This window comes from Lutra lutra, chromosome 6, assembly GCF_902655055.1.
Source record: "Lutra lutra chromosome 6, mLutLut1.2, whole genome shotgun sequence".
Lineage (NCBI taxonomy): Eukaryota > Metazoa > Chordata > Mammalia > Carnivora > Mustelidae > Lutra > Lutra lutra.
The window spans coordinates 73032689-73176867 of NC_062283.1; the positions used below are offsets into that span (position 1 = coordinate 73032689).

The 144179-nt window shown below is 34.6% G+C and overlaps 1 pseudogene; it reads right to left on the reverse strand.

Annotated features, from left to right (window-relative positions):
* Positions 1-113545: 113545 nt before the first annotated feature.
* Positions 113546-113711, reverse strand: LOC125103473 (uncharacterized; annotated as a pseudogene).
* Between the last annotated feature and the right edge of the window lie 30468 nt (positions 113712-144179).

A 144179-nucleotide genomic window follows, 5' to 3' on the forward strand; every position in this document is an offset into this window, starting at 1 on the left:
GGAAGAGAGAGAAACAGGTTTCCCTTTGGCAGGGAGCCTGATGTGGGGCTTGAACCCAGGGCCCTAGGATCATGACCTGAGCCGAAGGCAGACACTTAACTGACTGAGCCACTCAGGCACCCCCACCCCAACATTTATTACAAGAACCATGTCTGTGACAGAAACACTTTTAAGTACTTAGTAGTAGTGTAAGCATAATAAGAGGCAATAATTTGGGGGAAAAATGTATAAGAAAAGGGACATAGATTTCTGAACTTTGGAGATTGCACTCTTACACACTTTTCACATTCCTTAATATAAATTTACCCTAACTTGGTGCAATTTGTTTTTGATATTGTTATGTATATTAATAACACAGCTGGCTTGATCAATTAATTTATTATATTTATACAATATATCTTTTCTGTTCTTCCACTTTTATGTTCTGGATTATTTTATCTGAGACCAGTTTTTAGGGAAACACCATGATAAGATTTAATTTCAAAGTAAAAATATTCTGTACAGAGTTACTTCATATTTTAATTCATATTTTTGTTACATGGGATCTTATTAAACTTTCTTTTCTGCTTTTTTTTCCTTCTGAGGGTTCTTTCTGGTTTATATATTTTATTTGTGTTTATCATCTATAGGAGATAGAATTTCTGTAGTCCTAATGGAATAGTCCTAATTCTATCTGTGACTTCATTGAGTTTATAAAATCCTTTTTAAACTTATATTTCTTTTATTATTAGAGATGGATAAAGTCTGTTAAGTGATTTATGATAATCCCATGCCTTTGTCTTTTCCCTCCATCTTCTAGTGTTTGATAAATCAGTATCTGTTGGATAAACAGATTATTTTTGCTCATTAAGAACAGACAACTGATTTTAAATAATTTGTCTGAATTCCATTTTATAGCCATATTTACAATTATTAAAATAGTTTTACATATTTTTCACTTCTTTGAACACCTCCTATGTGCAGGCATTATGTTCATACTGAGGGAAAACCACTCAGCAAAAAGAACACAATGCTTACAATCATGGAATTTGCAGTCTAATTGATTTTATTACTCACTTCTGATCTTGTTATGTATTTAGTTTTGGCTTTCTTAATTTATAATTTCAACCTATTCCTGGAACAGATGAATATTGATCTATTTTTCTTAATACTTTAAATTTTAGGAATTCTTAATCTTCTGGGAAACTTCTCTTGCTTTATATGTCAGTGACAAACCAGTATATAGTAAAACTCTTGATTACCATGTTTTTGTCATAGTGCTCTGTAGACTTTCTTTTATGGTTTAGAGTTGCAGAAAAAAAATATCCAGATTAGCTTGAATTTTGATTCTTGGTTCTTGTTTCTGGGACACTTGCAAGAAGTTATTTTATATTTGAAATGAGCCTTAAACATACTGTAGCAAAATCTTTGATCTTGAAGAAATAAAGGAATATTTATAGCCCAAGTTTATCCTTCAATTTGAGACAGTTTCTTTAAATATCTTTTATTTTTTATTTTGTTCCTATTACCCTATGGTTTCTTTCCTCCACTTTTTATGATAGTCATCTCTACTTATTGTTTTCTTTTTTCTTTCTTTTTTTTATTTTGTTGTTGTTGTTGTTGGCTTTTTTTTTCCCTTTTGACATTTGGAATAGTTTCTCCCAACATCTCATGTTTAATTGTATACAAAGGTAAGCCTGACTCCTTGTAATCTGGAATACAGATTTTTTTTTTTAATGTTCTGTTAACCACTAGAGAGTACATGATTAGTCTTTGATATGGTGTTCAATGATTCATTAGTTAAGTATAACACCCAGTGCTCATCACAGCAGGCACAGAATCACAGATCAATATCCATCACCCTGTTTACCAATTTTTTATTTTACTTTTCCATTTTGGGTTTTCTTACTTTTTTTTCTTTATTTGTTTTACATTTTTGTACTTCAGCCTGTTTACTTAATATAACTCTTTGGTCCCATTTTAGATAATTTTATCTAAGCTTTTGGTGGACTCAGGTAAGTGTTCACTGAAATTTTCATCTGTTCCTTACAGAAAAGTAAGTTACATAACTATGTTCTTTTTTTTTTTTAAAGATTTTATTTATTCATTTGTCAGAAAGAGAGAGAGAGAGCGAGCACAGGCAGACAGAGTGGCAGGCAGAGGCAGAGGGAGAAGCAGGCTCCCACAGAACAAGGAGCCCGATGCGGGACTCGATCCCAGGACGCTGGGATCATGACCTGAGCCGAAGGCAGCTGCCCAACCAACTGAGCCACCCAGGCATCCCTTTTTTTTTTTTTTTTTTTTTTAATGTATCGGTATATGGTTTTATTTTCTTTATGTTTCACACTTCTTTGTGAGGCTTATGATTTTTGTTTGTTTGTTGAGTAGAGAGATCTACTAAAATTTGATAGTTTTCAATTTCCCGTGCCCAACAGCTATTCATCTACTATGGCCAATTATTTTCTGGCTAAACTATAGCATTGCTAGCGATTAGTTTGGCATTCTCTATGAAGACAAATGAATGCTTTCTCTGTACCTTTTCAGGTTTCAATACATTTCCACACATTTCCTTAAGCAAGTTGGCATCCCAAGATACAATGTTTGGGGTTGTCATGAATTGAATGAATGGATGTTTAGGGAGAGGAATGACTGAACAGAGCTCTCATCCTTGCTTATTGAAATATACAGGAAGAAGAAAATATACCTGTATTCTTGACTTGGATCAAGACACTGAGCAAGTCAAAGTCATCCCTTTCCTTTTCTAATATTACTTATGTTGTGAAAGTCTGTGAAATTCTACACAGACTTTTTTGCCATGGGGTTTTTAATCTTTATCTGTTTGTTTTTTTTTAATTCCCTTAGATTTGGGGAGAAAAACACATGGTTGGCTAAAAAAGTGATGCAAATGAAGCAACGTTTCTTAAGGCCCCCTTACTGTTAACCATAGATATATTTTCTGTCCTCTTCCCTTAATTTAATTTAATTTAATTTTTTAAGATTTATTTATTTATTTTTCAGAGACAAAGAGAGTGTAGGGAAAGGGGGAGAGAAACCCAAGCAGACTCCCCACTGAATGTGGAGTCCCATGCACAGCTCTATCTCACAACCCTGAGATCACCACCAGAGCCGAAAATAAGAGTCGGAATCTTAACCAACTGTGTCACTCAGGAACCGCATAGCTTCTTCCCTTAATTGTATTGATATATAACAGTCTTAGATCTTTTTCCCTCTAAAATATTAAGGGAGAGGGCTAGAATGATTATCTGTGGTTAACGTTAAGGGGACCAACCATAAGAAACGTTGTTCCTTCCTGTAACTTACTTAGCCAACAATGTGTTTCTCTCATTAGACAGATATTTGTATCAAAATTAGAAAATCTGTCCACACAGAATTTAAATCAAGCATTGAATGCTTTTTTGACCACGTCTGACGCAGTTTAAATTCACTTATCATATACTGTATTAAATTATAATTAATTTATAGCTTTATTTTATCCTCAAGCACAGTAAACTGCTAGCAGACAGGGAACTATAGGTAATATTATTTATGTACTTGTGTTGAACATTGAACCATATATATCTTAAATATATACTACATGAAATCATACATTAATGTTTCTGAATTATATTTTATAAATAATTATTAGAAAACGTAGTAAATGCTTGAAGAAAAAAAGAGCTTTAATAAATCGCACATTAAAGAATAATGTATTTTTTAGCACTTTTCCAATTGTTGCTTCTGTATTTGTTAGTATAATGTTAACTACTAAAACAGACTCCCAGTACAGTACTGTTTCTTGAATATATTACATTCCAATGCAGTACTGGTAGAAAGGGCTTTGCTCCATGCAGTTTTTCAGTGTCCCAGAGTGATGGATAGTGTCATTTTCAACACAGTGTTTCTAATGTTTCTTGGGAACTGGCCTGTGGCTAGTGGAAAAGGAAAGGGAATGGAAGTACATAATTTGGAGGAAATTTTTATGGGTCAGATCTACAAGTGGTGTGCACAAATGCTGCTTACATTCCATTGCCCTAGGCTCAATCACATGTCTACACCTAACTGCAATGAGGTATGGGCGATGTAGTCCCTTTCTGGGAAATTACCTACAGAAAAAGGTCATACTCAAGCAACCAGGAACTTGGATTTTTGACAGATGACTCTTTTCTCTGCTACAGCACCCATCCAAAATTTACATTAAAATAATATATGTTTACATAAAAAGGAATAATTATTCCAAGAATAGGATTTTTTTAAATAATGCCAAAGATGCAAACACATTAACCTTGTATTAAGACAGAGCATTCTGTTATTGTTGGTGCAAAAAATAAAAGCAAACAAATGAAAAACCCTGAGAGCACTGTTTCCACCCTGCCCCCAGCAGTTTCTCAAGTTACTATTTTATATGGATCTTTAAATTATAAGAAATATTTTAAATATTTAATATGCCAGGTATGCAATTAAGAGTATCTTTATCCTATTTCACAAATTTAAAGTGGGATGGGACAGCTCTGTGAACTTTGCTAAAATAGGTTTATTTTCAAGTGTAAAAAGGATTATTAAAGGATTATTATTAAAGGATTATTAAAGGATATAAAATGCATAACCTCTACATGGGATTAGCCCAGCTCCCTAGAAATCAGACCAAATGTTCTGCAAACAGCCAACTTCTTTCTGTACTCAATGCAGTGTCATTTTTTTAGCTTCTCAGGGAATTACCTTTTTGTTTTACCCTGGCTTCTTAAGCTCTGCTAAACTTAAAATAGTACTGAGTTTTTTTAGAAAAGGAAGGTGAAAGTGCGAATGGAACTAACACCTAAGATAAACTTAATTAGCTTTTATAAAGACAATTTGATACACTTGGCAAGTAAAATGAGATAAATTGTTTATGCTTGTAACTAATCAAAGCCCACCAAGTGACAGCATCATTCAACAATAAAGGAAGCCTTCTCTTTAATATGTAACGCTGTCCTCAACACACAGTTAAAAATACCTGATGAACTATAAATTTAGTCTTGCTATTCACATTTAACAATGAATATAAATGTATCTTTTTTGAATCCTCCAAATAACTGAGATACTCAAATGTTAGGTTGAAACTTTTTGGGAAAAAACTAAGTCAAACGGAAGACAATTAGGTGAGAAAGATTTGACTACATGTTGTCTATAGTCAGAAAAAAGAAAAACAACACTTGTTCTTTGAGATACTCTTATATATGAATTATTTGTATAAAAATAAATGCTTGAAGTCCAGAATTGTGATGCCACCAACTTTGGCTTTCTTTTTCAATATTCCTTTGGCTATTCGAGGTCTTTTCTGGTTCCATATAAATTTTAGGATTATTTGTTCCATTTCTTTGAAAAAAATGGATGGTATTTTGATAGGAATTGCATTAAATGTGTAGATTGCTTTAGGTAGCATAGACATTTTCAAGCTCTATTACAAAGCTGTCATCATCAAGACAGCATGGTACTGGCACAAAAACAGACACATAGATCAATGGAACAGAATAGAGAGCCCAGAAATAGACCCTCGACTCTATGGTCAACTAATCTTCGACAAAGCAGGAAAGAATGTCCAATGGAAAAAAGACAGCCTCTTCAATAAATGGTGTTTGAAAAATTGGACAGCCACATGCAGAAAAATGAAATTGGATCATTTCCTTACACCACACACAAAAATAGACTCAAAATGGATGAAGGACCTCAATGTGAGAAAAGAATCCATCAAAATCCTTGAGGAGAACACAGGCAGCAACCTCTTCGACCTCAGCCACAGCAACATCTTCCTAGGAACATTGCCAAAGGCAACAGAAGCAAGGGCAAAAATGAACTATTGGGATTTTATCAAGATCAAAAGCTTTTGCACAGCAAAGGAAATAGTTAACAAAACCAAAATACATCTGACAGAATGGGAGAAGATATTTGCAAACGACATATCAGATAAAGGGCGAGTGTCCAAAATCTATAAAGAACTTAGCAAACTCAACACCCAAAGAACAAATAATCTAATCAAGAAATGGGCAGAGGACATGAACAGACATTTCTGCAAAGAAGACATCCAGATGGCCAACAGACACATGAAAAAGTGCTCCATATCACTCGGCATCAGGGAAATACAAATTAAAACCACAATGAGATACCACCTCACACCAGTCAGAATGGCTAAAATTAACAAGTCAGGAAATGACAGATGCTGGCGAGGATGCGGAGAAAGGGGAACCCTCCTACACTGTTGGTGGGAATGCAAGCTGGTGGAACCACTCTGGAAAACAGCATGGAGGTTCCTCAAAATGTTGAAAATAGAGCTACCCTATGACCCAGCAATTGCACTGCTGGGTATTTACCCTAAAGATACAAACGTAGTGATCCGAAGGGGCACGTGCACCCGAATGTTTATAGCAGCAATGTCTACAATAGCCAAACTATGGAAAGAACCTAGATGTCCATCAACAGACGAATGGATAAAGAAGATGTGGTATATATACACGATGGAATACTATGCAGCCATCAAAAGAAATGAAATCTTGCCATTTGCGACGACGTGGATGGAACTAGAGGGTATCATGCTTAGCGAAATAAGTCAATCAGAGAAAGACAACTATCATATGATCTCCCTGATATGAGGGAGAGGAGATGCAACATGGGGGGCTAAGGGGGTAGAAGAAGAATAAATGAAACAAGATGGGATTGGGAGGGAGACAAACCATAAGTGACTCTTAATCTCACAAAACAAACTGAGGGTTGCTGGGAGGAGGGGGGTTGGGAGAAGGGGGGTGGGGTTATGGACATTGGGGAGGGTATGTGCTATGGTGAATGCTGTGAAGTGTGTAAACCTGGCGATTCACAGACCTGTACCCCTGGGGATAAAAATATATTATGTTTGTAAAAAATAAAAATAAATTAATTAATTAAAAAAAATAAATGCTGGTCATAACATGATAAAAATTTTAATAGATTTATTATTAAGTTCAAGGCTGAATAATGCAATTTAACTTTTTTTTACTTCACACCTTTACATATAAAAACAGAAAAATCTGTTTGTATTCATAAAACCATAGTGTCAGGTATGTTAGTTGAATTCTGGCTCTACAAATTATAGGTTGAATGTTGTTAGGTGGTTTACTTATACTTTCTGTGCCTCAGTTTCCTAATTTGGAAAATAGGAATAACATTTATATTACCTTGTAGATTTAAATACATAGAGTATTTAGACCTATTTCATAAACATTCTCTGTTAATGTTAACTGACTCTGGTTCCATGATAAGTTTTCTATAATGCAGAATACACTTTATCCCAATTTCCTGGACGGAGAACAAATAGTCCTCCTTTTTGGCTGAGATTTAGATCCCCTTCTTTCTTTTTTTTTTTCTTTTTCTTTTTTAAGATTTATTTATTTATTTGAGAGTGAGAGAGAGCACAAACAGGGGTAGGGGCATTGGAGAAAGAAAGAGAGAATTCAACCAGACTCCCCACTGAGCACAGAGCCTGACATGGGGCTTGATCCCATGACCTTGAGATGATGATCTGAGCTAAAAGCAAGAGTTGGACAAACAACCAACTGAGCAATTAGTGGATAGAGCCATCCAGGTGTCCCCTTCTTTCATTTGATCCCCAATAGTGATATGAATAATTTGACACATAACCAGTCACATACCTGCCTCCATCACTGTTCCCAAATGCCTTTCCTCAAAATATGTAATCAGAAAAAAACAAACAAACAAAAAAAAACAAACAAAAAAAAACCTGTAGTTTAGATATGTAATGGTATTTGAAAGGGGAATTTTTTAAAAAAGAGTAACCTTTTGCCATATATACTGATTGAGGACAGAGTCAAGCTTATTGAGAGAGGAGACTGAAGTAGCTATTCAGTGAAAAGTGATAGGAAGGACAACAACAAAAATTTCCTGAATAAGAGTTTTAATATTCTGGTTCCTAGTTTATCTGAAGTTGGGTTTCATTAGTTTCTTCATTTCTTCCCTACATAATATGACTTGAAGCATTGGTTCCCTTAATTTGCAAAATAAGAGCTCTGTACTATGTCATTCAACAAGGGTGGGAAATGGGTTAAATAAAAGTATAAATGTCCTTTAAGCACTTAATAATCTAACGTATTTTATAAATCTCAAAAAAAAGAGGATTAACCTTGATGTTTACTCCAAACATAATTGTCCATGGAATTTTATTTTCTCCTTCAAAGAACATCTCCAAAGGAACAATGGTCCTTGGCATGACCATGGTTAACATCACTATATAAAGAATGTATTTATGACATTTCTTTTTGACATAACTCAGACAGCTCTGTTATGGTACTGGATATGCCAAGTCTTAGAATGTCCACCATGCCTGCTGGGGAAATCTGCCTCTAATCCAACCGCTGATGCCTAAGCAATAATGTGTTGTGCCTCAAGACTTTGGCACAAGGCTGTCAAATCATAGACAGGCTAGAGATGCACTGCCTAGCAGACTATAAGAAATGAATGTTTTGAAATGGCATTCACTCTCTCTGGAATTTGAACTACAAAGTACCAATTAATTGTGTAGACTGAAATTCAAAGCTGAAGATGCAGGAAAGATTTGCAGCCATTAGAGTCATTCTCTGCTGATATTGGCAACTCCTGGTATTTCTGCTCAATACCTCTCCCCTAAAATTTCCTACCCTTCCTCAGACAAGAGTTTTTAGCAGCCTTGTTTCACTGGGAAGCTCTGATCTGTGACCATATTTACAACTGGATATTTTTCTGAGATGGAATTAGAACAAATTGAGAGGCTGGTTCTGTATATTACTGGATTCTGAATGTGGGCTTAGGAACTATGGGTGGACACATTTTATCATGCAAACTAGGGAACTAGAGCAAATGGGTCTATAGAGAAGGAAGAGGAGTGAAGGAAACATGCCATAAGAAGGGATGAATGTTCAAGGAAAATTACTCCTGGTTCCTTTCTTTCTTTCTTTTCTTTTCTTTTTTTTTTTTTTAATGATTTATTATTTATTTGACAGAGAGACAACAAGAGAGGGAACACAAGCAGGGGAGTGGTAGAGAGAGAAGCAGCATTCTTGTGGGCCTGGATCCCAGACCCTGGGATCCTGACCTGAGCCGAAGGCAGATGCTTAATGACTGAGCCACCCCAGTGCCCCACTCCTGGTTCCTTTCTTGAAAACCACTTGTATGTTTGCCCTTGGACTCTTATTGTGCATATCTTTAATATCCCTCTCCCTCTTCAAATTAAGCTGCTTTTAGTTGGCTCTTATTATATTCAATCAAGAACCCTAATATAAGGAAATTACACTTTTGTAGGGAACAGAGACTTTAAGGGGGAAAAAAAATAAAAGTAAGAGACGTAGTCTAGAAAAAAAAAAAAAAAAAAAGGAAAACTACCAGTATTTAGAAAACAATGGAGACTTTTTGCCCAGAAGCAGGATTACTATGAGACACCTCACAGAACCAAAGATTACAGGAATAACTGGTCCCGAGAGCTGTCTCATTCCGTCAGAATTTCTGATTGCAATTCCAGTCCAGAGGTTTTCTTAAAATGCTTGTCACCCTCTTCTTGAGGTAGTTTTGGGAACTATTTAGAGGAAACTATTTTCCTCAGTGCAATGAGATTAAGAAGTTATTGACCACAAGATGTTTAAAGAGGGAGAAATCTTGTTCAAGTGCATTGATGACTTTATATTTGCCTGAGTGGGTAAATCAAATTGGATATATAAACTACAACAGCATGCATGCCTGATTAGCAATCTCGAAATAAATACTGTGCTCCAACATTCTGTGGGCAAAGTATGTCACAAAATATGGAGACATTCTTATAAGAAGAAATATTTTCAGCTTAAGATAAAAGGAACAAATAAAATGTGTATTTCAAATCTTATTCACTAAGGATTTATTTTATGTATTTACTTTCCAGTTCCTGTCTAATAAGTGTGTGAATAATACTGTCAACTTCCTTCTGATGTTAGAAAAGACTACAGGATAGAATTTTTCAGAGGAATCTGAATTCATTTACAGAGTCTATATTTACAGATAAGTAAAAAATAAGAATTTTGAATGAGATATATCTTTTCTGCCCATATAAGTTTAACATTTTAAAATGTCAGTTATCTGACAAAATAATAATGTTTTGTATCTGAAGGCACAGGTAATTGCATCCAATTGTATTAAAACGCAGAGCTAATTATATTTCTAATTGTTGGAGTATCTATTTTTCTCCCTCTAGGTCTGTTTTTTTCTCCTACATTATCAGCTTAAATCTTGCCAAGGAGGAAGCCATTTATTGGTAAAGCTTCTTGAAGGGAGAGATATACACTTAAGCTGGACTAGACTTGTCTGGGTTCAAGATTTTATACAAAAATTTTAACTTATTGATGTGTAAGACACACACACAAACACAATTGTCAGCGTACAACTCAACGGATTTTAGAAATTGAGCATTCATGTAACTACAACCTAGATAAAAGACAGAATATTATGCCCTAAACCCTCCTAAAGTTTATCCATCCCCAAGGTTAAGGACTATCCTGACTAAACACCATATGTTAGTTCTGTCTGGTTTGTTGTTACATAAATTCAGCCATAGAATATGTACTTTTTTGTCTGGCTACTTTCCTTTAATATTACGTTTGTTAGATTCATCCATGTTCTGTATGTAGCTGTAGCTTGTTTTCTCATTGCAACTACTCATGATGTAACCACTGCTTATCATGTGAATATGCTACAATGTATCAATCTACTGATGATGGCTATCTTTTCTTTTCTTTTTTTTTTTTTAAGATTTTATTTATTTATTTGACAGAGATCACAAGTAGGCAGAGAGGCAGGCAGAGAGAGAGAAGGAAGCAAGCTCCCCGCTGAGCAGAGAGCCCAATGTGGGGCTCGATCCCAGGACCCTGGCATGACCTGAGCCGAAGGCAGAGGCTTTAACCACTGAGCCACCCAGGTGCCCCTGATGGCTATCTTTTCTATTCCACTTTTAAATCTATGTGGCTGTGCCTGAATTTTTATTTTATCACATATGCCAGAATCTCCTTTTCATCTCTAGTTAAAGCTTTTCAAATTTTCTGAGTAGATAAACAATTGAGTACCATTTTGTATCATTTTTTAAAAGATTTTTTATTTATTTATTTGACAGAGAGAGAGATCACAAGTAGGCAGAAGGCAGGCAAAGAAAGAGGAGGAAGCAGGCTCCCTGCCAAACAAAGAGCCTGATAAGGGACTTGATCCCAGGACCCTGAGATCGAGCTGCAGGAAAAGGCTTAACCCACTGAGCCACCCAGGTGCCCCCTATTTTGTAGCATTTTGATCAGATCTGGTACAGATAGATATATCAATGCACATAGTTCAGGACCAACTCACAAACCACCTCTCTAAAGCTGCCTTTCAAACAATTACTTTCTTAAAAGCAAACAAAATTCTCTTCTGGAATTAAATGTTTGATCTGAAAACTATTGATTTTATATTTGAAAAATGCTGGTGTACATTTTTTTTTTTTTTAATTTGGAGTTGGGTTTCTTCCTTTTTCAAAGAAGACTTTCCTCTTGCTTTCTGGGGTTAAACATTTGATCCGTCTTGAGCCTGTGTACCTGAGAGTATTTCCTTAGCAATGAGGTAATCTCTTTACTAATCCCTGTATCTACATATGCTACCCTCCTACTCTAGTGCTCACTACTGGCAGCTGAGTACTGGGCTCTAAGCTTTTGCCACATTGCACTGGAGCTTATAAGAAGAAAGTGTTGTTAAAGTCCCCTTTCCCTACTGCATTTTTTCTTTAGACCACTACCACCAACAAATGAAGTTTTCCTAAAGGCAACAGGTAGGTCTATTTCAGAGAGAAATTACAATGTATAATTTATAATTTGAAGAGAAAAAGTTGTGTCCAAAGTGGTTAGAGAAGTAAATTCTAAATTCAGACTACTTGGATTTGAAACCACACTCAACGCTGCATGAGTAATTTTGCCTCCTGTGGTTCAGATTCATTCAGACTGCAACTCCAGTTTACAGGAAAAGGCAGCTAAAGGTTAATCCGTCGAGAGAGGTTTCTCTCCCAGGTGTCCATAGTCTTTATGAGGCATGCCAGCCCTCAGCTTCCTATCTTCTTCCTTATTGGAACATTTCTCCATCAGTTATTTTTCTAAAAATATTTACCCTTTCTACCCCGTAGGAAAATGACACTGTTATCAACTAAAAACAACCTTCCCCAGAAGAAGGGGGGCTCACTGGCTAGAGATCTATTTGTGCCCTCTGATATGTTGTGATTCATTCAGTCTAAAGGAGTTAATCTCAGACATCACCTAGAGGGGCACCAGGGTGGCTCCATTGGTTAAGCATCTGCCTTCAGTTCAGGTCATGATCTCAGGGTCCAGGGATCCAGCCTCAGCAGGGAGTCTGCTTCTCTCTCTCCTTCCTCTGCCCCTCCTCCCTACTTGTTCTTTCTCTTTTTGCTATCTCTATCAAATAAATAAATATCATCTTAAAAAAATTAAAAAAGGAAAGAAATCTCCTGGAGGACCAGTGATGTGCAGTACCAGGAAGGAGGGTATGGTATCCAGGTTCACGTGACTGGCTCTTGGGTCAAGGGCAGATGTGACATCTTGTTGGATTTCATTATTGGTACTACCATCACTATATACTTTAGGCAAATTGATTCTTTAGCTGGTTGGTGTTCTGTTAAATTAAGCATGTGCAGTCTCCAAACAAATATTACTTTTGGCATAGCTGTATAATTTAAATCCATTTGGAAAAGGGAAAATTTCCTCTTTTAATAGGTGATCCATACTTTCCATTGAGTTAATTAATCCTCATATATTGCAAAAAAATAGTATATTTTCTGCTTCGCTTAAGGGATAGGTGTCTATCAGAATAAAAATGCATCAAATTAGATTTTCATTTCTTTCTCCAAGAAGAGCATTAGACTCTTATGTTTAAAGTTCTTCAGCCTTCTTTGGTTACCAGTTTTTCTGATTGCATCCTATACCATGTTATTATTAATCTCTTATGTCATCTGGTATTTCAAATATTGATGACTTAAATATCCATAAAATTTTTACGTTGTGACTCATGTAATTGTCTATTTACTAATGTCATATACAATGTTAAGTACTGGATACCTATTGACTAGTTGACCTATTCAATTTCCTTTTCTTACTAATTCAGTGAAAACTGCATCAAAATGCACAAAGCAGGTGCCTGGGTGACTCCACTGGTTAAGTTTCAGCCTTAGGCTCAGCTCATGATCCTGGGGTCCTAGGATCCAGTCCGGAGTTGGGCTCCCTGTTCGGCAGGGAGTCTGTTTCTCCTTCCCCTTTTGCCCCTCCCCCTGCTCATGCTGTAGCTCTCATGTGCTCTCGCTCTCAAATAAATAAGTAAATAAATAAATAAAATCTTTTAAAAAAATGCACAAAGTTATTTGCACGACTTTAATTTTTTTTTTAAGATTTTTTTATTTATTTGTCAGAGAGAGAGGGAGAGAGAGCCAGCACAGGCGGACAGAATGGCAGGCAGAGGCAGAGGGAGAAGCAGGCTCCCCGCCAAGCAAGGAGCCCGATGTGGGACTCGATCCCAGGACGCTGGGATCATGACCTGGGCCGAAGGCAGCTGCTTAACCAACTGAGCCACCCAGGCGTCCCAACACGACTTTAATTTTTTTAAAACTTATTTATTTATGAGAGAGAGAGAGAACACACAAGCAAGGGGAGCTACAGAGGGAGAGGGAGAAGCAGGCTCCCTTCTGAGTGGGGAGCCTTATGCGAGGCTTCTACGTAGGACGGACCTGAGCCTAAGGCAGCCGCTTAACCATCTGAGTCACACAGGTGCCCCTTTATGGACTTTAAAAATATTAGTGGACCAATAACCAAAATACTTTTTAAGTCCTATAAAATTATAAATATGCAAAAACTTAAATAATAAACAAATTAAAAATGTAAATAAATGTTTTTGTCTAATATTAATTTCACTTATTGGCATTAGATTGTACTACATACATGTGGATGATTTCTTTTCCTGCATTCAGTATTCTTCCCTTTGGATCAGAAAATAGAGATATTCCACAGAACATCCTAAGCAACAAACACTTCTTTTTTAAACATCTACTCTGGACTATCCATTGTGGTGGTTGTAGAGGTATAAAAAGATTAAAAGTCTAGATTCCTGACATCAACGACAAGGGAGAGAGGACAAGTAATCAGTTTAATTAATTAGGTGAATCTATATGATGTCAGCCTGGTCAGTAAACACCTATATTTATTGGAAGAATAGAGAAATCTCACAACATATTGAGGGATGAAGAATGATTTGACAGGTGAACTGGGGGGAGAGTGCATTGCAGATAGAGGAAGAATATAGGAATGCATATGGGTAAGAGAGAACATGGTATCCTCAAGGGACCACATGAATTTCATTAGCACTAGTTATTAATATCTAAGATGTGATCCCATGATGATTGCTATGCAGATTTTCAGGTTTATAGGCTCAGAGTAGATTCTGGCTGTGAGTGTGAAGCTTTAATTTAGCCTCAGTCTACGTTATCCAATGTGATATTTGGAAAGTATATTCTTTAGGGTTTTACCTATGTTGTTTGAATAATTGATTTAAAAATACTAGAATCCCATTTGACTATAAACTTTGCACTTATTCTTCATCTAGAACTGTGGTGGAGAAAGATATTACTGGTTGTAATATCTTTGTGCAGACACTCTCATCCTGGGGAAAAACAAAACAAAACAAAACAAAACAAAAAACTGAGCTTGGTTCCAGACCTGAGAGAGGAAGAGTTTGTAAAGGTAATTGTCAAGGCCCAATTCAATCTGCTGGTAATAACTAAATGGCTCTATCCCCAGGAGAAGTTCTTCATGGCAGAGATTGGCAGTGAGACCATAATATAAAGGTATGAGTACTTAATGCACTTACCCAATATGGTGAGCTCTATTTTGTGCAACCAATCTAAAAGTCCCATCAGCTTACCATGATAGAGCCTTAGTATTGCTGATAGATACATTCTGAGTAAACTGTACTACATATCTGCTAGCTTCCAAACTATGTCCATATTTGGATATCTATCAGACAGTCTTTTCCTTATGCATCCTTTAAAAACCTGCACTATCTGTGGTTGTCTGTGTGAGATTTGCTCACTTGCATCTCAAAGTGTCCAACATAATAGATATAGTAAATTTTCACTGATGAAGAGTGGCTCTCTGTTTCTGCAGCTAGGGCTTGTTTCGGTGCAGAGAAGCAGAATAGGGCAAGAATAGCTACTAAACTATGCTCATTTAAAAAATGCAGGTCTCTGGGGCGCCTGGGTGGCTCAGTGGGTTGGGCCGCTGCCTTGGGCTCGGGTCATGATCCCAGGTCCTGGGTTCGAGCCCCGCATCGGGCTCTCTGCTCAGCAGGGAGCCTGCTTCCTCCTCTCTCTCTGCCTGCCTCTCTGCCTACTTGTGATTTCTCTCTGTCAAATAAATAAATAAAATCTTTAAAAAAAAAAATGCAGGTCTCAGGTATGTTGGAGCTAAGTGAATTATCCACTGGAATATGTAATATAGGGCAACAGCATAAATCCATTTCCTAGGTTCCTTGATCATTATATCATAGTGATTGTCATTTTCCAAGGTTCTGGTACTATTATTAATGTTGTTGTCACTCTTGTTTGTTTGGTGGTTGTGGTTATTGTTACATTTATAAGGTACTTTTCATATTCCAAGATCAGTGTTTGACTGCTTTGCATACTTTATTTCAATTGGTAACCACAAAACCTTGAGGGAAGATGATTATTGGATTTTAGATTTTATACCACATGCTTGTTGAAGGTAAATTAAGATATTTATCATTTTAGCTTTCTGTTCAGAAACTTCTTTCTCATTCTTTTCTATACCACATCCCTCCTCACTTAATAGTTAAGCAGCATGATGTTTTAGGAAAATGCCTCAGGTATTGTGATAGTTTGTTCATATATGACATAGAATATTTTGGTAAACATCCTTCTATCTCAGTAGACATTATTTCAACTCCTCTTATGCACCACAAATACAAAACTGCATCAATGATATGACTTTAATATCCCTTTCCCCAAAGGTAATGCAAGTAGTAATCCATCACCTAACCCCATTTGCTACCCTCAGTAACTTAATTTTCCACTCCAACTTAAAATAGTTTCATTTCTTTCTTCATTGATCCCTTATTCTTTTTTTTAAAGCTTTTATTTATTAATTTGATAGACAGAGATTACAAGAAGTCAGAGAGGCAGGCAGAGAGAGGAGGAAGCTGGTTCCCTGCTGAACAGAGAGCCTTATGCGGGGCTTGATCCCTGGACTCTGAGACCATGAGGTCATGGTCTCATGGTGCTCTGATCCCTTATTCTTAAAGAAAACGAATTTAACTTCACTAGGAGATACCTTAATATTTCAATTGTTGTTTATTAACTATTTACAATTTTAACTTTTTTTTTTCATTCTGACCTCAAAATAAGTTCTTATTCTTTTATGGTCTTTTGTTGTTGTTGCTGCTATTGCTGTTGTTGTTTTCATTTCCTAGAACTCATTATTCTATTTCATTTTTCTTTACCAGTTTCCCAGCTGAGTCAACATCTACGGGAAATACACACAAGCACAATAACACGCATATGGGTTATGCTATAGTTTTGTTCAACATCTTAACTTTTACTGAAAGAAACCACTTTTTTTCTTTTAAGTTGAAACACCTTTTATTCTTTCCAGTGTATATGTTCAATTTATCAACACTTGACTTTACTTGTCTTCAAGGTTGATCTTTCTAAAGTTATAAGATTTGTTTGGGTGCTAACTAGTTTGCAGTTTTGATTTCTAGATTACTGTATGTCAAATTTAATCATAACACTGTCAGCTGGTTGAATGGCTCAACTCCATTTTTCTACTTCACTGATTTTTCCTTCATTCTGGCTTAAGTCATCATTCCCTGTAGGGGATTTGACAGACTAATTCTAGAAGTAAGCGTTTGCCCAAGCTATTATTTCTGTGTCTGTTTCATGATGTGTCTCAAATGGTTTTAAATTAACATTTAGATGATTTTTACTACTCATAATGTTGTCTTTATATTGTTGTATGCTCTAACATATAAAATTATTTGAAAAAAATAAAATTTCTTGGTCAATTTTTTAATAAATTTTAAATCTTATCTGACATATTAGTTCTGAGAAAAGTAATTTAGGGTTTTATTGAAGAAAACTTTGCAGATTTTCCTGTTAAATTGCTTTTGCAAAAAAAAATTGCATTTGCTTTTATATAATGAATATTAAGGGAAATGTAAATCATGCATTTATTGCAATTTTGTGTATATCTTAAATGGTACATTCAATGATATTTACTATTGAACTGTGAAAAATTTTTTTCCATTAAAAAAACAGCAGGTATAATAATTCCTCTCTCGTTAAATGATCACTAAAGTTTTGAACTAATAGAAGGAAAATTCTGATTTATTGTCTCTTCAGAATACGTGCATGTTGTGTGTGTGTGGTATATGTGATGAAGTGGGTATTCAGTAAAGCTTTGGTGGCTCTGCTTCTTCTGTGTTACCTTGTCTTAAACAAGTAGACTACTATAACTTGCTCAGAGGCTATCTAGCTTTTTTTCCTTTTTTAAAGATTGTATTTATTTATTTGGCAAACAGAGATCACAAGTAGGCAGAGAGGCAGGCAGAGAAAGAGAGGGGGAAGCAGGCTCCCCGCTGAGCAGAGAGCCCAATGTGGGGTTCAATCCCAGGACCCCAAGATCATGACCTGATACAAAGGCAGAGGCTTAACCCACTGAGCCACCCAGGTGCCCAGAGGAGCTCTAGCTTAAAAAAATATTAAGAGTCCTTGTTCATAACCCGAGTCTTTGAACTTAAGGACAGTTAGGACTGGCCTCCAACATCTGTATGAAGATGTACAAGTATGATTCTGGTCTGTTGGCAGACACTGGAAATACCCAGAGGGAAGGCAGGATGGAAATAAATTCTACTTGCTATGGCCATCGATTCAAACAAGGAATAAATTCCCAATTTCATATGCTTTCCACAGGTAACATAATAAGAATTGGTAGGTGGGAGGTCCCTGAATTGGATCAGGTCAACTAGGAAAATAAAATATTACACAGACTAGCATTCTCAATAGAAAAAAAAAGTACAAGAATGTGTGTCTATGTGCAGTACATGCGATGAATTACACTCAAACACATTGAAGATGCTGAAAGGAAGCTGAAAATTCTCAGTGCCCTGGCATGTAAAGCAGGATCAGGTGCACAGTGTATTCGGATGTTCAGTCAACTGTACGCTGAGGAATATAGAGAGATATCAAGGCAGATATAGAGAAAACTAGAGGAATATAGAGAAATAAAGATGGAAGAAGGTTTTTGACATACCAGTGGCAGTAGAGGTGAGAATCCAGCAGCCTAGTGTCTGGCAGTGAAGGTGCCGATGGTGCGGGCGGTATCACTACACTGGTCCTGGATATACTCTTTGGTGTATACGAAGCTGCCCAGCCTCTCTGGACACCTGCCATTTTCTCTAGCCTTTTTGTGGTTCTGTGAACTACCCAATACTTTATAATAAATCCCTTTCCACTTGGATTATCAGAGTTTATTTTGGTTGTTTTCTAATGAAAACAACAGACTGGTCATCCCATTACTCTGCTCTCTATGTGTGTAAATAACCTTCTGAATTTTCCCCTTATTTCCTCTCATGAGCTAGCCTGGCCCTCTTATTTCTATTCCTGGCCTTCTGTTTTAAATGCTTATGCCAGATGCTCTAATTATACAGCATACATGTTTTGTTTTGTGCTTTTATTTGTTTGTTTCTAATTCTCTCTCTTAGTTTCAGGAGCATAATGTTTCAGCTAGATTCGTGGATATCCACAATAAAGACCAGATTTCTCAGATTCCATATACAACTAAATAGGTCTAATGTGTGGCCATGAAGATGTAGTAGAAGTGATGTGTGCAACTTCTGGTTCCTTCCTATAAAGAGTACCCTTCACTTCACCTTGTTCCTTTTTCCCATTTGCTAAAATTCATGTATGGTAGTGAGTCATCTTGGAAATGTTTGAACCCAACATACTAAGAATAGTGAAGCAATGATTTCAACATGCCTGGGCCTTATGGACTTAGTAGAACAGAGTTCCCATACCTACTTAATTTTTGAGGGAATAGAATATCTCTTTGAGTCGGAAGGACACAAAATAAGTGATACACAACCTTATCAAAATTTATTTCACTACCACTTACCTGTGATAAAGACTTTCAGCCCTCCTTTACTGGTAAATGCCATCTTCTTGGAGGTAAAATATACTTTCTTATGTGTTTTTGTTTGTGATACCTTTGGACAATAATATTCTAAATGGAAGTGGTCAGCGATTTTTAAGTTATCAAGAATGGTGCAAGAGCTTAAAGAGTTATGACAAACATACATGTGTGTCTGGTATTATTTACTCCCACTCATACCAACTACATATTCTGCCATATCCCAACTGTATCATTTCCTGGGATCAGCAGCAAGGTAACTATAGCAAGAAAAATCTAAATCTCTCTGCAAAGAGAAATTTAGATTTTGGGGCTTCTTATTGGCTCAGAATCTCTGAGATAGTCTTCTTAAGACCTTGAGTAGGTACTTCCTCCAGATGACATGTATTCTATCCAAAGATTTTGGCCAGATTATTGATGAGAACCATCCCCAGACTGAGGAGGTATTAATGCTTAAGGCCTAGTCATTATTACAGTAATCTGGTTCTGGTGATTAGTCGATATTATGTACATAAATGTAAGTGATTCTGGTTACATGCATGTAGATGGAGGAGATGGCATATACAAACACTTGTTTTCTACTGGAAGTGAGAAGTCACTTTTTAACAAGAGGCAATCTTGTTCAATTCAGGTAAGATTTCCTGAATATTTAAGGATCATTATCTAATGAACAGTTAAAAATGAAAAGCTCTGACAGATTAAAAAAAAAAACCCACAGTTATTTTGGTGACAGTCTCTGATGAAGTTTGAATGTGGCAGAGAGGTTTAATTTTTCAAGATAATGGTTAGCATGGATAATTCATAATAAGTCTAACAATTCAGGGCTCAAAGCTGTTAAATAATTGCAACTGGATTGCCAATTGGCTTTACTCAAATCTAAAAGGGACCTTTAATGTACTTAATATTTTGCTGAAACATAATTCAGTCTCAATGACTTTGAAAGGGACATTAATAGTTTTCTGAAAATATAACCTTGAAAATTAAATCCATTATATATTTCCAAGATTATGGATGAAACTACTTTGTCAAATAAGTCATTAAATTAGCATAATGAGGTATGAGGAGAGATATAAGTGAGAAACAGCAAGTAAAAGGTACTTTGTACCACAATTTGCTTACATTTAACCAAAATGACCTTTAAAAGCAGGGCTGAAGGGTCAGGTTTATCATCACTTTTCCAGCCTTCAAGTAATATATTTCTATTTAGCAGAACAATTTGCTGAAAATTGCTGTCATAAGAATTATGCTTGGTCCAGCTCCCTACCTCCAATGCACAAGATTTGAGTGGAAGCCACCTCTGAGAACAGCAGTTAGCCAACCATCACTTCCCTGAAGCAAAACACCTGGTATACATAGCTATTGCTTCCCTCTGTAAAGCAAGCAAATCAAAAAGCAGATGAATCATTAAAAACTTATTCTGAACATATATATGCCAAAAAAGAAAATAACAAAATCTTAAAATGCTGCAAAGTAGCATGGCATGGATATGTCTCTCATACTGAGGCTGGCAAATGTCAACTTGGCAGATTATCCAGCAGCATATGTGATTTTTAAATGTTTGCCCAAAGGAGTGTATGTATACAAAATCACATTAGAAATTCTGATTGAGAGTAATAGATTAAAGTTTTCAGGTGCATTTCTTCATTTTTTGTATTCAAATGAGGATTTTTCCCCCCTAACTGACTGTAAAATCCTCTGACCTGAGAAATTCTTTCCAACTCAAAGACAACAGAGGGATATAATGTCCAGCAAAGTATCTGACCCACAGCAGGCATAAGTAAATATTTATTGAATGAATATTGAATGTACGAATACTGATTAACTTAAAAAGCAAGGTTTTATGTTCACATATGACATGGGTTAAACAAATGATTGACAGAATCCTCTTGGGCAATGATTTAAAATTTTTCTAAGATTTTCTTATTCTCTAAAAGCCATGTTAGGAAAGTCTTTTTCTCTGTTTGGTAGCTCTAATGTGCTGTGTTTGTGAAAACATCAGTTTCTTTGCTGTGTCAGTGACTTTTAAAAGAGGACAAAATTGAAACTGATTCAGTACACCATAATGGTGTTGATGATAGGGACAAAAGAGATCCAGGAAAGCTGTTCTCCTTGACCTTTTTTGGCAGGCTTTTCAATTAAGAGGTAGTCACTATGGGAACCAATGTTATCTAAGAGATCATATAGTCAGGGGCAGCAGAACCTACACTTTTCATAGATACATTATACTGACATTGGGTGGGGGCTTCAAATTCCAATTTAATTTGTCCTGGAATTCAACATTAGTCCTGAAGAGTTAGATTAAAAAAGCTAAGTGAAAATTTTAAAAATATAACACAAACTGGGTGATGATACAAGTACTTCAGGATCTAATTGAATATATAATTTAAAAGAGTCATTACTAGATGCCATTCTTTTCAATAGGTAGTATAGGTCAGCAGTTATGGCTTTAGGTAAATGAGATGTAATAAAATCAGAGTGATAATCCCGTAAATTATAAATATGCTGCTATTTACACACTGTAATAATAATGATAAAATGAAATAATGCAAAAAATAGGATTTTAAAATTATATGACTCTGTGTATGCTTCTGTCTTTTAAAAAGTAGCACTTAGCCATGTTATCACACTCCATTGTGGATATGATAAATAATGTTGTAATAATTACAGTTAAATTCTTGAACTGTGTAAATATTTTAATTTGTTTTTATTGGAGTACTTCTAAAGTGTTCCATATAATAACCCCACTTGCTGTCATGTGTGAAATTTCTATGAAATTTCTCTGATGGGAGAGAAAAAAAGAGAGAGAACAAGAGATTGACATAACCTGTGGTCGTTTTTACCTCTTTGACATCTTGTAATCTAGTCAATTCATAGGACTATTTCATTCATGGATGTAAGTATTTGTTATGTATACTGTAATGGAAAAAAGTTTAAAGGCTTTCTGATGCTTTACGTACTCATTATTTCTATACTATTATACTCAGCCAAGAAGTGGATAGTGCCAAGTTCAATTTGGACTCACCGGCAAGTCAGTTCAAGGTTTATCAACTTCTTTTCTTTTTTTTTAAAGATTTTATTTATTTGTTTGTTTGACAGAGAGAGACAGTGAGAGAGGGAACTCAAGCAGGGGAAGTGGGAGAGGGAGAAGCAGGTTTCCCGCTAAGCAGAAGCCCACTGAGGGGATTGCTGTGAGGCTGGATCCCAGGACTCTGGGATCATGACCTGAGCCAAAGGCAGACACTCAACAATGAGCCACCCAGGCGCCCCAGTTTATCAGCTTCTTTATGTCGGTGCTACATTCCTCCTGAAATCACTTCCTTTCCTCTTGAACATTGCCAGCTTCTCTTAGGGTGAGCCGGTGGTGAGCCTGAATCCAAATTATTATAGCACTCATTGCACTTTAATGACTATTTTGGTTACTATTAAAACACAAATGTTATGAATAAACCTGAGACTTAAAAAAAATCATTGGCTCCTTTCTAAATTCTTCCAGTGCTGTCAAGTGGTGTCAAGTGTGGTGAGCATTTGAGGTAAACACTATTATACTTATTTTCAGTTGAAAAAACTGAAATTTAGATTTATCCAAGGTCACAAACAACTAACAAACTTGGTATTGAAATTCATTTCTAGGTGGATTATAAAGGCCAAGCTCTTTTCAAAAAACACAATATCAGGAATAAAATGTCCTTTGAATTTTTCTTTCAGATTACTTCTTTAGAGAGCTTTTCCCCTATGGAGAAATACGACAAGGCTGTCCACTCTCACCTCCTTTATTCAACATAGTACTGGCAATCCTAGCCATAGCAATCAGAAAAGAAAGAAGAATAAAAGGAATCCAAATTGGTAAGGAAGTGGTAAAACTTTCACTATTTGCAGATTACATGATACTATATATAAGAAACCCTAAAGAATCTGCCAAGCAACTACTGGGAATGATAAATGAATTCAGTAAGATTGCAGATACAAAATCAGTATACGAAAATCTATTGCATTTCTCCAAACTGAAAAAGAAACAACAGAAAGAGAAAGTAAGAAAACTATCTCACTTATAGTTGTACCAAAAATAATAAATTAATTAAGAATAAACTTAACCAAGGAGGTGAAAGGTCTCTACTCTGAAAACGAAAATACACTGATGAAATAAATTGAAGATAACACAAACAAATGGAAAGACATGCCCATGCTCATGGATTGGAAGAAAAAATATTATTAAAACATCTATACTACCCAAAGCAATCTATAGGTTTAATGCAATCCCCATCAAAATACCAACAGCACTGGGGCACCTGAGTAGCCCATTTGGTTAGGCATCCTATTCTTGATCTCAGCTCAGGTCTTTTTCTCAGGGTTATGAGGTCAAACCCTGTTTTGGGCTCCATGCCCAGTGTGGAGCCTACTTAAGACAACAAAACAACATTTTTCAGAGAACTAGAACAAACAGAAAAAAATCCTAAAATTTCTGTGGAGCCAAAGAAGACCCTGAATAGCCAAAGCAATCTTGAAAATGAAAAATAGGGGGCACCAGGTGGCTCAGTGGGTTAAGCCTCTGCTTTTAGCTCAGGTCATGATCTCAGGGTCCTGGGATCGAGTCCCGCATTGGGTTCTCTGCTCGGCGGAGATCCTGCTTCCCTCTCTCTCTCTGCCTGCCTCTCCATCTACTTGTGATCTCTCTCTGTCAAATAAATAAATAAAATCTTTAAAAAAAAAAAAAAAAGATAGTCACTTCCACAAATGGTGTTGGGAAAACTGGAAGCAACATGTAAAGGAATGAAACTAGACCACATTCTTAAACCATACCCCAAAATAAACTCAAAATGAGATAAAAACCTAAATATGAAACCTGAAACCAGAAAAATCCTAAAAGAGAGCACAGGCAGTGACTTCTCTGATATTGATTGTGGCAACCTTCTTCTAGATATGTCTCCTGAAGCAAGGGAAATAAAAGCTAAAATAAACTATTGAGATTGCATCAAAATAAAAAAAAATTCTGCTTAACAAAGGAAACAGTCAACAAAACTAAAAGACAACCAATAAAATGGGAGAAGATACTTGCAAATGACATATCTAATCAAGGGTTAATATCCAAAATATATAAAGAACTTATAAAATCCAAGACCAAAAAACCCCACAAATAATCTAATTTAAAAATGAGTAGGAAACATGAACAGACATTTCTCCAAAGAAGACATACTGTTGGCCAACAGATACATGAAAAGATGTTCAACATCACTTATCATCAGGAAAATTCAAATCAAAACAACAATGAGATATCACCTCACATCTGTCAGAATGGCTGAAAAAAAAATATAATAAAGAACAACTATTGGTGGAATTGGAAAGAACAACTGTAGAGAAAAAAGAACTATAGTGCCCTGTTGGTGATAATGCATACTGTGTCATGACTGTGGAAGACAGTATGGAGGTTCCTCAAAAAATTAAAAATAGAACTACCATATCATCCAGTGATCACACTATTGAATATTTACCCAAAGAATGCAAAAACACTGATTTGAGGAGATATATGTACCCCTATGTTTATTGAAGCATTATTTACAATAGCCTAATTATGGATACAGACCAAGTGTCTATTGATACATGAATGGATAAAGAAGGGTTGGCTTATGTATATATAATGGGATACTATTCAGCCATAAAGAAATGAAATCTTGTCATTTGCAATATGGATGGATCTAGAAAGTATAATGCTAAGTGAAATAAGTCAGAGAAAGATAAATACCACATGATTTCACTCATATTTGAAATCTGAAAAACAAAACAAATGAAAGGGGAAAAAAAGAAATAAACCAAAGAAGAGACTAACTGTAGAGAACAGAGAGTTACCAGAGGGTATGTCGGTTGGGACAGTGGGTGAAATAGGTGAAAGGGATTAGGAGTACACTTATCTTGATAAGCACTAGGTAGTATATGGAATTTTGAATCACTAATTGTATACCTGGAATCAATATAACACTGTATATTAACTACACTGGATTAAAAATAAAATTAAAAATAAAAACTATAAAAATGGAACTATGAATCTTGAGAATTTTCTGTTCATTAAGAGTGAATAAAAACAGCCAGAAAGTTCTGGATTACTCATGGTATCCTTGTGTCTCTTCTTTTCTCACATACCTGTAAGATCTATAACTTCCTGCTTTATCTGTCAGACCCAAAATGTATTATTCATAATGGAGACTCTTTTTTTTTTAATCTAGTAGAATGTGACAGCTTTTAGACTGGTTGTAACTGACAAATATTAACAACCTAAAAATGTTTAATTATTTTTTTCTCCTTCTCTATATTGTACTAAACCTTATTCAATCTTGTATTACGAAGCAGTTCAAAATGAAAAACTGCTAACTTATTTATTTTCACCTGCAGTCAGTTATTTTACTTCACAATCTAGAATGTGCTAAGAAATAAAGTAGGTTCACACTCTTCAAAAGATCTATAAACAGAACCACGTTATATATCTGTTAACTCCTTCACAGATATTAAACTGATCCAACATTATACCTGCAGTGGTTGTAAGAAGATATTACTTGCTAAAAATCTAGAAAAAAGTCACAAAGAGATCAATAGAAACTCTTTAAAGAATTGTAGGGGTATTTTATTTTTATTACCTAAAGATACAAATTTAGTAAGGGCTTACTTCTTTTTGGCAAAAAAAAAAAAAAAAAAAAAAAAAAAAAAAAAAGAGTGGTAAAAAAAAGACAATTTATAAAGTCCTCAAAACAAGTCTGAGCAAATCCTGAACAAACCATAGCTACTCTACTTAAAAACATCTTATGATTAGGGGTGCCTGGGTGGCTCAGTGGGTTAAAGCCTCTGCCTTCGGATTGGGTCATGATTCCAGGGTCCTGGGATGGAGCCCCGCATTGAACTCTCTGCTCAGCAGGGAGTCTGCTTCCCTTCCTCTCTCTCTGCCTGCCTCTCTGCCTACCTGTGATCTCTGTCTGTCAAATAAATAAATAAAATCTTAAAAAGAAATCTTATGTTTAGAAATCAGGAGACCATTCTAATAAAATGTAAAAAGTTAAAAATTTGGTTCCATTTTAAGAGATTTTTTACTTTATTTCCATAATTTGTCAAATTAATTCAACAAATTTTAAATTTCTTTGTGTGCGGATATGCCCAATGTCAATTATCTGATTTTTATTTTAATGATAGGCAATGAATCTAATCACCTGAATCTCTTGAGGTTAAAGTCATTAATATAACTTCTCTTATGAAAGAAGCATTTTTCTTTAGTTTTAATTTACAATTTCAATATGTTTTTTCAATATGTTTTTATTGTGAATAGAAAAAAAAATCCAAAACAAATATATTCAGAAAAAAAATCACAACATTTAGACTTATTGCCTTAAAGTTCTTCTGCTTTCAGTCTTGTTCAACTTCAAGACAAAACCAACCCTCATAAAAAAAGTTAAAAAATCTCTTGCTCTTTATATGTAGATCTTCACTAACTAAGAATGTAGGAATTATATTAGAAATCATCCAATATTTCCCTTGTCTTTGTACATAGAAATTCATATTTTAACAAACACCATGTATTCTTAAAACTTTAAAAAATAACTTGAGCTTGAAAATTTTAAATTAAAAATTTATTATGTCATTATGTAATTAAATAAATTATCCCTTTATTTGTTTAAAAGAATACTGCCAAGAAAGTGGGGGATAAACTAGCACACATCACTGTTACTAGTAGACTGACCACAGTTCCTGTGGACTGATTATAATACAATGAACAACAGTCACATTTCTATTATAGGCAACAAAAAAATTGGTTAACTAAAATGTACTTATGGAATAATATTTTCATCTATGAAGACAAGGGAGCAAAGAAATAATTGCTCATGCAAACCTATAATTTTGAATTTATTTTCATAATATGACCCTTGTAGAAAATGTGTTATAGGATATCACAAAGTCCCATCAAGCCATTTCAAATGATTTAGTTTTTTTTTATTGATTAGTGTTAAGGCAGGGAAGAATTATAAGACATTATAAACTGGGGCACATGGGTGGCTCAGTCAATTAAGTGTCTATTCCACTCAGGTCATCATCCCAGGGTTCTGGGATTAGACTGCAGTGTGGGGAGTCTGCTTCCTCCTCTCCCTCAGACCCTCCCCTCTGCTCATCCTCTTGCTCTCTCTCCCTCAAATAAATAAATTTAAAAAACATTTAAAACACTTTAAACTGAAAGGTAATATACAAATAATACAAATAGAAGTAATTATCAGTAGAATATAACTGAATATGATAAAATCCTCCAAAATAACATTTCCTTGGTTTTCATTATATTCTCTAATTTCATTAGCAAATAAGTTTTATTCTGTAAAAACTTAATCATGTTCAGTTCTCAGTGTGTGGAGTGAGGATGTGTGATAAAATGATTAAGTGCATTCTATCCTTTCTCACTGAATGTAATTATAAACCCTGGATGGGACGTATATAGTAGATCTGGGGGACTCCAAAAAACAAAGAGTAATACGCACATTGGAGAAGGTCAGAATTTGAAGTAACACCAAATCAACAGCAAATTCATCACTTCTTTCATTCAATATTCTCCAGCTTGAACACACTACAATAAGAAGCTAGAAGTGGCTCTTGGTGCAAAGACATCTCTAGGAATGCCCTCTAGTTTTGGCTCAGGATGTGGTAAAAGGATTTCTTAACACTTAGGAAGAGTGCAGAATTCACCCTCCTCCCCCGTTAATTTAATTATTTTCTTCATTTTTCTCATGCCTCAGCTTCCAATTGCAAAACATGGCTCCAAATATGACAGTGGAGTCATAGGAACAAAAACTCTGAGGGAGGTGAAACTTCCTCTTGACTGGTGAAATTGTGTTCCAAAAAGTGCGGCTACAAACCCATTTGGCATTTTTTCTTTCTGTCTTCCAATGGTGACTGGCTTCAGGTATGGTGAATTCATAGAACTATGAGACAGAGCTGGATAAATAAAATTCCAGCTCTTCTCTCTGAGGGAAGTGAAGGGGATTCCCAAGGAACCTAAAATACCAAGGAAAGCACTAATGAAGGTAGAGCTCAGGCAATAAACTCCATAAAGTTGTCTATAAATTCCTCAGTGGAGTTCCAGCATACACATTCATGGAGCTGATTCTAATCAGAAACCTAAGATATAAGAATCCTAAATATGAATGCATATATTTTCTTCAAAATGTTTAAGACAAAAAACCTTCCAAAACTGAGAGAAATATATAGATGGAAAAATCTTTAATTATAGATGGAGAAATCAATACTCCTCTCTCCTTAATCTATAAAACTAGAGGACAAGAAATCAAGGAGAATATAGAAGAATTGAGCAATATTACCAACCACCTGAAATGAGTTAACATTTAAAGAAAGATAATGACCAGGGACGCCTGGGTGGCTCAGTTGATTGGACGACTGCCTTCGGCTCAGATCATGATCCCGGAGTCCTGGGATCGAGTCCCGCATCGGGCTCCTAGCTCCATGGGGAGTCTGCTTCTCCCTCTGACCTTCTCCTCGCTCATGCTCTCTCTCACTGTCTCTCTCTCAAATAAATAAATAAAATCTTTAAAAAAAAACAAACAAAAAAAAAAACAAAACAAAACAAAAAAGATAATGACCAAAACCAGAGAATGTGCATTCTTTTCAACATATAAGACATTCATCAAGATAGACCATATCCTGCATCATAAAAAAAAACAATTTTAAAAGAATAGAGTCAATATGTATTTCCCTGACATAATAGAATTAAATTAGAAAAGAATAACAAGAAAGTAGTCAATAATTTGGAAATTAATCAACACACGTCTACATAATTTACACAGTTAAAGAGAAAAATCTCAAGGGAAATAAAGTATTTTAAACTAAATAAAAATGCAATATATCAGAATTTGTGGGGTGCAATTAAAGCAGTGCATAGAGAGAAATTTGTAATATTAAATGTTTAAATTAGAATAGATTTCAAATTAATAATCTAAGTGTCTACTTGAAATAAAGGAGAAAAAGAATAAAATAAATCCAGATTATCAGAAGAGAGGAAATAATAAAGAGATCAATGAAACTTAAAACACTTACATTAATGAAAAAACAGTGAAACCAAAAGCTGCTTCTTTCAAAAGATCAATATAATTGATATGCTTTTAGCAAGATTAAGAAAGAAAAAAGAGAAGACACAAATCACCAATACCAGCGATGAAAGGAGTGTCACAATAGATTGAAAAGATATTTAAAGGATTATAAGGGATATGTAAACTCTAAGCATGTGCATTTGGCAACTCAGATGAAATGAACCCATGCGTTATCAAGCACAGTTGAATAAAATGCACTCAGAATAAAAGAGACGTTCTATAGCTATTACAGAAATTTAATTCATAAAATTCTTCCTAAAAAAGAAATCACCAGTTCTTATTTCACTGGCAAAATCAACCACCTATTTCAAGAAGACATCATTTCTATGCAACGTCATGATTCATTAGGGGGAATGCAAATTAAGACCATTATAAGACAAATTACATATTTGTTAAATTAAATTAAATAAAAAATACTCAATATACCAAATACTGGAGGGACGCTAAACATACAAATTTATCGCCCATTACAGAAGCAAATGCAAAATGGTACAGCCACTCCAGAAAACAGTTTGGCAGTTGCTGAAATATAAGTTTACTATGTGACTCAGCTGCATTACCACTATTTAATCTAAAGGAATGAAAGCTTATGATCCCTAAAAAAAACTGTACATGAATGTCTATAGTAGCCCTATTTGTAATTATACCAAACTAAGCAATTAAAAACAACAACAAAAATTCAACATATATTGATACATACAACAACTTAAATGAGTCTAAAAAGCATAATGCCTGATGGGAGAAGTCTGTCTCAAATGCTTGCATGATATATGAATATGATTTCATTTGATTTGATTATATGACACCCATGAATAAAACTATAGTGATGGAGAATATATCATTGGGTTATGTGTGACCACAAATGGATACTACAGAGTAGTTTGAGCAGTTATGAAGTCATTTGATGTCCTGATTTTGGAGTTGTAGCAAAAGAGAGTGAATTTAAAAACTAAATTTAATTAAAAAATTTAATTTAGTAACTAAAAATATAAAGTTAAAAGAAAACCAGTACCTACAAGTTACCACCTACTGGAAACATATTTTTGAAAAATACAAAACAAAACAAAACACCTATTATTTTAGAGCTGCTTTAGATTAATCAGGACTTAAGGTACAAATAAAAGTGGCTAATTTTCTATTATTTTTCATAAGTTGATACATATGGGATCACTATAGAAATTATTGCAGATAAATCTCAAATTGATATTTGAGAAGTAATACCAATATTTAGTCCATACTAAAGAAGGAGGATTCTGGATTGCTGTTTTTCTCAGCATCTTTCTTCCCCATATCCTGACTTATTAGCCCCAAGCCAATATTTAGATGTTTTATCAGTAGGTCTTATAGTTTGATTCTCTCTTTCGTGATCTGAGACTGCTTCTTACCAAGACCATGGAGTTTATTCATACGATCTTTTTTAAAAGGGACACATGCTAAATAAGCATTGTTTAAAGAACTGGTGGGGATATGTATGAACTGCAATATGGGAGCTTCATTCCTGTGATAGGGTTTATTTTATTTTGTATTATATTGCTGACCCAATTGTATTAATGTGAAACTTTTGCCTAAGTCTTCTCATCTTAATTTTAATTAATTTGAGAAGAGAAATTATGTTTAACATTTCTACTTCCAACAGAACATTATATGCCCTTCAGGCAGTAATAAACTTATTGAAAGTAAGTAAAGGTGAGATGCCCATTCTGAAATATTGGGGAAATTTAGTGTGTTAATACTGAGATCTCTATAATGAGGGTATTTCCAATATAGATATCTGGGCATTTGTTTCCTATTTTCATTGCTGTAACACTTAAGGATGAAATACAAAGAAAATATCAGTTGAATGGCTCATTTTTATGAGTATCATAGCAAGGAATAATTGAATGAATAGAAGTTCCAGTCTGGTTCTTTGATATGGGTCTAACTAATATTGTTCCAATATCTCTTAGTAAGAATATATAACTAACATGCCAAGGGACTACAATCAAAATGGCTATCTCTGTTTATAATTATTAGAGGACATCTTTGTATCAATAATATGTAGAAAAAATAATGTAATTATTAACACAATGATTTCATTTAAATAGAGAGAACCTCTTAGTTTGTCTTTTTCCATAAAACTATTTTTTTTTCTTCAAACAATTCTTATCTTTTCAGACCTCTGTTTCTTGACTTCTATTCGAAAAGTGTCAAGGATGCTGAAAAACAAAAAGTATGGGTGTTGAATTCCGAAGAAGGTAAATATATGGGTACTGGTTTTTCTCGATTTCCCCATGGATCAATTTTCTATTCTTTTATGCCCACTTTGGAGGTCAAAAATTCTAATCTTCAATGCTGTCTTTCACTCTTGGTTCCCATTTACTCTACTTAATAGAAGGTACCGTTAGGACATCACCAGGAGAAAAGAAAGAACATTTAGTTTTTATCCCCCCCCCACCTGTTCACTGGCCATGGTTCGATGGTGATAGTGTCCCTTTACTTATAGCCAGAGCTCCTAAAATTATACCTTTGCCCAGTTCTAGTTCTATTAGTCCATCTTCTTACGCCTATAAACCTAGAGATGTTGATGGTTTCCCACTGTTCTTAGTCCCTGTGTACTTTGCAATATCTTATTTATTCTCTTATTCTTGGCTGCACTGTAGAAATGTTTGTTTGGTTGGTTTATATTCACTTTAATTAACACTTTGAGTGTGCTGTTTCCTGTCTGAATATAGACTGATGCAGACCATCATCTCTACTGTTTAATGATTTCTTCCTTCATGCTTCAAAACTACATTATTTTAAGGAAAGTATTTAAAATATTTAAATGAAACATTTAGTATAAGAATATGTGTCATTTACTTGTGAATATACCTCTATACTATTATTTGGTATCCCAAATCTACTTCATGGGAAAATTATTGCAACAAATCTTGAAATAAAGATAACTCTAAGCAGCAAGAAGTGACTTGACATGAATTGCCAACATTTTCTTTTGCACTGGGGTAAAACTGACCTTTTCTCAAACCTTTCTCTACTGGATGACATTATGAAGAAAGGCATCTTCAGCCTCAAAGGGCACTGTTTGGTCTGGGCTTTATTCAAAGAGTATAGAATCCAAGATGAAAGTAAACCTGGCACTTTTACCTGAGCCAACTGGGGGAAGATGTCATTTAATCTTATGGATAATAATGGGAAGAAGTCCCACAGTCATTTCCTAGAATTAACGAGAAAATAGCATGAGGCACAAGTTCCTCACTTTTTTTATATTGCTTAATTGGCTTACACATTTGCTCAGGGGACTTAAAAAAAAGAAACTTGGCAATAGATACATGACCATATCAAAACATTGGAGTTAGCACTGTGTATTCTTCTTGAGAGCTACAGCTGGCAAAAGTACTGAGTTTATTTTAATGCAATTAGTTGGAGCCCAACAACAAAATAAAAAAAATAAATAAACTTCCTTTATATCTTTCCAGTTTTCTGTGTTCTCCTGCTAATGAACCTCAAAGACTACCGCTACCCTCAGGGTAATAACATAAATATTTAATTTATGTTATTAATTAAACAGCTTAATTTAAATAACATTTAAATTCTGCATGAGGCCTATAATAATATTTCTAGGAGTGTGACCTTAATGTGATTTTTCAATGTGTTTTCTTGTTTAAGTGGCGCCATTTACTAAGGAGAATATATAACATGGTACTAATGCTCAGCTCTTCAGTAGAAATCAGATATAAAGTTGCAGAAAAAGCAATATAATATAATATAATATAGCAAATATGTAAATTTATATTACTAGTATATATGTTCAAACAGGTTTTTTTTAGCTATTCTGTTAGCATTATATTTATTTCATTATGAGTATATTCAGGTATATTAGTAAAAAATAGGCAAAAATTTTAAAAATTATCAACAAATTCTCTTTAATGGCTAAAGTTTCCCTGCTGTATATCTAACCAAGCTAATTAAACTCATAACTATGAGACTGGAATAGTAATATTACTGGTTGAGTTCTCTGCTGATGTGATGAAAAGGTTCTATGAGAGACTAACCTTCAGATATCAAGCTGGGGGACAGCCTTTCAAAGAAATGATAACGATAGGCTTTGAGAGAGAGAGACAACACTAGAATGAAAGTTCAACATGCCCCAAAGGATTCTGCAGTGCATGATGACTGGAGGCCTAAAAGCTAATAAAAGATAAACTTTCCACAAAAGTGCTGTCAAAAAGAAAAAAAAAAGTGACTAAGAAATAGCCCCAAGAAAGAAAACTTGGGCAAGCTCTCTTTTTATAGCAATACAGAGGAAAGATTAGAATGAAGATACATTCAGCTATCATACAATTTTTTGCCTTTTAAAATGCATTTCCTAGAACTGACCTTTACGAAGTTTATTTCTAGTTTCTGGCAAAGTAGAAGAAAGAAAGATCACTGATAGAGCTATCTTAATCCTTTAGTCTTTTGTGAAGGAAGGAATAATGGAAAAGGTTTTTCTCTACCATATTTGGAAAAGAAGCTTTTTATGAAACTATAGATAATAAGAAGGTGGGTCAGCTGAGGATTGGATTATTCTTTTTTTTTTTTTTTTTTTTTAATTTCTTTCAGTACCTTCAGGACAAGCTAAGCCTAAGAAGGAACAGGCTGCTGGCCTGTCTCACCCATATACATAATAGGAACAATCAACATCCAGCTCAGTGGGCAGGAGGCGTAGATGGGTTGGAGAACATTTCCCTGATTGCAAACCGGGGAAGAGAAGAATTGTGCTGTAAGAATGCAGGAACAGACAGGACTTTAGGAAAAGCTGCGTTAGAATTGAGTGAGTGAGGCCAGTGTGGCACTCTCCGATTTCAGTAGAAAATCAATATTAAGGAATGTTGGGGAGCCAGGCCAGCTTCATGGTTATGTGACCTGTACAGTTACACAAGGCCCCATGCTGAGAAGGGCCCCATGCTTGCTCTACTGGTCTGCTCTCACTGTCTTGCAGTTCTTAATATTCTTTGAACAAGAGGTCCTACATTTTTTATTCTGCACATGGCTCTACAAATAATGAGGTTCTGTGAGGGAGGAGTTGTAAGCTTTCATCAGTTTCTCATACGCTAAGCATCTCCAACAGTTTTAAGAGGTTATTCCTTCTCTTCTCAAATGCAGGCTGCTCTGAACCCCAGAAAACTGTGAGAATGTGCCCCAAAACATCTAATCACATCTCTTTCCTCTATACTTCACTGAGAGCTCAAACATCTACTTAATGCCGCACTGCCCAGAGATACACTGGAAGATATACTCTCTAAACACAACTAAACCCTAAGACCTAAGTTATTTGCCTTCTCTTTATCACATTCCAGTGCGTATGTGATGAGAATCGGATAAATCACAACATCTTCAGTGGAAAGTTCCATTCCTTTTAAAGCTAAATGAGAGAAGGCAGCCAATAAGAAATTATTGATCCCTATGAGCTGTTCAGTAGTTTAGTAAGTGCTATCTTTACCTGTTTATTCTCTTTTTATTGTGGCTTTTTTCCCATGAATTTTTAATGGATCCCTAAAGATCCCAATTGCAAGGAGACAGTTAGCACATTGGTTAGGAGAATGAACCCTAAGCTAGATGATTTAAGTACAATTCCTTGAGTTAGCACTTCCTGATGCTGTAACTTTGAGGAAATACTCTCTTTGTGCTCAGTTTCCACCAGGGTCAGAGTAAATATTAGTACCTATTTTGCAAGTTTATTATGAGAACTGAATGCCTCAATACAGTAACTGTATTAAGAAAATGTAAGTTTTATCTGCTTTTATTATTCTGTTACAGAAATTTCAAATAGAAGCTTTGTGTGTTCTCGATGTGCAAGAACATGTGAAAATATGCCCACCCATAAAAAAACCAACTTCCAATGATGAAAATTAGAGTTAGGAAACATGACAACTCTTAGCAGCTTATTACAATACTAAAGACAACCATATATCTTGAACTTATTAGTAGCTTCAGGCCCAGAAATTGAAGAGTTATAGTTTGACTATAAAGTTGATTCATAGGCCTCTGTAAGAGAAAAAAAAAAGTGTCTTTTTCACTCTGTGGCCTATAATTGATTATAATTACCAGTTTGCACAGGACTCTATTGGTAGGAGGGTCAAAGATTACAAAGAACTTTCCCATTGCTCAGTAGCTAATGGGACACAGCTGCAACGGAAATAAAACAGTATAATTAATTCTAGTCTCCTTTGTTCCTTTCTTTAAGCAACAAAGTTACAATTTTCATGTCACCAAAGAACTAAAGAAGAAATCTTCATATACTATGGGGAAAAAAGTTCTTTTGTATGATAAAATCTTACTGATCTTGGACATTCTGACTAGTTTCTACCATCCTCTTATTAATTAAAATCTGACCCTAGCTAACTGTTACTTGATTGGGACATGTTCCCTAAGTACTTTAATATTTAAAGAGACTGTGAAAAAGATAAAGAAGGAAAGGAAAATCTTAATTTTACCACAGATATTCTCTTCCTCATTGTTTATCATGCAAATTGTATCTAGTTTCCATGTTTTTTTATGATTTATAGAATGAAGGACAAAGGCCTATATATGTGCTAGTTTCTAAGTGTTGTCCTATTCTTTATTTATTTATTTATTTATTTTATTAGTTTATTTTTTTCTAAGTGTTGTCCTATTCTTATTCTTCTTAACTTTTATAGCTCTTCTCACATCAGGGAAATGTATTTTCAAAAAATAATATAAAATTACCTCACATATTTTATTAATGAAAACACTTAAACACAAGCAAATTATTCAATGCCCCAGTAACCTTTCCAGGTATAACTTATCTTCTTAATCAAACATTAGATTAAAGAAAAATAAAATCGGTTAGCATCTAAAGTGTTATTTCCTACAGAGTTGGCTAGTTGAGAACAAATATTTTCTTTAATAATTACAGTTGTTATTGAACGTTCACTTTATAACTTTTTTCCTAATTTTAATAGTAAAATATATCCATTGTACTAAATTTAGAAGTTCTCCACCTCAAAAAAGAAAAGAATAAGAAAAATCTTTGACATGATAACCACTTCTACTGTTGAATGTATTTCCTGAAAACCTGAAAACCACTTCTACTGTTGAATGTATTTCCTTACATACACACTTTCACACAAATATACACCTACAAAAGCACACTCACACACAGGGTTTATAGTAGGTGTATGGGTGTATCATTCATCTCGGGGGGGCCATGAATACCACTTAGCATTAGACTGTATTTTCCTAGTTTGTTCACTTTCCCTCTCCTCTTACTGCGTATAAAATACCTGCTCTTCAAATTTCAAAATCTGCTCCTCTATATAAATATGGCTGCCTCTAAGTTGAGAAAATATAGGAGAGTTTCCATAGGCTATAAGAACTACTACAGCTACCTCTATAACTAAATCTTATATTATAAAATATGCTTTCTCTTATTAACATGAATTAAATAAATTAATTCATTGATTTTAATTAAACGTTTATGGTTCTAGCCCTGACCAAAAACTTCACTTATTTTTAAAATTCATTTCAGGGCTCCTGGGTGGATGAGAGTCTGACTCTTGGTTTTAGCTCAGGTCATGATCTCATGGGTTGTGGGATCAAGCCCTACATGGGGCCACCCTGCTCAGCATGGCGTCTGCTTGAGGATTCTCTCTCTTCCTCTCCCTTACCCCACTTTCTCTATCTCTCAAATAAAAATAAATCTTACAAAAATAAAATCCCATTTCCTCTCTCCTCTTGAAGATATTGGTCTTTCAATTCTTTCCTCTCTCCCCTGCATTATCAATATTTACTTCTGTGATGAACTACCCCAAATTAGTGTGCAAACATATTATTATTTTCCTTTTTAAAACAAACTAACTAAAACAAAACACCTCTCTTCATCCCAAATCACCTCATATTTACTTCTTTCTTTTATAGAAAAACTCCCCAAAATTTGCCTGGACTTGCTTTATTTAGATTCAGTCTTGAAATTGTCTTTTCCACCCACTAAAGCGAGGCTTACTCCATCAAAACTGTTTAAAAACTGATGATCTCCATGTTGCTAAATCCTGCAGTTGTTAATTGTTTCTCATCTTCTCGATCTTTTAGTAGCTTTTGCTTTAGATCTTTTCTTTTTTTTCTTCACCTGTCCACTCATTTTCTTGGTAATCTCATCTAGCCTATGGTTTTGAATATCATTTATGTAGTCACATGTCCCAAGCTTATATCTCTAGCCTGCATTTGTCCCTGAATTACAGATATGTGTATTAACTTCCTTTTCTACTAGTCTCATCTGGAGACCTTTGAGGTTCTACAAATGTAACATATTCAAAACTGAGTTCTATATATCTCCCATCATGCTTGATTATATTCACTATTTTCTCATCTTAGTTAGTGGAAACTCTATCATTCTTTTTGTAAGGCCCAAGTCCTCCTCTTTTATACTTCTCTTTATTCACAAATCTTAAGCTCATTGGTTTTAGCTTCAACATCTATGCAGAATCTGATCAGCTCTCAACAACTCTGCTATCCGTGACACCATTCTCTCTCCCTGGATCACTGCAATAAACTCCTAACTTTCTTGCAATCTGCCTTTGCCTTTGCAGATCAATGACTGTGTCAGTGGCCAAAATGACCTTAAATCAGATTATGTCATTCATCTGTTCAAAACCTTCCAAGGTTTTCTATCTCATTTAGAGTGAAAACAAACTCTTTATAATGTCCTTCAAGGTCCTGAATTATCTGTTCATCTTCTTCCTGGCCTCATCTCTTAACAATCTCTAACACTTATTCCATTTCAAACCATAAACACAGAAGGCTGGTGCTCGCCTCAGAGCCTTTCCAATTTACACTAATTCTTCCTGGCATATTCTTCTCCTAAATAAACATATGGTCCACATTCTCACAATCTCAAGTTTTTACTCAAATGCTATTTACTCCAAGATGTTTCCCTTATCTCTATAATTAAAATTGTAACATTTTATTTTCTTTCCTTGTCTCAGCATTATTTTCCTTGATAGTAATGAGCATCATCTAACATGCTATAGTGAATGGAGATTATTTGAGCAAGCTTTTATATATAAAAGAAGAAAATGTGTATTATAAATATAAATTTAATCTCAGAACTCTGACTTGAATCTAGTATAAAAAACATATAGGGAGATGGTTGAACATGGAAGGTAGTTGAATATAAACTGGAAAAGAGGAGTTAATCTTGGATTAAAGGAATCTACAAGAATTAGTCACTAAGGCACAATTGTATTTTGGAGAACAGAGATAAAGGAGACCTTCACTAATATGCTACTATAGGAATATGAGCACTTATTTCCACTGGTGTATCAATAGTTACAAAATGACATAATGTATCATTCTTTCAGAAGTGATTTAAGGAAAATATTAGAAATGCGCAATATTTGAGCTATTTTTATGAGCCAAGGTGAGAAAGACAGTTTGAGAAAGAGGCTTTCTGACATTCTTCAAGTCATATCCCACTTGAAAAAAAATGACAGAATAATTTAATTCTGATAGTGACAGAGATAGGGAGCAGGGTTTTCACCTCTGAGTATAGAATAGAGTACCAAATCACTTACAGTTCATCTTTGCAGTTATGCCCTTATATGTGAATTACTCTAAATGTGGTGAGTTGATCAAGCACTAATTCCAGAGGTATGGAAAGCACACTACAAATTCTGTAAGCACAACGCCATGTTTAGCACCACTCACCCTTGATGTGATTTGCTTTATAGATGTCAGCAGAACCAATTTTCATAATCTGTATATTTCTTCTTGTTTATACAGATTGACAACTTGCTTATCCCTACCAGCTTGTCTGAGTTATTCTTCTCATTTGTAGCCATGACTTCTGCAAAGGGTAAATCACCTCTGAGTAGCTGATATAAATAATCCATTTCACTAAAGTGAAATTGAGGAAATGAGGTAGGTAGTGAACAGATTGGGGCTCTTACACTTAGCATTCTGCCATTAGACTTAGATTTTGTGTCAAAGCAGCAAGTCTTAACAAAGGCCATAGGGCAAATAATCATAGAATATTCAATTTGAAGAGGTTTTAGAGATCGTCTACTCCAGCATTTCATTTGAGACCCAGAGATGTGGAACGATGTTCAAGGTGAGTGATGACTTGGATTCTTAAAAGGTGGAACTGAAAAACAATGGTTTATTTCTATTCAGATCCTTTTTTTTTTTTTTTTTTAAACCCAACCAGATCTATCTTTGAGATCCATAAAGCTTTTCTGGAAAGGCTTGATATATTTTTGTAGTGTCAGAATAAATAGTGGGTATAAATTAAGTTAAATATTCAGGTTTTAGGGATTGGTTTATTGCATTAGTCTTCTATTGGAATAACAAACCATTCCAAATCTTAGTGGCCTGCCAAAATAACAATTTATTTTTATTATATGTGCATCTGTGGTAACTGGGGCAAATCTGCTTCAGCATGGGGCCCAGGGGGCTTTTTGGGAAATATATTGGTCTTTCCCATGTATCTCTTCATCCTTTTTGGACCAGAAAATATGAAGTACATATACTTCCCATGGCAGTACTCCTTACTTCATTTGTATTGTATCTCCCTTTCCCCTATTCTGCAGTTTAAGTTAATTTTAGGACTAAAATAAATAGATTTATTATGTAACTTTAGAAAATGCATGTATAACATGTTGTTTACTGAAAGACTAGCGACTGGGCATAATTTTTTAGAAATCTACACAAATTTTCATAGCATGTTGAGAGAATATTTTAATTTTCTACTAAATATGTCTTTTATTCAGTATTTAAAAAGGATGAGTGCCTACTTTCTAGGCCCTCATTTTTCTCCAATTTTATTTTTTACCTTTTTAAAATTTTCTCCTGAAGAAATTTAACCCTGTCTGTGCTTACCTTCATCTTTCATCTAGTTTTCTCAGAAAGTTATTTACTAAATGGCTTAGTGCATAGAATTAATGAGTACAGAATTGTATTAAGCCTTCACATTAAAGGACAAAAACAATCTATTCTACAGCTGCAGTTTGCATACCAAAACCCAGCTGTTTGCACTAATCACCCACACTTCTGTTTGTAAGTCATGAATGGCTTATTTTAACACAAACCCATCAAAACAACTGGAAAAAGTATATATTCAATTGAAAATAGATTAAAACTACCACCTATGGAACCAGTTGACAGTGTATTTGTAATTCTTGTGATCATCCTTTGCAAATTGTAATGGAAATTTACTTCACTCTGAATGCAGGAGTAATTTTCTATATGAACCATGGAGCATAATAAAAAGGGTTTGAGGCTGATACTGTCAATGCTCTGCACATATACCCTTGAATCTCTAGAAAACTTTTATGCACAATGAACACTGGGGCTTTTATTTCAGAAGCCAACATCAGTGGGTGTGTGTGGGCGTGTGTGGGTGGTTGTGTGCGTGCGCACACCCACCCACCCACACACCCACCCACAACACACACATATTTGGTCAAGCAGCTAGAAAGTAATTTACCTTTACCCACAGAGACCTAGATTTGCCTGGAATTCACAGATTCTCTTTGATTAAAAGGGCAACTTTTAATCAATACCTGAGGAGAATAAGAGTATAAATAATCCATAGTTCTTCCTCTGTGCACACCATTTGGAGTTGATATCTACAGTGTTTCCACAGGTCTTCTCTCAAACTGAGCCAGTGTTAATTCTAGCAGGACTATGTGTGATAATACAGGCTTACTTGCCCCCCTCTTTTCCTGGTCCTACTTCCTTGTTCCTCAGTAAGAAAGACACCCTCCAGATACCTTCTAAGGCCTATTTTCTAATTCTCTATCACATATTTGTCGACTCTGTAGCCCTTTCAGTTAATAATTCTTTTATTCTTTTTTTTTAAAGATTTTATTTATTTATTTGACAAAGAGAAATCACAAGTAAGCAGAGAGGCAGGCAGAGAGAGAGGAGGAAGCAGGCTCCCTGCTGAGCAGAAACCCCAATGTGGGGCTCGAACCCAGGACCTGGGATCATGACCTGAGCCAAAGGCAGCGGCTTAACCCACTGAGCCACCCAGGCGCCCCTCTTTTATTCTTTTAATAAAACCTATCTTTCTTACCTAGTTTTACTGTAACTTGACCTAGTTATTAGTTTAATAACCAGGAAAAGTGGATGCCAGATCTTGAGGAAGAAAATTACCAGTTTACAAGGCAAGTAGCACCATTGAATCTTTCATATGGTCCTCAGTCTACCCTATCCTTGCTGTCCCATAGCAGTTCATTCTAACAGACCAAGAGTGCTCTGGGATTCAATGCTCTTTAGGGAATCTACTCAGATATCCCTATCCCAAGTCTCATAGTCCTACTTCTTCTTTATCTGCCCTGCAACCAGAGCACTGGAGATTTGCCAGGTTTCTCAAATATGTCTTTTTTTGGAGTTCTGTAACTATACCTATCAAGCCTATCCTTGAGATTCTTGATCTGGTTATAATAATTGACTGTAATTAGGATGACTATTCTAAAATTTGAAAACATAATGGTTCATATTGAGAATAAAGCAATACTGCTAGAAATGCCCTAGCAGAGTGTTATGGAATGGATATAAAGGTGGCCTGAGAGAAATGGTTATTCTCAATGGATCAATTATGAAAGTCCCAGTAACTCCAATGTCCTCCTCCAATTGTCTTTTTTCTCTAACAGGGCTCAGAAGACCCTATCTTCTGTTATGAGAAGTTATGAGAATTACTCTGATGGTTAGGGCAGTGGCATTGTGAAGGAGCTCAGTGTGAGCTGTCCTCCACAGATTAGAGTTAATGATAGAGGTTGTATTTATGAAACTGGGATCTCTAGAGATAATGAGTATAATGAGATTCCAGAACAGCACAGACTTAGTGACATTATTAAACTTCTGGAGAAAAAGAATACTGAATTACTATGACACATAAGACATTAACCCCTAGGTAGTTTCAAGAAACAGAACCCATACATTAAAAGGAAATATAAATGTGTTTCAGAAAGGACCCTGTCACACCATGGTGAGTACATGGTAGTAATTCCTCTGATCTTTCCACAAAGGATTCTATGGCCATTTGTTGACACTGTTACCTTACATATGGTATCTTTACTAAAATAGATCAAGGGGACTTTTGGCACTTTGATCAAAAAAATGTGTGTTCTTTTTAATACTCATTAGGAAAGAGAATCAGAAGTAGTTTGAATTCATGTGGAATGGACACCATTCATATTTAAAACTTTGCTTGTTCTTTACCTAGTCCCAATTCTCCTCTTTCCTACTATCTTTCTTATTTTTTTCCCTTGAGAACACTTTCTAATAATTCACCTTTATATGAATATTCATCTCAGAATCTGTTTCTGAGGAACCCAACTTAAGGCATATCTCACTGCATTTAGGTATTTTTACAAATTGACCTAAATCAATTTTGAAAAATGTTGAGCAATTATGAATAAGTGAAAAATGAAAGAGATCAAACATTTTCCCATATATCATGGGATATTTCTGCTCACACAAAATGTATTCATTGTGGCTTTTTAATGGAAACTTTATGTTTTGCTTCTTCATTTACCATATAAAATATCTTTAAATATAGTCCTTGGGAACCAAGGAAATATCTCCCAATGTACCATACCTTGAAGTTAATGGAGGTTTCCTTTTCCCCCATGTATGCAAACATACAAACAAAAATTTAAATTATTTGTGAGTTCTTTTAGGAAGAAAAAAAAATTCCCTAATTTAAGAGAGGCCATCTTTGCCTCATACACGAGTAGTACATCCCTAGAGAACTTCAGAGCTCATCAAGCTTCATTTGTCAGTCCAGATATTAACTCTCTGAGGATTGTTAATTCTAAGGCAAAAGCAAAAGACAATACAGAGGGGGAAATGAATGGCAATGAAATCCTTCTGGTCTACAACCATTATCCCTGTATTTGAGTAGGACTTCAAAAGTTCATTAAAAGTTAACTGACAATGCCTAAAACATCTTGAATGCCTCCAACAGAGTCTTGAGCAAAGGCTACTGGCCAGCAAGTGTCAAGAGTTCAATAAATAAGACCACCTTTCCTCCCTCACCCCTCCTCATCATTTCCTTCTGTGTTGACTTCATACACCCCTCAAAATACCCTATTTCTGTTCATTTGACCTAGCAAAAAATATTACAAAGGAAGATAAAGCATTATGTAAATGGCCTTGCAGTTAGAGGACTTTATGAAGAGATAATTAAACTAGGTTTTTTATGTAAAGCTATCATTTAGTTCAGAGTTTTCTCTCTCTTTCCTTGAAAATACTAACACTTTGTATAGTATAACTGGGATTAACTGACATCATTCAACTGGGTGACTGATGGGCATTAAAATAAGGTAGAAGTTATACTGCTTTCCAGAAGTGTCAGGAAAAGAATGAAATTACAATAATTTTTGAAAACTAAAACAAGTTATAAAAATTAGGCATTACCACATTGTACCTGAAGGTACTCTTGGTAATGTGTAACGACTTTGCTCTTTGCTAGAATCCAAAGAATGCTTTTTCGAAAGAAGAGGCATGCTTTTTTTCATTCTTTCCCTTTTGTTTTATTAGCTTCTTATGAATCTCCAGATCCAGTACACAGATTTTCATATCCTTTTTCATGGAATTTGTGGATACATTTCTATCGAATCAGACCTTAAGCTTGCATAAAAGGGCTCACTCATTCCTTCTGTGACTTGATGGTTTCTTTTTTGGTTCAAAAGTAAAATGTGAAGATTTACCAGGACAGCAATGGGAGTACTAAATCCACATTAAAGCTGTTTCATCCTTTTTTCTCATAAAAAATTATTTTCTCAAAGAAAAGAAAATCCCAGTGTATTTCCAACTTTGATGCATTTGGATCACCCTTCATATTTTCTTGTGTTCAAAAATAAGAAATACTGGTAAATGGGCATGTGGCTTTCTTTTTTTCTTTCTTTCTTTCTTCCTTTCTTTCTTTCTTTCTTCCTTTCTTTTTTTTTTTTTAAGATTTTGTTTATTTATTTGACAGAGATCATGAGTAGGCAGAGAGGCAAGCAGAGAGAAAGGGGGAAGCAGACTCCCCTCTGAGCAGAAAGCGCCATGAGGGACTCGATCCCAGGACCCTAGGATCACGACCTGAGCTGAAGGCAGAGGCTTAACCCACTGAGCAACCCAGGCGCCCCGGCATGTGGCTTTCTTGACAGTAGTAATGCTAGCTTCCTAGAACTATTTGTTGTTATTTCATTTCACTGTAGAACCTAGAAAGGAGAGGTTTCATGGTTTTTTTCTTTAGTTTTGGGGGTAATAGCAGAGAGAAAGTAAAAAACAAACAAAAATGCCTTTATTGGTTGCTGACACAACTTCAGCTACTGCCTTTTGACTATGTGTTTATTTTGTCAGAACACAAGAAAGAAAGAAACTTCTAATATTTAGTCAAGTGATAGTCAATACTTAGATTTTATATCATGCAATATTTACATTCAGACTTAGTTTAGTTTTTGCTTATGGTAAGGAATACTCCTTTGCATTCATTACCTTATTCTTATCACCTTGTGTAGAAGGTAGTTACATCCATACACCAGAAGTGTTTGTGGAAAGCATGCTAAGCAGTCATGAAGCACAAATAAGAAAGCAGCAGAGAATGTGATGCACTCAGCATCCCTCTCCCCAAAGCAACACCCTGCTTAACTATGGAGTAGAGCCTCTGCTTCTACCACAAAATGAGTAAAAAAATCCAAGCAAAAACTCATCTTTGTTTTCCTGGCAGATTGCACAATTTATCTCCAATAACACACACATTCATCGTCACCAAAGCTCAGTGGAATAATTATGAGTATTTACTGAATAGACCATGCAAAGCCATATGCTGTTGGTGGAAAGAATGTGGAAGAGAAACTGAAAACTGGCACAAATAATAAGACTGCAAAGTCAGCCACTTACAGTTGAGCAGGACTAGAAAATCATATATGCAATGAGAGTGGCTTATAGAGTCCGAATTTCCATGAGGCAGAAGCAGTTTGATAGTAGAGGATAGTAACTCCAGAATTTCTGTTACAAATCGCAGGATTTTTAAAAAGAAGTTATTAAAGGGAAGTGTTAGCATAATAAGTCACTTTTAATATTTGTTATTATAACTCATTTAATATGCAGTCTCAGAAATTTAAAAGAAAATAAGAGTTTGGGGAGAAAAACTAAATGAATCTTACTCAATCTCATTAGCGTTAAGAAGCCCTGGTGAGCCCACTACAAGGTAACATAGTAAAATAATACTCTACTTTATTTGTAGTGAATTTTGCAGTTTATAAGATACTTTTCTATGTAACTTTTCATTTGATTCTTTCAATGGTTCTTATTAGGTACTATTATCCTCATTTTACATAAGACAAAATAAATTCACAGTGTTTGCACGATTTGTCCAAACTTATAAATAAGTAAGTGGCAAAAAAAAGGACAGGAGTCATATCTTCTGACTTTTGCCCAGATTTGGCAAATGCACAGTAGCTGAGGTACAAAAAGAAAGCAAGACTGTTACAATCACAGACCTGTGCTTAATGCAAATCAGACTCTTTGAGGAACCAAGCTAAAAGGAAATGATTGAGGACACTATATAACATGCTAGAGAGAAAACACAAATTTCCAAGACCTAATGTTGGGATTGGTAGCCCAGAGAACCAGATATAATGGAGGAGAACAACCATAGCCTGAAGTAATACCATTGTTAGGAGACTAATTTTGCCTGTTCATTCATTAAAACATTACAACTTTTAATTGCCTTTGATCTTTGTTAATTTTAAACCAATCCTATTTCTTTCAGAGTTTTAGATCAAATTATTTTAGAATAAATTAGAGGATTCAAGAAACTCTCTTAGTGTCTGAGACACTTACGTTACTTTTTAAATCATGATCCTGCCAAATTCTTTGCACTTTTCACCATGTAACTTATTTATGATTAGTTGTCTATTATCTGTTCCTTCAACCATGATATAAACTCTGTAAAGGTAAGGAATTTGTCCTTTTATTTTACTAATTTATTTATTTTTTCAGAGAGAGCAAAAATGAGAGCACAAGTGGAAGGAGGGGCAGAGGGAGAGGGACAGAGAGAATCTTAAACAAGCTCCCCACTGAATGGGAAGCTGCTTGTGGAACTTGACCTGACCACTCAGGTCATGACCTTAGCTGAAATCAAGAATCTGACACTTGGGGCACCTGGGTGGCTCGGTGGGTTAAAGCGTCTGCCTTCAGCTCAGGTCATGGTCTCAGGGTCCTGGGATCAAGCCCCGCATGGGGCTCTCTGCTCAGCGGGGAGCCTGCTTCCTCCTCTCTCTCTCTCTCTGCCTGTCTCTCTGCCTACTTGTGATCTCTACCTGTCAAATAAATAAATGAAATCTTTAAAAAAAAAAAAAAAGAATCTGACACTTAACTGACTGCGCTTCTGTCATTTTGATTTTTAATCATTGCTAGAGCTTCAGCACCTAGAGGTGTGCCTGGTATGAAATAGGATCTCATCAAATATTTCTTTAATTTATTAACAAGTGTATAATTACAGTTCGCCCTAGAACAACATGGATTTGAACTGAGCGGTCCACTTGCACATGATTTCTTTCAATAAATACAGTACAATACTGTAAATGCATTTTCTCTTCTTTATGATTTTCTTAATAACATTTTCTTTTCTCTAGCTTACTTTATTACAAGAATATAGGACATAATACATATAACATGCAAAATATGTGTTAATAGACGTTGTTATTAGTAAGGCTTCTGGTCAACAGTAGGCTATGAGTTAAGTTTTGAAGAGTCAAAAGGTACACATGGATTTTCGACCTCACTGGGGTCAGGGCCCCTAAGCACCTCTTCCCTCCACATTATCCAGGGGTCAAGTATACTTGAATTGTAATTTCTTTCTTTCTTTTTTTAACTAGTCTTTCTTTTCTTTCTTCTTCTCCTTTTCTGTGGAATACTTGATAGTTTGGACTTTATACTCAGGATTTTCTTTCTTATTTTTCACTGCCTCAGTGTTAATTCATGATTAATTCTATTGCATTTTATTTGAAGTATCTTTTCCATTCCCACTGCCTACTCTTAGTCAAAATACATACCCCATTATAGCAGATTTCTTATTTCTTTCCCAACCTAACATTAATTTCTCTGATTATTCAAAGCAGCCTGCAATTTATTTCCATATCACTATTTCTAGGGTGCCATTTTAATCAACCCACTCCATTTTTCAGGAATGACTACTGGTTTCTTATTTTTATCAGATGGGTTATTACTGGGGAAAGAGAACATGCCATACCTTATCACCTGGCAATGCACAACCTTTAAAACATTAGTTTACTTTCTTGATTTATCGACATAAGGATATATCAGTTTATCAGAATCAGAAGTAACCACTAGCCAGGGCAGAGTCAGCATAAATATATCCTATTCTCCTCTAACCTCAAGACTCAAACAGAAACATATACAGCTTTTGATGACACTATTCACCCAATATAGAGTCTCATCAGACCTGATGATTTCAGTTATTCTGTGACAACATGAAGCTTATATCATCTAAAGGCTCGTCTAGTTCTGGAATGAAAGTTAAGTGCCAGCAAGGTCAAATACATAGGAGTCTCCTAGATTTGCCAAATAATATATCTGTTTTCAGCTTTTCTGCTCACGAAAAATATATTTTCCTGCAGTTCTATCCTCAATTCTGCTATAATACCTTTGAATTGTAATGGTTTTCATACTGAGTTTTATCCCAATAAATCCATTTCCACAACATCTATTCCCTTGAAACTTGGTGGGTCATATATCTAGGTATCATTGATCCTGGGGTAAATGAGGCAATATGGTCTATTAGTTAAGTACCCAGACTCTCAAGTGAGGCTGGTTACTAGTTAATAGCTGTGTAACTTCAAGCATACCTCACCACTTTCAAATCCAATTTCTCTAGCCATAAAATGGCAATGATAATGACTCCATATTATAATACAGTTGTATTCTTTTCAATTCATAATTACTCATTGAGATCAGTAGAACAACTTCCCTAACACCTTTTGTATTATGTATCCCTTTCCATCATTATATGACTGCTTTCTTATCGATCATCAACAGTTTCAAAATGTGCCATCATCAAAAATCACTCTCTGACCATGATGGGACAATTAAAAAATAAAACCATTCCATAAACATGTTTGAGAACAGACAAAAACAAGATGTTTGAACCAACAATCATGTTTTTCTCCTGGCTCACATAAAAGACATCTCTGTCTTTTTTTTTTTTTTTCTTTTCATCATCTTTTTTTTTTTTTTTACTTCACTCTCTGTCTTCCATCTCTGAGATTTAAAATAATACACACACACACACACACACACACACACACACACACACGAACCCAATTAGATTTTCTCTCTTCCTAACTACCCAAATCATAGAAAGTCACATTTCACTGAACTCTCTCCCAAAACACCTAACATAAACCTAAACCCTGTGTCAAGTCCCTGTAAAGAACAAACAAAAACCCCTCTTGTTTACACATGCCATGTTCCATATTATATACAGTCATCCTCATTACAAGCAGTCATAAAACAAACTTTGTTTGACTACAGATATGGTTCTGAAGGTCTTTGTCTTGGCAGCAACTAGAGTTTGAAAATGAAATTACTTTTTTTTTTTAACCCCGTTATGGCCCTGTAATCTAGAAAAATTCAGTATTCCACCTGAATAAGGAAAGTCCAGTTCTTCCTGACTGTTTCTCTCCTGTGTGTCTCTTTCTTACTCACACAGAACACTTCACTTCTGACATCTCTGGTCACCAAACGTGTGATGCTTTTCTCATGCCAAGCAATTCTGTACAATACCAGCTGGGTGTCCTACAATTTAACTCAACTATGACACTCTCTACTTGAATATCTCCTCCCCACCAATTTAAGATGTCAGTCATAATCCCAGGTTATCACAAGTGCTTATGACCACCAGGCTATAGACTGGAGGTTCCAATGACCCTTCCTTAAGTTCATTTAAATTGCTAGAGGAGTTCATAGAATTCAGGGAAATACTTATATATATTTACCAGTTTATTAAAGGTTACAGATAAAAAGCCAGATTAGGGGCCGCCTGGGTAGCTCAGTGGGTTAAAGCCTCTGCCTTTGACTCAGGTCATGATCCCAGGGACCTGAGATCGAGCCCTGCATTGGGTTCTCTGCTCAGCGGGGAGCCTGCTCACCCCCTTCTCTCTCTGCCTGCCTCTCTTCCTACTTGTGATCTCTGTCTGTCAAATAAATAAAATCTTTAAAAAAAAAAAAAAAGCCAGATTAAGAGATAAATAGGGCAAGGTCTCGGAAAATACTGAGCACAAGAGTTTCTGTCCCCATGGAGCTGGGGTGCATCACCTTCCTGATGTCAATGTGTTTGTCACTCTGGAGGACAGAGAGTGAGAATGAAAGCTGCAAGCTTCTAATCATAGCTTAGTCATTTTTGTGACCAGCCCTCATCCACAGGCCATCCGGGAACTTATTCAGAGTTGTCTCAATAGAACAAAAGATGCTCCTAATGCTCTTATCATTAGGAACTTTTAATGGTTTTAGGAGCCCTGTGTCAGGGACAGGTCGAAGACAAGTATTAAAAGAAGGAATGCTCTTTAGTGCTACTATCATTCAGGAAATTTTAAAGGTTATAGGAGCTCTGTCAGTGGCCAGGGGAGGAAACCAATATATACATTTTTTTATTATCTCACAGGTCCCATATAATTAAACTCTGATCCTACTGAACACTAATTTTAACCCAACTTCTCTGTATTCTACATTCTCAAGTAGACATTATGTGAGGGGGAGATTTAACACACAGATTTTAAAAACAGTGTTATTTTAAGATAAAACAAGTTAACAACAACACACTTGACATTGGAGCCAGGATCTTCCTTGCTGCAGAATCATCACACAGGAACAACAGACTCAATCAGAGGGGCAGAATTTTCTCAGTTCCACTCATCCCCTGCCACATTTAAAACCTCCAGACTGATCCAGTTTCTGCCTTATATGTGAAAAACTACCTATCCCTTTGGATTTTCAATTCCTTTGGAGATACTTGATAGCCTTTACTGCTTAGAGAGACCCACACAATGGAGTTTATTATCCACTAACCCCTACCAGTCAGAAGGAGGTTAATGGTGCCATATTCCACTAAATACTATTTCCCTACAAAACCTTCCTCAAAAATTCAGTGTCTTAAAGGACTCTGTCAGCTGGACTCTAAGAGATAATCTCAGCTCACCATTCTCTCCTATAGCTTTATGAGTCCCTTAAAACCAGGATATAAGAGTCATGGTTGTCATGCCAAACCCATTTCTGATAACACCCGCAGAAAGTAAGGTAGTTATGGATTAATAAGTAGAATGGTACTCACTCACATCCCTTAATTTTAGATGCTTCATCTGACTAGCCTGAGATAGAAAATCTTATCAGAAGTGTGGTAGCCACACAAGACAAAAACATATACATAGTATCTTCAAATAGCTTTCTTGGGCCCTAGAATCTCTGACAAGGTCCCACATCTGAAAGCTAATTCTTGTATGTTACTGCTATTTTACACTCATGTTGCTTCAGTGGTCCTGAATATATCTTATGCTACCTCCCTCCCTTTTGTGGGAATGTATACAAACATTAGATCCATATTATCATCAGGAAGATAAAACTAAATGTGTACAAATATTAGATTCATATTACCATCAGGAAGATAAAACAGAAGATAAAATGCACACTTGTCCTTCAAAAACCATTTTTGTTATCATAAAAAGCAGTTTTCCTGAAGATTCTTATTATGTTATACACAAATCCTTATTATCCATAAATTTCATACTATTTTGTCTCCCATTCGGAGCTTAATTTTATCACTTAAACAAGGGCTGGACATATATCAATGACCTACTTAATAACTGATTGACTAACCACTTTCTTTTTCTTATGAAATTTAAATATATTTGAATGGGGAATTGATCAGAGATTTTGAGAAAACCTAAATAAATAATATTTTTAAAAAACAAGTAAAATTATATATTTTACTTATATACTAGAAGTAAAATATTATATGTTTACTTTTTTTTTTAAATAACATGGAAGTGCATTCTGCTTTAAGTATATTAGCATATTAGCCATCCTCTCTTCCTTCTTAACACCACCAGACAAAAATATCTTTCTGTTTAAAAAAAAAAAAAAAACCCAAAAAATTATATACTCACAAGTTTTTAACTTCCTTAACTAATGGTAATATGCTGACATTGCAGGAAAGTAAGGAAAATCCTTAGAGCCCCCAGAATGACAAAAAAAGTACAAATGCAAAGCACTAACTGAAGTTTAAAGTAGGCTTGTAGCCTTTGTTCATCTGATCCTGAAGGTCCAGAGCAGAGGTCTTCAAACTACATTATATGCATCCAGATTATACTAAATCTTTCCAGTGGATATGGGCACAGACTGCAGCTTTGAGGAAACCAGCCTCCATATTAACTTCTACCTGCATGTTTTTAAAAAAATTCATCTGCCTGAAAATTTGCCTGTGGTCAAATTTCCCAGCAGGGTTTTCATTTCTAGTTTTCCTTTTTCCTTTTCCCTTTCTTATTATAATTCTCCCACTTTCAAAAAAATACACACACACAAACACACACACACATTTGTCAAAACTTTAATGTACCTGAAACTGATTGCATTCCATTTTCCAAACATGTAAACAAAACTTTTGAAGCGTTTATAAAAAGGAAAAAGGAAAGGGAAACAGGAAAGAAAAAAGAAAAGATCCAAAACAAAACAAATATTAAAAAAGAACAATCCAAAATAATCTTGTCTGCATGGTCTCTGAAATCAAAGAACTGCCTTGGCTGGTTCTTGTTCACGATTTCAAATAGAAGGTAGATATTTTTCCATTTTATCTCTGACATTGCAAAGTTATACCTTTGATTTAAAAAACGGAGCTATCAGAGCTAAGTTAACTTAGACATTTACTGAGACTTATAAAAGGAATTTTCATTAAATTTTGGCACTGAAAAATTCTCATGCATTTTTTTTTAACCTGGGTGTAAGTTGGCTCAATATCACTGATCAACTGATGGCTTGCTAATTTGTGCATACGTACTTTGTTTTGCATTAATCTAGCTGGAATATGCTGAGAATTCTACTATAAATAATGTATTTAACAACAATCATTAATTCATGTTCTGTAAGCTCTGGATTTATTGGTGACCCATGTAGTCTCTTACTATTTCCTGTTAATTTCTACTGAAACTTACTTTATTCTACCAATAAGTCATATTCATCTATGAATACATGAATTAATTTTAAGAGACCTAGCCATCTCATTAAGTAATACATTTCCAGTAAAATTTTGTTTTTCATGTTTTAATCAATTGTGTACTATTAATAATTATGTAGTAATTTAATACAAAGGAACTTGGTTAGTGTTTAAAGCTTTAGAAGAATTGAAAAATCAATTTCAATTTATAAATATAATTTAGTTGAAGAGAATATGATAGGGCCACAAAAGGTTCATGTATAAAATATAGCTTAATAGGATAAATTTCTACATAGAAGATGCCATGTAAATATGAGCTGGTAAACGAAGGCACAGGTTTGACTGAAAAGGATTCAGGGTATTCTCCCAGGACTGCTTGGATCATGAGTTGAGTAGGATTCTTTCCTTCTTTTCTCAGAAGCAGAGGCTATTTCAGAAATGAGTTTTCGATGGGATCAGTATCTTTTCCATCCTTTATAAGGGTCTACAATTCTTCAGGAGATGAGCAGTTGGTATCCCAGATATCTTTTCACAACTCTTGAGATCATGACCTTAGTCAAAACCAAGAGTCAGAAGCTTAACTGATTGACCCTCCCACGTGCCCCCCAGATTTTTTTTTAATGCCTTCATTTAAATACAGACTAACAGGTATGCATGTTATTTATGCGACTCTTCACTTATAGTGTTGCATTTTCCCTGTTAGGAGGAAAATGGGAGAGAATGTCCATCAACTGGAATACAATATACTTTGCATGTCCGGCACAGCACCCTGTCTTCGACTCAATTGGACAGTGGGTCTTCTCTGTCGCTGACTCTGGCCATAGTAACTTCCACCAAATAAAATTTATTGTTAACCCACAGCATAGATCATGGAATCTTTGTACAACAGGTGGGGTTACACATGGGATCATCTTAGCATAGAAAATAACAGAACATTTATGAATGTTAAAATATAACATTATAATATATTTATACACGAATGATGGTGGGTATTGACTCACTTAGATTCCATTGAACATATTTAGAAGAGTGGAATAACAGTTTTATTCTGAAATTTTAATGTCAAAACACAATGGATTATGTGTTTTGTGACCATTCAAAATTTAGATTGAAAAAATTTAGATATAGATTTATACCTATATCAAATTCTTATCAAAATTCTTTAAGGAGGCATACAAGTGAAAGTAAAATTGCTGACCAATAATCCAGATATCTAATTGATCATGCAAGTCAGGAGGCACAGATACGGGAGCTTTAGAAACCCAGCAGAAAGCGAGAACCATTAAGGACCAGAAGGTCTGTGAAGAGATGAATCCGGACAAAATAGGCACCAAAAAAGAAGACTCAAAGGGAACTTACCTGACTTAGTTTGTTGCTATGCATAAAGAGTTTATCTTTTCTTGAATTCATAACTGCAGACTACCTCTCTTGTAGTTTTGGAACTATAATCATACTACCAAGGTAATCCCCAAATCTCCAAGCTAAGTATATTGCTGAAAGTGGTGTCAGGTTGGTGGTACTCTAGTCATCCACCAGAAACAGACTGAAACACTCTATAGTGGAGCAGAGCACACTTTAAAACCAGTCTCAAAGAATTTTATCTTACAAATCTTTAAGGAATGTGAACTTTCAATATGAAAAGGCAAGATAGCAATATCAGATAGTACTAGATGGCACTGTCCCGGTCCCACTTTTCATGTACACCATGAAAACTAAGTTCATATTCATATATTTGCAATGTCCACTTTGGAAACTATTAGTTATTGACTACCACATAACAAACTGCAAGACAAATTCAGTGCTAAAAACAGCTTCTGTGAATGAGTAATCTGGGCATGGGTTAACTAGGGATTCTACTTCAGGTTCTCTCATAGGCTTAGGAGGTATCTGCTGGGCTCCACTTATCTTAAGGCTCAACTAGGGAAAAATTCATTTCCAAGCTCTCATGATTATTGGCAAGACTCAGGACAATACCTTGCAGGAAACTGTTGAAGTGGAGGCCTCAGTTCCTCACTGTCTTGACCAGAACCTGCCATCACTTTCCTGTCACATGGGTTTGTACAATATTGTAGTTTGTTTCTTCAATGCTTGCAAGCTAAGAAGGCAGTAGAGAGAGGAGGCCAGCAAGATAGAAGTTACAGTTTCTCATAATCTAATGAAAGAAGTGACATTCTATCACTTTTGCCATATTCTGGTTATTAGAAGCAAGTCATTAAGCTAGCACACACTCAGGGGGAAAGGATTATATGAGGAATAAATAAGGGATACAGAGATCTTTGGGGGCCATTTTATGATAGATGTACACAAACAAATTGACTACGCAAACAAATTTACCAAATACATAAAGGATCAGGGAAATATGACCAAAAAGGGGAAAAAAAAAATCAATCAATCAAAACTGATCCAGAACAGAGGCAATAGCAGAGAAGGAGGAGGAAGAGCAGGAGATATCAAGGAATTCATTCTCAGGGAGCCTGGGTGGCTCAGTGGGTTAAGACTCTGTCTTTGGCTCAGGTCATAATCCCAGGGTCCTGGGATCCACCCCGCATTAGGCTCTCTGCTCAGCTGGGAGCCTGCTCCCGACCCCCACACCCGCCTGCCTCTCTGCCTACCTGTGATCTCTGTCTGTCAAACAAATAAATAAAATATTAAAAAAAAAAAAAAAAGGAATTCATTTTCTCTCTCTCCTTGCCAAAGAAGGACATTAAAAAGCTCTGTGAGGACACAGCATGAAAGCAATTGTTTACAGGCCAAGAAGAGAGTTGTCCCTGGAAAGTGAATCAGCTGGAGCCTTGATCTTGGACTCCCCAGCCCCCATAACTGTGAGAAATAAATTTCTACTGTTTAAGGCACCCAGTCTATGGTGTCTTGCTATATGGCAGGCCAAGCAGGATAAGACAGATGGAAAATAAGCACATCAAGACATGCTTAACATTAATTTGTCATTAGGGAAATGAAAATTAGAACTATGAGAGATAGAACATAACACCAAAATGGCTTAACTTAAAATGTTGACCATACCAAGTGCAGAAAAGATTGGGGAATAACGAACTCTCATGTATCACTGAGGGGGAACACAAAATATTACAACTACTTTGGTATACAGCTTGGAAACTGCTTAAAATGTCAACTATATGCCTAGGATATAACCCAGCCATTCCTCTTTTACTTTTTACTCAAGAGAAGTAAAAAGATACATCCTCACAAAGGCTTAAATGTCCATAGATTTATTTGTAATAGTGAAAACCTGGAAAAAATTGCAAAAGTTTATCAACCAGAGAATTGATAAACAAATTGTGATATACCCACACAAAGGAATACTATTAAGTAGTAAAAAGGAATAAACTATTGACACATGCAGCAACATGAATCAATCTAAAAATAATTCTACTAAACAAAAAGCAGATAAAATATAGTATACAACAAAAGAGTAGAAATGCATAATTCAATTTATAAACAATTCTATAAAAAGAAAATCAGTGTGGGTAAGGAATCTGAAGCTAAGGTAAAGTAAGGAGCCATTATAAAATGTTAAAAGGAAATTTGGATTGATGATGTGATAATGATTTCAATGTATCAAAATATATCAAATGTATCAAAATGTATCATTATAAAATGTTAAATGTTCAAATATATGATTTATATTTGAATTGTAGGTATCATTAAATGTTAAATGTATCGAATGTATTAAAATGTATCCATGTTTAAATGTATCAAAATATATCATTTATAGTTCCACTCCAGTTTTCTATATATCAACTATAAACAAAGCTATAAAAAATCAAACTAAAGAGAAAAAAAGAAAGTTTAAAACCATGACAAAATCTAAATCTCACTACCTAACAATAACTTTCAACAACATTTGGAAACATCATTCTAGGCAGCTCTCAATGCATATTATTCAAAATAAATAAAACTTTATAAGTTTCATAATTTGAGCAATTGTTGTGAACATGATTCTATTGTATTTGTTTAATATACGCTTTTTTACCCTCACAACAAGTCCTATATAGAGGTATAATATTACCACCAGCAGTATCTGAATAAGGATACCGGAGCAAAGATAGGTTAATCAATTTGCCAAAGACTAGCCTTTATAATTGATAGATTTTTAGTCTATGCCAGAGATACTCTACAATTCTTACTATAAAACACTTTATAGCACAGTAATAATACCAGTTGGAAAGCTATAGTATTCAAGCCAACAGCAACAGTTTTACTGGGGATTTGTTTAAAATCAAATTATTGAACCTCTACTCTAACCTACTAAATTAGAAAATCTTAAGTTGGGCCCCAAAATAAAGATTTTTTAAATGTAAAATCTAATTTACATGTACTTATATGTCTTATATTCACACATATATTATATATTTATAATAGATACTATAAAATATATGTATATAAATATTACTCATATATAATTTTTATATAAATATATTTTTCATCCTTACTGAAATATAATTGATAAGTAATATTGTAATATATTCCATGTACAATGTGATAGCTTGATATACACAGATATTATGAAAGAATCTCCCCCATTGAGTTAATTAGCATACATCCTTTCCTCCTCTTTTTTTTTTTTTTTTTCTGGTGCGAACATTTAAGTTCCTTCTTAGCAAATTTCAATTATACAATACAGTGTTATCAGCTGTAGTCACCATGTTATACATTAGATCTTCAGATCTTACTCATCTTATTGGAAGTTTGTAGACTTTCAACAGCTTCTTCCTATTTCCCCCAGCTCCCAGCTCCTGGCAACCACTTTTCCACTCCTTGTTTCTATAAGTTTTAATCTTGTTTTGATTCCATATATAAGTGACACCATGAAGTATTTGTTTTCCTCTATCTGGTATATTTTTAGTTAGCATAATGGCCTCTAGCTTCATCCATGTTATTGTAAATGAAAGGATTTCCTTCTTGGTTAAGGCAGAGTAATATTCCACTATATATTATTATTGTATACATTGTGTGTGTGTGTATATGTATGTGTGTGTGTGTATGTCCACACTGACCCTTGAACAACATGGGGACTCCCTGTGCAATCAAAAATCTATGTATAAGTTTCAACTCCTAAATTTAACAAGTAGCCTATTGTTGACTAGAAGGCTTACTGTTAACATAAGCCTTACTGACAGTCAAATTAACATCTTTTTTATAAATTATATATATTATATACTATATTCTTATAATAAAGTAAGCTACAGAAGGGAAAATGTTACTAAGGAAATCACAAAGAAGAGAAAATACATTTACAGTACTGTACTGTATCCACAAAATCTGCATCAAAGTAGATCCACACAGTTCAGATCCATGTTGTTCGAGGGTCAGCTGTGTATATATATATCACATTTTCTTGATCCATGCATCTCTTGATGAACACTTAGGTTGTTTTGTACCTTGGTTATTGTGAATAATCCTGCAGTGAACATGGGAATACAAATATCTCTTCAAGATAAGGGTTTTCTTTCCTTTGGGTATATACTCAGAAGTGGGATTGCTGGGTGATTTGGTAGTTGTATTGTTAAATTTCTTGAAGCGCCTCCATACTGTTTTCCATAGAGCTTCACCATTTGCATTCCCACCAACAGTGTACAAGAGTACCCTTTTCTCTACATCCTTGCAAGCATTTATTATCCTTTGTCTTTTTAAAGACCTGAAACAGTAAAAATCCCAGAAGAAAACATAATGGGTAATCCCTTTGTCATTGGTCATGGGAATGATTTTTTGGATTTGACACCAAAAGCAAAGGTAACAAAAGCTAAAATAAACAAGTGGGACAACATTGGACTATAAACCTTTGTTCAATAAAGGGGGCCATCAACAAAATGAGAAGATAACTTACATATCCAATGGGAGAAAATATTTGCAAACATCTAATATGGAGTTAATATGTAAAATATACAAGGAACATATACAACTCAATAGCAAAAAATCCAAATAACCCAATTAAAAAATGAGCAAAGGACCAAAAGAAACATTTTCTAAAGAGGGAATACAAATGACCAACAGATACATGAAAAAGTGCTCAACATAACAAATCATCAGGGAAATGCAAATCAAAACCACAATGAGATGTCATGTTATACCTGTTAGGATGGCTATTATCAAAAGGAAAAGTGATATAAAATTTACATTATTATACAAAATATATATGAATTAAAAATGAGGTAGCTGTTGAAACTTACAGAAATATTTCTTAATGAGTTATATTTTTTCCTAAAAACCTCTTTAATGAAAATATTAACTATATTAAATATTTAAAACACATCATTTTAATATTCAAATATATCTATTGGCTCCTACTATAAAAATTATAAACTTAGCAGTTAATTTTTTCTATTTCTTAATTTTTATAAGTTATATCATTACTACATGGGTACTATTTATAATATTTTATGTATCTGTATTTATAATATTTTATGTAGTTATGTATTTATAATATTTTATGTATTATGTACACAAAAATTTATGTAATTTCCACTGTTATTTGGTCTTAGTTCTATATTTTATGATTTTGTTTCTTATTGAATATATGTGATAGTGTCTCCTTAACTGTATATTAATTTTTTAGGCCCTTTTTTTATCCAGTAATTTCATAAGATCATTTTTTACAGAATTAACTGGTGTTCTCTTTAACTATAAAATCACTGAAAGTGACACTCTCTTTTCTTGTAGTATTTGAAATAAAAACTTCTTAGATCACACTTTCCTGACATCATTTTTTTAGCATAAAGTACTGTTATACCAAAGAACTGAGTCAACTCATCCAATTTTCCTCTAACATGATTTACTTTTACTGTATTATGGTTTTTGTTTGTATTGGAAATGTAACTTTGCTAGAATAAGTTGGACAGTGTGTTAGAATAGCTTGTAAGTTAAAAAATTTTAAAAATTCATTGCTAGTCTCCTTCTATCATTGGCCTCTCCTGCTCTCCCTAATGTGGAATTGGTTTTCTTAGGTTCTTATTACTCAAAGGGTGGTTTTTTAATAAGTGATGTCATCATCACCTAGGAATTTGTTAGAAATGCAGAATATCAGGACTGACCTTAGACTTACTGAATCAGAATCTACATGTTAATGGAATCCCAGCTGATTCTTATGTACATTAATATTTGAGAACCATTGGCCTAAGTGCATGCTTATATGATCCCTTCATTGCCTCCTGAAATCCAAGTTCCCAGATGCCAGCCAAGGGCAAATCTTACAAGCAGCTTTTCTCAGGATAGTAATCTCAGGACTGCTGTCAACTCTTTTCTGCACATATCTCGAACAAAAGAACTTGAAAAAAAATCAATGATTTGATTAGGAAATACCAAAGAACTTGAAAAAAATCAATGATTTGATTAGGAAATTTTACCCATAAGGGCATGCATGTATTAATGTATTTCTACTCTAAGGCAATTTTATTACTTAATAAAATTTTGACTTCAAGTATGTTAAATGTTTCTGTCTTAATTTACCACACTTAACATTTTACTCTTTTGACCAACAAAGAGCAGAGATAAAGGCAAGTTAAAAATATCAGTTATATAGGGGCACCTGGGTGGCTCAGTGGTTGAGCCTCTGCCTTTGGCTCAGGTCATGATCTCAGGGTCCTGGGATCGAGTCCCGCATCGGGCTTTCCCGTCAGCGGGGAGCCTGCTTCCTCCTCTCTCTCTCTCTCTCTGCTTGCCTCTCTGCCTGCTTGTGATCGCTCTCGGTCAAATAAATAAAATCTTAAAAAAATATATATCAGTTATGTAAAAAAGTGTATTTATCTTTTTATGGGATTTTGATGTTATTGTTTATACTTATAGGGGAACTTTTTAATATTAGTTCTACAATTTGCCATTTCTAAACACAATCAGAAATCTTAATGGAGTTCTGACTCAGAAATGTTGATAATATTTAGCATCCATATCCTTTCTTTCCCAAAACATTTTCCCCATCTATATTATTTAATGAAGGATGCATAGTTTTGAAATATGAGGCAATTTATGTCTACAAGTGAGAGTATGCCATATGCTTCTTGAATTATTTTTTGCATGTTATTATTATTCCCTTAGTTGGAAGTAATTACTAAAACTTTTATTTTCGAGAACCATCAAACTCCAGACTTTGTGGGAAAATTGCAAAACAAGCAGCAGTTGTATCAATTCTTCACCTGTTAATTTTTGTTAATATAATTAGAAAAATTTTTACTGAAAAATTGGGGAGTGTATGTACTAGAAAGAAATAATATTTTGGAAATCCAGATGTACTTATACCTCTCATGATTTCTACTTCTTCAAAAAGGTCAAAGATATAGGGATCAATTTAAAGAATATACAAAGTAATTTAGGTCATGATAGGGAAAAATTTTTATACATGTTATTTCCAGTACTTAATGAATAAAATTAAGCCCAAAGATGTAAATTTAAATGGTGCAAATTTAGTCTTGTTTAGAAACTCTTCCTAGCAATTTAAAATGTTTAAATAGCAAGTAAGCCATGTGATCCAAATACACCAAAGATTAAGCAAGATAGCTAGGAATTGCATATTTTCACCTTATATCAGTGGAGAAAACCATGAAAACTTGAGAAACGACACTGAATATACATTTGCTGTATAGGGTAAAAAACACTTAAACAGAATTTTTAATTGATAAACATAAAAATTATACTGGGTACATTTTGATCATTATAAATTCTCAGGCAAACAATTACAAATAAAATCTATCAAATTCTGCTTCCTATGGAGATCTGTTATAATAATGTCAAAATGTATATAAATTTTGATCAGAATGAAAATCATAGGAATGGAATACTAAGCATCAACAATATGTAGTTAAGTTAAAGTTTTAAATAAAATTAAGAATAAAATTAAATCCCTAGGTATCTTAGTTTAAAAGCACAAAAATCAACAGATATATATAATATAAAATTCAACATAAATTCAGTTTAATGATGCATTTGAATCCTGAGATTTGTGTGGGTTTAGCTTTAGCAGAACACAATTTCAGTATTAATTTTTTCATAATAACTAGTTTAATCAAACCAGCTCTGGAAATTTTGATATTTCCTCTTCCCAGTCTCATCAACCACCGCAATTAAGAAATGTTACCTTTTTGTTTCTCAAAAATATGTTCATATTAAAGCCTTAGAATGCTTAAATGTCTTCACATGAAGTTCTTTTTACATTTCCCAGTCCAAATAGTCATAACTTCACCTTTAATAAGAAAAATGGTAATATTCAAGCATTGTGTATTTTAGAAAATTACTCTAGTTAGAACACAATTTCTCTTAAAGTGATAGGTAACGATAAAAATTTGGCATATATTCATCACTCAATGATAATCATTGAACTTTAGAAAAATGAAACAGGGAGGAGAAAAACTTATTAAAATTGCAAATATGTAAATTATTTAGAAGTAATTGAGCAAACTATACAAGGGGTATTGGAATTCAATCAAATAACATTAAAAAACAGCTATTAAGTATTTGAATAACTGGAATTAGGTAGATGTTGGGTTAGCGTCATAGAAGCATGTAATGTTTTAGCATCTTCATAAGGTAATTTATTTTTTGAGACAATTTTGCATTGTGGTGGCATGTATCTGTGATCTTTTAAATCAGGGACTGTTCATTTATTGACAAGTCAACTAGAAGATTTTTTTTTTCTGTCATTAATTACTTTGGGGATGGCTGAAGGCCATTAAAATAGTCACATTTAAAATCCCTGGTAAGCTTCCTAATTACCTCTGCTCTTCCAATTGCACTTTTAAAGCATATTGTAGTCCCTTTACTTTATACAGTGCTGTCATAAAACAATGTGTCCGTGGCTAAAATTCAGTAACGAGGGGGTAGATTCATTATGTTTCATTTAAGCTAGGAATTTTATTTTATTATTATTTTTTTATTTTTATTTTTATTTATTTTTTATTTTTTTAAAGATTTTATTTATTTTTCAGAGTGAGCACAGGCAGACAGAGTGGCAGGCAGAGGCAGATGGAGAAGCAGGCTCCTGCTGAGCAAGGAGCCCGATGTGGGACTCGATCCCAGGACGCTGGGATCATGACCTGAGCCGAAGGCAGCTGCTTAACCAACTGAGCCACCCAGGCATCCCGGAATTTTATTTTAAAATTACTTGAACTTACCACATAATTTCTAAATTGCCTTTATACACAATTCCAGCAAATGTCATGTCATGGGACCATCTTGCATTTTTAAGTTAACATAATGCAAATGGCATGTTGAATGTTAAATGAGAGAAATGTCCCATGTCCATACACAGTTTGGACTTCCACTGTAATTTGTAGTCATACAACTGAGCCATTTGAATTGAGCCTTTTGAACTGATGCTAAGGCTATTTTATTTTATGGTTCCAAATAATGTGACAGGCTATCATTTGTCTCAATGACTTGTTGCCAATTATGACTGACAAGCAGTTAAAATAAAGTGAGAAACTGAAACATCTAATAAACAAGGACTACTGCTAATGAATATAATTGTATCATGTTCAGTTTCTAGTAACGCAGGGACCAGAAGAAGATACAGGAGCTTGGTGAATAAGAAATTCATCATAAAACCTGTCATTTGGTTATTGCATCTGGAGGCACAAGCCAATTTTTTCAATGACAATATCTGTATGTGATATGAGCTGTTGTATAATAAAAATAATAAATTGCTCTGTTGTCTTTGTATCACCAGGTCACTTAGCAAGAAATAAAACCAAAGAAGCCTAAGTAAAGAATAGAAACCATATTGTTCCAAAGGTCAGTATAATCTCCTTCATTCTCTTTCTAAATTGCTCATATAAAAATAAAGTTGATTTGTATTACAGTCATAAACTTCCTTTAGAGAAAAGATTAAAGCTATGCTAAGGATGCTTTTTGAGCACATACAATGCCTTGCTTAAATACAGATTTTTTTTCTTGATTAAATTCACATTTTTCCATCATTACCTATGGTGTTTTCTTTTTCTGAAGATGGCTTTGAGAAGGCCAGTAAATTAAAAAATCAGTATAACATTTTCATTATGAACTCCTCAAAAAACATTCTGTAAAGCTATAAAGCTATTAATCATTTACAGAAATAATTTTGAAATTCACTTAAATATTGTGAATTTCAAACTTCATAATAGAGTATACTAAATAATGTGAATACACATCATGTACATTAATGTATCTGGTCTGGAAAAGATTAAAAATTCACCACAATATTCTCATTACATGACACTGTATGATAGTATCTGTTATTAGTATGCCCTCAACAAATATTTATTGAATTAATGAATGAAGAAATAGCTTCTATTTAGTGAAGCCTCAGTCTGAGTAAGCTGACTCTCAGCTCTACATCTCGGATCTCAGACCAGGCATTCTACTTTTTGTGGACGGAGTATTATAATATGGCTGTTAATTTTCAATGTGCAAAAACTGGAGAGGCTTAGATAATTGTTGAGAAGCCACAATGTATACTCACCCAGACTTCAATAATGGTAAAGGATACGATACAGAATGAGAAAGAAAGTCAGGCAAACAGAAATGTTAAAAAAGACTTCCAATCGCAGCTGCCTGGGTCCTTTGCATGGGATATGCTTCCTTTTTGGAACATGAACTACCAAGATATATACAAGTTACTTTGTTTTAGAAAAGCCAATATAGGGGCGCCTGGGTGGCTCAGTGGGTTAAGGCCTCTGCCTTCAGCTCAGGTCATGATCCCAGGGTTGTGGAGCGAGCCCCACATCGGGCTCTCTGCTCAGTGGGGAGCCTGCTCCCCCATCTCCTCCTACCTCTCTGCTTACTTGTGATCTCTGTCTGTCAAATAAAAAATAAAATCTTTAAAAAAAAAAAGAAAAGCCAATATATGATTTAACAAGTTAAATCAAGTATAAACCATCATTTAGTAAATTTGTAAGAAAGGATGTAAGAAAGGATGTAAACAGCTAAGTAAGTACAGGATGCCTCCAGGGAATTTAGAGTTTAAACTGACAATTATAAATCACCAAGTGCTGCATTTTGTTCTTAATTTGGCCAATGGTAAGTATGAAGGTTTCAGGCATCCCTGGAGATAAACAGACATCCAAGGCCCGGCTTTCTTGCATCAGGTGTATACAGCTTCCCACGCTCCCAGAGTGCCATCTCCAAGCTGATTTTCAGAGGCAGACTTCAAAAGTCTATTTCATTATTCTAAACAGTCTGTCAGCTTCTGGATTGTGTGGTATTTAATAGGACCATTGGGTCCCATGTTCATAAGTGTATACTGCCCCTCATTTTCATAAAACAAATATATGCTCTCTTGGTCCAAAATGATTTTATGTGGCACTTCATTTCATTTTGTCAAATGCTCTGTAAGTTCTCAAATAGTTGGTCAATTAATACCTTTGAAATTATTCTCAGATAGATTTGAATTGAATTTTTGCTTTTTTTCCAAAGTCTGTTGTCATATTTAGATAATCTTTTGGTTTTGTTTTACTGGACATTAATATTACTTATAAATAGATTGTATTCATTTAACTCCAGAAGAAAAACTTTATTTCCCGTATTAATAAGATCTTATGTAGACAACGTATGGTTTACCTTTTCCAACAGAAATCATTTAAATATATTCTTTGTTTTCTTAATCAATTATTGAGAAGTAATGTGTTGTAAATGTTTCTTTGATTTGTTTTACCTTAAACATGGTCTGTACCCAGACTATCTCTCTAACACATGTTATACATCTCCCCTTCTCATTCATTTAGCTCTAGCCACATTGGAAACATCAAGTGTGCTACTATTCCATGGGTTTTGCAGTTGGTCTTGCCTCTAACTGGGGCAATCTTCCCCAAAATAGTTGCCTAACCTCGTCCCTCATTTTACTTAGGCATCTGCTGGAATGCTGTTTTGTTAGAGACAGCTTCCCTGACAATCCTGTCTGAAGTAGCATATTGCTATCATTCTTAATCCCTTACTCTGCTTCTTTTTTTAATTGACATTATGTTTTGGAGACAGTTCCCTGACCGATCATTCATTCAGTGATTTGCTAAAAGGACTCACAGAAGTGGTAGTCATTCTCAAGGTTACAGTTTATTACATAAAATAGTAATAGAGCAGGGTCAGCAGGGAAAATGATGAATCAGGTGGAGTGTAGAAGAGATCAGGTGCAGGCTTCTGAAGTCCTCCCACTTAAGGATCACTCAAGACATAATTATTCCTCTGGCAACAAATAGCAACAATGCATATACAATGTTTCTGCCTTAGAAAGAAGGCTGCTCATGTAGACACATACCACCTTTGTAGTAGCCATCCATAATAACTGAAATTCCAGGAACAGAAGGAAAGCAGACATCCACATTCACTATATTGTTTCCACAAACTAGTCAGACAAATGGGTATAGTATGATTCAGTGCCACAGATGTTGAGAACATCCTTACCAATTAGAAACAGGCTAAGTTCTCAGGGCCAACCAAAGGTCACCCATATAAGCAGACCTTCCTGAAAATATGGGGAAGAGATAAGCAACATAGAGTCTGCTGCATTAAGTTTTTCTCTGCCCGTTCATCATCACTTGATCTATTTCATGTGTATTAGTTTATTGATTTGATGTCTAGCTCTCCCACTAGACTGTAACTCCATGAGGACCAGGACTTTGTCTCTTCTGTTTGATGCCATTTCTCTTATGCTTAGTATAGTGACTGGTATAGAGGCATCATTTCAAAATATTTGACAAATGTAAATGCAATGATTAACACTCATTGACCTCTGTGTGGTAGGATTAGAGTATGCAATCATGAAAGGCAGAAATGAGATAAAATGATTGCAAAAGGATGTGTTGAGAGTTTTTTTTTTTAAGATTTTATTTATTTATTTGACAAAGATCACAAGTAGGCAGAGAGGCAGGCAGAGAGAGGAGGAAGCAGGCTCCCCGAGGAGCAGAGAGCCCGATGTGGGGCTCAATCCCAGGACTCTGGGATCATGACCCGAGCCGAAGGCAGAGGCCTTAACCCACTGAGCCACCCAGGTGCCCCAAGAGTGTTTTTTTAATAAGTATTGAGAAGGGTATAAGTACTTGTGCCTCATTTTGTTCCCCTATACCCCCCCAAAAAAGAAAATTGAATGCCAGAGAGTAACTTAAACAGAGTGGATAATAATAATGAAGTGTTAGAAAATGTAAGGTGATTATTAGAAGAAAGGGGAACAACGGTTCATCGTATTTTCTGAAATGCAAAAATGGGCTTTAATTCTGAGTCAAATTCATATATGACGTAAGAAAGATGATTTGGCCTGTCAGGTAGCCAAAGTATTTACTGTGAAAGGCTTTGAAATCTTTATAGAAACCACCACAAAAAGAAAACATCACTTTTTAATCCTGAGTTCTTTAGCTCTGATTTTACCACATTATGGAGTGGACTGATTCTTTTCAAGGCCTCTTCATGTCATAGGATTACTGCTAAAATATTCTCATTCCATCCTGCCAACAATAGCTCCATGTGGAATAAATATTATTCATAAATATATGAAACATAAAAAGCATAAAATGCATATTTTCTCATAGTTTGAGATAAAAACAATTTTAAAAATTTGCTGATATTTCTTGCTGTTTCAAACTTTGATTCTAATTTGAACTTACTGAAACAAAATTATGACGTCTTTGTTGGATTTCAAGCTTAAGGATACGATGAAAGTGATAGGAGAAACTGATGGAAAATAAGGATGGGATAAGAAAGAATTATATGCATCTCTCAAAGAATCACATAATTAAAAAATAAGAAACGTTAAATTGTAAGTGTTAGAAGGAAATAAATAATACTTATAATTACTATAGTTGAAAAATATGATATATAATACCACATAGACAATTTATGTATGCTCCGGAAACCTTTATTGATATTGCTATATATTTTTTTACCTGTAAAAATGATCTCAATAAATTTTGCCAAGAACTATTTGAAAAAAACCTACACTTAAGGAAAATAACAATAAAAATCAACTTTTAAATTATCTTAAGAGCGTCAGGATTTGGGCACCTGGTTGGCTCAGTTGGTTAAGCATCTGTCTTCGGCTCAGGTCATGATCCCCAGGTCCTGGGATTGAGACTTGCATTAAGCTCCCTGCTCAGTGAGGAATCTGCTTCTTCCTCTCAGCCCCTGTTCCCTGCTCATGCTCTCTCCCTCACTTGCTCGCTCTCTCTCTCTCTCTCTCTCTCTCAAGTAAATAAATTAAATCTTTAAAAAAAAGTAGGGGAGGCGCACCTGGGTGGCTCAGTGGGTTAAAGCCTCTGCCTTCAGCTCAGGTCATGATCCCAGGGTCCTGGGATCGAGTCCCACATCGGGCACCCTGCTCAGCAGGGAGCCTACTTCCTCCTCTCTCTCTCTCTCTCTGCCTGCCTCTCTGCCTACTTGTGGTCTCTGTCAAATAAATAAATAAAATCTTTTAAAAAAAAAAGTAGGGGAGATGAAAAGATTTTATCTACCTTTGTGGATTCTTCCCAAAGTTATTAAAAAACAAAACAAAACTCTGTAAACCTTTGATAAAAACATTCATTAGAAGTGATAAAAAGCAAAAATCCCTGAGCTGTTTTGAAGACAACTCTAATCTCTAAATACAATGAAGCAGAACAAATGAACTTTCAGCCTTTCCTTTAAAGAATGAATGATCAGTGATAAGCAACATTTCACAGAAATACCTGAGTAAGAGAGCAAGGAATAAGTCTCCAAAAGCCCTCAAACATTCACTGTTCAGCACTTTTCATTCATTATACCTCCTGTTTCACTCCCTTTAGTCGCAAACACAATTTAAACTCCTTTCCTTAAAAAACAGTCCAGAGTCTAGGAACACACAAAGAGAATGAATATAGATTTCTCAAATTAACAAAATAAAAACTTCTTCTCTTGATTGTGCAGAGCTGTATATTTTATAAAGACAGTGGAAATTAGAATTGGTGGTGTGTACTTTCTGGGTACAAGCTTCTCTTAAATGTTAATCTGAATGAAAGTGTTGATCTAGAAATGTCCAGAAAGGTGTAATGCACATTTTATGTTGCCATACTCATGGACCACGAGGACCGCAAGGACCAGTCCTGGTCAGATTGGGGATAAAATTATGTCAAGAAAAATAGCTAGATTCCTGAGACAAAATGACTGCATGTATTTACATGCTCCTGGAACAGGGGGTGCTGTTCTAGGAAAGCAGATGTGTATAGATGATATGGAAAACTCAAATGTGCTTGATTGTGATCATCAAAAACACTATCGGGCTTCTCATGAGAATAAAGGTTTGCCTCCTGGCCTGATTCTAAGGAGGATAATTAAATCCTGCATACCTAAAATCCCTCTCTGATTCCAGCCTGGAGAAGTCATTTCTTCTTTATTATGTACTGCTGTTCTAGGCTCTGAAACACTAGCTGTCTTTTGGCCCAGAGATAATTGTGTTTCAGTGGTGGGCAAAATATTATGCTTCATATGTTATGTAGTAAAATGCTTTCTTATGAGAAATTTTATCATAAATTTGCATTATTAATATGGATATTTTATTCTATTTTCTAGAATGATGTAATTAAAAATATCATATATTTACTATATCTTGAGGAAATAAAAATCAGCTAAAGTAGCAACATGATAAACATTTTATAACTATCATATATATTTGATATAACTAAATTAAATTATATGAAGAACCACATCAAATAGGACTCATTTTCCTAAGAACTTAATATATTAATCTATTTTCTTACATTACTTTTTCTATACCACTGTTGAATCTCAGATTCTTACTCTTACAACTTCACAAGTATAGCATCCAGTCTTTAATAGCCTGTATTTCTTTAATAGCCATGTTTTCTTCCTTTATTCAAACCAAGACTGATTTCATAAGAGAAACAAGTTTCTCCTCCCAGGAGACCTCTCTCTCATTTCTGTTTAAACCAGAAACGACCATTCTCCACAATGGTAAAGCAAATGAGCAGTGAGACCATGTGTGGAAAGGCTGTTTCTTTGTTTTTTTTTGTGTTTTTTTTTTTGTTTTGTTTTGTTTTTTTATAAAGCAGTTCCTGTTATTAATGCCTTGCCTGCCATCCAGCCTCCTATTGCTATGTGCCATCATCTAGTTAAGATGCTTCCCTGCCTGAAACCCTTGGTATTATTGGGAATGCAGCTTATGTCTGTAAACATTTTAATGTTGCTCAATTAATTGACCAGCTGCATCTCATTAGGGTGATTGGCAGGTATATGATGAAGCTTTGGTAGGAATAGAATAGTGGTAACTGACAAGGGCAGTTACCAAAACAACAGAACAAATCTATCTTTTCCATTTTCACCTTACCATCCAAAAGGCGCAACGAGCAGAACATGGCATGTCTGCCTCCCGCTGGAAGGAAATTCTGTTTTCAGATTTAGACTACCAAAAGTCATATGAAGTTTGGTTGTTTATATAGCTGTAATTAAATGAAATCTTTGTGATTAAACTTGCTCTTGTCCCCAATAGTATTACCCCTGTGCTATTGCAAATCTGATAAAAGCACCATAGCATGAAATTACACTATATTGTTAATTCCACAAATGTATGTGTTGTCTAGTTTCAATTCCATTTTGCCTTGAATTTCAGTTTCATCTAAATCATAGGTTAAAAAGGACATTCAAAAGCAGTTTTACTATATTTCTAAGTTTCCAACAAGGTTAGTGAAGTTCAACACTTCAGCTGAATCTGAAAAATGAAGGAAAAAGTGTGATTATTATAGTTTCATTCTGAAATGGCCGCATAGAGCCAGGCAAAATCATTATAATAACCACATTCTATGAACAAACACAGGTAATTAGGTGAAATTCCTTCCTTTTAAAATTTTAGTCTACATTTATGTAGTGTCTATGGTCCAGGGGCAGAGCAGTCTTGAATGTAAAATGCCTTCTAGTATAAGATGCATGTTCTCAAAAAATTTATTCAGAATACCAAATAACTGTCCTCCACTACTTTTTTAACAATCAGTTTCTAATGGGGTCTCTGGAGAGATCTACTTATTTTTCTATTTCACAGTAAAATTATATTTACACTAATGTAAATATGATTTTTAAAAGAATTAGAAAATTCATGTGCATATAGTGTTTCACATTATGAGTTGGAAAAAAGAATGGCTTATACTCAAGTTTCACTTACTCTGTTTGGACTTTATAAACAGTGGGATTCAAAAGGATATATTCATTGAAACTATCACATCCAAAAACCTAATCTCAGTAGCAAGAAATCACAGAAGGGATAAACTATTTCACATGCTCGTTATCAGCTGAGTGAATTCTCTAAATATCCTTGTTTTGTCAGTAGGGCACAGGCAGATGTTTTCCTTCTACCAAGAGCTCTGTTTTTGCCCATCTAGATGTCAATACTAGAATTTACAGCTTGAGTCTCTGACAACTGTTATAAATGAGCCAGAATTTGAAATCACAGTAATAAAGGTTTTTCATATGTTCTACCCAAGATGGCATGCAAATCAACATGCACCCTATTTCATTCTCACTGATACAAGAGAACAGAAAGACACAGGAATCCAAAAGGCCAAACATATCATCGTTTCTTGCTCTTTAGAATTGTATTGAATTTTTGAGTAACTTTGGGTGCCCAGTAAGTTTTTTTAAAACTTATGTGATTTATCAGATAAAACATTGGTGGATCAGTTCTGTTTATGTGACCTGGTAGAAATATTCTTTTTGCTGAAACATATTACCCTTCTATTTTTCCTAAAAGCAACTTTAATATAGCCTAAAATATTTATAGATGATGCAATATGACATTTGGCATTAGCTTTTAAACAGTACAGGATGGGAGAAGTGGATGGGATGTAGATGGGACAGATTTAGCCACAGACTGATGTTTGTTGGGCACAAGGAAGTTCTTTATAGCAGCCTGTCCACTTTTACACAAGTTTGACATTCTCCTTAATAAACATTTTAAAAAAGATCATCTACCTTAGGGGTTGCACACAGGCAGTCTGCAAGCTAGACCCAGTCAGCCAACATTTGACCCAGGCTGTGCTCTAAAACTGAAAAAGTCCACGTAATAATCTGAGTTTCCAGATTTTCTTGAACAGTTAGATGTGGCAACATTGAGACAGCATTCCCTCCTAATAGCAGTGCAGAGTAGCAGCTCTTTCCTACAAAAAAAAAAGATGTGGATTTTCTCTAGCCCCAGCACACTCTAATGTGTTATTTCTGGCTGACTTCACTTATTTCTGGCTGACTTCACTTAATGACTCTTGCAACCATTTGAAATGTTTAAGTTAGAGAAAGATTTTCACTCTTTTTTACTGAAAGATGCTGCTATGGAGAACTATTCAGTTCTTTATTATGAAGAACATGAGCTTGATGTTGCCATCTTCTGATTTTTCAAGAAAATCTGGAAACTCAGGTTATATGAAATTTCCCGGTTTACAAATACTGTCTGGATCAAGTATCAGTCACAAAAGTGACCAACAAATCAAAAAACTTTCCAACGTTCTCATAGGCATGTCCAAACCAATTTGTGTATGAAAAGTCTTAAAAATTAAATTGGAAGGGGAGGTGAACCATGAGAGACTATGGACTCTGAAAAACAATCTGAGGGTTTTGAAGGGGCGGGGGGTGGGAGGTTGGGGGATCCAGGTGGTGGATATTGGAGAGGGCACGGATTGCATGGAGCACTGGGTGTGGTGCAAAAATAATGAATACTGTTATGCTGAAAAAATTAAAAATTAAAAAAATTAAATATAAAGAATGTCAAGAAAATATTTTAGATCTTAAAATACAAAAGAGAAAAACTTCCTCCTTATCATCCAAAATTTATACTGCATGCATGAGGGCTTTTATATATCAGTTATTTACTTATTCAGGATTTGTGATAATTGAAGTGTTTTATTCCTGAGCTCAATTGTTAATCTTCCTATGCTCCAGTTAAAATCTAATCAGTTACTCTGATTATGCTGATATAATCACATACATATACACATAACACATAACACACACACACCTTACTGCATATTAAAATATATTTTCCATTTCAAGAAATTGTAAATCAAGGATATAAAAGTGAAAGGGTAAGAAAGAAATACACCAGTGTTGCAGTGAACAGAAATAAAAAAAGAAAAATGAGTTATGGATGTCATTATATATCATTCATGTTTAAAAGAACTTTTTGTAACATGAATATTCAATTTACAAAGCCTTGTTATAAATCAGCCATCATCATCAGTGAGAGATTTATCTTGCTTGCCTATGTGATATCATAACTCAATGCTTCATGGGAAGAAAACCATAGACTAAATTGCTAAATTCATTAAAAGCTTATATATTACTGTCTAAGAAAAGACCAATTGGTTGAAAACTGCTAAACCGTCTAATACCTGCTTCTTTTACATAGGAATACTTTAATGAGCCTTTATTAGAATAGATATTTCAGGGACATATGCGTGGCTCAGTCTGCCTTTGGCTCAGGTCGTGATCCCAGAGTCCTGGGATCAAGTCCCCCATTGGGTTCCTTGCTCAGTGGGGAGCGTGCTGCTCCCTCTGCTTATGTTCTCGCTCTCTCTTTCTGTCTCTCTCTGGCAAATAAATAAATAAAATCTTTTTTTTAAAAAGTAGTATTTCTTGTAGTTACAAGAAATAAAATGATGCCATGTCAGGTTAACAGTTTGTTATAGTTAACAGCAAAAGTTTTGGGAGAGTTCAACATAAAAATCAAGTTTTTTTAGGGGCCCCTGGGTGGCTCAGTTGGTTAAGCAGCCAAATCTTGATTTCGGCTTTGGTTATGATCTTGAGGTCTCAGAATTGGCCCTATGTCTGGCTCCATGCTCAGTGGGGCATCTTCTTGAAGAGTCTCCCTCTCCCTCTGTCCCTCTTCCAGCTTGCTCATTCTCTCTCCCTGTAAAATAAATAAACCTTTTTTAAAAACTATGTTTTTTAGAATTTGATGATGAAGATTTTTTTATCCCATCCAAGCTGAGGGATTTTTACCACTGAGAAGATGTAGAATATACAGGGAATTTCAGCACCAGCACTTCCCCTCCCTCCCAGTTAAAGTAGTACAAATAGCATTTTTAGGGAGATATGTAACTCCTCAGGAATGTCATGTGCATCCCTAAACAGATTATTTTTAACATAGCCATTCACTTCATAACAGGTAGTCTCCTCTTCTAGACCATTAAAGAAAATGGTAAAAATTGACTTAGACTTCAGTATGAATGATTGTTTTATGTTTAGTTGGAACTAAATCACTAATACATATGAGCTATGACTACCTTTGCCTTTACTGAAATCTAGGAATTGGGAAAAGGCAACTAGAAATGTACCTTCCAAGGTTAAACTAATAAAATAAAGCATTATAATGTAGCAGAGATTATAAGAGGATCACTTGCTCTTTTGAGTAACAAGGTCAGAGTTTCCTTGGCATATGTATAAAAATTTGTTAGGTATATCCTATAAGAGCAATTGGAAAGCAATTCGCCTTTCAGTATTATGTAGTTTCAAAAACGGATTTTTTTCCCCAGAAGTTCCATCTTCCTTCTTTACCCACACTAACCCTTACACTTTGAAGATGATATTTTTATCCTCAGAATCATTAAGAAATGCGCTGCTACTTGGATCTTCTTAATAATTTCTTAAGAATTGTTTCATAGAGTTCACCTGCCCAAGTCAGTGGCCTTTACCTACAACACTTTCAGTGGGTATCAGAGTCACAAGATATATTCATAGTTTTCTACTTAACTAGAGACATAATACATTTAATTCTCCTAACTTTCTCCCCCATCCTCTGAAAAGAGCAGCAAATATCAACAGTCCAAATGTGAGCATCATATTACACAGGTTATAGTTCTCACATATTTTTCTATCACTTTATTTTACAGTTTTGGTCAAAAATAATAGTTATATAATTTTTGGCCCATCCTCAGAGAAAATACTACTTTTTAAAAAGATTTTATTTATTTATTTGAGGTTGGAGGGCAGTGAGAAGGAGAAACAGACTTCCTGCTGAGCAGAGAGGCTCAATCCTCTCTGCTCAATCCCAGGACCAATCCCAGGACCCTGAGATCATGACCTGAGCCAAAGTCAGACACTTAAACCCACTGAGTCACACAAGTGCCCCTGGAAAATACTGTTTTGAAGGGATGTTGTTGGGATAATATACACAGGGATAATAATATAATTGGCAGTAACCTTTCTGGGCAGCTTACAAATATTGAACTGGGAAGACACTAACCCTGCCACTTATTGGATTTTTAAATGGACCACAAGGTCCATTGTCACCAGTCTCGGACAGGTTATGTTTGGCTATGGGCATTTGGATCATCTCCTATTCTTTCTGTCCTAAAATATCCCATCTATTCAAATGATTCATTAATTGAAACATCCTTTGATGAACCTGAAATTTTTTTCTCCACAATGGTCCCCTAAACTTTCCACTTCACTGCCCTATGCATTCAAGTTGCTAACCCCTCTGCCAGACAACCCACAGATTCATTTTTTTATAACAAATTCTTCCCTACCCTCACTATATAATGACATTTCTTCAAATTAAGAAATACCTTCAAATTAAAGAAATACAATATGTGGGGCCTTTTCGGCCATATAACCTTATATCCCTAGAATCCTCCATATACCTGAGAAAACTGAGAGTCCAGAGAATTTTTTTAAATTAAAATAGACAAATATACAATTTATTTGTTGATAGGGGGTGATGGGCCAGATAATAGAGAAAATACCTAGAAATATAACTTCTCTACAAGTAAAATACAAAGCAAGGTTTTCTTCTTATACTTCTTTACTAGACCACTTTTCAAAATATCTTATTTATTTATTTGAGAGAGAGAAAAATTTTATTTATTTATTTGAGCAAGGAAGTAGAAGAGGGAGAGGGGGAAGCAGACTCCCTGCTGAGCAGGAAGCCTAATGCGGGGCTTGATCTCAGGATGGTGGGATCATGACCTAAGCTGAAGGCAGATGCTTATCTGGCTGAGCCACCCAGGGATCCCCTTTATTAGACCATTGTTAACATCACCTTTCACTTCTCAGACATTTCTGATTAGACATCTGTTGGGGTAAAGTGAAACATTATTAAAACAGAGTGATGGTTACTTCACACTCTCCTTTGAGCACACTGCAGACTACTTAAGGGCAAAGTCAGTGGCTTCCTCATATTTGTATTTTATTACTTAGCACAGTGCTGGGCGCCTGTCAAGCATCAATTAAATATGAGCTGAATTGATAGCTATAAGACTAAATGAATGAATGAATTGCAATCAATGAATTGCAGGTATACCTTTAATTTTTTTTTATAATTTTTTTTAAAGTTTTTACTTAGATTCCAGTTAGGTAGCATATAGTGTAATACTAGTTTCAGGAGTCAGGTGTTCTTAAGGATAGTGACTGAGCCTGGTGTTTCCAAAGTTGTGATGGCTATTAAGACATGGCTAAATAATAGTTGCCTAAATATTGCCATTTCAGTGATTAACTTTAAAAATAATAATTTTTTTATGTTTTATGTCAAGGATATGTTTCTGATAAGCCCACTTTCACTCTCATGCATTCTGATTTCACTCCCATAATTCTTAGATTAGAAAACAAAACAAAACAAAATTGGAATCTAAGATAGTGAAGAATACCCTGTAATATGTCAGTTATGGTCATCTTCTGTCCTGAGCATTTCACTGCAAACATCAAAAATTCCCGGCCAAGGAATGAATAACTCATACACTCCTACACACAAGTGACAGAACAATGGCTCAGAGAGGCAGTTGGGAAGAGGAGAGAAGGGAAAGAAGGGAGAAAAGTTCTCAACTGTAAGTGCTAGAAATATTCCTGGGTCTCACATTTATATACCATTAGCTAAAAACTTTCCCTATCAGACTAACTAGAGTAGTTGGGGTACTATTCTAACGAATAGAAAATGATCCTGTTGATGAGTCACATTTTACTTTCTTATTTTTAGTGTAAATTTTAAGTCAGTAATGGCATACAGCTCGTTTAACTCTGGAATTCTCTCGCTAATACTTTACTGTTTTTAGCTTGGTTAACTTTCACTCTTTGTTCTGGTTTGATTGTGTTCCTTACCCCCTTCCCCCCCAACCAAAATATACTGCAGTCCTAATCCCCAGTACCTCAGAATGTGACCAAATTTGGAAGTAGGATCTTGACAAAACTAATCAAGAGAGAATGACACCATTAAGGTGGACCTAATCCAATATGACCAATGTGAAAAGGGTAAATTTGGACACAGACATACATGGAGGGAAGACAATGTGAAGAGACAATTTATGCATTCACAAGACAAGGAATGCCAAAAATTGCCTGTAAACAATAGATGTTAGAGGAGGCAAGGAAGATTCTCACAGCCCTGCTGACACCTTGATTCAGACTTCTAATCTCCAGACTGTGAAACAAATACATATCTGTTATTTTAATCCATCCAGTTTTTGGTACCTTGTTTCAGCAGCCCTAGGGAACTAATAAACTCTTGGTCTCACTTTAAATGCTATTTCTTGTGATTAATCTTCCCTTACAACATTTCCCCAAGTTATGGGCCTATATTGTTCTCTAGGGCATGATACTTACATGTGGTGTACAGGAGACAATAAATATGAACTGAGTGAACAAATAAATGATTCGAAAATTAATATTGGTTATTCTTGGAGAAGCTAGGAATCCTTGTGGAAAACACCTGTGTATTAAGACTTATCCCTATCAGTCATTTCCAAGAAGTTAAGTACTGTGTAGCACAGGAAATAAATGTACACTCCATTAAGTTAAACTATCATTTTATTTTATTTTTTATTTTTTTTTAAAGATTTTATTTATTTATTTGAGAGAGAGAGAAAGTATGAGAAGGGGGAGGGTCAGAGGGAGAAGCAGACTCCCTGCCAAGCAGGGAGCCCGATGTGGGACTCGATCCCAGGACTCCAGGATCATGACCTGAGCCGAAGGCAGTCGCTTAACCAACTGAGCCACCCAGGTGCCCCGAGTTAAACTATCATTTTAATAGTTACCTTATATAATCTATATTTTATTTAAAAATAGAAGGAATTACATTGCTATCACTCAGCATTAAGCCTAATTTTAGGAGGATAGATTTTTCTCATCACTAGTATTACAAGGTTTACCTTAATTTATTTCAGGGCCATGAATTGCTAAATGTGAAAAGATGTCTCCTAAAACCAAAACTGAAGATATTGTTGATATTTCAGGTAGTCTGAGTCAGTTTTTTAATTTATAATCAAATGGTACTATAGACCCAAGCCCCTTTCAAAAAAAGTAAGAAATGGTCTCATATCACATCAAAACTTGTATTTACTCAACATCATCCCTATTTTCCTTGCTAGGAAGTGAGGAAGAGAAAGCTTGAAAGATTTCCTCAAGGGACAAATCAATAGGGGTCTCAGAGGTAGGATATGAGTCCTTCAAATTCAAAGTACTTGTGTTTTCCATTTCAAGTTATTTCCTCTTCAAATGAAATTGGGAAGCAAATCTATTTTTGAAGGACTGAAAAGCAAATCATTAATTTCTAGTATGTCTGGAGTAGGTCTACATGTGTTTACCTCTGGCAGTCCTCATAGTCTGAGGTATCATTAGTATTCACCTGACTTTCTGTACTAAGCTTCTCCCTGATCTTTCTGCTTTCACTTTTGTCCCTACCAGAACCACTTTCCACCCAGTCCTACTGAGTTCTCACACCACATCCACTGTTCTTTCTAAAATCTAAATTTGATCTACGAATGTCCTGCTGAAAACCCTTAAAACAATTCCCATTATTTTGGGAATAACAATCAAAATCCTTAAGCTGACTTTGAAAGCCTGAATGATTCCTCACTCTACCCTATACACAATTCTGAACTAACTTTGCACAAAATTCCCCTGGGGTCTCTAGACTTTTCAAAGTGCAAGTTAGCTTACATTTATTTTTGTATGGTACTTTCTTAAATGCCATTTCTCAAAAAAAACTTTTCTTACCCTTGAAAACTTCTGTTAGGCTCCTCATATTTTCTTTGTTAGCATTTATCACTCCCAATTATATTTTTCCTGTCATCACCCTAAAGGTAAGCACCAAGGCTATTTTGTTCACTGATACCCACCTCACACCTTGCAAGTGCTGTACTGGATAAGTATATACTGAATTAACTGATGGCTTTCAAATCAGCAGGAGAATTACCAGATACCTGGCTTGTTTACTGACTCAGATTCCCTGGCACGTGACTTTGCATCAAATAAGTGATTCTGATCTACTGCTTAGTTTATGGAATTACTCAACTCAGCAATGTTTCCAACAGTCACATATGAAACTGTATAAGCCAAATTCAATCTCTTTAAGTATAAAAATTATCCAGAGGTGCCTGGGTGGCTCAGTTAGTTAAGCCTCTGATTCTTGATTTTTCCTCAAGTCATGATCTCAGGGTAGTGGAATAGATACCCCTGTCAGACTCCACACTGAGGGCAGTGTCTACTTACCACTCTCCCTCTGCTCTTCCTCTCACTCTCTCTGTCTCTCTTAAATTAATTAATTAATTAAAATGTATTTTTTAAATTATCCAGGCAGCCTCTATGAATGAATGTATAAAGAATTAATGGTCTAGGTTTACATGATGTAAAAATGAGTAAGATAGAACCAATTTACTTACAGGAAATCACAAAGCAGTATATCAGACAGATTTATAATCAGATAAATTGTAATACATTGAAATATATTTTTTCATATATATTGAGATGTGACCTTTAGTTCTGATTAGAAAGTATGAAATAAAAGACTGAAATGTTAGGATCCCAATTTGAATTGAGTCTAATAGGTGAGAAGGGATAAAAGAAGGGTATTTCCAGAAGATAAAATCATTCATAGGTATGGAATCATGAAAGAGCATGTCTGCCTCAGGCAATAGAGTTAGAATGCACGAAGAGTTAGTTTGTAAAGGGCATTATAAGCCAAACCAAAAAACTTACATATAAAAATTCTAATCAATATAGTAACATTTACAAAGATGAAAACATTGTCTTTTAAGACCTTTTAAGAATTCTTAGCTGTCTTGTAATCTTCAAAATTATAATTTATTTTATGGACTGCTATCTAATTATAAGAAATGCACATTTGGTATCATTGACATAAAAACATATCAAAATTCATAACTGGAAAAGATTCTATAAATATCAGATTGAGAATCCTCTAATTCAATTATTCTCAGCCCTAGCTATACTTGAGAACACCTAGGAAGTGTTTTAATTAATAGATATTAGGCGCTCAGTATATGTTTCTTGTTTGATTTAGAGTTCCTTTATTAGTTTAAGAGACTAACAGTACATAATAATATCAGCACTAGCTATGATAATCTGTTAACATCAAGGGGGAGAGAAAGATAACAAAAAGGAAATTTATGTTAATAGTCTCTGAAACCTAAGCTTTCTCTAAAAGCACACTTATACATTGCTAGCTGGCTTCTTCCAGATGACTAAAAGAGATGCATAAGGCACCTCAATGATAATGTTTCTATTTCTTATCTCCTAGGGAGAAATATTTGTGGTTATTTCAAAGATTATGAAAAAAATTATTTTGTATGAAGAAAATTATTTTGTATACTGTATTTTCCTCTAGCCAAATTATGTTGATTGTTGGATTAATCTTTAACATCTTTCTTTTTTTAATATTTGCTGTGCATAGTTTAGCATTGTAATAGCGAGAAAAAAGAGGAAAGTTGTGTGAATGAATTTGTTTCTGTGAGTACCATGAAGTTCAAGCTTGACACACATAGATGGTTCTTCCTTGATGTGATATGTGAGCAGATTACTGTGTGCTGGATTAATATTCACCCCTGAAGAACAGACTAGAAAAGCTTTCCTACCCAACTGAACTGCATTCTAAAAGCAATTAAATCTTACATTTAATCCTTTGAGCTTTATCTCTCTCCAAAATTGCAAGCGGTTTTCTTGCCTCTGACAGTGTTTGGGCATATTAATTAGAATATTTAAAAACCATGGTTGTAATGGCAGACACATATTTCCAGGTATAGTAAGAAAGCATGGAATGAGTCAGGAAGTTTATTTAAATTTTAAGTGATAATAAAGAGCCATATATCTATGTATATATAATATAAATATTATATAAGTAATATGTTATAAATATATAATGCTATGAATATATTTGTATATATACAGATGCATTTTTATATACTTCAGCTCTTGATTTTGCTTTTCTGCCTAATGAGAATAATAACTTTTGTTATACTTAATTCATTGAGTTACAGTAAGAATAGAATATGCTGTACATATACAGTAATTTTCTTTTTTTTTTCAAGATTTTATTTATTTATTTGACAGAGGGAGAGAGAGAGAGAGAGAGAAAGCACAAGCAGGGGGAGTAGCATCCAAAGGGAGAGGGAGAAACAGGCTCCCTGCTGAACAGAGAATCCAACATGGGGCTAGATCCCAGGACCTTAGGATCATGACCTGAGCTGAAGGCAAACGACCGAGGTACCCAGGCACCCCAGTAATTTTCAGTAATACAGTAATGTCAGCCCCAATTCCCATATGGGTATATTGTAATAATTAAAATCTTGACTTTGAAGTCAAACCTTGCTACCTCTTTCTAGTTTTATGAACTTGTGAAATTAATTTTATCTCTCCAGTACTTGCTTCAGCAGCACATATACTAATTTTTTCTTCACTTCTCAGTTTTATAATCAGAAAAGTAGAAGGAATAGTAATACACACCTCAAAGAATTATTGGGAGAATTTAATGGGGCGACATGTATTAAAGACTTAGCACTAAATAGTGAGTGGGAACTGAATAATGACAGCATGAAATGTTCAGGACACAGTTACCATAGCAGGTCTGATCCTCAGAAGGCCCTGTTTGCAGACCCTTTGGGTAGCTTTAGGAACCTTAATGTTGGGACATTCTGTAGACTGATTACTTCTTTGTACCATCCTATCTAGACAATTGGTTCCAAAAATGTGATTGATGTTGAACATCCACTTTCACTCTGGAAATCTTAAATTTTGCTAGCTATGGCTAAGCAGAGTGCTGTGTGATCTCCATTGGAATCAAACTTTGAGTCTGGCTTTCCTGTGCAGAGTAATATACAATTTATTGGTGTATGAAGGAGTGGGGTACATGTGGTCTCTTTGAGGAGCACACAGAAAGCTGTGGTGGGATTCCTCCAGACTCTGCTAAATGTGTCTTTTCCCCCTTGCTGATCCTGTTAAGTATTTTTTCTCTGTAATACCTTACAACCATGAGTATAATAGCCTCTAAGTCCTCTGAGTCCTTCTAACAAATCAACAAATATGTGAGTGGACTTGGGACTCACCCACCCCCAACCAAGTAGTAACAATGATGGAAATGTTTAGAATTATCTCCATTCATAGAAATATGACTAATGTGTTATTTGGGGAAAAGAAAGAGGGAGAGGTGGGGATTCTGAAACCCTCATTTCTGGAGTTCTACGGAATCACCCATATATAAAATAGAAGCTGGGCTGCGATTTCTTATGAGAGGTGAAAATTACCAATGGAATTGAAAAATGATAAATCTGATCCCAGGAGACTTGACTCAGTGCATCCCTGGGTTTCTTTTTGCTATGCTACCTAAGGTGGTGAAAGGTAAAATAAGAAAGAGAAAAGAAAAGAAAGGGTCCCCAAATCCCCAAGATTATGATTTTTAAGGTGAAAATTTTGGGGATGACTACAATGACTCTATATTTACCAGAATTAAGTTAGTATTAATCTGGACTAGAATTTTGAGGAATAAATGCATATATAATCTCCAGATTAGCCAGTAAGACAATAACTAAAAAAATGTGGGAAAAAATGAGCAACAGAATTAAAATGATATGTTAGATATCTGCTTAATAATAAAAAATAACCAGGACGCCTGGGTGGCTCAGTCGGTTAAAGCATCTGCCTTCAGCTCAGATCATGATCCCAACATCCTGGGATTGAGCGCTGTGTCATTTGGTTTCTTGCTTAGCAGGGATCCTTCTTCTCCTTCTGCCTGCCACTCACCTTGCTTGTGTGTTCCCCCTCTCTCTCTCTCTGACAGTTAAATAAATAAAATCTTTTTTTTTTTAAGATTTTATTTATTTATTTGACAGAGAGAGAGATCACAAGTAGACAGAGAGGCAGGCAGAGAGAGGAGGAAGCAGGCTCACTGCTGAGCAGAGAGCCCTATGCGGGGCTCGATCCCAGGACCCTGAGATCATGACCTGAGCCGAAGGCAGAGGCTTAACCCACTGAGCCACCCAGGCACCCCAATAAATAAAATCTTTAAAAAACAACTTACTCCCTGGGAAATATGACTGAATGTAATTATATCTAAGCCTTTCCATTTATGAAAATTTTAATATAAACCTGAATTGTATGAATAAAGACAATTTAATTAAAATTCAAGTATAATAGATATGGAAGATATAAAAAATTCAGCAATTTTTTCAATATTCATATCACATTCAAACAAGAAATAAATTTATATCATTCATACCAATATAGGAAGAATATTGAAATTTCTATTTAAAAAATAAAACTGTAATTTTATAACTAGAACAGACCTTAACAACAAGTTCTTTATTTGCAAATAAGGACTTTCAAGTCAGATATTAGAGCATTTGTAAATTACTAAAATCAATTTGTCCTACTCTACTGTATTTTCCAGAAAAATATGTACCTCTTCTTTTACAATATACAAGTACTTTAAAACGTGTGTCTCTAACTTATTTTTAAATATTTCTAATAGTTTTATAAAGTTAATATTTCAGTATTAAAATCGTCCTTACCCTCAGATTCTTTGCCAAATGATTAATCATATGCAAGCATCCTCACTGCTAAAAATCAAAGAATCCAAAGAAATTTTTCATGTTGAAAATAATAAAACCTTATGTACTTGTTGTATAAAGTTCATGTCTTATGAATTAGACTGAAATAATCTGTATTTAAAACTAAGAAAATGCTAAATACTGGCTGCAACTCTTTAATAACTAACATTAATGTAGGACTCCTCAAATTACCTCCAACAACTTAGAGCATCTTCACCTTTAAGACTTTTTGAGAACATTAATTAAAATATAAATTGCCCTTTTGAGCTATAACTATACGAACATTCATGACTTGAACTCCATGAGGCAAGATAATTTGGGACTGGTATGGGAAGAGTGGTATGCGTGAAGATCTACTCTGGCTCAGACTCATAATGAAACACTATTCAGAATGTGACAATTTCTTCCCTTACAAATCATGCAATTTCTAGTGTCATCCTTCAGGTGGATGACACTGCTCAGCTGGATTATCACTCATGCAGCTTTCTGCCAAAAAAAGATTGGTTCTGGAGAGTTGTAAAGTTCAAGAGGCTGAACAAAATATAAAGGAGGAAAGGAGGAGAAAGGAAAAGTTTTAGAGTGTTTGTGAAGCCCTCTTTAGGCTGTTTGGATGTAATTAGAGTGAGAACCAATATAGTCTCCTGTGGCTCAAGATGGAAGATGAGTTGTGGTCGCTAGGAAATGCATGCATGGGTGGGGTGGAGTGCTGCTAATTCATGCAGTGATTATTAATTCTTTAACTTATCTTAAATTTTTGTTTTTAACAATAAACAGAGATTGTTGTATTTTATTTGTATCAAGTAGGTTAAAATCCATTTTTGAAATATTTAGAATCTGGTAAGACTTCAAAATATCAAATAGATAAATTATATAAAGCCATGCACTAAAAGAAATTTGTAGCTTTTAAATACTTACAATTTATTTATTTGTTTTTTTTTTTAAGATTTTATTTATTTACTTGACAGAGAGGGAGAGAGTTCACAAGTAGGCAGAGAGGCAGGCAGAGAGAGAGGGGGAAGCAGGCTCCCTGATAAGCAGAGAGCCCAATGCGGGCTCAATCCTAGGACCCTGAGATCATTACCTGAGCCAAAGGCAGAGGCTTAACCCACTGAGCCACCCAGGTGCCCCTATTTATTTGTTTTTTTTAGAGGGAGGGAGAGAGAGTGCAAGGGGGGAATGCAGAAGGGAGGGGCAGAGGGAGAGAGAGTCACAGGCAGGCTCCGCCCTCAGTGTGGAGCCTAATGCAGGGCTCCATCCCACGACCCTGAGATCACAACTTGAGCTAAAAATCAAAAGCCAGATACTTAACCGACTGTGCCACACAGATACCTCACTTTTAAATACTTACATTAAAATATATATATATTTATCTTAAATCAGTAACCAAAAATGCTCTATTTAGAAATAAGAACAAAAGAAAAAATTTAGTCTAAAGCATACAGAAGAATTAAACATAAAGCTAGAAATCAATAAAAAAAAAAAAGAAAAAGAAAAAATCAACAAAACCAATAATTGGTCCTCTGAATGATCAACAGAATTTGCAAAACTTTATCTGTATTGTGCAAGAGAGAAAACCTATATTATCAGGATCAGGAAAAAAAGAATCAAGTTCTCATCATTTTTAAGAGCTTTGTATTTCAAAAGGCAGGCTCAATCAATCTCATATGGTATATGCCAGTGGAACAGAGAGAAATTAGGGAAATAAAATGGAGGATATTTAGATCAATATGGGGTGTTTGTGAGCCCCCCCATCAGGAAAATAATGGAATGGTTTAAGCAAGAATTGATAGCCAGTCTGAAGAAAATTACCAGGGCCTTTGTATATGCCACTAATAAAGTTAAGATCATATTTTAATACATTTTAGTTGTATGTTCACACACATTTCTTGTTTTCAATTAAAAAAAATGTTGGGGAAAAAGAGGTATAAAAAGCAAAATTCAGGTAGCTAGACAATTTAATCAATATATTGTTGATATTACTATTGATACTGACATTGCATTGCTATTCATTACTTCTTTTACTTTTTGAGGAAAGAAACTCAACTGGAAATTAAGTTGTAAAGAACATTAAATCATGACCTCTTTAGATTTTCCAGAAACGGTCTCCAGGAGAATAGAAGGATAAACAGTGGTAAGTAATTTAAAACAACTTAGACCATCAGGAAGAGAAAAACTCAAAAAGTGTTAATACAAAGCATTTAGGAACCTCAAAGCAATGGCCCTGCTTAACTAAAAAATCTCCTGTTTAATGTGTTTTTCCCCCTTTCCACAGAGGTTAATAGGAATTTTTAAGTGGTAGGAGGTAATTAATTTCTAGGCTCAGATCTGAGTCCCCATGAAGGTCCAGCCTCCTCTCCAGAATCTATTTAGTAGCCAAATGATAGAGAAAGAGATAAGGATAAAATTAAAAAGTTATTAAGTTTTTCTACTAGTTCTCTAAAGTTTTGTATTCTAATGTATTTGTTTCACTGTGCAGTGTGTTATTGTGTGAGTATAATAATGGTAACCCCCTCTGTTATAAACTGACTGGGCAAATGGAAGGGCACTGTTGAGAAACAAAAGAGGTGATGCCCCAACTACACTATTTGAATTTTATACCCGGAATCATGATTGGCTCAAAATCCAAGGTTTTTATCAGCCACAGAGAACTTACTTTCCAAATTTAAAAACACCCTTGATTTCACCAATTGAAAATACACTTGCCACTAGAGCGAAGACAAGGATAGTCCAGGGTTTGATGAAGATTGTGAGCAACTCCAGCACAGGCTTAATATTATGTTGACTTTTGTAACCTAGTGTTAAGATATTCTTGACTAAATGAGTAAATAGATGAATATATAATGAATAAAGAGAAGGATCATGATTTAGGGAACATGTCTTGATTTATTTCAGGTGGTTTTTAGCAAAAATTAAAATGTATCTTCCTCTAATTTTATCTCATTAGTTTCAAGAGATTTTCATACCACTTTGAATACATATATGCACATATATATATGTTTCTTTTTTACATATATTTCTAATAACTATGCCTCACAATTATTTTTCTATACATGCATTTTCCCATTATTATACTAGATATCCACATGAAAAATGAAATTCTCTTTTTAAATGTTCAAAAGTGACCAAACTCAAGCATCTGCTTAGATTGCTCAAGAGTATTAAAATTTGGCTTAATCCTTGGCTCAGATTTCTGTATTTAATATCTTTGACTCAGTCAACTGAGCAATTTCTTGCTGCACTTGTGGTTAACTTTCTTAAGCCAGCTGGAAGCAACATTTTTGCATTGATATGGCCTTTTATACTTGGCACCTTCCAAATATCACAAAATTAGCTGCTATTGATAAGGAAAAAAAGTCTGATCATTTAAAATACCCATTTATAAAAAAAAAAATAAAAAAAATAAAAAAAAAAAAGGGGCGCCTGGGTGGCTCAGTGGGTTTAGACGCTGCCTTCGGCTCAGGTCATGATCTCAGAGTCCTGGGATCGAGCCCCGCATCGGGCTCTCTGCTCAGCAGGGAGCCTGCTTCCTCCTCTCTCTGCCTGCCTCTCTGCCTGCTTGTAATCTCTCTGTCAAATAAATAAATAAAATCTTTAAAAAAATAAAATAAAATAAAATAAAATACCCATTTATGTGATGCATTATTATGCTCAATTGGGAATTTTGTGGGACTTTAGTTAAGGTTAGTAGTCTTGAGGATTCCTTACTCCCAGTTTCTAATATAAACCTGCAAGTCAGACCTATAATCATTAAATATAATTTAATCAAAATTCAAAAAATTCTAAGATTAAATAAAAAAAAACAATCATAGCAAAAGTGACTTTAATTGATTTGTGGCTATTAGTTTGAGCAGTTGAGTTTGAGCAGATGTGTTGGATTACAGGGCACTGCACCAAATTCCACAGTTTGTGTTTCATAATATATGCATATGCAATGTATCATCTTCATAAAGTTTTAAATCATACTCTAAGTTCTAAAATACAACTAGTGCCAAGAGTTTTGGATAAATCATAATAAAACTATGGCCCATATAACAGCTCCTATTTTGCTTGCTTATATCCAGGTGAAGACCCATTTTGATGGTTGACCATTGTTTTGGATTCCTGGGATCATTATGATTGAATTTTTTAATCAGATCTGATGTTTTAGGATTATATACACCAGGGCTTGAAATACATGGATAGAGACAAGTTTGGAAATTTGTAGTTTGTTTGTTTTTTTCTCCAAGGGCCCAAGGAGAGAATCTGCACCCAAGATCAACTTTCCAGGAGACTGGATAGTGTGTGGGACATGGAGAAATGCCCTTTGCTTACAAGCCCATTTCAACTTCACAGGTCATCATATTTAAGCTTAAAATCATCCTAGACACCAGTATCTTTACACATACATGACCTTCACACTCAGATACCTTGGTATCTAAACCTTACTCTGCTTAATTCATATGCATTAGGCATTTCTAACACTTGTAAGAAGATAGAATGCAAGGAAGAAAGAGTCCCTGTCACAGGGACTCAAACTCTAAGCAATTACATATTTAGCAGCATACATCTGACACAGTTTCATTCCAGGAACTAAAAAAAAAAGGAGCAGCTGGATCCTTTTATTTTCTCTAGAATGTTAATAGGAGCCCTGACTAAACATCACATTAGATCAATTGACCACATGTAGATATATTTTCACTTCCTTGTTCTGTTTTTGCCTTATCAATACTTCCTATGTAGAAATTTGAAGGAACCAAGAGTCTTGTATAATTACTTCAAACTTACACTTGTTTTTGTAATAGTATTTTCAATTTTAATCATTCATGTTGGGAGTCACTCGTTAATTTTGGTGAAAACTCAATTTTCCTACAAGGTGAAGAATTTGTGCACATTAAGAATATGACTAAGAAGACTTAAGACATTTCCAAATTAGACCAATATCAATACCTCTCTAGCAATTCTGTGAATATTCTCTTTATAAATCATCTAAATGCAATAATGGATATTTCTTTATTATTGTTTCTGCTTTGGGAATTGTTGCCATGAAAGACAGAACTAGGAACTTACCCGCTACCTTTACAACAAAATAACTAGGTCCTCACTTTTTATGCATTGCATTCCCCTTCCAGAAACTCTGGGACCAGCCTTGCTATTAGGCCAAAGTCTGAACTTGTCTATCTAACCTTTTCCTTTCTTGCACTTAACTCTGCCAGTCTTAGGTTTGTCAAACTACATTTGCTGATGTAAGATGCAACTCATACTTGGTCACATTTTGTCATCTACTCTCTTCACTAAGTATATTTGAATCTTAGATCTAATCCAACTATAAATCCTAAAGCATTCACATACATTGTTATGAGAAACAAATCCTATCTACAATGACATCATGATGTGCCTTTAAGGCATTATATTGAGCTTATTTGCCAAAATTATAACAATTCCCATGCCAGTCACTATTTTAAGAGTTTTATACACATTACTATATGTAATATTCACAACACTTTATGGAAAATATCAATATAGCTAGATGAGAAAACTAAAGAACAAAGAATTTAAGTAACTCACTCAACTCACAGCTAATTAAGTTTCACAGACAAGACTTAAAACAGTTTTCTAGTTCTAGAATGTGCATTTTTTGTCACTGCACTATACAAACTTTTAATATATGTAGATTTTTATTATAAGAAAAATATAATGAACAATGAAATAGCCATTTTACTGCTCAAAAAATGTCAGCTCTATATCTTCCAGAAAACATGGTAGGATTGTGTTTTTCTGGTTCCCTTCTAAGTATCTGGTGCTTCCACGTAGTCCAAGTAAATAAGTTCTTATTTTTAGGACTAATATTTAATTGCCTTTGTGAGACTCTGACACAGAGAAGGAAACACTCAATATATGGTGGATCCTCCATCTATCTATTTTCCTTGATAACTATAATGAGTAGGCTTCTGTCAATCTGTAAGGAAATATAATCAAAAAGCAAAATTATATTGTTTTAAACTCGAGAATTGCTTGTTAATGACAGTAAAATCTTAATACAGTACATGTTTCTGATATGAGTATAACAAAAAGTATAAACAAAACATGCTAAGCAAAAAACAAATTAATCATTCTAGAACTTCTATCAAATTAGAAATTGACAAATCTTTTATTACACACAATTTTATATTTATTTCATTATTTCCAGTGCCTTAGTACCTTGTTAGCAAATGATTTCTTGCTTTCATCACCACAGTTGAATAAAAATTAAATGTATAATAGCAAAAACTTAGAACATGGAATCAGTAAATGGTTTATTGTCAGAAGACTATCTCACTTAAAATGTAATAAAAATTTTATACTGTAATGATATAATTTAATCCATCAACAAATATTGATTAGCCACCTAATATATGCCCACTATCACTGATGCAGAATTAGAACAGATTAAAAATAACTTTTGAAAAAATAGCTAAATGCCCGTAAGATTTTTCAAAACACATTTTATACATAAAAGTAAATATGATGCATCTAAGATTAAAACAACAGCTTTTGGAACAAAGAAATTTATCAATAATTATTGTCTTTTGAAATCCATTATACACTAGTTTTAAAGAATTTTAAAACACAATATGTATTTCTTTAATTTTAGAATGTTAGCTTTAGAGGAAGATGGAGGTGGAGTAGGAGGACTTTAGCCTCACCTTGTTCTACAAATACAACTAGACAACTACCAAATCATCCTAAATACACCAGAAATCAACAAAATGAGAAGGCAGAGGAATTTATCCCAAATGAAAGAACAAGATAAGGGCATGGCCAGAGATCTAAGTGAAAGAGATATAAGTAACATGCCTGATGGAGAATTTAAAGCAATGATCAAAAGGCTACTGGGCTTGACAAAAGAATTGAAGACATCATGGGACCCTTACTCCAGAGATAAAAGAATAAAAAAAAAGAAAGAATCAATCACAGATGAAGAGTGTAATGAACAGGATTGTAAATATGCTTGATACAATGGACAGCAGGCTGGAAAGAGCAGAGGAACAAATTAATGACCTAGAAGATAAAGTAATGGAAAGCAAATAGCTAGAAAAAGAGAGAGAGAAAGAAGAATTATGCAAAACGAGACTAGACTTAGGGAACTTGGTAACTCCATCAAATGTTATAATATTCTATTATAGGAGTCCTACAAAAAGAAAAGAAAGAAAAGTGAATAGAAAATTTATCAAAAAAAATAATAGCTGAAATCTTCATTAAATCTGGGAAAGGAAACAGACATCCAGATCCAGGAGGCACAGAGAACTCCCAGCAAAATTAACAAAAGCAGGCTGACACCAAGACATACTGTAATTACATTTGTGAAATATAGTGATAAAGAAAAATCTTAAAAGCTGCAAGACGGGGGCACCTGGGTGGCTCAGTGGGTTGGGGCCTCTGCCTTCGGCTCAGGTCGTGATCCCAGGGTCCTGGGATTGAGCCCCGCATCGGGCTCTCTGCTCACCAGGGAGCCTGCTTCCCTTCCTCTCTCTCTGCCTGCCTCTCTGCCTATTTGTGATCTCTGTCTGTCAAATAGATAAATAAAATCTTTAAAGAAAAAAAAAAACTGCAAGACGAAAGAAGCCATTACCTTACAAAGGAAAACCCATAAAGCTAGCAGGAGGTTTTGCAACAGAAACTCAGAAAGCCAGAAGAGAGTAGCATTATCTATTCAAAGTGCTAAATGGCAAAAATCCACATCCAAGAATACTTTATCCAGCAAGACTCTCATTCAGAATAGAAGGAGAAATAAAAAGTTTTCCAAACAAACAAAAACTAAAGGAGTTCATGACCACTAAACCAACCCTACAAGAAATGTTAGAGGGACTCTTTGAACGGAAAGGAGAAATCAAAACTGAAAGTATAAAGGCAGGAAACACAAAGGCAGTAAAAAAGGAATATTTCTATAAAAAATCAGCAAGGAGCTCACACACAAAAAGAGGATATAAAATATAATAACATATACCTAAATCATGGGGAGGAGAGGAGAAAAAGAATGGGTTCAAACTTAAACAACTATCAACCTAACAGAGACTGCTTTTTTGCAGAAGAGGATATATAAAAACTTAATGGTGACCATGTATTAAAAACCACTAATAAATATGCAAAGAGTAGAGGGAAGAAAATCCAACCATATCACTAAAGAAAAACAACAAAATATGAAAGGGAAAAAAACAAGAAAGGATTAGAAAAAAATTCCAGAAACAACCACAGAACAAGCAATAAACTGGCAATAAATACATATTTATCAATAATTACTTTGACTATAAATGGACTGAATGTTCTAATAAAAAAACACAGGGTGTCAGAATTGATTAAAAAAAAAATTATGAGCCACCTATAAGCTCCCTACAAGAGACTCATTTTAGGCCTAAACACCTTCAGATTGAAAGTGAGGGATTAGAGAAGAATTTATCATGCAAATGGATGTCAAAAAAAAGCCAGGGTAGCATTACCTATATCAGACAAACTAGACTTTAAAACAAAGACTAACAAGAGACAAAGAATGTCACTATATAATAATAAAGGGGACAATCCAACAAGAAGATGCAACAGATATAAATCTTTATACACCCAGCATGGGAGCTCCCAAATATATAAAGCAATAACAAACATAAAGGAACATGTTATTATCAATGATATAGTAGGGAACTTTAACACTCCACTTACAACTGGACAGATCATATAAACAGAAAAGCAAGGAGGAAAAAATGACTTTGAATGACACACTAGACCAGATAGACTGAACAGACATGTTCAGAACATTATCACCTAAAACAGCAGAACATATATTTCTTTCCAAGTGCTCATGGGGCATTCTCCAGAATAGATCACATGTTAGACCACAAAAGAGACCTCAAGAAATACACAAAGATTGAAGTCATTCCATGCACCTTTTCTGACTACAATGCTATGAAACTGAAAGTCAACCACAAGAAAAAATTCAGGAAAGACCACAAAAACATGGAGGCTAAATAACATGCTACTAAACAAGAATGGGTCAACCCAGAAATAAAAGAAGAAATAAAAAATACATGGATACAAATGAAAATAAAAACATAACTATCTAAAACTTTTGGGATACAGCAAAGTGGTCCTATAAGGGAAGTACTTACAAATACAGGCCTACCTCTAGATGCAGGAAAAATATTAAATAAACAACCTAATCTCACACCTAAAGGAGTTAGAAAAAGAATAACAAATAAAACCTAAAGTCAGGAGAAGAAGAGAAATAATAAAGATTAGAGTAGAAATAAATAATGTGGAAATAAAAAAGCAGTAGAATGGATCAATGAAACCAAGAGCTGGTTCTTTGGGAAAAAAAATAATAAATTTGATAAACCTCTAAACAGACTTACAAAAAAGAAAAGCAAAAGGACCTAAATAAATAAAATTACAAATGAGAGAGGAGAAATAATCAACACCACAGAAATGCAAAAAATTATAAGAGAATATTATGAAAAACTATCTGCCAACAAATTGGACAGCCTTCAGAAAGAAATGGATAAATTCCTACAAACATATAAAAAACTAAACTGAAACAGGAAGAAATAGAAAACTTGAACAGATTGATATCCAGCACAGAATTTGAATTAGTAATCAAAAAACTCCCAACAAACAAAAGTCCAGGAACAGGTGGCTTCATAGGCAAATTCTACCAAACATTTAATAAAGATTTTTCCTTATTTATTCAATAGACAAAGATCACAAGTAGGCAGAGAGGCAGGCAGAGAGAGAAAGGGGGAAGCAGGCTCCCTGCTGTGCAAAGAGCCAGGTGCAGGGCTCTCTGGACCTTTCCAGGACCCTGAGATCATGACCTGAACCAAAGGCAGAGGCTTAACCCACTGAGCCACCCAGGCGCCCCTTTACCAAACATTTAAATAAGAGTTAATACCTATTCTTCTCAAACTATTCAAAAAATAGAAAGGAAAGGAAAACTTCCATATTGATTCTATGAGGTCAGCATTACCCTGACATCAAAATCAGATAAAGACACCATAAAAAAAGAGAACCACAAGCCAATATCTCTGAGGAACATAGATACAAAAATCTTCAACAAAATACTAGTACACCAAATCCAGCAATACATTAAAAAAAATTACTCACCACTATCAAGTGGAATTTATTTATTTATGTGTTGCAAGTGTCATTCAATATCCACATATCAATCAATGCAATATTATCACATTAATAAAAGAAAAGATAAAAGCCACGATCAGTTTAATAGATACAGAAAAACCATTGACAAAGTACAAAATCCATTAATGAAAAGCCTCAACAAAGTAGGTATAGAGGGACTATACCTCAACATAATAAAGGCCATATATGAAAAACCCACAGCTAAGATCATCCTCAGTGTGGAAAAACAACATTTCCCCTAAGGTCAGGAATAAGACAAGGATGTCCATTCTCACTACTGTTATTCAACATTGTACTGGATCCTAACCACAATAATCACACAACAGATAGAAATAAGAGGTATCCAGATCTGCAATGAAGAAGTAAGGCTTTCAGAGTCTGCAGATGACATGATACTATATGTAGAAAACCTAAAACATTTCACCAAAAAACTGCTGGGACTGATAAATGAATTCCATAAAATTGCAGGATACAAAATCAACATACAGAAATCTGTTGCATTTCTATACACCAATAACTAAGCAGCAGAAAGAGAAATTAAGGAATCAATCCTATTTACAATTATGCCAAAAACAGTAAGATACCTATGAGTAAATCTAACCAAAGAGGTGAAAGATCAGTACTCTGAGAACTATAAAACACTGATGAAAGAAACTGAAAGTGACATAAACAAATGGAAAGATACTCCATGCTCATGAATTGGAAGAAAAAAACATTGTTAATGTTGTACCCGAGTTTTTGCATCTGAGAGACCACCAAGGAGCCAACACCCATGCAATCACACGAGGGTTTATTTAACAAGCTTAAGCTTGGGCCCAATTATACCCGACACAGTGGGAGTAGGGACTTGGACCCCAAACCAGACAACAGTCAGAGTTTTTAAAGGCAGAGTAGGTGTGGACTCGGGCGGTGGGTAAGGACAAAGGGGATTAGGGATGATATAAGTCTCTAAGGAATTTTGGAAGCAAGGTCTCCAGGACCTTGAGGGGCTAGCTATTGTTGGGAGAAAGGTTATTTACTACCAGTAGTAAAATTCTTCTCGTGAGACCCTTTAGATGTATATCAGTAGGCCATATGCTTGGGAATGATTCTCAACACTTTCTTGGAGGTTTAGAGATAAAGTTTCCTGAAGGAATTGTTAGAGTAGACTTACGGGATCCTGGTGGGACCTGTCGGGGAAAGGCGTCGGTCAGGCCAGGATTGTCCTTAGCAAAACCTCAAGGTGAGGGCAGTTAAGTCCCTGGAGGAGAGCCACTCTGTCTGTTTCAAGGGCTTGTCAGTAGGTAAGGAATTTTAATGATTTTATTCCGCCTCTGTTTCCCACATCATTCCCCCCTGAACAATTTTGACCCTTAAATCATTAAGGTTGTTGAAGGTGGAAGGTCTCATCTTCTGTAACTTCTTCCTGCTGAATAGTGGCGTAGAGTTGTCCCTACCTACTCGGGTCAACACCTGTCAGTTGGGGAATGTGTAGGGGAGTTATGAAAGACAGAGGCAGGGGCGCCTGGGTGGCTCAGTGGGTTAAGCCGCTGCCTTCGGCTCAGGTCATGATCCCAGGTCCTGGGTTCGAGCCCCACATGGGGCTTTCTGCTCAGCGGGGAGCCTGCTTCCTCCTCTCTCTCTGCCTGCCTCTATGCTTACTTGTGATTTCTCTCTGTCAAATAAATAAATAAAATCTTAAAAAAAAAAAAAATGAAAGACAGAGGCAGCTGAGTCCAGGGGAAACTGCTCAGGTGAACTTCCCAAGTGGAAAGGATCGTCTGTGGAAGTTATGACAGCAAAGGTGTTGAAGTCAGGTGAGGAGATATGGGAGAAAATAGCAAAACATGATTAGTGTTACAAAAAGAAAATGAAGCTTAAATTAGTTTTTTTTTTGCTCTTTGACAAAAAACCCTTTTCCAGTCCAGGGGTTTAAATCATCATTAAAGGAGAGAGGGACTGTTTAAAGTGCTAACCTGAGTAGGTCAGAACCCAAGAAATATTTTGTGATAATCTGGAACATCAAGATGGCTGCACTTATGTCAGGGCTAGACTCGAGGTGGGTACAGCCTTGTTTTTCTTGGCCTCCACAGTTAAAATGCTCATACTACCCAAAGCAAACTACACATTTAATACAATCCCTATCAAAATACCAACCACATATTTCACAGAGCTAGAATTGTCCTCAAATTTGTATGGAACCATAAAAACCCCAAATAGCCAAAGAAACATTGAAAACAAAAAGCAAAACTGCAGGCATCACAATTCCAGACTTCAAGTTATATTACAAAACTATAGTGATCAAAACATTATGGCTCTGGCACAAAACAGACACATAGATCAATAGAACAGAATAGAAAACCCAAAAATGAATGCACAATTGTATGGTCAATCTTTGACAAAACAGGAAAGAATATCCAATAGGGAAAAGACCATGTCTTCAACGCATGGTGCTGAGAAAACCAAACAGCAAGCAACCTGCAAAAAAATGAAACTGGACCCCTTTCTTATGCCATAAACAAAAATAAACCCAAAATGGATTAAGAAAACCTAAATCTACACTGAGTATTATATAAGATTGATGAATCACAGCCCTGTACCCTTGAAACAAATAAATTATATTTGAATTTGAATTTAAATTTGAATTTGAATTTTAAAAATATAAAAAATAAATTAATTAAACAAAAAAACACCCAAATGTGAGACCTGAAACCATAATACTCCTTGAAAAGAATACAGGCAGTAAATTTTTTTACATCAGGTATACCAACTTCTTATTGGATATGTCTCATCTCCAGAGGCAAAGGAAACAGAAACAGAAATAAACTATTGGGACATCAAAGGAAAAACCTTCTGCATAGTGAAGGAAACAATCAACAAAACTAAAAGGTAACCTATGGAATGGGAGAAAATATTTGCAAATGACATATTCAATAAAGGGTAATAACCGAAATATATAAAGAACTCATAAAGCTTAATATCCCAGAAGTGAATAATACATTTTAAAAATAGGCAAAAACCATTAATAGACATTTTTCCAAAGAAGATATACAGATGGCCAACAAACACATGAAAAGATGGTCAACATTACTGATCATCAGGAAATGCAAATCAAAACTACAATGAGATATCACCTCATACCTATCAGAATGGCTAAAATCAACAACACAAAAAATAACAGGTATTTGCAAGGATGTGCACTATTGGTAGGAATGAAAACCAGTGCATCCCCTGTGGAAAGTAGTATACAGGTTCCTCAAAAAGTTAAACATAGAACTACCCTATGTTGCAGCAATTGTTCTACTAGGTATTTACCCAAAGAATACAAAAACACTAATTCACACTGGGTGTGGGATTCACACACCCAGCTATTTATAGAAGCGTTATCTATGGAAATAGCCAAATTATGGAAACAGCCCAAATGTCCATCAATTAATTAATGGATAAAGAAGAGGTAATACACACAAACACACACACACACACACACACACACAATGGAATTTTACTCAGCCATAAAAAAGAAAGAAATCTTGCCATTTGTAATGACCTGGATGAAGCTACAGAGTATTATTTTAAGTGATATAAGTCAGTCAGTGAAAGACAAATACCATATGATTTCACTTATGTGGAATTTATGAAACAATACAAACTAGCAAAGGGGAAAAAAGGAGACAGAAAGGCAAACCAAGAAACAGACTCTTAAGAGGGGACAAACTAATGGTTATCAAAGGGCAGGTAGGTGGGGAGATGGAATAAATAGGTGATGGGAATTAAGGAGTGCACCTGAGATGAGCACAAGGTGTAGTATGAAAGAGTTGAAATACTATATTGTACACCTGAAACTAATATTACACTGTATGTAAACTAACTGGAATTTAAATTAAAAACTTTAAAAAAATATTAGCTTTACATGAGGTATAGAACAGATAATGACATAGAAGAAATGGGTTATTTCCTTGAGAAAAGAAGGATTCCTCCCCCCAAGAGGACTGTAATTTACAAATGTCTATATTGTATCTTTAAGAATGAATAATTAGAAATATGTCAACATTCCTTTGGCTACTTAAACACTTACTTAATGGGGAAATATTTATGTATAGTTTTAAAAAATATTGTTGAAAAAAGATAGATTTCCTCATGAAACAGCTTATGTAGCCGTATTTCTGACCTTCTGAGGATATCTGTCTGCTAATAGTTTTTATGGACAGATATCATTCAAGTCACTGGAAAATTCTGGCCAGATAAGAGAATAAGCTTAGTTTTCCAAGAGAAAACTGTTGGCAAATTAACATATTTATCAGGCTTACAGAGAAAACAATTACTGTTTGTTGTGCAAATAAGAAGACCCCTCTGATTGACCCACAGCTCTTTGTCTTTTAAAAGTAAGAGCTTTATGTGTTGCTTTCAAAGCCAGTTCCTTAAATTCTTTTGTAACACTCTTAGAGACAATGAAATCTATTCTACTTTTTCTCTTTTTATAGAAAAATATGTGGTAATAAGCGTAAAGTTGATGAAACTGGAATTAGTAGAACTACAGAGGAGAGAAGATTGACTTGAAAGAAGTAACAGAAATGTGAATGTTGAGCATCTAACAAAGTATTTATGAATAAGTTAAAAACGAAGTTTGAGAAAGGTGAAATACCTTCCCAAGACCTCTTTTCTGGAGAGGTTGAATTTTATTTTTGTGTGTGTTAATAGCAAATGGAAAGCCTCATTTCTTTTATTTTCTCTTGTCCTCCTCTGACCTAACTCGTTTTTGTACATAGGCATTGCAGGTAATAAGATGAAAGAAAGAAAGATAAAGAAAGAAAGAAAGAAAGAAAGAAAGAAAGAAAGAAAGAAAGAAAGAAAGAAAGAAGGAAGGAAGGAAGGAAGGAAGGAAGGAAGGAAGGAAGGAAGGAAGGAAGGAAGGAAGGAAAGGAAGGAAGGAAGGAAGGAAGGAAGGAAGGAAGGAAGGAAGGAGGGGGGCAGAAAATTGTGTTAAAAAGTAAACTGAGCAGGGGTGCCTCGGTGGCTCAGTGGGTTAAAGCCTCTGCCTTGGCTCAGGTCATGATCCTGGGATCCAGCCCTGCATCTGGCTCTCTGCTCAGCAGGGAGACTGCTTCCTCCCTCTCTACCTGCCTCTCTGCCTCCTTGTGATCTCTGTCTGTCAAATAAATAAATAAAATCTTTAAAAAAAAGAAAGAAAAAAGAAAAAGTTAACTGAGCAAATTACAATTTTCAAGAGTTTGAGTATATACAGCTATCTGAACCAGGCCACACCAAATCCAAAGTGGTTAGGAGCTCCCTACTGCCAGGAGCCAGGGGCAAGGTTTTTATAGAGGAAACACTGAAGCAGACACTTTCTCAAATTTTAATACATTGACTGTGGAGTAGATTTTGGTTTTCTTAGGTAGCCTTCCATGATATTAGAGCCACCACTCTCTAATGGTTTTCTTGTTTGAATACTTTAAAAATTGATATTTGAATTATAAACATAGGTTGTTTAGAGAGAAAAACAGGAGGGAAAAAAAATCATTCCACTATCGATCCTCTTCCCCAATCCTGAAGAAATTTTATTTTGAAAATTGCTGCTTGTATAATTGATGTGTTTATCCACTTCATTTGGATTTTCACCTGTCTATATAAAAACAATAACATGGGCACACTTCTGTATTAAATATTAGAAATTTAGAGATGGAACAGCCAGAACAAGTTGCCTCCCAACTATGTTAGCCTATTTAGGGAGTAAAGGGAATGATGCCCACTTTCTACCCTAGAGGAGCTTCAGTAGTTTTGGACAGGTAAAACATCCTAGATATTACCCAACCAAGGACTAAAATGGGTTGCTCACTGAAATACAATGTCTACAGCACATTATGTTCTCTTAGAAGGCTTTTCTTTTGGGTCATTCTGACACTATTTCAATCTAACATTCAAACAGTATCGTATATTGATTAAAAGAATTGGCTTTACAGTCACCCAGACCTGAATTTAAAAACCAACAATATTGTTTCCAGGATATGTAAACTTGGACAAGTTACTTATCATCTTTATTTGAGTTGTTTCCTCTATAAAATGTAAGTAATGATAGTACTCACTTCATTGGGGTTTTGTAGAATAAAACATAATAATTAAAAAACTGTTCAGCTCAGAACCTCATGCACAATAAATATTCAAATAACTATTAACTTTTGTTGTCATAATTAATAAAGGATGAGTCTTTTATTTACTGCCAGAATTGATTCCATTCTATATGAGCCTGTACTATTTATGGGGAGAAATAGATACATGTAAATTGGATCACCAGAAACTGCATAATGGTTTAGACATCTATGCTTAATTCAGCAATGGCTCTTCAAAGAACAGTTGATTATCTATTTTCAGTTTTCCTCTTCCAGAGATATGCTGTCACACTTGCCAATGTTGGTCAACCCATCAGGTATATCAGGGTATAACCCATCGGGTATATATCCTATATTTCCTGCTGCTTTCTTCCCTTTTCCCCTGGCTTTTATAATGAGGGCTTACTTCTAATAAGAAATGAATCATTTTGAGATAGACATTGTCACATTTGTTCTACTGTGTTATGCTCATGTTAAATTCTTCATAGTGTTCTAGCCAGTATTTCTGTGGCATCTAAACCATGGGCTAATTATTTTATGAGGCAATTTTTAATTAAGTGTTTATTTACCCTGGATATTCTTTGTATCAGTAAAATAGGACATCAGAGAAAAAAAAATAACACATTAGAAAAAACAGAGTCTGGAGATTTTGGCTATTCTGGTCACTTACAAAGTATTCACCCTTGGTCTTTCTGGGGAAAAAAAAATACATACATATATATATATATAATATATATATATCTATATATCTATCTAGATAGATATAGCTATAGCTATATATAGATATATAGATATAGATAGATAGATAGATATAGATATACATATATACATACATATATATACATATATACATACATATATACATATATATACATATATATACATATATATCTATATATAGATATAGATATAGATATAGATCTCCCAAATATATACTATATATATATATACTATTTGGGAGAGAGAGATATATATATATATCTCATATCATCTCACATATCATATATATATATATGCAAACTTTTAAAATTTTCATATATGATAACTTAAAAACCAACTATTTGGGAGAGATATATATATATATATATATATCTCTCCCAAATAGTTGGTTTTTAAGTTATCATATATGAAAATTTTAAAAGTTTGCATTAGAAATGAGCCTGCAATAGATATAAATGAGTGAAAATGTAGCTAATTCAAGGTTTGTCGATTATATTCCATATGTTCTTATTTGTAAAATGATAACAGTAGTTTCTTTCAATTTGAAATACATATATCTTCAAATATTAACAGATATTTTTAAGTTCACACAACTTTAGAGCTGGATTACAAGGAACTTCAGGGGCAATCTAATTTAATCCATTCATTTTGCAATAACATAGGTAAATCCAAGAGATTTATGAAGGATGCCCAAGGTTAGACAATTACTTTGAGGCAAAGCCGGAAATATAATCAAAATCATCTGATTCTTAATTCTGTGTTTTTCCCATTATGCAGTACTCAAACTGAGAGGACAGAGATGGATGATCTGAATGTGTCAGAAAGGCCAGTGATTCCAAGTGTTTCATGGTTCTCAGTCACCAATCTCACTTATTGCCAAACTTTTCAGGTGAGCTGGTACTATAGAAGCAGCATTTATACTCAAAAATGCCAACTGTAAAAATGCCACAATTGCTTTTCAGAAGGAATAGAAATAAAGAGTACCCCTTGAATTATGCAGCCATTGTCTAAGATTATTTAATATAATTTTGGTATTATCAGAACATGCCTTGGGTTACCAGAAAAGCTTGGTCCTAAATAAATTAAGTTTTCTGTTAATCATATTATCATCTTTTTCTTCTAAGGCATTTGCCTGAAAGAGTCAAATGTCAATATGAGAGGCATTATCTAATTAGTATGTGATGACTCAGAAAATCAGACACTATAATAGTTTTCTTTGTGTTCACTAGTTATGAGCTAAAAATTGTCCTCCTTTTATACCCATTATCTTAGAAAATAAAAATTCAAGTGTTTGCTTTATTTTTTGATGTAAAATATTTCTTATTCTTATGAAAAGCTATTTTAGGTTCATTTATGACTTTATAAAGAATACATATGGAAATTTGCATTTTTAATTAAAATTGATAGTTAAGATATAATTATCTTTACCCAAATATTGTGTCTTTGTAATCCTTGTTGTGCAATACAATACTCCATTAACTTAAATATATTTATGAAAATAATATTCAGTTAAAAATATCCTGATTTGTAGTGTTTATAGGGATTCTTATAACCTAGAATACTCATTTCCCCAAATTCTGCATATCAGCCAGACTTTCTGCATAGAATCTATCTATTGATACATACATATGTATGTAGGTTTGCTTTTTTCTATAATTGTTAGTCTAATACCTCTTCAGATTATGTTTAAGAAATATCCCCCAATATCAATGCCAGAAAGAGAATAAAAGAACTAAGTGAAAACTGATTTACAATGGAGTGGTCAAACTTAATCTAAAATATTAATAGGGAAATGAGAAATGGCCCCAGTTAAACAGAACGAACAAAACAAGAGAAAGACTGAAGCTCAGAGATACATCATAGGTTATTGTAGCTCAGAAAAAGCCCATCCAGGGTCTCAAAGCATCCAACTAGCACAATTCAGAACAGAATAGCTTTCAATCCTTATCCATATTTTTATTTATAGGTGACCTAGTTTAAGTTTTTTATTTCTAATATTTATCAATCTCTATTATAAGGAAATGTTATTATTAACCTCACTTACATGAATTTATTCTTTTTTTCTGCCTTTTTTTTTGGCATGTCAGTTAAAAATCTAATCACATTACTCATCTATATGGTTACAGATAACTGAAAATCTTCCCTGTATTTGACTGGCCTAAAGGAAATTTTGTTAATTAATCTTTATCTCAAACCCACTAAATAAAAGCATCTGTATGGAGGATGGTTTTCATTTATAAAAACTAAATGAATTTTTATGTAATTTATGAGATCCTAATGTTTTTATTTCACAGTATTAACATGTTAAGCCTTCCAATAAGGCAAATATTTAAATAAGACCCTACTTAATGGTTGGGAATAATTGGTGACCTTTATCTGGATTCATTCATTTATTGCTCTATTTAAAAATATTTACTGAAGGTCTACTATATACAGAATACTGTGGAAAATTTGAAAGTTGCAAATATAAGTAAGACTATTTCTTTGTATAATAAACTAAAAAATTAAGAAAATAATTGAAATATGTACACAGAGAAGGAACTGAAGTGATTACAGCAGGAAAAGCAATCCTTTCTGAGATGACCAGTGAGCATTTTAAATACAGTGGGAAGTCAGGAAGAACTTTACAAAGTAGAAGTAAATGTTCCAGGTATACTGGGAAAAAAAATGTGTAAGTTTAAACATATAGACAGGAATGATTACAGTTTGTATAGGTATGGTAGAGGTTGTAGGTTATAAGAAAAAGAAATTTGTTAGATTTCTATAAAAACATGAAAGGGTCTTTAAGACTCTGATTTATATAAATGTGAATTTTATTATTTTGTTTGTTTAAAATAATGCTCGGTTTTGATGAAACTTTTTCAGTATTAATGCTGAGGTATTTCTTTAGTTCCTGAAAATTTCAACTATTATCTCTGATATTTCCTATAGTTTTCTATAGCTGTTCCTCCTGGAAAATTCTTTTAGATAAAATTGAAGCTTCTCATTCTTCTCTAGTTCTTCCCACTTTCAAAACTTGTCATCTCTTTCTCTCTGATATGTTCTGTTGTACATCTTCATTTCTAAATTCTAGTAATTAATTTTCTCTTCTGGATTGTCTACTTGTCTACTATTTATTTCATGTATTGACATCTTTTTTTTCAGACATTTTGTTTTCATGTCCAAGATTTTCAAAAGGAAAAAATTGTGTGTGCTTTATCTTTACTGTCTTTACTAGAACCTCTCATTGACATTTAAAATAAATTGTAACTTTGCCCTAGGGTGATACTCTTATTTGGTCATTTCAAACACTATAAAAGTTACTTGGTTTGTCAAGTCACTATGAATTATTGCCTGTCTTCCGATGTGTCACCAACTATCTTCCTCAATAGTTTTCCTCATATATTAATGACCCATGTTCTTTTTTTTAAATATATGAGGACATAACATCTAATAAGCTGATTATATTAAGTTCTTCATCATGCCCCTATCATGTTGAGGCTGACATTTTAAAAGGCATTATACCTATATGTCTATATTGAGTTTGTATAGAAAATCAAATTAGAAAAGAAAAAAACCCAGACATCTTTACAGAAATTTCTTCTTCTCCAAAAAGATTAAATAATTATATGATAGACACTGAACTCAAAAGCAGAGTTTAAAGGAAATGACATTGTATAAAATTTGCTTCAGTACAATCATATCCAGTGACTCATACTGTTGTGCCTTCTAACCTCTGCTCTTAAAAACAAGCCCTTAGAAGGTCACTGCAACCTTAAATGATGTTGATTTTCTTCAGATTATGCAGTGACTTGTCAGGAGCCATAAGAAGGCCACATTGTAAATGATATATCTTGGTTACTAATGTCCTTTTCTGCTGGCACTCAGACAGCTCTTGTCAAAGCTCTTAGACCAGATAATGCTTCCTAGTCCTTTAAAGAACACTCTGATAACACTACCCAGAATGCTATGAAAGTCCCAGAACTATTTTTCTTTAGATAGGGCATGTCTTAGAAAAACAACAACAACAATAAAAAATAACAATCCAACTACCTCTAGAAAGTATTCTTTTTTAGTCTTTTGGTACTACAGTGTATATATACTCATGTACACATACACACATGTAGTAAGTTAAGAAATTTAAATCTTATCACATTTTTTTTGGTTGAGGAGTGTTTATTTATTTATTTATTTATTGGTTTTTACCTATGAAGTTTAAACTAACGTAAGCATACTAGAAGATGTGGTACTAGTTTTCTTTCTGAAAATTAAGATATAGCAAAAAAAAAAAAAAAGGTTGGGTATGTAGGTAAGAAGGTAAGTTTCTCTCTAACCCATGGAAAGAATTTAAAAACACTGGCATATATATTAATGTGTCAAGTTAATCATGTGTCCTCATTCTTGGTATATATTGAAATTTAAGCATTTACATCTACAGAGTTTAATAAGCAAAATAGTCAGAAAGAACAATCATTTTTAAACAAATGCTTATTTAAAACTTCTTTACTACAAAAAGGCCTTACCTTCTAACCTGACAGGATGTTTCTTTAATATTATAAATTTTTTTTTATAATATCAAGGATGAGAATTTGTTATTCAATACCTCAAGCTTTCGTAATTTAAGAATATAAAATCTTTGATGGCAGTGATACTCATTTATTTTGTACACCCAGGACAGGTAAAGCTGGTGCAACAGAAGTGCCATTTGGTAAGTTGAATGAGGGCAATAAGCTTTTAGCTTTGCTCCATTATTCAAACATAAATAAAAGGTGCTTAACACTTAGGTGATGTTTTAAGAAAAAAGTAAAAGAATACATACCTGTGTCATCCTAAGACAGAGAGAGAATTAATAAAACAGAGATAAAATTGCTTGCCACTGAAATGGTACAAATTGAATTTTTTCAGAAGGAATAATTAACTTAAAGAAAGCTTACAGACATTTTAAAAGACCATGTCACAAAACTGCTTGTCATAGGATTATAAAAATAATAACATTTTATAGACAAATGAACCTATAAGAAACTTTAGATATCTTCTAGTCCTATTTCAAGCACCTGGAAGATTTTTGAACCCGCACATAAATTGAGCACTGCTGAGAGGTCAAATTACACTTGGGGGAAGATGGAAGGAGTGATGAATAATAATAATGATTGCACTTTACATTTATATAGCAATATATACCATTTCATCTACTTTTATATCCATAGCTTGAGAGCAGAACGCAAAGATTTCATAGTATCAAAATTATGATCTAGCTCACATCTATCTATACTTTACAGCTTATATGCTTTCCATACTTAAGTACCTCCTTTTCCTGGAAATGCCAGAAATTTTCAATACTCAAATTATTACATTACCCAAAAATCAGATCTATTGTTGTAGAAAGTATCATCTTTATAACAAAATATCATTTCTCAATATAAGCAGTGGTCTTCAGATTGAAGTAGAAATATTTGTAATGATTTTTGTAATGATGGAAAACCAAAACAAGTACCATTCAAAATCTCATATCAAATATATTCCCTAATGTAGTTGAGAAGTCTGTATGATAAATATATTATTTTAAGGTTTTTTTTTTCTGAAACTAGAAATACAATAGCAACTACTCTAATGTCTCTTTGTTTCTTTTTGCCCACTGTCAATATTCAAGCAGTGTCTGCATGGTCACTACTCTGGATACTGTGGTAAAAATTCCAGAAAGGAAACGTTTGGGAGTTGGAAAGAATGATAATTAAACAGTACTCTTCAATTTTAAGAATTTATGATTCCAGTAATTTTATACTGCTACTAGGTATACAATCATTCCATATTTTTCACCATGGATAATATTCATGATTACAAATAAAGTATCTACTATTTTGTTTTCATAAGACTCTCATTCTGATTAACATGAAGCACTTGGATATAAGTTAACTAGACAAATTCTAAGGCTTCATGCAATTACTTTCAGTATTATCATTACTAATAATTACATTAAGTCTCTTTAATGCACATTTATTTAAAATATTTTCCTCACCAATTTCCAGGATAGTCAATGATCTGAAACAATACCATTTAAGACAATTTTGGTAGAAACAGAAAGAAGTCAGAGTAAAAGGAGCATCTTCTATGACAGAAATCAATGGCTATTACAAATGTTATTTAATTGGATGCCATGCTTCTTGGAAAATAGGTGACTAGGGCAATGTATCAAGTTGCAAAATTCCCCTCCCCCCACCTTTTTTTTTAGTCAAACCAGATCATGAAAACTTATTCAATGGGGTGGGGAGAATGAAGACAGAAGGGCCTTCCACATTGCTGAAGACTAGATTGGTTGAGGATAATGATAGCTGCCAAATGAGTCTTCATATATCTACCAAAACAACACACAACTACCAGTACCATTTATTTCTTTTTTCTTTTTTTTTTAATTATTATATTCAGTTAGCCAACATACAGAACATCCTTAGTTTTTAATGTAGTGTTCAACAATTCATTAGTTGCATATAATACCCAGAGCACCAGCACCATTTAAAAGACACACGGCAGGGTGGGAGGTTGGGGGAACCAGGTGGTGGTTATTAGAGAGGGCACGGATTGCATGGAGCATTGGGTGTGGTACAAAAACAATGAATACTGAAAATAAATTAAAAAAATGATTAAATAAAAAATAAAAATAAATAAAAATAAAAAAATAAAAGACACACACACACAAAAATCCTACAAAAAAAAAAAAAAAACCCATATTCTTAGCATGACTAAAAGCCAAATTACACCAAAACTACAAATCAAATGTAACTGTTAAACATTAAAACCCTGTAAGATCCCTTTCATGATCTTGCCACATGATCTTTGCATTTAGAATATCAGACACTCTCCTTCCTGCCAAGAGACACCAGAGAAATTTCGGGGTCACTGGTGGGAAGATCCTGCTACAGTAAAAATCCATTCAGGGAAGTGTTTTGCCCCCAGACCTGAGACTCTCTTCTCATAATGGAAGACACCAAGGTAGGCAGGTGGCATAGGCACTGGCAGCCTCTTCATTACTCTGGATCTCAGTCTCCATTTTCCCACCAAGAAACACTCTGTGGTTCTGCCTGGAAAACCCCTCCTATCCTCTCAGGCAATGCTAGCAGAGACCAATGGAGTCACAATAGCACCATATAAATAAATAATATCAAAATAATATTGCAAATGTCTGAAAATTAAACTGGACCTGGAATTGCAATCTACAAAAGTAGTCCAGGACCAAAACCTGCTAAACCTAATCAAACTGCTAAACCAAACTGCTAAACCTAACCAGGGTTACATTTCACCAAAGTAAAACATGAACTTAGGACCCAGAGCCTCTTAACATAAGATAAAATGTTCAAGATACAATTAAAAATCACTTATCATACCACAATCAAGAAAACCACAACTTTAACAAGAAAAGACTATCAAATGACACCAACACCAAGATGAATCAGATGTTGGAATTATCTGAAAAGGATTTTAAAGCTGCTGCCATAAAATGTTTTGGCAATCAATTACAAATTCTCTTTAAATAAATAAAATATTAAAAATAATCTCAGCAAAGAAGAAGTTATTTAAAAAAAAACAAATGGGAATTATAGAACAGAGAAATATAATAAATGAAATTTATAAAAGACTTGCTGAATGCATTTAATAGCGGAGTGAAGATGACAGGACAGAATTAGTGAACTTGAGAACAGATCAGAAAAATATAACCAATCTGAACAACAAAGAGAAAATCAACTGGGAAAAAAAAAAAAACAGAACTCAGGGACTTGTAGAACAATAACAAAAATTCAGCATTCCTATTATTAAAGGAGAGAAAAAGAATGGGCTGAAAGAATATAGCTGAAAAAAATCCCCAAATTTGGAATATACCAAGTTTTCATATACTTATTGGCTATTTGTAAACCTTCTTTGGAAAAAAAAAAATCTATTTCAGATCCTTTGCTCATTTTTAATTGGTTATTCATTAATTTTTTTGCTAGTGAGTTATATGTGTTCTTTGCATATTTTAGATATAAACCCCTTGTCAGATATGATTTTTGTAGATGTTTTCTCCCAATCACAATATACAGATTCAGCACGCTACCTTTCAAAATTGCAATAGCATTTTTCACTGAAATAGAAAAAAACATTCGTACAATTTACAAGGAACCACAAAAGACCCTGAATAGACAAAGCAAGTTAAAAAAGAACAAAGCTCAAGACAACATACTTCCTGATTTCAAATTATATTACAAATCTATAATAATCAAATCAGTATGGCATTGGTATAACAATGGACTTATAGACCAATAGAACAGAATAGAGAGCCCAGAAATAAATCCAAACATAAACAGTCAACTAATTTTTAAAAAATTTTAAAAGATTTTATTTATTTGAAAGAGAGAGAGAGAGAACATGTGCATGCACATGAGAGGGGGGAGGGGCAGGGGGAAAGGACAAGCAGACTCTCCACAGAGCAGGGAGTCCCATTCAGGGCTTCATACCAGGATCCTGAGGTCATGACCTGGAACCACTTTGCTTTTAATTTTTTCACTCTTAGTTTAGTACTAGTATGGTTTCTAACACTGCTCCTATTCTTTCACACCTGAGACCTATTGTTCTAGGTTATCCAGACCCTGAACAGGACAACTCTTTTCTTTGCAGCTGCTTTCCTCGAGATGCTGCTTTTCCACTCCTTTTTAAGTCTCTGTGAGAAAGACTGGGAATGTTAAGGTGGTAGGTATTCTTGTCTCTTGTTGCTCTGTTTTCCCACAAAAAGAAAGCCCCATCTTTGGAGAGGAGTAAGCTGGACTGGTTTTTGGTAGTCTGCAAGTGATACTGTTCCTGCCAGGCCCGGAAGCCTATAGGATCCCCCATCCATCAAACTATATTTTTCCTGTACTCTCCCTGGGAAATCTTGGTATGAGATGCAAAACTGGATTTTTCTAAAGTCATCCTTTAAAAAAAAAGAGCAAATTCCTGCTCTCTGGAAATGAGGCCAGATCCTTTCCAAACTAAGATTCTGGTAACATACCCATGTCTACAACATATCTCTTTTTAACATTAGTGCAAAACAAAAATATATAAAATTTTTGCCCCAAAAGACTTGAAGTAAAGGAATTGGTTGCTTAAACAAAGTGAAACACATTTCTTGGCTTATAAGACTGAAAGGATTAGTTTTTTAAATTGCCCTTCACTTTATACAAAGTAGGTACATTTAATGAGTTCATCAATATGAAGTTCACTTAACAGTTCACTGATATTAAAACAACTTGGTAGTAGATCCTAAAATTAAGTTAATAGAGTACCAATGTATGTTGGTAAAATGGGAATCCATTCATTTATGCCAGAAACACTTATGAAAATGTGTTTGAAAGATATTTCAGAGTTTGGGTGAAGGTAATTAGCATCTAAGCACCACTTAAGAAAATACTTTCTTACAAGAGGCTACTTATATATGACAGCTCAAGAAATTTATAATAAGGAAAGATGCAGATTGTGTCTGTCGTTTAGCTCATCAAGTCTAAAAGCAATGGCCTTCCCTTCCTTTCAAAAAAAAGAAATAGCTTATTACCACTTAGAAAACACATTATTTCTTAAATTCCTCTGATGAAGTCTATTTTTTGGGTATTTTTAAATAGAACATGCAAGTGTTAATAATTTATCTTGTAAACAATAAACTGTGTAATATATAAAACCCTGGGGCGTGTGTGTGGGGGGTTATTTCTTGCTTGTCATGTACTTATGTCTTTATGTGTTCATTGTATTGTTCTAAGTTATATAGATGTGTGTGTGTGTGTGTGTGTGTGTAAAGCCTTTATATGACCATGTTACTGTTTCTGACTAAAGGAAATGTGATTTTTGAGATGAAGAATTTTGTATCCCATCGTAATAGCACAGCACCACACATAAGATACCTTTAATAAGACTTAGGGGGTAAATTTTGTTTTCTCAGTGAGGCCAGTTTAAGATAATACTTTACCTGTGCTTGGAATTCTGTGGAATAGAAAGTTCTTCCCACAGGCATAACTCAAAAAACACTATTACCCTAAAGCAATGCCTCATAATGTAAACTACTTTGGATACTTACCTTCCAGTCTCTTACTCTATTGTGCTAGCTCTGTGGCCTTAAAGGGCATGTAACTCTTGAATCACCTACTCTGCCCTCAAGCCCTAGGCAACCATTAGTCTACTTTCTATATACAGATCTGCCATTCTGGACATTTCACATAAATAGAATCATGATATACGTGAGTTTTGTGACTCACTTCTTTAATTTAGGATGTTTTTGATGTTCACCCATATATCTACATCTATATCTATCTATAGCTATATCTATATCTAATCTAAATCTATATATCTACATCTATATCTAATCTCAGTATTTCATTTCTTTATATTGACAAATAATATTCCATTGTATGAATGCACCACATTTTGTTATTGGTTTATCAGTTAATGGACGTTTGACTTGTTTTTACTTTTTGGCTATTATGAATAATATTGATAAGTACATTCAGGTGCAAGGTTATTTGTGGACAGATAATTCATTTCTCTTTGACAAATATCAAAAAGTAGAATTGCTGACTCACTTGACCATTATTTATTAACATTTTGAAGGATTGCCAAACTGTTTTCCAAAGTATTTGCGCCATTATACATCCCAACCAGCAATGTATGAGGGTTGCAGTTTCTACACATCTCTACTAACCCATTATTTCCTACCCTTTTTATTATAGTCATCCTAATGTTTTTACTATGGTCATCCTGTTATTATTAATTATTTACTACTACTACTACTACTATTATGGATGTGGAATAATTTTGATTTTCCTTTCCTTAATGACTAAAGACTGTTGGCATCCTCTCATATGATTATTTCCAATTTAAATTTCTTTTTTGGAAAATCAAGTATTTGACTATACTGTTGACCTTGTTTTGATTTTTTTATCTTTCTATTATTGGTTCTAAGAGCTCTTTATATATTCTAAATACAAGTTCTTTATCATATGTGATTAGCAAATACTGTCAGCAGTCTGTGAATTGTCTTTTCATCTTCCTGATTGTATCATTTGCATCACCAAAAATTTGAATATTAATAAAAACAATCTACTTTTCTTTACTCCAGTTTTCTTCTAAGAGTTTTGTAGCTTTAGCTCTTATATTACATCTATGATACATTTTGAGTGAATCTTCATATATCGTAAGAAGACATACAACTTCATTTATACTTAAGTGTCCATTGTTTCAGAATCATTATTTGAAGAGATTTTTCTCTCTCTATGAAATGGGCTTGGTACCTTTGTACCATAAAAGTGAGAATTTATTTCTGAACTCTCAATTATATTTCATTGATCTATAATTTTATACTTATGTCAGTATCACATTGTCATGAGTACTGTAGCTTTGTAGTGAGTTTTAAAATTGAGAATGTTGACTCCTTCTACTTCTGAAAAATTGGTTTGGTTATTTTGTATCTCCATATTAATTTTAGGATCAGTTCTTCAATTTCTGGGGACAAAAGGACCATTTGTGACTTTGATAGGGGTTTTATTGAATCTGTAGGTCAATTTAATGAGTATTAACAGTATCATCTTCCATCCAAAAACATGGGATGACTTTTCATTTACTTAGGTCTTATAAATTTCTTTCAATAATATTTTTAGTTTTGTAGAGTATTAATTTTGCACTTCTTTTGTTAAATTTATTATTAATCTTTTTTCTTTTTTCCACCATTCTAAATAGACTTATTTTCTTAATTTTATTTTTGGATTGTGCATTTGGATTATGTGTATGGAAATGCAACTGACATTTGTATAACAATCTTATATTCTGCAAGGATACTCACTAATACTCATTTACTGAACTCATTAATTTACTTCTAATAGGGGCGCCTGGGTGGCTCAGCGGGTTAAAGCCTCTGCCTTCGGCTCGGGTCATGATCCCAGGGTCCTGGGATCGAGCCCCACATCGGGCTCTCTGCTCAGCAGGGAGCCCGCTTCCCTTCCTCTCTCTGCCTGCCTCTCTCTGCCTGCCTCTCTGCCTGCCTGTGATCTCTGTCTGTCGAATGAATAAATAAAATCTTTAAAAAAAAAATTTACTTCTAATAGTTTTTTGTGAATCTCTTAAGATTCTCTAAATGTGGAGAGCATGTAAACTTTGAATAATTACAGTTTTACATAGTTTTTTCCGGTATGGATGTCTTTTGTTTCATAATTTCCTCTTCCTATTTAAAAAATAATTGTGTTATACATAGAGATCATATTTAACAGTCTTTTTCTTCAGGTACTTTATTACATATGTACTCTCTTCTAGCTCTATTACTTCTCATGAAAAGACAGCTGTGAATCCTTTTGAGGACTCTTTATGTAATAAGTATTTTTCTCTTGCCATTTTCAGGATTTATTTTTTGTCTTTGTATTTCAAAAGTTTGACTATGATGTATCTAAGTTGGATCTCCTTGATTGATCCTACTTGGTTTATGCTAACTTTCTGGAATATGTACATTAATGCTTGTTGTTGTCTTTTTTTAATTTAGATTTTTTTATTTATTCATTTGACAGACAGAGATCACAAGTAGGCAGAGAGGCAGGCAGAGAGAGAGGAAGGGAAGCAGGCTCCCTGCTGAGCAGAGAGCCCAATGTGGGGCTCGATCCCAGGACCCTGGAATCATGACCCGAGCCGAAGGCAGAGGTTTTAACCCACTGAGCCACCCAGGCGCCCCAATGCTTGTTTTTTTAATTAAATCCTGGCAGGTTTTGTTTTCAATCAAATTTTGATAATTTTCACCAGTTACTTCTCCAAAAATTCCTTCCTTTTTCTCTCTGTTTTTGAACACCATTATGCATATGTGGGTACATATAGGATACATATATATACATATATATAGGATACATATAGGTACATATAGGATGGTAAACTACAGATAAATGAAGCTCTGTTCATTTTTCTTTTTTCTCTTTCCTTTCTGGAAAGAGAAAATGATCCTTCTGGATCATTTCAATTTATCTATCATTGAGTTCACTACTTTTTTTTCCTACAATCTCAAATCTGTTACTGAGCATTTCGAGTGAATATTTCATTTCAGTTATTGTAATTTGCAAGCACAGAATTTCCATTTGGTTATCTTGAGAATAATTTCTGTCACTTTATTGATATTCCTTAAATGGTGAGACACATTATAATGTGTGTAGGCCTTATACAATCACTTGAGCACCTATACAAAAAGGACTAACTTTCCCTGAACAAGAGAGAATTCTGCCATTCTGCCATTCTGCCAGTAGACAACTTTTGGGCTTGAATTGTAACATTGATTTTAAAGATTTTGAACTTGTCAACCTCCATAATTGTGTGAGCCAATTTCATGAAGATTTATCTCATTACACATATACATATCCTGTTTGTTCTGTATCTTTGGAGAACCCTGACAATACAAAGGTAAATAGGGATTTCAGATTTTCAGGAATTTCAATTAGCAATAATCGCGCCTCGGATAAACCTCATTGGCTACGATACTGCCACTGCGCAAAGCTTAGGAATTTCAATACCTAATGAAAGTTACAGTTTTTTTCCTATGTTCTTCTCTAGCAAGATAAGCGATGCCAATACCTTGCACACCTAGAGCTCTGTAGGTCTGCCTCATTCAAGAGAGATAATATATATGAGATACCAGGATGCCGAACTGTTCCTAGTAATATACTGCGAAAGAAGATGACATTTTGACCCCTTAATATCCATACATCACATAGATGATAGCTCAAAGCATTCCAACTTCAGAAACCCAGATTTACTCCCATGATTGTAGGCTAAGTCATTGAGAACCTCCCCAGTGTATCCACACCCCCTTTTAGCCCATGCCAAAGCTTGCTATCTGCACATGAATTGTGAAGGATACACACAAACTGATTTATTGGCAACATAAGAATTTTTGAGAGGATTACAAAAGGTGATTGGACCTACTGACTATGGTCTTTGTATATTTTCCACTATAAAACAGGGACTAAAACTTATCTTATACACAACTTAAAGACTTACCCAAAGAAACTGATGTAGAAAAGCTTGAAAAATTCAGAGAATACAGTTTTTATTATCTCTGCAAATATAAAGATGATAAAGCCTGGGAGGAAAATATAATAATTTACTCATTACTTCATTTGTAATAGAGAGGTGTCAAACATTTTGCAAGTTGAATTTCACACAAAGATGGGGCTTAGGATGCAAGATAGATGTTTTGTTTGTTTGCTTGCTTTTAGGGTCAATATGTATGAAAGAAATGGGGAGGAATACTAGTGGGCAGAAGGCCTGAAAATCCCCAGTCAGCTTGGTGAAGATATCTAGAACAAATATTGCCCATTAGAACTGTCCTGCATCAGGACGATATGGCCTAGACCATATACCTCACCTTGTGCAGTAACGAGATGCAACCTTCCCTGGAAAGGGTCTGGCCTTAGGCAATGCAATTTTCTGCAGCTGAGATATGCTCAAGAGCCTCTGGCTGTCTGAAAATTGCATTCTCTGCATCTGGTCTGTATTTGCAACAAGTCTTATGACTATATACCGTGTACACAAGGCCATATAAATCTGCTCTAGTAAAGCCAACACAGTTGGCACAGCAGCTATGATTGGAGGTACAATTTGACACTTTGGTGGTACAGCCATTCTTCAGGACCTATCTGATTTTCGCAGAAGCCAGAATGGTAAGTTAAACAGAACTATAATGGGTACCACCAACCTGGTATCTTTTATATATTTCATGGTGTCACTAATATCTGTCATCACTACCCCGCACCTATACACCCCTCCCAGCACACATAGGATACACTATTGTTTCTCACTTACTATCATGGTGGGGTAAGGTGGGATGGTTTCAGAGACTTATACTCAGCCTTCCCCAATATGATAGCTCTTACCTCACTGACCTGGGAAGATGGAGGTTGCATCAAGTGTTAAGCATCTAAATCCAAACTGTGAATACAGAGATGAGGAAAATGATCTCCAGTGGTTCATGGATCCACTGGATCACTATATGGTCAACTTTGGACATTCATTATTTGCCCCCATATATTCATATTTTAATAGGGGTAGCATGGTCTCCAGTATCAATGTCAACTCAGAATTTTTCTTCAACATCCTTAAAATGCCTGGATATTCATCTTACCCCTGGGCACTGTAAGCAAATAAATGGTCATAGGTCCTTTTGGGGAAGAACTGGAATAAATTTATACCATATGATTATGCCATATAGAATCATCATGGTTATACAAACATATTTTTTGCTAAGTAGATTCAGGTCTAAAAAGTAGCCCATGTTTGGGGCACCTGGTGGCTCAGTTGGTTGAGTGACTGCCTTGGGCTAAAGTCATGATCCCGGACTTCCAGGATCCAGTCACGCATCGGGCCCCCAGCTCCCTGGGGAGTCTGCTTCTCCCTCTAACCTTCTCCTCTCTCACGCTCTCTCTCAGTCATTAAAAAAGAAAAAAAAAGTAGCCCATGTTCAAAAATTGATATGGAAGCTATAAATTTTTTGATACTTAGCTTCAGATTCCTTGTTATCCATCCTTCACATATTCTTCTATATAAGGTTAGTGGTATTATTTTTATCTGTCCATCTTTCTCCTGGGAATACTATGTTCCAGGATCCTTCTACATAACTCTCTGCAGCTCAGACTTGCTTGACTGAGAGTATGAACTTTTCAGTTATTATACCAATTGTCACTCCTAGCTCCTGGCAGTTAGATTCTGACACTTTGTCCTCAACTGTTTTAAAGTCTTATGACCCCTATTGCAGTCAAAAAACTAAAGTTCTATAATAGCCACTTCTACCATCACCTATGAGAGGCAAAGGAAAGCTATCACCAAATGTTTAGTGTTGTTGGGGCTCCCTCATCACCTGTTCTTTATTACTTCAATAACTGGTGTGAATATTGGGTCCTACTGTAGCGCTTAGTCATCTGGAGAATTTTCCTGACTAAACTGCTCACTTCTCTGAGCGATTTAATTCATACCTCCGCCATCTGCCTCAGTAATTCTAATATCTCAACTTCTCTCAACATGGACACTTTTCCTTATTTCTAGGATCCATTCTAGTAGTAAATTTGCATAAAAATACTTTGAGGATTATATTAATTTCTTTTACCATGTTAACACAACCACTTTTCTGACATTTCTATCCTTCTTTAAATAGAATAATAAATGGCAAACCTGGTAGATTTAAAGACCTTTCCATTTTTTAATTTGTCTATTTTCTATAATAAAAGATTCTTAAATATTCTAACTTACCTTAAATTTTACTGACATTATTTTTTATGTATTTCTCAGGACATTTTGTCATTGTTTTCCAAGGTCTTAGCACACTGTCAACTTCATTTGCTTAATCATAGCTTGTGATGACCTCTCTTTCATTAGTAAAAAAGCTGTTCGTATTGTCTATCTTTTTTTACCATTGTTTTTCTCAAACATACAAAAGAGATTATGCACATAATGTAGTTCCTAAAAAATAAGCAAAGTTTAAAGACAATTCTTAAAAGAAATAATGATAATTTAGGTTGTCAACAGTCTTCCTTCATATTTATACTACTCTTTGCTTCTCTTGTTACTTAAAGGACAACATGTATTTTACAAGATAAACTGCAAACTAGGTTCTACTAACTTTTTTCTTTTTTTTTTCCTTGACATAGAGAGAGAGAGAGAAAAGCACACACAAGCAGGGGGAACAGCAGAAGGAAAGGGAGAAGCAGGCTTTCCGTTGAGTAAGGACCCTCATGTGGGACCCAATAACAGGATCCTGGGATCACAACCTGAGCAGAAGGTAGATGCTTAGCCAACTGAGCCACCCAGATGCCCCTAGCTTCTAGTAACCTTTAAAATTAAAGGGGGGGAGGGGCGCCTGGGTGGCTCGGTGGGTTAAGCCGCTGCCTTGGGCTCAGGTCATGATCTCAGGGTCCTGGGATTGAGTCCCGCATCGGGGTCTCTGCTCAGCGGGGAGCCTGCTTCCCTCTCTCTCTGCCTGCCTCTCCGTCTACTTGTGATCTCTCTCTGTCAAATAAATAAATAAAATCTTAAAAATAAATAAATAAATAAATAAATAAATAAATAAAATAAAATTAAGGGGGGGGGCACATGATGTGATGAGCACTGGGTGTTATATACAACTGATAAATTATTGAACACTACATCTGAAACTAATGATGTACTCTAAGTTGGCTAACGGAATTTAAATTAAAAAAAAAAAATAGAGAAAGAACAACTTGGACAAACTCCAAATACATAAAGTTTGAAGAAGCATGGTTAGCCTTTTATTTTCTAGGCTAAAATATTTTCTGAAAATGCTTGGTACCTATTTGTTGTTATTTGCTTGTCCTCATTCATTATAGTATATTGTTCTAATTTGTATTCAGTAACTATTTGCTGAATTGAACTTAATTGACATCTTTTAAGAAGCAAAAACAATTTTCTTTTCTTCCATCATTATTTATATTTTTCAGAAACTTCTATAATTTAACTACCAGTCAGATTTTTAAAATTTGTTATAGCAGTTAAAGAAAAAAGTTAGGTTTTAAGTCCTTTTATATGAAAGTGATTATTTATCATGCTTGCTTTTCTCTATTTGGTATCTTGGGGATATAGATCAATACAGTTTTGGAAAATTCTCATTACTCTTCCTGGCAATATTCTGGTGATTCTTTGTACTTGCTGACTTAATTTTCTGTCTCTTCATTGAGTTTATGGCTTTGGTTGCTGTGATGAGAGACAAAGGAGTAGGCAAGGACTCAACGGATTTTATAAAGGTTAAAGAAGTCCACCATTCCTTTCAACTTCCAGTAATACACTATACTCCATCAGGCAGGTTAATTCAGAAATACTTACCTTAGTGCCAGACAGTTAAAATGAATATATTATCATGAATATTCATGATTGTATTGAAAAATGGAAAACTATATAATGTTAACTTCTTCTAGTTGCTTTCCAAAAATTGTGTTTGGATGGCCCTCCTTAGATGTCATTACTTAAAAGGCAAAATTTGGATGGTCTGTCATCATTTTTTAAAGTTTTATGCAGTGAGTTTAGCAGGTGTGCTAATGTAGGTGATTTGATGTTTTCACTGGTACTGCAACTTACAAAGGAGTTTCCTCTCATTTTAACCTTTCAGGATGAAGTCAAAACATACTTTTATACAGATAGACAATAAGCACTTGACAGCTTTGTAAGTGAAATAAATTACTCCATTTTCCTTCATTCCTAATATTTGCTTTAGGATAGAGTATGTAAGACAAACTTTTGTGGTATAGTAAAAATAAATCACTGTTCTTTGGCAGCTTGAAGAAGGTAGTTGAGATCATATTCTTTTTCCACCTGGTTTAATATTATTTTAGGCCAAAAATTGTCAGCTATGTAGATACAATATAATATCTTTGAATTACAGTAAGGACAAAATGAAAGGATTTTTTAATATTAACACCATTTATGTGCTTCTATTTGACTCACCCCCCCATTGTTTGAGGTTGACTGCTTATTCACTTTCTTTGTGGGATACAATTCATATACCTCATATGACAAGAAACAAGCATATCTAGATATCTGTATATATCTACATACATATCTTATGTCACATGAATGCCATTTAACTTATTTAACTAAAAAAATAAACATTACTTCTTAATGTATGTGAAGTTATTTTTTTCAAATAAATCTACCAAGAAGGACAAAAATCATCCTTTTATCATATTTCTCTATTAAATAGATGTTAGGTAGTGATAAGGCAAACTTTGATGGGGTATTACTAAGGTTCTTTATGATATGTCCCAATTTTTTTCTATAATGAAAGATAGAAAAATAATCACCCTATCTGGGTATCTTACTGTTTTACTGTTAGGTCAAAATACTTTATTTGTGAGTAAATTAATTAGTAGAATGGGCAAAGACAAACAAGTATAGACTTACCAACTAATATTTTTATAAGTAAATTTTAGATATTCAGAACTTAAAATGACAGAGAAAAATCATACCGTATCTAGATAATTCATTTAAAATAAATTGAAGTAGCAGTTGATAATATATTCTGCACTATTATTGATTATGCAGTTTAGAATTTCCAAAATGCAAATTAAAAGGACATAACTAAATTTGGATATTAAAAATGGATTTCTGCCTTAAAATTCATAAAATTTAATCAATATCTCTTCTATCTTCTAACCATATTCGACTATTCAAAATTTTAATTTTTTTAAAAAGTGGGTTTCGTATAAATACTTAGCATATCATATCCTTCTAGATCTTCCTTAATCTTTTCTTCCCAATTCAAGATAAAATGCTCTGTTTGAGTTAGTTTATCAAGTCCACTTCCATAGTCACTAATTAATTAAATATAAAGACTGCATTGTATGACTCAAAGACATTTCCTTTTCCATTGTCTAGGAAAAATATTTAGTATCTATTGTTTTGAGATTGATAGGGTGATAGGATGACATTTGGAAGTTAACAAGAAACTATTTCTTAACAGGAACTTTTTTTTTTTACATTAAGTATAAAATAATACATTAAAACTTGTGGGACTAGCAAAATGAAAGGAAGCTAATTTATGAGAAGACACTTTTGGTAAAAATTCTAAATCTAATTTACATTAACACCTTGTTTTCTACTGGCTGGGCACCAGAACCTTTCCTTTAGAGGTCTAGCTATAATTCTTCTTTATTGCTAGATATGTTTATATAAAAGCAGGGAATCAGGTGACTCTTCGATTGTTTGTGTTAGTTTAATAAAGTACTTAAAAAGATTATTAGCTTAGCATTTTCGTGCTTTCTTTTTTTTTTTGAAGATTTTATTTATTTATTTGACAGATAGAGATCACAAGTAGGCAGAGAAGCAGGCAGAGAGAGAGGAGGAAGGAAGCAGGCTCCCTGCTGAGCAGAGAGCCTGATGCAGGGCTCTATCCCAGGACCTGGGATCATGACCAAAGCCAAAGGCAGAGGCTTTAACACACTGAGCCACCCAGGCGCCCCTTTTCCTGCTTTCTTTAAACTCAGATATTTCAGCGTCTTTAGCAAAGAGAATTCCAAATACTATATGAAACCTAGAGATTAGAACTATAGTGTTTTCTTATGTAAATAAATCCATTCCAGATTTTCCTATGTTAAACTCTATAGTTGGTAAATATTCAATAATGGAAAATCAGTATTATGATCTAATGTAATAGGAAAATCTTTTGACGTTATTAGCCATATCTAGTTATGTAGGTTAAATACAGCACTAATTTTTGATTCTGGAAACAGCAGCTTCAAAAATTAAAGCAATATTCATCACACAAAAGGAAAAAGAATCAATATAATGCTTTCCTCTGTGCTATTTCTTACATAAGGATTCTAACACACTGATTCCCCCTTTTTCTTTTATTCTCACTGGTGCCCTTATTTTTTCTATACCCTCTATATGTTTATTTTATTTCCCTGTTTCTCACCAATTCTTATCAGTGCCTTACCACAGGTATATCTTTATTCATATACTTTCAACCCTTTTAGCTTCCCTTTGGTTGCCAGCTGTTAATTACATCTCCCCAGGAAATGATTACATTCAGTAAGTCAATATTAATAAAAATAACAGGATTATCTCTGTTTTGATCACCCATGTTTTGTTTGTTTGTTTGTTTTGTTGGTTTGCTTTTAATTTTCTCATCTATTCACTAGTCCACAATTATAAGACAAAGGCTCAGGATGGAAAGAAGTTTGAAATGGTTTCGATGGGCCTTGGTTTCTCATCTATTTTGAGATTTTACTACTTGTTTCTCTGATGTATTTGATTGTGCCAGCTTGCTTCAGCATGCTCATGAATGCTAAGTTCCTTGGGGGGTCTTCAGGGGCCTTCAGACCAACTCTTATCAAGGGACAGTCCATTGCAAAGAGTAATTTTTTCCCCCTCCAAGTTTTGCAGCTCTTCCCAGTGTAGAGGTATATGGGTGTGCTGGAGCAGAAGGAAGACGTAGGAGACAGGAAATGAAAGATGTATTTGTGTGAAGTATAGAATGGCAATGAATAAGGGAGAGAATGAAAACATAGTACTTCTATTCTCTGCCTTTACATTTTATCAAGGTTAGTTTAGTAAGAAAGAATGCCAAATAAACATTAAGTGAATATGTGATTTTTTTTCTCAATTCCCTTCTTATTTGTCAATATTTTGACTATAAAAGCCACTGAATTAGACATATCTCTACCATATCTCTTCTAAATGTAACTAACGTTTAAACACTTTACATATGTATTGCATATGGTCACAATGCAATTGGGCTGTCCATGATCTGTTTTATGATGCTTCTTTGTATAACATTACCTTTTCTATCACCAGAACTCAAACCAGTACCAGCACATGAGCAGATAAAAACATCTTGTCTGACGAGTGAGTGACTTTTTCTTGATAACTAAGTGAAATATAAATATAACTTGTGATTTTGTTTCTTCTTTCCTTTGATTATTTTGTATTATATAGTTATGACTTACAGCTATATGATGCCAGGTTTTAAAAAAGAAGAACAAAGCTGGAGGTATCACAATTCCAGATTTCAAGATATACTACAATGCTGTAGTAATCAAAACAGTATGGGACTGGCACAAAAGCAGACACATAGGTCAATGGAACAGAAAGCTCAGAAATGAGCCCATGCTTATATGTTCAATTAATCTATGACAAAGGAGGCAAGAATACACAATGTCCCAAAATAATGGGATATTCTTGCCATATACAAACTGGACAGTTACATGCAAAAGAATGAAACTGGACCACTCTCTTACACCAAACACAAAAACAAACCAAAAATGGATTGAAGACCTAACTGTGGACCTGAAATTGTAAATCTTCTAGAGGAAAACATCTGTAGTAATTTATTTGTTATTGGCAGTATCAAAATTTTTCTAGATATGCTAAATCATGGGAAACATAAGCAAAATTAAACTATTGGGACTACATCAAAAACAGCTTTGCACATTAAAAAAAAAAAGGCAATCTACTGAATGGGGGAAGATAGTTTCAAGTGATATGTCCAATAAAGGATTAATATCCACAACATATAAAGAACATATACAACTAAACACCAAAAAGGCAAGCAAACCAATTAAATAAAGGTTAAAGGACCAGAATAGATACTTTTCCAAAGAAGACTTACAGATGGACAACAGACACATTAAAAGATGATCAACATCACTAATCATCAGGGAAATGCGAATCAAGACCACAATGGGATAATACCTTACATCTATCAGAATTTCTAAAATCAAAAAGGCAGGAAATAAGTGCTGGTGAGGATAGAAGAGGGAACACTTATGTACTGCTGGTGGAAACGTAAATTGGGACAGCCACTATGGAATACAGTATGGAGTGTTCTCAAAAATTAAAAAATAAAAATATCATATGATCTAATAATTTCACTCCTGGGTATTTACCCAAAGAAAATAAAAACACTAATTCAAAAAGATACATGCAGCCCCATGTTTATTGCAGTATTATTTTCAATATTCAAGATATGGAAACAACTTAAACATCCATTGATAGGTGAATGGATTAAGAAAATATGGTACACACACACATATATATATATACACAAATATGACACAGTCATATAAAAGATAAGATCTTGCCATTTACAACAATGTGGATAGACCTAGAGGGTATTATGCTCAGTGAAATAAGTAAGACTGAAAAGGACAAACAGCATCTGATTTCACTTATATTTGGAATATAACAAATGAATAAACAAACAAAAACCAGACTCTTACCTATAAATACAAAGAACAAACTGATGGTTGCTGGTAGGGTTGAGGGGATGGGAGGGATTGGCAAAGTGAGTAAATATGAGTTGCAGATATAGGTTTCCAGTTATGGAATTAATAGGTGACAGGAATAAAGCACACAACACAGGGTATATAGTCAATGATATTGTAATAGCATTGTAAGGTGGCACGTAGTAGCTATACCTATGGTGAGCACAACATAATATATAGAGATATTAAATCACTATGTTGTATACCTGAAACTAATGTAACATTGTATGTCAACTATACTCAAATTTTTAATTAAAGAAATAAATACAAAGAAATAAATAAATGGTGATTTGTGGACTAAAGGCATAGTAGTCATGTTTGTACATTATGCAACTTCTCACAGATAGTATAGCACAGTCACTGAAATTTGAACCATGTCGTTGAGGAACTGGCATTATTTTTTAAAAAGATTTTATTTATTTATTTGAGAGAATAAACCTGAGCAAGGAGCCTGCATGGCCTGAGCTGAAGACAGATGCTTAACTGAGCCACCCAGGTGGTATTAGTATTAGTATTATTAAACTAAATTATAGTAACTGAAATTTGTGTATATGAAAAATATGCCTGCATTTGTTAATACTTAATAAAACATTATATGCAAATTATAACCTTTTATGAATTAATCTTTATCAACTGAAATCAGAAAAAGATAAAAATTTTAAAGAAAAAAAGTTAATTTCTAGTAGATAATACAATAAAAAGACAGGGAAAAAACAAACAATCCAAAATTGTTTTGTAGCTGGACATAAACTTACAAAGTAAAAACTGACTAATTATATACACCAGCAATAAACAGAAAACATAATTATAAATGGTATTCCATTTTTAGTAATAATACACATTGGCTATGAATACATCTTTAAAAGTAAATATAATTCATAAGAGTTATCATTTTTATTAAAATAAATTAAAATCAGCCTAAATAGAATGTTACACTATATTCATAGACAAGCAGACTCCATATCATAGAAACTTATTTATTTGCAAATTGTTCTGTAGATTGAATGCAATTTTAATCAATATCCCCAAAAGTATTTTTCATAGCATTAGTAAGCTTATTCCAAAATTCAAATACAAGATGAAAGCCAAATAACAACGAGTAATCATTAGAGAGGGCAAAGAAAAGTGATGAATGCTTCATACTCTATTTCAATGCCATGTACATTGAGATATAATCATTCAGAAAGTGTGGTAGAAGAGAGAAAGACCAATGGAATGGAATGGAATAGAAACCACAGATATAGCCAGGCTCATATGAAATGTTATCTGTGTCAGGTTTGTCATCCCTGGAGGAAGGAGAAGCTACTTATTAATTAGTGCTAATGGAATTATTCACCCACAAATACAAAATAATGACTAATTACTTCCCATGCAACCAAAGATCAATTACAAATGGATATAAAGCTGAAAGTTAAATTTAAATCTTGTGGAAATACATCTATAGGAGTCCTGAGTAGTGAGGAGATCCTTAAGCAAGACACAAAGATTTTAATCATATTTTAAAATATACATAATTTTGATTATGTTAAAATGAGGAATTTCTATTCATCAATAGATAAGAAGAGATAAGTGATGGACTGGCAAGAGGTACTTGCAACATATAACAACATCATACAGTAGTAATACATGAAAAATAGAAGAGCCTTTACAAATCAATAAAAAAAATCAACATAAAAAAATGAGTGAAGGAGTTGTACTGGCATTTCCACAGGCAATCAAATATGAATAGCTTTTAAATAATGGAAAGATATTTAACCTTGAATACACAGAGAAATGTAAATTATAAAAATAAAGTTACTTATAAATATTAAACTGTCAAAATAAAGAATTTTAAAAATATAAAATGTGGACGAGGATGTATAATGAAGCCTATGGTAAGATATTACTCTGGCAGTACTACTTTGGTAAACAATTCAGCTTTATAATATAAAATATGCTCTTTTTTGGCTATAAACCAACAGTTCTATACTCAGTTATATATCCTCACAGAGAATCCCATTTGGCCTAAATAGTCATATACCTGTGCAGAGACCAGGTTAAATATGGCTAAGAAATTGATCCGCTTTGCACTCAGGGTATTCTGGTAACCCAGTCTGGTCAGCTTAAGCTATGAACAGCCTTGTTCCTTTGCCTCAAGGTGTCATACATGGTCTATGCATACTGTGAGATGTATAATGATATAAAAAAACAGCATTGCTTAGGAGAGCAAAAACATAGAAGTAGCTGCAAATAGAGGAGAACAGATAAGGAAATAAAAGAATATTCAAGCAATGGAATGATATGCAGCAGGAAAATAAATGAACCACAAGTTAAAGCAACAATATAGATGAATCTTACAAAAATTATGTAGACGGAAAGAAGTACTCCCAGTACCAAATACATGTAATTTAAATGTAGAGACTGTATATGTTTATGTGTATGCATGTACATATGTGAGTATATATATGATCAAACCATGTTTTTAATGGAGGGAAAAATAATACTAAAATTTGGGATGATGGTTTTCAGATGATTTTCTGATATTTTCTCTTCCTATTGGCCTGGTGGTAGGAAGACCAAGGAGTGGATTGGTGAAAGAGTACACTGGTAACTACAGGGATAATGTTAATATTCTAATTTGTAAGGTTACAAACACAACTACACAATGGAGTAAGAGAGGCAGAAGGCACATAGGAGATTCTTTCTTATTCCAAATGGGAGAATAATGTACTATCATGCTTACGGGATGATTTAATAAGCACAGAAAACTTCATGAGAGAACAAAGAGAAGGAGATTATGCAGAAACAACATTTTCCAAAAGATGGAAGAGAATGGGACTCAGAGCACAAGTACATAGGATGGTTTCTAAAAGGGACAGGAAAACCACTTATAAAAATGAAGATCAAAGGCCAAATACACAGATATTTCTGGGTTGAGTAGTTTGGTAGCAGAAAGGTAAGAAAGTTCAAGATATTCACCTAGGGGTGAGGCAGATGTATAATGTGAGTTAAGAAGGATTAAAACATTTATGAAATAGCCAAAAATAGAAGGAGAAATTTCTAACTTATGTTCCCTATGTATCTGTGGCCAGAAAATTTGTCATATTAATTGACGGTTCTAGGAAACTGCAATCAGAGAGAATCAACCAAAAATGCAACCAAGACTAACAAAATATTTGCAATTCCCTGCTGCCTGAAGCCCTTGACACAAATCATTAAGACTTACAAGACACACTCTAACTTTATTTTATATTTATATAGATATATAGATAAGTTTTATTTTATATAGATGAATACAGATGTAAGTTCTAAAGAAATTTTGACAGTGGGAATATTTATAGTTTTCTTTTCTGACTCCACAAAGCACAATAATATCCATATCACAGGAGTCCCAAAAGAAGAGCAGGAAAAAGGGGCAGAAGGTCTATTTGAGCAAATTATAGCTGAGAACCTCCCTAATCTGGGGAAGGAAACAGACATTCAAGTCCAACAGGTACAGGAAACTTCCCTCAAAATCAACAATAACAGGTCAAAACCAAGACACATCATAGTGAAAGTTGCAAAATACAAAGATAAAGAGAAAATTCTGAAAAGACTAGAGACAAAAGGTCTTTAAACTGCAAGAATAGTCACATAAAGTTAGCAGCAGACCTGTCCACAGAAATATGGTAGGTTGGAAGAAAGTGGCATGATATATTCAACATATGAATAGGAAAAATATGCAGCTAAGAATACTATATCTAGGAAAGCTGTCATTCAGAACAGAAGGAGAGATAAAGATTTTCCAAGACAAGCAAAATCTAAAAGAGTTTATGAACATTAAATCAGTCTTGGAAGAAATATTAAAGGGGACACTTTGGGTGGGAAAGAGAAACCAAAAGCAACAAAGTTTAGAAAGGAACAGAGACAATCTATAGGAACAGTGATTTACAGGTAATAAAATGGCACTAAATGCATATATATCAATAATTACTCTGGATGTAAATGGACTAAATGTTCTGATCAGAAAATACAAGGTAAAGATTACATAAGGTATATATATAATCTATACATAAGGTATAGATTAAAAAAAAAAAGACCCATTGATATGCTGCTTACAAGAGACTCATTTTAGACCCAAAGCACCTCCAGATTGAAAGTGAGGGGGTGGAGAACCATTTATCATGCTAATGGACACCCAAAGAAAGCTGGAGTAGCCATCTTTATATCAGACAAACTACATGTTAAACCAAGGACTGTAATAAGAGATGAAAAAGGGCATTATAATATAATAAAGGGGTCTATCCAACAGAAAGATCTAACAATTGTAAATATTTATGCTCCTAACTTGGGAGCAGGCAAATATATAAATCAATTAATTTGGGATCATTGAAGAAACTCATTGACAATAATACAATAATAATAGGGGACTTTAACACCTCACTCACAGCAATGATCACAAGATCAACACAAGAACACAAGATCAACAAGGTAACAATGGCTTTGAATGATACACTGGACCAGATGGATTTAACTGATATATTTAGAGCATTTCATCCTAAAGCAGCAGAATATACATACAAATGTACCCAGAACATTCTCCAGAAGATCACATACTGGGTCACAAATCAACTCTCAAGCAGTATGAAAAGAATGAGATCATACTGTGCATATTTCCAGATCACAACTCTATGAAACTTGAAGTTGACCACAAGAAACATTTTTGGAAAGACCAAAAATACATAGATGTTAAATAATATCCTACTAAAGAATGAAAGACTGAAAATACATTGATACATGGAGGTTAAAAAACATCCTACTAAAGAATGAATGTGTTAACCAGGAAATTAAAGAAGAAATTAAAAAAAAAAAAAAAAACTGGAAGCAAATGAAAATGAAAATACAACAGTCTGGTCCAAAACCTTCAGGACACAAAAAAAGTGGTCATAAGAGTGAAGTATACAGCAATACAGGCCTTCCTCAAAAAGCAAGAAAATCACCTAAAGAAGCTGGAAAAAAGAACAGCAAATAAAGCTAAAACTAGCAGAAGAATGGAAATAATTAATCTCAGAGTAGAAATAAATGATATAGAAATCAAAGAAACAGATCAATGAATCTAGGAGCTGGTTCTTTGAAAAAATTAACAAAATTTGATAAGCCCCTAGCCAGACTTATCAAAAAGAAAAGAGAAAGGACCCAAATAAATAAAATCACAGTGAAAAAGGAGAGTTCACAACCAATATCACAGAAATACAATCATAAGAGACTATTATGAGTAATTATATGCCAACAAAGGCAATCTGGAAGAAATAGATGAAGTCCTAGAAACATATAAACTACCAAAACTGAAACAGGAAGAAATAGAAAATTTGAACAGACCCATGACCAGCAAACAAATTGAATCAGTAATCAAAAATCTCCCAACAAACCAGAGTCCAGAGACAAATGGATTTCCAAGAGATTTTGACCAAACATTAAAAGAAGAATTAATACATATTCTTACAAAGCTGTTCCATAAAACAGAAATAGAAGGACCCCAAACTCATTCTCTGAGGCTGGCATTACCTTGATTCCAAAACTAGTTAAAGATTCCACTCAAAAGGAGAATTACAGGGGCGCCTGGGTGGCTCAGTGGGTTAAGCCTCTGCCTTCAGCTCAGGTCATGATCCCAGGGTCCTGGGATCAAGCCCCACATCGGGCTCTCTGCTCTGCAGGGAGCCTGCTTCCTCCTCTCTCTCTCTGCCTGCCTCTCTGCCTACTTGTGATCTCTGTCTGTCAAATAAATAAATAAAAAATAAATAAATAAATCTTAAAAAAAAAAAGGAGAATTACAGACCAATATCCCTGATGAACATGGATGTGAAAATTCTCAACAAGGTACTAGCTAATTGAATCCAACAGTGTATTTAAAGGATTATTCACCATGACCAAGTGGGATTTATTCTGGGACTTCAGTAGTGGTTCAATATCTGCAAAACAATCAATGTGATAGATCACATTAATAAAAGAAAGGGTAAGAACCATATGATCCTGTCAATAGATGTAGAAAAAGCATTTGACAAAATACAATGTCCTTTTTGTCATAAAAACCCTCACGAAAGTAGAGCTAGAAGGAACACACCTCAACATCATAAAGGCCATATGTGAAAGCCCCATAGCTAATATCCTCAATGGGGAAAAACTGAAAGCTTTTCCCCTTGGTCAGGAACACAACAAGGATGTCCCCTTTCACTACTGTTGTTCAATATGGTACAAGAAGTCTTAGCCTCATCAGTCAGACAAAAACAACAACAACAAAAATAAAAGACATCCAAATCAGAAAGGAAGAAGTCAAATTTTCACTCTTCACAGACAACATGATACTCTATGTAGAAAATCCAAAAGACTCCACAAAAAATTGCTAGAACTGATTCATGAATTGAACAAAGTCAAAGGATATAAAATCAAGGTACAGAAATGTGTTGTATTTCTATATACCAATAATAAAACAGCAGAAAGAGAAATCAAGGAATCAATCCCATTTACCTAAAACCATAAGGTACCTAGGAATAAACCTAACCAAAGAGGTAAAGGATCTGTACACTGAAAACTATAGAACACTTATGAAAGAAATGGAGGAAGACACAAAGAAATGGAAAAACATTCCACACACATGGATTGGAAAAAAATGTATTAAAGTGTCTACAGTACTCAAAACAATCTATACAGTCAATGTAATGCTGATTTAAAAATAAATAAATAAATAAATAACAGCATTTTTCACAGAGCTAGAACAAACAATCCTAAAACTTGTATAGAAGCAAAAGACCCCAAATAGCCAAATTAATGTTGAAAAAGCAAAGAAAATTGGGAGACATCACAATCCCAGACTTAAAGCTGTATTACAAAGATGTAATAATTAAGATGGTATAGTACTGGCACAAAAACAGACACATAGATCAACAGAACAGAATAAAAAAACCCACAAATGGGCTTACAACCATATGGTCAATTAATCTTCACAAAGCAGGAAAGAATATCCAATGGAAAAAAAAAAAAGACGGTTCTTCAACAAATGGTATTGGGAAACCTGGATAGCAATATGCAGAAGAATGAAATTGGACTACTTTCTTACACCATACACAAAAATAAATTCAAAATGGATGCAAGACCTAAATGTAAGACAGGAAACGATCAAAATCCTATTGGAGGCAATAGACAGCTTCCTTTTTTACCTTGGTTGCCGCAACTTTTTACTAGGGACATCTCTGGAAGCAAGGGGAACAAAAGCAAAAATTAACTATAAGATAAAATGTTCTTCATAGCAAAGGAAACAATCAGCAAAACTAAAAGTAACTGATGGAATGGGAGAAGATATTTGCAAATGACATATCGGATAAAGGGCTAGAATCCAGAATCTGTAAATAACTCATCAAAATCAATATCCAAAAAATAAATAATCCAGTTACGAAATGGTCAAAAGACATGAACAGACAATTTTTCAAAGAAGACCAATCAAATGGCCAACATACACATAAAAAGATGCTCAACATCACTCATCATCAGGGAAATACAAATCAAAACCATAATAAGATATGACCTCATACTTGTCAGAATGGCTAAAATTAAAAACTCAGAAAGCAGTAGATTTTGGGGAAGATGTAGAGAAAAGGGAACTTTCTGCACTGTTGGTGGCAATGCAAACTGGTATAGCCACTCTGGAAAATAGTACTGAGGTTCCTCAAAAAGTCAAAAATAAAGCTACCCTGCCACCCAGCAATTGCACTACTAGCTATTTATCCAAAGGATACAAAAGTGCTGATTAGAAGGGATACATGCACCGTGTTGTTTATAGTGGCACTACCAAAAATAGCCAAATTGTGGAAAGAACCCAAATGTCCATCGACTAATGAATGGATAAGGAAGAAGTGGTACACACACACACACACACACACACAGTGGTACACACACAGGAATATTAGTCATTAAAAAGAATGAAACCTTGTCATTTGCAAGAACATGGATGGAACTAGTGTATTATGCTACATAAAATAAATCAGTCAATGAAAGACAAATATATGATTTCACTCACATGCTGAATTTAAGAAATAATTCAGACGAATATAAGGGAAAGGAAAGAAAAATAAAATAAGAAAAATAGGGAGGCAAACCATAAAAGACTATAGTTAGTAGAACAAACCGAGGGTTGCTGGAGGGGATGTATGGGGGGTGTGCTAATTGGGTGATGGGTTTAAAGAGTACACTTGTTGGGATGAGCATTGAGTGTTATATGCAAGTGATGAATTACTAAATTTTATTCCTGAAACCCAAACTACACTGTGAGTTAACTAACTTGAATTCTAAAATAATTGTAGCAATTATAATTATAATTTAGAACTTGTTATTGAAATAAATCTCAAAAGGAAATTAATCCCTCTATTGGTATTATTTGCCAGGTTTTGCTTTGTAACTGGTCTTACTTAAAATGAATGGAGCAGATGACAATCAAAATGGTTAGGAAGAGTAGTGGTATGGATTTTCAGTGTAAGTAAGCTATTTAAAATTGCTGCATTAAAATAAGTGTTCTCCCTCAAAATCCTGAGGAGTAATAAATACTGATATCAAGATATTTCTATTGCATGCACAAGTACAGAAATATATTGATTTTTGTGGGTTTTTTGGTGTGTGTTTTTTGTTTGTTTTTTGTTTTCAGTGCTAGATTTCCAATCTATGAAGAAATCAATGGTTTTATAGACTTAGACTTTAAGAAGGGTCCTATAAACTCTGAAAACCAAAACATGCATTAACCAGTACATCTCTCAACTCCTAGAAAGTATATGCAGTGCTCTTTCTCCTACAAAAAACTAAGTCTTACTCAAATTTCTTTAGGAAGTCATATTCATAACTTTAGCATTCTACCTTATAAGACTGCCTCACTTTAACTTTCCCTTTCAAAGGGACTTATCATAGGGAATTATTTTGTTGAACTATCCTGCCTCCAATCCCTCTCAATTTGCAATGCTCACACAGGTCTCCCAGGTGCATCCATGGGCATTCCAGGTACATCCACAAGCTTGTGTGTAAACTGCCACCATACAGTCACACTTTGATGTCAAATAAATGTAGCACTAGTCAACTACATTTGACTAGTTATTCACTGGATTGCACTTACTGTTTGTTAAAAAAATTATGGTTTGTCTTTTAAGTAAATTTGACACTATTGAGAATATTAAGATTTCAAAGAACTTCAGTGAATAGGTCAAAAGTGACATTGCCATATTTTGGATCCTCTCAAAAAGGACTATTTTAATGATCACAGTACTAATATTCATGTGTGTGTTTATATATAAGTATTACTTACATAATAAACTTATTCATATACTCCTGCTTATATAAAACCATAGATGAATTCTATTCTTCAGTGATATTTGTTGATTTTTTCCCATTCATTTATTTTGTGTGTGTGTGTGTGTGTGTGTGTGTGTGTGTGTGTGTGTGTGTTTTCTGGTGCTCATCAAGATAAGCGTACTCTTAATACTCTTTATCTACTTCACCCATCCTCCCACCCTTCTCCTCTCTGGCAACCACCAGTTTGTTCTGTTTAAGAGACTGGGGGTTTTGTGTCTTTTTCTGTTTGTTTGTTCATTTGTTTAGTTTCTTAAATTCCACATGTGAATGAAATCGTATGATATTTATCTTTTCCAGACTGATTTATTTTACTTAGCCTATACCCTCTAGGTCAATTCATGTTGTTTCAAATGGCAAGAGTTCATTCTTTTTTTGGAAAAATAATATTCCATTACACATCTTTATCTATTTATCTATCTCTCTATATTTCACATCTTCTTTATCCACTCACCTATCAGTGGATACTTGGATGCTTTCATATCTTGACTATTGTAAATAACATTGCAATAAACATAGGGGTGCATATATCTTTTCAAATTAGCTTTTTGTTTGTTTTGTTTTCTTTGGGTAAATACATAGTAGTGGAATTACTAGATCATATAGTAATTCCATTTTTAAATTTTTGAGGTGACTTCCAGACTCTTTTCCACAGTAGCTGTATCAATATATATTCCACCAACAATGCACGAGGGTTCCTTTTTCTCTGTATTTTCACCAACATGTGTTATTTCCTGTCTTTGATTTTAGCATTCTGACAGATATAAAGTGATATCTCATTGTGGTTTTGACTTTCATTTCCCTGGTAATCAGGGACATTGGGCATTTTTTCATGTGTTTGTTGCCTATCTGTATGTCTTCTCCTCAGGGCAGGAGTCACTTTGGGGTAGTGCCAGTACCAGCAGGGTCTGCTTGCAGGTTGTGATGTGGCAGGACCCACTTTGGAGGGATGCCTACCAAGCAAGGTAGGTTAGATGAGGAAGATTCACAAGAGAATGAGGGACAGTGTTCACAATATTAGCAAGATAGGTGGAGAGTGGTTCTCACAAATGTCCAGCTATCTAGGCTTGGGGAAGAGGTTGGGGTCACAGACAGAAATGTCACCCTCAAGCACTTTTGCTCTTGGAGAAGTTTCCTAAAGATCCCTGCCCCTCCAGCACACATTCTGAAATTAGTAAATAATACCTGAGGTACTTTTCAAACTGTTACTCAATGCTGTATCACTGTGGGGTTATTTGTTATGCAGGCATTACTCTCTAGCTCTCCCAGAGCTAAACCTAGTGATTTTTAAAGTGCCTCAAGTTAAGCCCTGCTGATTATAAAAACTTCCAAAGTTAAGCCCCACTGGTTCTCAAAGCCAAATGATATGGAAATTTGTCTTCCCAGTGCAGATCCCTCTTTGCCTGAAGTGTCTGGTATATGGTCCACTCCTCTCCCTTCTCTATGCTTGTGGGGTCCTTCCCATTAGTTAATCTCACCTAGAGTTTGTTTCATTGCCATGACCCTACCCCTCTTACCCTTTTCTAGGTGGCCTCCTCTCTACCACTGGAACCTATAGAAAGACTGTTCAACCAGTCTTCAAGTCATTTTCTGAGTTAATTGCACTGATGTGGCTGTTATCTAGGTATGTCAGTGGGATGAAGTGAGTTTAGAATGAGAGTTATTCTGTCATATACTCTCCCTATTTTGTTTTAAATTTTCAATTTTTGGTTGTTTCTTTTCTCTGGGAGTACATTCCTGTAAAGTCTCTCTCCTTGTTATATTGTATCCACAGTGTATTACAAAGTGTTAGGCATTATTAGCATTATGAAAAGTAGCTATTTGAGGGGAACATGGGTGGAGAAGTTGGTTGAGCACCGGTTTTTGGTGTCCATTCAGGTCATGGTTTCAGTGTAGTGAGATTGAATCCTGCATTGGGCTCCATGATCAGTGCAGAATCAGCTTGGGTTTTACTCTCCCTCTCTTTCTGCCCCTCCCCCCTGCTCAGTTGTATGCTCACTCACTCTGTTTCTCTCTCTCCTCTAAAATATACAAAGAAGCCTTTATATATTTGATTTTTTTAACTTTAATATTAGTATTTTAATTATTGGAACTTGAACAGTGCTTAGCAATGTCTAGACAGCTGTAAATCTCCTAGAAGACCAGTTAAAATAAGTGAATATAATACATTTTTGAATTGCTTACAATTTCATTACCCTGAGACACTCAGACTAAAAAGAATGTTACAGAAAAAAAAGTAAGGTAGGAAAAAAGAGAGAGGGAGAGAGTGAGAGAGCATATCATTTAAAATTCTTGGTAGAAAAAACTAAGCATACTAAAAAAACAAACAAGAAAAATCAGAATACTAACTCAGCCTGCCCATTTAATGGCCATTAAAATTCAGAGAAATTTAAAGAATTGTTCACATGCAAAGAACAAAAAAGGAAAGATCAGAGGGGCTAACATTTACAAAATTATCTACATTTAAGACCAATTCAAATTCAGGAAGCAAAGCAACTTTTTATCTTCCTCAACTGCTTTATCCCTAAGAGAAATACTAATCATGTTGGCCACATTCTAAAACATTAATGGCCTTAAAACTTGAGTGGCCAAGTGATGATACGATAAGAAATAAAATGCAGAACTGTGTCTCCAAGATGCAGAAAAAAATTGATACAGTAAAACAGCAGACCCCTATATACTGATGTTTTCCCCCATTCCTTCCCCATGAACAAATTAAAGTTTGTAAAAATTTATGAAGCCCAGGTGTTGTAATCTCTGTTTCGGAGCTTGCTTCCATGAGGCATCAAGGAAATAGTAGAGAGCCTCTGCTTTATTGAAATCTTGATTTCATGTATATTCTTTACATTGACTGCTGAGTAATAAAAGTAAAGATTAAACTGCTATTCTAACTGTTCCTTAAGCCTGGGTAGATGTTTTAATGGCTGGCCTAGTTAAAAATAGAGGAATGTAAACTCAAAACATTTCAGATCTGAATTTTGATCCTAAGCAATTTTCCCTTACTGAAAATAAGAAGTATTATATTAACATTTGTTTCTAAAATCTGTTAAATTTATTACTTAGAATTACACAGAAATAAGAGCTATATAATAATACATGAATCATTAATTCAATTTAAAAAGCCATACTATCACAATTTTACCTAAAGGCAAACTCAATTGGAAGTGTAGGAAATATAATAGCATGAGTATGGATTTCAGTAAGACTTTTCAAAGTTTCTCTCTTACCACCCAATGTAGAAAATGGAGAAACAAATCTGATAGAGAAGTTAATTTTTAGACACTTTTCTGCTGCAAGGAATAGAATAAATAAAGTGGCTTAAACCCTGGGGGTTTATTAGTGGATCTTACCTACCAGTCTTTCTGGAGATAAATAGCCCCAATATTGGTTAATTTGGTGACTCAGTGTGTTAGGACTCTGTGTTGGCTTCTCTGGGTTCTTATTCTCTCTCTCTCTCCCCCCGCCCCATTTCTCTCTTCCTCCCTCTCTCTCTATCTTCTTTACAGTCACAGAAACATGAAGTCCTGCAACAATGTCTAATAAGGAGAGGTAGGGAAGCAGGATTTAGGCAGAGAAAGAAGTCAAGCTGTAATATTAGTATAGTGACAGCCTCAGCTGACCCCATGGGGACTTGATATGACTCCGGAGTTGTCTGATATGGACAGAATTTTATCCTCCCACACTGATCACTTATTAGATATGTACCTCCTCTGTGAAGGAAATCACAGAGGGCAAAGAAGCCCTCTTTAGAAGGGGTAATTCTTCTACCTGATGGGGCTAATAACTAAAAGATAAATAGAGAGAAGGACACCTGGGTGGCTCAGTTGGCTAAGCATCTGCCTTCAGCTCAGATCATGATCCCAGACGCTGGGATCGAGTCCCACATCAGGCTTCCTGCTCTGCCTACTGCTCCCCCAGCTTGTGCCCTCCCTCCTCTCTTTCTCTCTCTCTCTCTCTCATCTCTGACAAATAAATAAATAAAAATATTTTTTAAAAATTAAAAAATAAATATATAAGTGGAGAGATATGTCATGTTTGTGGATTAGAAGACTCAACATTAAGTACATTAATTATGCCCAAATCAATGTCTGAATTAATACAATTACACTTAAAAATCCCATCAGGTATTTTATTATGAATGTTGGTGAACTTCTACTATAATTTATATGAAAATGCAAAGGTTTAAGATTAGGTAGGGGCACCTGGGTGCCTCAGTCAGTTAAGCATCTGATTCTTGATTTCAGTTCAGGTCATGATCTCTAGGTTATGAAAGCAAGCACCAGGTTGGGCTCCATGATGAGCATGGAGTCTACTTAAGATGCTCTCTCTCCTTCATCCTCTGACCGTCCCCATCCACCCCCTTCACTTGTGCATGCACATGAACTTTCTCCCTCAAAATAAATAAATAAATAAATAAATAAATAAATAAATAAATAAAACATTTTTAAGAAAAGGAATAGACAAGGTAACCTTAAGGGACAGAAAAAAAGTTTGAGGACTTACACCATCAAATATCAAGATTCATTGTTAAGACCATAGTAATTAAGTCAGTGTGAAATCAGTACAAAGACAGACAAACAGGTCTACAGAATAGAAAAGTAAGTTCAGAAACAATTCATTCATATATGTTTTCTGCTTTTATGGCAAAGATTGCCCTGTAGTGCAAGGGAGAATGCATAATTTCTTCAAAAAACATTTTTGGGGTCAATTGGCTCTCCACGTAGATAAATTGAATTCTGAAATTCCTACCTCATACCATAGAAATCAAGTCCATATTGATAAGATAGGTAAATATGAAAGGCAAAACAATAAAAATTTTGGAAGAAAACATGAGAGGATATCACAGGAGCATATAAGGCAAAGATTTCTATGACTGGGCACAAAAAGTACTACTACAGATATATTTGACTATGTTAAGAATAACAACTTCTGCTCATCAAAATGTATCACTGAGAGGGAAGAAAGTCAGTCAACAGAATGAAATAAATATTTACAATACAAATATCATAAAAATAAGTTGTTTCTAGAATATACAAAGAACTCAATAAAATTTGAAAACACAATCTAAAACTATGAATTGAATAGGCAATGATTAATAAATATACCAAAAACAAAACAAAACTCAACTTCATTAGGAAAATGCAAATTAATTCATAATGGTATACTAGAACTCATTAATCTAAATATGTCCATCACTATAAACTTGCAATTTTCTCCTAAGTGTATACTCAAATGATAAACATATGTTTACCAAGAAAAAATCTCTGGAATGTTCAGAGTGGTACTATGCATAATGTCCTCAACCTGCTAACTATCTTCATGTGTACTGGATAAATGGATAAAAAAACTGGGTAATTGCCGCGGACTGTCAGCGGTGAGTCTGCGGGGGGATCCTTGGATAAGCAGGTATGGGGTGGATTCGGCGTGGCAGACAGAGAGGCACACTCAAGGCATGTATCAGCTGCTGCGATTTATTGCGGTGAATATCAATTTTTATATGCATTGTACATGGAACATTGGCACAGGATCAAATATGATATTTCTTACTCAGAATAGCCTAACATTTGGTTACGTGTTAGCCTAAAGTTAGCCTAAACAATAGCTATTCAGCCTGAGGTTATACTTGCTGGACATGCGGTTTTGACTAGTTTCCTATTGCCTATTTAGTCCCTTCAGCGGGGCGAACCGACCTAACGGATATTGATTAATTGTACCTTTGTCCATCTATTTAGGGAACTATATTTTATTTTCCTTCCCTTATGAGTAACCCACCGCGTGAGGCTTGAATCATATATTCCTGTGTAAGGAATTAGTGCATTAGTGGGTTGCAATTTATAAGGACCTGTATACGTGCCAGGCGTCCACCATTTTCCCCCAATCTCTACTTGCAATGTGTGATTTCCCCGACGTACTTTTAATCCTAAATGTTTATAATAATCTTCATCCTTATCGTGTTTACTTTTAGTTTCACTTTGTGTGGATCTCTTATTCCTATTTCTTGTAAGTCTTCCTAGTTCTAACTTTTGTAAGGCGTCTAAAATTTCCCCAAAAGACCCCGAAGAATTCTTAAGCATAATGATTAAAGCTTGACCTAGATCAGAGTCTTTATTTGTAACAGTTCTGTTGTTTGAGAGCGATTGCCAAGAAACAATAAGCCTAAAGCAATGGTGATAAGAAACACCCAGGTGCTAAATGCGGCCCAGCAGGTCCCCAGGAGTGGAACACAGCTTCTTGGGAGCTTCTGCGACCCAATACCAGAGGGCTTAGCCACTTCAGGCACGTACCCCTGGACTAGCAGCCATTGAAGCGATTTGCTTGCCATGCTGCACAGTCGCTGGTGCGGGTGCGGCAGGTAATTATACTGAAGTATATTTGCACAATAGGATGTTGTATATCAATAAGAACAATCACATTACAATTAGAAACAGTAAGGACAAATCTTGTAAACATAATACTAAGAGACAGAAGAAATACACTAACAAGACATTTTATTATTCCATTTACGTAAAGTTCAAACACAGAACTACGTCATGATGTGAGAGATTGAAAAGTAGCTAGTCTACGGGTGGGAAGTGATTAGAAGGGAGCAACAAGGGACCTTATGGAATATGGATAGAATTTTATTTCTTGATCTGAGTACTTGTTACACAGGTGTTCACTTTGTGAAAATCCATCAAGAATTACCTTATGATTTGTGCACTTTTCTGAGTACATCCTATACTTCAAAAAATATATATAAGTAATAAAATACATTTAATTTTTCCTCTTTCAGAGTCAAAATGCCTCTTATGCTGGTGTTACTGTTGTTACACATTCATATAGTTATTGTTCTTTGTTTGAATAGTTTAGCTAGACTCTCTGGGATTTCTTCAAAGTTCTTTTTTCCCTTCATCTCTTGATTTCTCAAGAGATCTTCTTTCCCTGCTTTCTTTATTGCGACAAGCACTATACTTCTCACTTCACTCCTGTAATTTACACTCTTGTGATTCTGATGGCAACTACCACTTTTTTTTGGCTCTTCTCCTTCTTAATTTCCCTAGAAGTTCTCTTTTCTCCCAATTTTCCAACTTTGAGGATCTCAGAGGAAATTGTCCTTGAGGTATAGCTTCTCTGATTCTCTAATTAGAAAGGCTTATTTTCTCTCTAGATTGATACATTCTGTTTTAAATATATAGAAGAGATGTGACACTAAACTATAGCCTAAACTATATATTTGCTGTTGTTTCGTCCTCAGTCTGACATTCTTTTTTTCTGAATAACAGGAAACAATGTGTCTTCTAAATCACAGAAATAGTAAAATAAATTTTATCATGTTAACATGCTATGTTCTTTTAACTAAAATATAAGTTTTGCCCATATGTCATAAGTATTGAATTTCACTGAAATAGATGTAGAACTAGGTTTACTAGGATAAGATATCTTTTGGTATCTTTGATTTAATAAACAGGATTTTTAGGTACTATTTTGGAAACCAGAGGTACTTTTATAGTAGTACTGAAATTACAGAAATGCAGAGAGAAAAAATATAAAATTAATTTTGGATAAAGAAACGGTGGGGGCATTTAAATTGTAAAAGCTAAATCTTACATATGTCAGAGTCCATGAGGAATAGACTTTTATTAAAATCATGCATGGTTTATAGAGACACCATTGATTTAAATAAGTGAATACCTTGCATATTTCAGATAACTTGAATTTATAAAACTGAACATCAGAAAAATATTGACTTTTATTGCTTAGCATAAAAAATATAAAAATCATTGATTATGATATAAAATTTCATTTAGTTTAAGATCACAAGTATAAAGAAATATATAGAAAAATACAAAGTAAAATATAAATATAGCATAATTTAAAGTTGAAAAAAGTAGAAATTATACACCAAATAAGGACTATACAGAAAAGTGTTAACCTATTAGAAAAAGATGTAATGATCACTCCAGATTATAGTTTGAATCAGCAGGATTAATAAGAAAGTAAATATACTGCATAGATTAGAGAAATTGCATGATAATTCCCTATACTATTCGCCTAAAACTCAGGACAGATGCTGAGTTTCTAAAAAGATTAAAAAGTAGAACATTTAGGAAATCATAAACAAATTCAGGTGATATAACACAATGAAAAAGAACAGTGAACAGTGAAGGCAGAAGTGTGTGTTCTTGAGGTTATGGCAATAATGCCACCAGTTCACCAGAAGCCATAGTCAAGTCATCTCATGTCTCTCAGCCTCACTGTTCTCATTTGTCAAATAAAAACATTTACAAAATCATATCATAACTCTACTCGGGTCTCATATCTTCCTATAATATGAATTTTGAATACACGAGCAATGGATAGACTACTGATATAGTTTGCTTTAAATATGTGTAGAGGTATTCTATAAAAGTTGATAAAATACACACCTCATGGGGAAAACTGGCAGAAATGGGTTTAATTAGAAGTAAGAACAATGTAGGTTAGGTCAATGATTCCTAATTCTCACTGGGAATCTCCTTATAAAATACAGACACCAGTCTTTTCCCCAAGATTTCATTTCAAATGGTCTGAGGTATGTCCAGGCATCCATATGTCTTAGCAGTCCCCCTAAATATCTCTCATTTTCATCCAGGTATGAAAACTTCTGGAGTGGATGTAATAAAATTCTACTTGTGAATTTAAGGTTACAGATAATCTCTTTCCCTGGAACCTATAAATAATAGAAAATCAGGGGTGCCTGGGTGGCTCAGTAGGTTAAAGCCTCTGCCTTCGACTCAGATCATGATTCCAGGGTCCTGGGATCAAGCCTCGCGTCAGGCTCTCTGCTTAGCAGGGAGCCTGCTTCCTCCTCTCTCTCTCTCTGCCTGCCTCTCTGCCTACTTGTGATCTCTGTCAAATAAATACATAAAATCTTTTAAAAAATAATGGAAAATCATTAACTACAAAATGAAAACTAAACCACAAAATAGTATCAATTTACACTCTAATATATTTACTAGATACTTCTATGTACCTTGACTACATTACTGTACCCACACTATGGTAGACCTATTGGATTTTACCTTCAGCTATAGAATTTCATTTGCCTCTAGTTCAATAACATCCTGATGAAGTTATGATTAAAAATAAAGGAATAAAAGAATATCTGTTCTTTTACTATGTCTTATCTTCTCCGAAAAGCATTACATTAATATAAAATATCTATTAAGTGAATTGAACATAAAGGATGGTTTAATTTTCCCACACAATCCATATCCCCAAATTAAACTTGCAAGTATATTTTCTTCTAGAAAATATTATCTGTATTTTAATTGTAGCTGCACAACCTTATATTTTCAACTGAGTTTGGTGTTCTTGGAACCAGAACATAAAATTAGTATTTTTTTTTTCAAAATTTCTATTGAAGTCAATATTATAACTTTCACTATATCAGAAATTCTCTCCATTGTGTTGTTCCATGCAGTCCCTATGTTATAGGCATTTTATGACTCTTTGAGATTAAGATATTTCAAACCTCAGTGACTATATGTTTCCACAGGGATATTGGAAACAGACTTTACAGTCTCCATTCACAATGCAATTTTTAAAGTAAAATTCTATAAATTAAGGCTATCATAAACCTTTGGAAATGCTGTTTTGAGCCGCTGTTTTGTTGCATTTGATCCCCACACGAAGGTAAAGTTAAGGGAGATATGGTATGTAAACCTGGATTGCCCTTGATTAGCATGAAGGTGCTGTGAAAAGATTATGCCTTGACAAAGAGCTTATACCAATTAAAAATTTCCAGACAGAAGATCAATATGTAATGACCATTGAAATATATAATCAATATACCATATCAAAATACACTATCTTAAAAAAAATCAACTGCATCTATTGACTATGACACACAGCTAGAGGGCTAGAGGTAGAGGGAGGCTACAAACTGGATTGGGTCAATGGAAAAATTCAAACTTAAGCTTCCACCCCACAAATTAAATATTCAATATAAGGAAAAGTCTTGTCATAAGACACTTATGACAGCATTAAAATCACTTAATCCAAGAAGTTTTAGTAATGTAAATTTCACATTTGAGCCATAAGTACCTAAATGAATAGTAACTCACTTTTATTATTGTTTCAATTTCATATAAATTTCAGCAAGAAATAGGAAGATAAGATGAGATCTTTTAGGAATTAAAAGATAGACAATGACAATAATCATTTGCGGATAATTTTGAAAATTTTGCTATTTTTACTAGCTATTTATTATTTGTTTTGTTATCTGTTTTGTTTCTCTCTATGGGAATCAGAAATAATACTTTCAAAATGACTTCTACATAAAAGCCAAAATTCTTAGGGCACTACTATGGTCTGAACATGTATGTCCCCTCAAAACTCCTATATATAAATCCTAACTCCAGGGGTGCCTGGGTGCCTCTGCCTTCGGCTGGGGTCATGGTCCCGGGGTCCTCCACATCTGGCTCTCTGCTCGGCAGGGGGCCTGTTTCCCTCTCTCTCTCTGCCTGCCTCTAGCCTGCTTGTGATCTCTGTCTGTCAAATAAATAAATAAACTCTTAAAAAAAAAAAAAACTAACCTTCAAGGTGATGGTTTTAGGAGTTGGGGCCTTAGAGAGGCGCTTAGACCATGAAGGTAAATCCTCTGTGAATGGGATTAGTGTTTAATAATAGAGACTCCAGAGTTAATTAGCCCCTCCCACTGTGTGAGGCATAAAGCAAGTAGTCGGTAGTCCGCAATCTCAAAGACGGCCTTCACAAGAGTCCAGCTGTTGATATCATTCAGCCATCAGAACTGTGAGAAATAAATTTCTGTTGTTCATAAGCTATCCAGTCGATGGCATTTTGTTATAACAGACTGAGGAGACTAAGACAGGCAACCTACAAAGCTTTATAAAATGTGTGCTCCTTCCTGCATTTACCACTCTAACCTTTCTCATAATATGTCTCCCCTCACTCTGCCCCAACCACACCAGCTGATTATACCAGATACATTCCCTCTGCAGGATCTTTGCACCCACTGTTTCACTGTATTGTATTCGACCCTGCCTTCTTCCAACTTTTGACACAAAAGTTTTCTTCTCAGTGAAGTTGTTCCAGGTCCCCCTATCTAAACCATAAACCACAACTAACTTCATACAAACTTCATGTACTCCACCCTCTAATTTTTTAGCACCTACCTATCACAACATATATATATATATTTTTTTAAAAGATTTTATTTATTTATTTGAGAGAGACAGTGAGAGAGAGCATGAGCGAGGAGAAGGTCAGAGGGAGAAGCAGACTCCCCATGGAGCTGGGAGCCCGATGCGGGACTCGATCCCGGGACTCCGGGATCATGACCTGAGCCGAAGGCAGTCGTCCAACCAACTGAGCCACCCAGGCGTCCCACAACATATATTTTTAAAATAATTTTTATTCAGCCCTCAGTTTATCATTTCATGTCCATTTTTCACATTAAATAAAATGGAAAACTCTAAGTCCAAAGCTAAAAACGTCAAAAGAAAGTGTATATCCATGTTCTATTATGTTACGAAAATTTAATACCTAATTTCAATTGTTTAACCTTATTTTATTTTGTTATGTTTCAAGTTTTTATTTAAATTGTAGATAGATGGGGCACCTGGGTGGCTCAGTGGGTTAAAGCCTCTGCCTTCTGCTCAGGTCATGATCCCAGGGTTCTGGGATCAAACCCCCGCATTGGGCTTTCTGCTCAGTGGAGAGCCTGCTTCCTCCTCTCTCTGCCTACCTCTCTGCCTGCTTGTGATCTCTGTCTGTCAAATAAATAAATAAATAAAACCTTAAAAAAAATAAATAAATTGTAGTTAGATAACATGTAGTGTGATATTAGTTTCAGAAAGAGAATTTAGTGATTTA